Source organism: Phoca vitulina, unplaced genomic scaffold (genome assembly GCF_004348235.1).
Source record: "Phoca vitulina isolate PV1807 unplaced genomic scaffold, GSC_HSeal_1.0 scaffold8, whole genome shotgun sequence".
Lineage (NCBI taxonomy): Eukaryota > Metazoa > Chordata > Mammalia > Carnivora > Phocidae > Phoca > Phoca vitulina.
In genome coordinates, this window is record NW_022589711.1 from 47,836,053 (window position 1) to 47,979,762 (window position 143,710).

At 46.6% G+C, this 143,710-nt stretch overlaps 2 protein-coding genes across 14 annotated transcripts; both read right to left on the bottom strand.

The window, feature by feature from the left end:
• Positions 1-14,456: 14,456 nt before the first annotated feature.
• TNK2 (tyrosine kinase non receptor 2) lies at positions 14,457-60,226 on the bottom strand. 11 transcript variants are annotated; one of them, XM_032406790.1, is made up of 16 exons: positions 59,676-60,226; positions 32,886-33,066; positions 31,758-31,828; positions 29,619-29,840; positions 28,448-28,600; positions 27,670-27,947; positions 26,113-26,239; positions 25,553-25,699; positions 25,374-25,468; positions 20,400-20,594; positions 18,904-18,995; positions 18,293-18,337; positions 16,211-17,565; positions 16,013-16,108; positions 15,712-15,839; positions 14,457-15,284 (listed from the first exon to the last, which is right to left on the bottom strand). In XM_032406790.1, exons 2-16 carry the CDS (start codon positions 33,046-33,048, stop codon positions 15,278-15,280), a joined length of 3,174 nt encoding a protein of 1,057 aa, XP_032262681.1. In that variant the 5' UTR covers positions 33,049-33,066; positions 59,676-60,226; the 3' UTR covers positions 14,457-15,277. The 11 variants fall into 11 exon arrangements, with proteins under 11 accessions (XP_032262681.1, XP_032262684.1, XP_032262683.1 ...); XM_032406793.1 differs by lacking the exon at positions 59,676-60,226 and adding an exon at positions 40,482-40,801; XM_032406792.1 differs by lacking the exon at positions 59,676-60,226 and adding an exon at positions 40,246-40,325.
• A 16,458-nt stretch (positions 60,227-76,684) lies between these two features.
• Positions 76,685-103,581, bottom strand: TFRC (transferrin receptor). 3 transcript variants are annotated; one of them, XM_032406797.1, is made up of 19 exons: positions 103,489-103,581; positions 96,908-96,969; positions 96,124-96,334; positions 94,890-95,103; positions 93,576-93,725; positions 93,293-93,398; positions 91,412-91,525; positions 90,187-90,285; positions 89,668-89,807; positions 88,058-88,215; positions 87,192-87,311; positions 85,977-86,062; positions 85,345-85,408; positions 84,323-84,390; positions 83,497-83,555; positions 83,199-83,280; positions 81,498-81,719; positions 80,352-80,492; positions 76,685-79,756 (listed from the first exon to the last, which is right to left on the bottom strand). In XM_032406797.1, the coding sequence occupies exons 2-19, from the start codon at positions 96,941-96,943 to the stop codon at positions 79,514-79,516; spliced, it is 2,313 nt and encodes a 770-aa protein (XP_032262688.1). In that variant the 5' UTR covers positions 96,944-96,969; positions 103,489-103,581; the 3' UTR covers positions 76,685-79,513. The 3 variants fall into 3 exon arrangements, with proteins under 3 accessions (XP_032262688.1, XP_032262690.1, XP_032262689.1); XM_032406799.1 differs by having other exon boundaries at positions 79,291-79,756; positions 93,293-93,395; XM_032406798.1 differs by lacking the exon at positions 103,489-103,581 and adding an exon at positions 102,691-103,478 and having other exon boundaries at positions 79,291-79,756.
• Positions 103,582-143,710: the final 40,129 nt, after the last annotated feature.

Here is a 143,710-nt window from a genome sequence, read left to right on the forward strand (position 1 = left end):
TCCTTCAGAGCCTCCCTCAAGGTCAAGTCAATTCAAGAGGACGCTGGAGGGCATCAGAGCTGGATACTGGAGCACTCTCGGCTCCCTCTAGGGCCCAGGTGTGGAGGGGCGGGGAGGACCTGCAGAGCTGCTCTCACTGGCTCCTCCCTGGTCTGGGCCTGCCAGGTCCGTCTGAGGGTCTGTCTGTGGTAGTTGGGGTGGGGGGGGCTGGGCGGTGGGAAGCCACTTGGGGTGCTGCCTGAGGAAGGAGGCCTTGGGCTGTGGTTCCATCTGCCCGCCCAGGCTCTGAGGGCACAGCACAGTTCGGGGAGGCCCGGTTGCACTCAGCCTCGAGTTCTTGGCATTGCCCTGTGTCCACGTGGAGGGGGGCCCTATATAAGGTTTATGCTTTTCTGTGATAAACAAACCTGGCCACAGCCTAGTGGCCATGCAACTTGATAAACGACAAACACCCACAAATTGACCTATACGGGGAAACCGGCAGCCTTGGGTTCAAATCTTGCTTGTTTCCCACTTACTAGCTATGTGAACTTGGACAAGTTCCTTAACTTTTCTGAACTTGATTTTCTTACCTAAAGAGAGGTAATAGCAACACTTACCCCCTAAGCTTATTGGGAGGATTAGATGAATAACATGTAAAGTTCCAAGCACCGGGTTTTCTCCAGGGGCCAGATGGTTCGAAATGAGGACAGTGATGACCCCTGGAGGAAAGTTTGGGAAGTGCCGGGGGTGGTTTCCCTTGTCAGCATGCCTCAGGCCACTGGTGTAAAAGGCCCCCAGTACACTGAGCAGTAAAGCTCAACGAGGAAATGTCCTCTATTCTACATGGCAAAGTAGGTTTTGGCATAATTTTAAGACACACTGAATTTTCCAGGAAAGCAACTACTGGGTAAATTGAGGGAATTTCATAATGTGTTTCGTTTGGCATTTTACCAAGAGTTGTTCACTGATTTGGAGAATCTTACCACGGACAGTATTGCCACTTGTGGTATTTGAGTGGCCATAAAGTGCATTTTGCATACCCTGCTGCGGCCACGCACCTGCTGGGAACCGGGCTGAGGTCTGCACGGCTCCCAAGCCCCCAGGAGGGGCCGCTGTTGCGGGGTCCTAGCGCCGCCGCACCGAGCATCCCAGACAGAACGTGTTTTATTGTAGATTACTCCTCTCTTATTCTTCCTTTGTATGGCAGGGCACCATATTCCCGTGAGTGCCCCAGGAAACAGACTCTAAGAGACATTTGTGTGTGCCTGGGGTATGTTCTCGGAACCCCCGTGAGGGGTGGGAAATGCAGGATCGGGCAGAGGGAGAAGTTGCACCATGATGCGGTCACAGGAGAGGACTCCGCTGATCCCTGCCGAGCTCAGGACCTGCGGTTGGCCCTTCAGCGATGTCTCACACCGAAGCCAGAGGGGCCGGCTCTTACCCCACATCAGGCAGTCACTGGAAGTGATCGGGCATTACCTTGGCTCTCTTGTGTGGCAAGTCCTAGGGAGGCCTCAGCTGTGAGCCGCCCACAGCCAACACTCCTGCCGCTGGGGGAGGGGCAGGGCCTCTCCTGGATGAGGGATCCGGGCAGGACACCTGGCATCCTGTGTGAGCGGTATTCAGAGTTTTTAAATAGCATATGTGAATAGATGATATTATCTCTGAAATTTTATTTTACAATAGTAAAGAGGATGTTTCAAAATATTTGTTACAGAAAGGGAGCTCTGGGTTTAATTTAGAACCTTTGAACATAGTAATTGGTGTACGTGTCTATTAATAAAAATAATAGTTCACCAAACTTGACATTTATTGGGTGCTTACTACGCGCCAGGACTGGTTTTAAGCACTTGAAGATCATCAGTGAACAAAGCAACAAGGTCCCCCTGCCCCTGTGGAGGTTACATTCTAGCAAGTGCCAAAGGGTTACAGACTGTGATCCCAGTTTTCGGTTTTAGGACTGCATCCACCCTCCAGGTGGTCGGCCACCCATCCCGAAACCCATGCCAGTCAGTGGGCACCTCGTTCACAGTGAAAGCCTCTCCTCTCTTCCTGCTCCATCCAGGCTGTCTGCGTGTAACAGATTCCTTTTGGCTTCGTCGCTCACCTCAGTCACATTCTCATTACTAGCCATAGAAACCACTTCTGGCTACTTTAAACAGAAAAGGAATGTGTCACAGGATACTGAGTAGCTCACAGATCCTCTAGGAGAGCCAGAGGGCCACTCGTAATGCACGACAGTGCTAACCTACCCCCTGATTGATCGCACCCTAAATACCCAACAAAGGAAAGTAGGAATGTTTCTTCAAGAAGGATGTCATCTGAAGCCTCTTCGGTCCTCTCTACACACTGTTCAGCAGATAATAATCCTCAGGCACAGAAAGAGCCCCCCCAGAGTGACTGACATGGTGGGAAAGTAGACAATAGAAGAGCCCCACAGATGATGGCGATATTGATGGCATTATTCAAGGACTTGAGGACAGCTATGATTACCATGGTGAGGGAAATGGGGAAAAACTGGGTGAGAAGGGCCTTTTCAACAGTTGAAAATACTTGTCACCCACCGGCTTGCACCGCTAGAAATATTAAATGAAGTTCTCATACTAAAGGAAAATGGCTGCAGATGGAAGCACAGACCTGCAGGAAGGAAATGAGATCATTAGAAAGAATAAATATACACTAAAATGATTATGCAAAAATGCATAACTAAAAGCAGCTAGTAAAGGAGACAAAAGTGGAATAATAGATCTGCCCAAGTTTTAAAGGGCTCAGAGGTCTCTAGAAGAGAAATCACATCTAACCCGGCTGAGGAGAGTCTCCAGAGAGCCAGGACCGTGGCCCTGGGGCAGGACTGGTCAGAATGCGTAGGTTGTTTCCTTGAGGGAGGGGAGGATCGAGGTGGTAGACTGTGATAGATTTTATTATTGGCCAAGTCTTCTCTGCCCCTCCCTCCGGCACCCTCCTTACGTGGAGCCCCGTGTTGCCAAACTTGGCCCTGTGACTTGCTTTTCCGTCATTGGAGTGGAAGTGAAGTGTATGCCTTTTGAGGCAAAAAGCTCCAGGATTACTACCTTTGTGCTGGTTTCCGCCCCCCTCCACAATGAATCTGGGGTCCAGAATGAAGGACAGAAAATAAACGTTTTGGTGATGTGAAGGGGGGGTGGCTCAGGAGTAGCTCAGCCTCAGCATCAGTGGAAAACCTCTTCCAGGGCTCTGCTCTGACGCTGGACGGTTCTGATGATTTCTTGCCCAACATTCCATTCACTCATTCATTTATTCATTCAATTCTTACTAAGTCCCTGAACCCAAAGGTGCTGAAAAACAAAGATGACTAATTCAGTCCCTGCCCCCATGTCCTAGCCGGCTGGGCAAGAAGTAAACAGCTCCAAGAGAGTGGCCCTACTCACAGCTGGGGGGGGGGGGGGGGTGCTTGTTGAGTCAACGCAAACAATTTGCCAAGAGAACAATAGTAATAAGATAAAGACCATTGAATTCCCCTAAATCTCCTCCACTCCTGCCAGTATCCCCACAGTCAGGTTATATAGCTGTCACCAGCACTCTGGGACCATTTGAGGGACACCTCTTACGGTTTCGGCAAAGCCTACACACAGGTCCAGATGGATTCACGTGGCAGTCTGAGCCCCATGTTTGCTGAAATGCCGAGGGCCTGGGCCAGGAAAGGGAGGTGCTCAGACCCTCAGAGCGGCGGGCCAAGTGCTAGTGGGGAGTCACATGCTCAGGAGATGGGGCACGACTGTGGAACAGGGTGACTGTCATGCCAATGAGTTTGGGAGGATAGGGGACACATCCCTTTGATGAAACTGAGGTACCCATTGCTGGGTGAGTCAGAGGCCACCTTCTGGGGGGTCTCAAAGCCCATTCTGGGCCTCTTGCCCTCTGCAGCTCTCCCTCCACTAGGTCATCCTGCACCCAGGCCCTTTACTGACTCATTTCTGGAAGAGACGTGCCCAGACTGGAGCCCAGTCAAGGAGCTAAAGAGAGGGTCTCGAGGAGGAGGCCCTTCCACGGCAACCCTTGGCACCACTGGCCCCTCCGTGGGGGCAATCCCAGTTTCTGCCCTGAGTCTGGGTCCTCAAGGCTCAGTCTCCATCCCAGGGCCCCAAGGACAGCCAGGTAAGGGCCCAAGATGGGGGACAGAACACTTATCTTTGCAAATGAACATGTACATGCTTTTCTGCATTTTTCTGAGAGTCTAGGAGCTTGGGTTTCCAGCTGGGCTCCTCCATCGACCCTCTGGGGAATCAGGAACCATCAACCTCAGATAATTTTCTAACTCACTAATAAGCACAGTTATTACAATGGGTCTATCTCTATAATGTTTGATTTCCTTTGAGTACAAAATTATACACATACATGCACGCATGCACACATACATGATTTAGAAATTTGAGAAACTAAAAAATATATATGTGTGTATATATATATATATATGTATGTGTATATATATATAAAGAAGAACTAAAGATCGCCACAATTTCACCACCCACATTCAGGCACCACTAACTCAGGATGAATAACCCACTAGGTTCTTTCTCTGAGGTTACAGTAGAACTGCTATGGGTAGCTTTTATAACCACAGCTGCATTCTTATTAAGACCTTAGCATTTGTTCAGGGAATATGTGTTTAAGCAACAACACTGTTCAATAATCAGGGCCCCACTGCAGCAGTGAGCCCCCTTGCAGGACCATCTTCTGCATCCCTATTCTTCAGCTGCTCTAACCTGCAGTTTGTGCCAAGTGCTTTACATTCTTATTTCATCGAATCCCTACAACCACCTGAAAATATGTTTTATTATGCCCATTTTATGGATGAAGACACTAAGACTCAAAGAAATTAAAGAGTCTGCCAGAGGTGGCAAGTGGAGAGCCCAGGTCTGTGGGTTCCAAAGCTCATGCCCTTTCGACGGTAGCATGCAGCCTGCTGAAAGCCCTCTGGGGATTGCCCGGGCCGGAGAAGAAGAGGCTGAGGGAAGATTCAGGAAACATCTTCTGGTCCATGTGGAGGTTTAATTGGAGGGGCTAGTGACTGTTCTGTCCTGAGAATAAGGCTAGGCATATGGCCAGAGGCATGGCTAAGCATCCCCCATTGGAAAGGGAACTCTATTATAAGCCACGGTCTGTACTGGGAGGCAGCTAGGTGGGTGCTAGAGTAACCCAGATCTGAATTTGGATTCTAGTACCATCTCTATCTGTGATTTTGAAAAAAAAAAAAAAAAAATCACCTAACCCTTCTGAGTCTCAGTTTCCTTGTCTGTAAAATGGGACCAATAACATCTAATTTGTGGGGTTATTGTATTAGATGAAATATGGTCTGTGAAGGGCCTACTGCTTAGTAAATTCTCCATAAAGGTAGTGCTGGCCTCTGAGATGGAGTTTGTGGGTGGTAGTGCTGGGGTCCTCGGGGTGATGCTAATTAAGTAACAGGGCCAATGCAAGTTTTCTAGATGGGGATAAATCCTTGATTGGTCCATGGCTTTCTCCTATTTGTACACCCTCAGGAGTGCGAATCTGAGAGGCAGATCCCCTGTTCTAGCCTGAGGCCTGCTATTTGAGACCCTGAAAGGTAAAAGATGGCAGGTGGATCAGGGAAGGAACCCAGACCCCAAAGTAACAGCGAACCAGCAGCGACGCTTACTTTTTTTTCTCCCTCTGGCATCTCCATAGCTTGGACTCAAAGACAGCTGCAAACTGGAATTGTGGTATGGGGGAAGACAGAAGGAGTTCCAAAGAAGCTCTCTACTTCTGGTCCAAGGAATAGAAGAAGGACTCATGGGTCTGAGTGAGGGGAGGAAATCTACACTCGTTGTCGCTCTGTCCCCGCTGCCCGGCAAACCCACACCAGCAGGGACGGCAGCGGCCAGAGAGACAACCACAGCTCCAAGCAAGAGAACTCTGGTCCCTGACCGGATAGCCTGTGGTCCCAGAAGGACGGGGGAAACCTCATTGCTTTGCCCCCTCTCCATTCCCTCTTTGCTTGGTCCCAGGCAGGTGCAGTCGTGGGAAGTGATGATAGAGCAGACAAACTCAAGTCCTGGCTGTCACGCCACAGAATCAGAAAGGGGGGTCATGGGAAACAAAAAGGGCCAACGAGGGGCGCCTGGGTGGCTCAGTCAGTTAAGCGTCTGCCTTCAGCTCAGGTCGTGATCCCAGGATCCTGGGATGGAGTCCCACATAGGGCTCCCTGCTCAGCGGGGAGCCTGCTTCTGCCTCTCCCTCTGCAGCTCCCCCTGCTTGTGCTCTCTCTCTCTTTAATAAATAAATAAAACCTTAAAAAAAAAAAAAGAAAAGAAAAGAAATACACCAGATTAAATGGTAAACACTGAGAGAAGTTGATTAAATAGAAGAAAAATGGGATGTTAAATAGTGGTTGTATTCAAGTGTCAGACTACATCCGAGCTAAAAAGACTTTATTTTCTTATGTTCCAGAAATTCTAAAATGAGAGTGTTCTTTTGGCAAAGAAGGAAATGTTTTTTGGGGGAACAACAAAAAGACCACTTTTTTCCTTTTGGTAGGGGGCATAGCTGGAACAATGGTCTGTCTGACGTTAAGCAAATGTCATGCCTGGTAGCGCATTCCCCGTTTTCTCCTGCCTGTACCTAGATCAGTATTAGGTCTATAGTAGGAATGCGCTGTTGGCTGAATAAATGGAGAGATGACATATTTGGAAATATTTGATACTTGACTTTTTAAAATACCTAGTAGAGACATAAAGGAGTTGAAAATAAGAATTATTCCAAATGGGAACTATGTAACTGAGACAAAGAAAAATAAATGCACATGAGAGGAAGCCGTTAGCCTCCTCACCCTAGGGAAACAGAGCGTAAGCATCAGACAAGACACAGCACTCATAACCCCAGGGCTTTGGGCAGCCAAACCACTTCTCCAAAATACAGGCCAGACATGGATTTTGTGCAGCTCTGCCATCCCTCTCTGACCAGCTCTCCCTTACCTCCACGGCCAGAACCTTCCTGAGGTTCTGAGGGGAAGCAGGTAAGTGAGAAAGGTGGGCAGCTGACAGGCCAAGAACAGAGAGGGTGGGGGGCTTCCCCCGAGGCTGAGTCCTTCTGGAGGTCTGCCCCTGACACGGGGGGCTCACTGTGCCCAGGGGCCTCCCGGGTGCTGGCAGGGGAGGAAGGGACTGGGGAGCCAGTGATTTCCCATGATAGACGGGATGTCTTACATTAATACAATTAATGCATTCTAAGTACCCGACAGTAGCCACTCACTCAGTTCCAACAGAGAGGAAGGGGGGAAGGGGGGAGGAAGAAAGGAGGGAGGGAAGGGAGGAGAGAGGGAAGGGCGAGGAGAAGGAGGGAGAGGGGAGGAAAGGAAGGGAGGAAGGGCTGGGAGGGAAGAAGGGAAGGGAAGAAGGAGAGGGAGTTGGAGGGAAGGGAGGGAGAAAGGGAAATGAAATCAAAATGCTAACCTGGAAAACAACAAAAGCAAGTAATTGACACACTTTCCTGGAGCACATGAAGAGGAATAAGATACAAGTCGGCTCTAGAACTTAAAACCTAATCATAGAGACAAAACCATCCCCCGAGGCCACCTTTCCAACTTTTTTTCTGGGCTCTCCCCTGCTTCCGGGCACCCTGGTCCAGCCACCATTTCCTACCACTCAAGTGCTTCTGTGATTTAAGATCTTTGCTCCTGCTAAGCTGCCCTTCCTCTCATCACCGAGAGCCCAGAGAGCCTCGTCACCGCGCCAGAGGGCGGCTCGAGGCTACAGGGGACCGCTGGGGGACAAGCACGGGCCGCGGGCCGTGCACGCATGCGCCGGAGGCTGCCTGGCTCGGAGGGGCTGGGAGACCAGCAGCAGGACTGCAAGCAGTCCCTGGACAGGTGTAGAGTCGGGCTAGTTGGGGATGCCAAGAGACACGTGCACGGTTCTGCTCCTCCAAGAACAGGCTGATAATTCCCTCAAACAAGAAACAGCCGCGACAGAAGGCGCTAGCGTGTGTGGAGGAAGAGCCAAGCCCGCATCCCGTGCTTGGAGAGAGGAGAAAGGCCGAAAGCAGTATTCCCAGGGCCAGTGAAACCAGATGGTGAGAGATGAGGCCCAGGTCATGGTATCTGGCAGAAGGGCAATTAGGACAACAAAACCCAAACAACCCAATTAAGAAATGGAAGACAGACAAGTGACCCCAAGGACATGAAAGATGTTCCACATCACTAATCATAGGGAAATGCAAATCAAAACCACAAGATACCACCTCACGCTCATTAGGATGGCTGCTATTAAAAAAAAAAAGCATAAGTTTTATGGTATGTGTATTTTTACCACTATAAAAAATTTGGGGAAAAAAACTGTAACAGGAAGCCATTTTATAGTAGAACAGGATACAGAAGTTAAAAAAAACCACAATCTCATATCTCAGAAATAATCAATTTTAATGTTAATTGAATATTAGTCAAATACTCTTTTAAGGATTCTTTGATTTGCTGTGTTGATTCCCATTCTGTAGATGAAATAGTTATTATTTAACCAATCCCTTATTATGGTACATTTTGATGGTTTCCAATTGTTTACTATTATAAACATGGCAATTAAATTCCTTGCATATATTTTTAAGTGAATTATTTATTCAAAAAAGGGCAGTTAGGATGGGTGATGGGTCATGGGGGTGGATGGGTGGGACAAGGCTGGGAGCACAGCCCTGGCCTAAGAGACCAGGGGCTCCTGGCAGCCAAGCAGGGCTACCCAAGGCCCACCAGCTCTTTGGGATTAGAGCAGAGCTGCCTTTAGTTCAAGGCTTTACACACTTGATCATTTCCACGCCCCCCCCCTGGGAATCTTGGTAGAACGAAGATTCTGGTTCAGTAGGTCTGGGATGGGACTCGGGTTCTGCATGTCTAGCAGGTTTCCAGGTGATGCTGATATGGCTGGACCTCATGCTACCCTTTCAGTAGCAAGGCCTCAGGATAAAGGGTGAACACGGGATGGGGCCCATGACAAGGCTGGTGACAGGACTGGAGAGGTTTCCCTCAGGATTTGGTTCTGTGGTTTGTAAAACTCCACCCTGACTCTACCTCACAGAGGCCCGCAAGAGAAGGGGATTCTGAACACTCAGTGCCAGAGCCGCAAGGGCGGAAGTCATGCATCCTGGGGGCCATCCTGGTGGTGTCAGCAGGAACAGAGAAACCTGCAAGGGCAACGTCAGAGAAGACAGAGGGCCCAGTGGGAATGTCCCCAGCTGGAGAACGCATGCATTTTTGCTTCACTTTTTCTTGTGGAAAGGAACATCCACCATCTTGAGTACAATAACCCCTCATACCCTGTCATCACCTTCAACAATTATCAACTCGTGGCTCATTTCCTCCAACCATCCAGACTATTCTCAACAGATCACTTCACTCGAAAATATTTTAAAACATATCTCCAGAATATGAGTCCTCTCTTTACTAACGTATATGCTTTGCTGGTTTTTTTTTAAGATTTTTATTTATTCATTTGAGACACAGAGACAGAGAGAGAGAGAGAGAGAGAGAGCATGAGCAGGGGTAGATGCAGAGGGAGAGGGAGAAGCAGGCTCCCGGCTGAGCCAGGAGCCCAATGCTGGGCTCGATCCCAGGACCCTGGGATCATGACCTGAGCCGAAGGCAGATGCTTAACCGTCTGAGCCACCCAGACGCCCCTATGTTTGTTTTAATAAAAAAGAGAAAGCTTTCTGGAAAGCCATTTAGCAGTATTTGGCAAAATAATTTGTCACAAAATAGGGGCGCCTGGGTGGCTCAGTCGGTTGAGTGATTGACTCTTGATTTCAGCTCAGGTTGTGATCTCAGAGTCATGGGATCCAGCCCCACATCAGGATCCCCGCTCAGTGGGGAGTCTGCTTGAGATTCTCTCCTTCTTCCCCTCTCCCAGCTCTCCCAAGCATGCGTGCACTCTCTCTCTTTCAAATAAGTAAATAAATCTTTAAAAAAATCATTTGTTACAAAATAAAAATGTTAAAACAACGTATTAAATAACAAAATTTCTGCATTTCATTTCAACAGAATGAAAACCATGCAGTGTTTTAAAATTTGACATTTAATAACATTTGAGAAAATGAATTCAACATATAAAAAACTGCCTGTGGTATGAAATATTAAGTAAAAAAGGGTCATAAAACAGTAGAAGCAGGATGACCTTAATTTCATAACACTATAATACACACAACATGTATGTGCACAGGAAGGAAATTGGAAGAAAATATATCAAAGTTCCAAGAGGCTTTCTGGGTAATTTTAATTTTCTCATTGTGCTTTTATGAATGTTCGATGAACAATGAGAATGTATGGCAATCGTAAAAACATTAACAAAAGAATCAGTGGTGCCTGGGGCTTCCCAAAGGGCGCTGGTGTCATCCTAGGACTTGTCACTGGTGAGTGATTGCATGTCCTCCCTTCGCCCGCAGCATCCTCCCAGGCAGCCCCTGGTTTCTTTCCTAGATTTAAGGGTGGTCTTCAGAGGCCCTACCCACTCCCTTTTCCCTGGCATTAGATCCTAGCTGGCCCCCATCTGGCTCCAGATGGTGGGCAAACCCGTTCCCTCCCCTCCCAGATTCCCTGGGATGAGTCCCCTTAAGCACCCACGGGTCTGGGCCAGCAGCTTTTGGATTTAATGGATTTATTGGGCAATGACTTTACACAATCTTATCTCTCCACGATCTGAAATTTAGCCTGACTGCAATGTCTCATTTGGCCAATAGGTGGTGCTGCGTAACCCAAAAGCACTAGTGCCCAGCGGTTCTGAAGACGGATTTCAGGGATCCTTACAATAATTGCTGGAGAGAGCATGCTGACATAGCATAGCTACATAAGGGCATGCAGACAAACTTACCACCTGCCACTGTCACTACCATCATCACACAGGAATAGCCATTTCAGTGTAAATGTAAGAAGACAGAAATCTCAGAATAAAAGCACTTGCTGAACTTGAACACATTTTACTTTAAGAAAAACTACGTTGTATGTTTCTTATTCTTATCATTTCAACTCAGACCGATGAAAACTTGACCCTAGACCAGGACAACCCTAGACCAGCACTGGTGCTGACCTGGCCTTTCGGAACCCTCTAGCCAAGGATTCCAGGGAGGTCCTTCCATTCCCCAAGGTCAAATTTCCATAAAAATTAATTTGCTTCAAATTAAGAATACCTTTGTGTTCCCAGTGTGCAGTGAGACACATCTACTAGATCTTTCCTCCACTCATGGTTAAAATGGAGCAGTGAGCCACTTTTAAGCAGAGCTATCTCTCTTAAAAAACACAGGTTGGGGGCGCCTGGGTGGCTCAGCCAGTTAAGTGTCTGCCTTCAGCTCAGGTCATGATCCCAGAGTCCTGGGATCCAGCCCCACATCGGGCTCCCTGCTCAGCGGGGAGTCTGCTTCTCCCTCTGCCTGCAGCTCTCCCTGCTTGTGCTCTCTCTCTCTCTGGCAAATAAAATCTTTAAAAACAAAAACAAAAAACACAGGTTGACTACATCATTCCTCTGCTTATTCTCCTCTGCTCTCTCCCTTTGCCTACAGTCAAAAGGACTCAAGATATCACACCAGCAGCTTCATGATCCAGGCCTGCCTCACTCACCAGGATCAGGATCGCATAAAGGCTACCTCCAACTCATCCCAGGAACACAACAAAAGGATGGCCTCCAGGCTTACCGAACTTCAGCACTTGAACCCGGTCTATTCCCTCCAGCTGCAATGTTGGCATGCCCCTCACCTTCCTGACACATGCCTATTCTTCCCCAACAAGTCATCACAATGTCACCTACTCCAGGAAGCCACCTCCTCTGCTCCCAGGGCACCTGGCACATAATGATCTTAGAGTCCTTATCACCCGGTTATAATGCCACCGTCCTCTGGGCAGACTGTCTGTTCAGCTTGTGTTCCCTCTTCAGGACTTGACTCAGTAAGGTACACAGCGAATCCTTGCTGATTCATTGATTCTCCTTGTTGGCAAACAAGCCTGGTCAGCTTTTTCAAAAGCCTCCCTTAAGATCTTTTCAATAAACCCAGGAGATGCTGGCTAAAGCTGGCAGGCTGGTTGGAGTGAGAAAAACAGCAGGAATCCCTGTGACTTAGGGAACTGGGGATCTGGCAAAAGTACATTGCGTTTCCTGATACTCTGAGGAGCCCCCAATCCTCTGGCGTCACCCTTGTGAAGTGTCTTCCTGAAATGTACTACCTCTGCCGTTGCTTACCAAGAAACAGCATTTTAAGAAATGGAGTTGAAAATGTCCATGATCGGGGCACCTGGGTGGCTCAGTCGTTAAGCATCTGCCTTCGGCTCAGGTCATGATCCCAGGGTCCTGGGATCGAGCCCCGCATCGGGCTCCCTGCTCTGCGGGGGGCCTGCTTCTCCCTCTCCCACTCCCCCTGCTTGTGTTCTCTCTCTGGCTGTGTCTCTCAAATAAATAAAAATTTTTTTAAAAATCTTTAAAAAAAAGTGTCCATGATCTCTAAAAAGGAATGAGTCTGTAGCCAAAGAACAAGCTATTTTTTTTTTAAGATTTTATTTATTTGACAGAGACACAGCGAGAGAAGGAACATAAGCAGGGGGAGAGGGAGAGGGAGAAGCAGGTTTCCCGCTGAACAGGGAGCCCGATGCGGGGCTCGATCCCAGGACCCTGGGATCATGACCTGAGCCAAAGGGAGACACCCAACAACTGAGCCACTCCGGCGCCCCAAAGAACACGCTATTTAAAAAATAAAATGAAATTAAGGGAAATGGGAAGAGAAGACAAGTGTGCACAGAGTTGTGGTCAGTGAGTAATGTAAGCTACTGATAGAAACGGCAGGAACATGAAAAAATAAAATGTATAATGATTACAGTTTATTGGGTACTTGTCATGGTCCACGCACTAAGCAAAATACTTGATCTGTGCAACCTCATTTAATCCACACAACCGTTCTAAAAAAGCAGGGATGACTGTCCCCCAGCTTATAGGCTCAGAAAATTTAACTTTTCCAAGATCAAGCACAACTAGAATGGAATCCAGGTCTAACAGCAAAGCCCAAAATGAACTTAATATTACCTTCTTTTCTTTGGTGATATATTGTGACCAAATATTTTTTAGGGGCGTCTGGGTGGCTTATTCAGTTGAGCGTCTGCCTTTGGCTCAGCTCATGATCCCGGGGTCCTGGGATCAAGGCTGACCCCCTCCCCCCGCCTGGGGTCAGGCTCCCTGCTCAGCGGGGAGTCTGCTTCTCCCTCTCCCTCCCCCCACTCCTGCTCACACACTCACACATTCTCTAATAAGATCTTTAAAAATAAATATTTTTTAATTGCAGTTAAATATAATTGAACTCTTGACTTAGTACACAGGGTACGCAGAACATTCTAGATCTGAAGGCTCCAGACCTCCCAGGCCTCAGGGCCAGCTTGGAGCAGCACACACACAGACAGCGCCCAGGCCCATCCGAAATGGTCTTTGTGTTGTTTTTAACAAACCTAAACCATCAGCTTCCTCTCTCATGATTTAGCTCTCTTCCTGCTCAGAGGCATGGTGAAGCTCAAAGGGCTAATTCCCTTAATCCGGTCATTTTCTAAAAACCACTAACAGACTAGTCATTTACTTTTTAAACAAGCCAAGGGTATTAATAGGTGGCTCACAGAAGAGGAAATATAAATGGCCCAAATCATTTTTTATGCATATTCACTCATTGGAGAAATGCAAATTAAAGCTAGGGAGACCTGTCTCACCGGTAAAAATCGGAAAGCCCCGCAACACATGGAAAGCTCTCCCGCGCTGGTGTCTGTGACTGCCGAACCACCCCCCCCACCCCCCGCCCCCAGTGGACAGCCGTTCAGCAAGGCCCATCGTGAGAGCACATACTCTTTGACTGTGGAGCTCCACTCCTGGGAACACAGCCTTCAGACTGACTTGCAAGTGAAAAATAGTCCACATGCGCCATTTATTGCAAGAATGGTTGTAATTGTAAAGGACTGGAAACAACCCAAAGACCCTCCAATCAAAAGGGGCCTGGTTAAATAGAACCAGGAACCCCAAACAAGAATGGCTAGGAACTCTTCAAAATACTGTAAGCAAAAAAAAAGACTGATGCTGAAGGCAGCCTCTGGGCAGCTGCCCCCTCCCCTGCCCAGAGACTTCACAATACACGCCTCGATACCTTCTGAGTTTTGTACCACATGAAATATTCAGAAAAACAAAATTATACATTGAAGCTTTCCTTGTTACAGAAGTTTCTGGCTTAGCTCCAGCTCTCTCCTGCAGTACACCCTGCCTCCTGGGAACTCGAGAGCAAGAACATGGGCACTGTGAGTCCGAGACTCAGCCCCTCTACCAGCCCTGAAGGGCGGGGGGAGCCCTGAGGGTCACCCCGGCCGCACTTCCGCCCTCTGCCCACAGGTGGCGCCCCAAGGCCTGCTGCCTGGACAGATGGTGGCCTGGGAAGCCCTGGGGCCTCGGGCTGCTGACCAAGAGGCAAAGAAACAGGCAGGCACAAGTAAGTAACATAAAATAGAAACGAGCTTTATTTCTCTGGAAGAAGCAGGGAGCCACAGCTGGGGCAGCAACTTTGGCGGCAGGGGCTGGCAGGAAAACACGGAACAGCACAGGGGAGGGGCTGGGTCAGAGAGGAAGCTCTGGTGTCCCTCCAGGGCAGCTGCCCCCCTTGGTCTCCTGCCAACCCTGGGGCCTTGGGCCCTGGTCCCTGCCACAGAACAATCTGGCACCCTCGCTCTGCTTCCTGAGCCACTTAGGGCTATTTCCAGGCACAAGATCCTAAGACCAGCCAAGTCCCAGAACGAACGTATCCACAGCGAGGTCACAAATCACATTCTCTCCGACACCCCAACGGCCCACCAGGGGATCCCTGGAGAAGGGCCCTCCCCTGGGGAGGGCCTGCTGGGTGCTGGTCCACCTTTCTGTGCGGCCAACACAACCTCCCTGCACGGGTCAAGCCTGGCTTCCCTGCGGGCAAGAGCCTGGGGACACGCTCCGGCCACAGGCCCCACACCAGGGGCTGGAGCCCGAGGCAGGCCGGCTACAGGGCCTGCTGGGGCCACCACCAAGCCTGCCTTCACAGGGCTTCTTCCCGTCCCTTGGCTGAGGGCACCAAGGGCTGATCCAAAGCTGCAGGGACAGCACTGGGTGAGGGAGGGACGGCAAGGCGGGGCTCCCGGTCTCCTGCTGCCTTGGCCTTGCTCAGCCACTAGGCACAGCGAGTGGCAGCATGTCCTCCAGGCCCAGGTGGGGTGTCTCCCCGCCCTTGTCAGATGGACAGGCTCAAGTGATTCCTTCAAGGCAGACCCTCTGGCTCTCCGGACATCTCAGCGCCTAAAGATGGGAAACAACCAGAGAGCCCCTCTATCAACAGAGTAGGGAGCGTCTAACGTGGGTGGGCACAAGAGGGCCTCTTGATGCTAGGCTAATCAGTTGAAAAGTCAGCAATAATTTTGGAATTTATCCTGGGATGCCTTTTATCTTTAATAATAATAATAAAGAGAACAGTATTGCTTGTTAGACTATCAGAGGGTGACAGGCACGGTAAACAACCCCACCACTCATTAGTTCGTTTGAACCAAGGGGCTAAAAAGTCTGAATGCACTTAGGAGAAACAGTGTCCCCCCAGAGCTGTCTGCATCCCGGCACCGGGGCTGGGGAGCCCCATGTTCCCTGGCCGCGCGTGGCCCGCGAGGTGCCGGGCTACCCCCTAGTGCAGTGTACTCCGGGACATGGCTCCTCGGGCACGGGGCTCACTCACTTGTGGTGGGCGGGGCCGCAGGAGCCCAGGAGGTGGCAGCCGGCTTGCTCCAGGTTCCAGTCACACATCTCCAGCACTTTGTGGCACTCACTTCGCGGCCGCAGACCCAACCCGAAGAGCTGCTCCACCTGAGGAGCAGAGGGGGGCGCCATGGGACACACTGGGGCCAAAGGGCACCGGCCGGGGGTGGGGGCAGAGGAGAGCCAGAGGCAGGCTGGCGGGGAGGGGCAAGGGGAGGTGAGAGTAGCGGAACCAGTCCTCAGGGCCCCTGAGAGCCAGAGCGGGCAGGAGGTGGCGGTACCTTCAGATACTGGGCAGCCCGCTGCACGCTCCAGCTGTGGCTCTGCAGGGCCGCCTGGCACTCCTCTGTGGTCACCCCATGCACCATGGCCTGCAGCTGGGCACACCCGCCCACCTACCCGTCAGCACCACTTGGGCCCGCTCCTCTGGGGCCCTGGGGGCCCTGCCCCTCCGTCCGGCAGCCAGGCCCGGTACTCACCATCTGGATCTTGTCTGCCGGCCGTCCAGCCTCTGGCCCGTCCCCAGGGCAGCCCCTCTGTGGCAGCCGCGCCGTGGCCCTCGGGGCTGGTGGCCGGGCCCCTGGGTTGCTGTTGTTGGCGGAGAAGTTGGCCTTGGGGTCTGGGGCGGCCTGGGGCATCGGTCGGACAGTGGCCGTGGGGGCGGCAGGGGCTGGGGTGCTGGGCGGGGGCAGCAGCAGGGGCACAGGCAGGGGGGCCGGCTCTTCAGGGCTCTGGGCCTCACGCAGGAAGCGCTGATAGCGGTCCAGGTAGGGCGGGCGCTCGGGCAGCAGGTAGTAGTGGGTGTTGCTGACCTTCTTGCCGTCGCGGACAATGGGTAGGATGCAGGGACCAGCCCGAGGGCCAGGTGCCTGGATCACTTGGGGCGTGGCGTACTTAGGGTCGGAGGCAAAGCTCTGGGTGGTGGGCATGGTCTTCCCCGGTGAGCTGGAGAGCCGGGGTGGCAGCGGGGAGCTTCCGGGTGGTACCAGGGGGCTAGGGGTCCTCGAGCCTTGAGGGGACAGGGGCTCTCGGGGAGGCACCCGGGGAGGAGAGGCAGGTCCAGGCCACCGCCCTACCTCCTCCTCGCCTGAGGGGGCCGGAGACAGCTCGCCACGTGGGCGAGTGGGCCTCGGGGGGATGGGCACGCGGGGGGGCACCTGGGGCTTGTCCTCACCCGCTGGGGCCGGGCCAGGAGAAGGGCCCAGGGAGCCCGCCGGGACCTGCAGCTGCCGCATGCACTCCTGCTGCAGCGCCTGGAAGATCTCTGCAGTCTGGGCCGAGCTGGGCGGCTTGCCCCCACCCTGGGGTGGGAGGAACAGATTGTCCTCCAGGGGAGGGAGCAGCTGCGCCTGCTCAGGCACAAAGGCGTAATTGGTTTCACCCTGGCTGGGCCCAGCACAGACCCCTGCACCCACCAGGGTGCTGTTGATGGAGCAGACCTCAAAGTCCTCCTCATCCTGGGCCACATCGTCGTAGGCAGGAGGCGGGGGCAGCGGGCGCGCGTCCCAGTCCACCACAGGCGTGGGGTGTAGGGGCCGGGGCAGGGCCCGCGTGGGGCTCTGCGGCGGGGTCTTGTCCAGTAAGGAGCAGGCGTCCATGGCCAGCTGCGCCAGCGAGGGTGCGCAGGGCCGTGGGGTGGGCACGACGGGCTCCTCGCCAAAGTCAATGAGCGTGACCTCGCCCCCGCCGCCACGACCCGCCTTGGTGCCCGGCACCCGAGCGGAGGGCTTCGCTAGCCACAGCCCACGGGTCAGGGCTGGTTTCCGGAGGCCCAGCCTCTTGAAGTCGCTGGACAAGGGGTCCTGGTCCTCACTCACGGGGTCGTAGGTTGGCTCTAGGATAGAAAGGAAGACCCCGACAGGAAGGCAGTGTCAGGCAGGGGGACAGGGGAAGAGGGGCAAGTATCTTCCACCAACTCCCCACTCCCACTGCCCCCAGAGGTTAGCCCCCGGCTGCCAAAATTCTCAATGCACACCAACCCTATTCAAACAGGACAGAACCTGCTCCGGACACTGTCAGCTCTCCACGGGGGCTGATGAGCCCCTGCCTCCATCTCAGCTAGAGCAAGCAACACCCCACAGCTGCCCGACACCCCGACACACAAGACCCCAAAAAGCCCGGGCTCCTGGGTCCCGGTTAGTCATCGCTTCTCCCCACCCCATTACAGCACACCATGAGCGCAGGCTGGGGGCCATGGGCAATCGCCCACCGTCCAGGGCAGCAGGCGCTGTCCTTGCAGAGCACAGAGCTCCTGACCAAGCACCACGAAGGCCCAGCCACAGCCTCTGCGGGTCCCAAAGGGAGTGGGGCAGGGCCAGGTGATGGCGGAGAGGTGGACGCCTGGACCACACCCTTGGTCCAGAAGCCCAGGCTTTTGGGGGCCAGGGGGAGAGGCAGGCATGCTGGGCCAGGTCAGCGGCAAAAGCTCACAGCAACACACCCCACGTCCCCTCCCACCCAGCCAGCCCACCAGGGCTCTGTACCTTCCAGAAGGAGAGGAGGAATGAGAGGAGAGAGGGGACGGGGGCAGGGGCCAAGGCATCGCGAGCAGCCCCACTTACTCTGAGCGAAGATGGCAGGCTGAGGTGGGCGAGGTGGAGGCTCCCCTGCAAGAAAGGCCATGCGGAGAGTAGAAGGGGCAGAGCGGGAGAGACAGAGAACAGGGGAGGGAAGACAGCCAGACGAGAGGGCAGAGTGTGGAGAGAGACAGAGAGAGGGCAGTGAATAGGGGTGCGTGAACGTACAAACCCAACAGCAAGGGGAAGCAGTAGGGCGGCAGGATGGGGGGAACCGTATTCCGGAACGACAGGCACAGGATCCGGGAGATGGATGATGCCCCTGGCCAGCGTGCAGCCCGTGGGGTGGTTTTGGCTCGGGAGAGGACAGCAGGATTAGGGGGAGTGAGGAAAGCCAGGATCTGAGCACGGCGGGGAGGAGGGAGGAGGGAAGCTGAGGTGGGCAGGCCAACATAGGACCGGCCGAGGATGCCCACCTCGGCGGACACAGCTGCCTCTCATCTTCCACCCCACAGCCAGCCGGAGCCAGGGCACAGCTGTCCCCCTGCGGCCCTGACCCAACTGTCCCTGAGCCAGAGCAGCCGGCTCGGCGCGCCCAGAGGGGACAGTGCCTCTTCCTGGGCAGCTGACAAACTCGGGGGGAGCTGGGCTCTTACTTTTCACCCTTCCTAGATGCTGGGTGGGTCGGGAGGTGCTCAGTTCCACGCTCAGCAGGTCAGGGGGGTCCATGGGGTTTCCCAGGTACAGTCTGTGGGGGAGACAACCGGGTCAGGGGGGGAGGCTGGGGGAAGGGTGTGCAGTGATGACAGCTGGGAAACCTCAGGAGGAGAGGCCCGGGGCCAGGCAGAGAATAAAAACCCGAGTGCGTGCAGGGAATCATCTTGTCCAAGCCCCGCACAGAGCTGGGTCGGGAGCATAGGCCTTCCAACTCCCCACAGCTCCCCGAAGACCATATGCAGGGGAGGTGTCATGGAGAGAGGGCAGGGCAGAAGTCCTTACTGCAGGCTGAAAGGCCCGGGCCGAAGGGGCTCCAAGAATAGCCCCCAGGAGCAGCGCTGGCCGTCTGCAACTGCCAGGGCCCCCGCCCCCCCGCACCTGCAGCACCTGCCGGCACTCTCCTCGGCCACACCGGGCCGCACTACCCTGTCACGGTGGGCAGGAGGCACGCTCTAGCCCCACTGCCAGGTGGGAAGGGGCTGGGCCACCTGGCCTGCTCCCGATTCACCCTCTCCAGCCCTGTGCTGATTGTCAGGCCCCGGGACTTAGTCACTGGGCTGATTAAAGCCTGGAGGAATGGGGCTGGGCTGGCCACAGCATGCCAGGAGCAGGGCAGAGGGCGCCGGGCCTCCTTCTGGAGGGCGTCTACACACCTCGCCCCAATTCCCTCAGGCCCGTGCCTGGCTCTTGGGAGGTGAGAGCCACCAGCTGCTCTCCCAAGGCTTTGCGTTCTGGTGTGTGAGGGCAAGGGGGAAGGCCTGCTTCACGGCGCCTCTCAGGGCAGAACCGAATGTCCGAAGTCAGAGGAGAAAGGGCTGCCTGCAAGCCCCCTAGGGCCAGCAGAAAGGGGAGCTGCCAGGTGGCTCGCCGGGGCAGGGCGCTCAGGAAGTGACTAATTCTTCGCCATGTCCTCCCCAGATGCCCCCCAGTGACCTCATCCTTTTGCTTAAAGGGGACTGAACCCCCCTGCCAGGTACAGAGTGAGCAGGCAGGTGGGCGTGCTGCCTAGCCTCCCTTCTGGAGTCTCCCCGCAGGGAGCTCTTTCTCTGCGCCCCCGGCTCCGAGAACACCAGCTCCCATGGCCGCTGGGCCAGCAGGCTCAGTCTCCAGGATTCCAGCAGCAGAGCGGAGAAGCTACTACACAAACACCAGGGAGCATGACCGCTCTCCTGCTGAACTCCTTCCAGAAGCTGTTCCCAAGTCCGTTTTCCTAAGGCTGCTGCGCCAGGGGGGGCATTCCACCAAACAGAAGTGCGTCTCCATCCTCCGAAGCTCCTAACCCCGGTTCTGCGTGCAGGGAGCTTCTGGGCAGTAAAAGACCCTCTGCCCCACTGTTGTGACAAGGACGTTGGAAGCCAGCGAGAGCCTGTGTGCCCAGGGAGGGGCTGCTGACTCTGGAGCCACAGGTGACCGTCCCACCCCCAATCGCACTCACTCGTCAATCTTGTCGGGGAAACCCCAGCAGTGGCGGGGGTCACTGTCGCCATGTCCCGTGTGGATGAAGCTATTCTGCAGGGGTTGACTGATGTCCTGGGCCGACAGGCCAGCCACGGAGGTCACCACATTGCGCGGGAAAGGCCCCACACACAGCGTCCGCGTGTTCTGCCCACGCCACCAGTAATTCTCGGCCCTGCTCAAGAGAGAGGACATGGTGAATGCTAGGGCATGGTGGGGGAGCCCCAGGGAGCAGGACCCTTTCCATACCAAGCTCTCTAGCCACGATATCTGACCACCTTGGCAGAAGGGGGCCCAAGGGCTACGGCCCTGAGACCAAGGGGGTGTGCCATGAGCCCTCCTGTCCCGTGACCGGTCACTCCCCGGGTACAGGACCCAGCTGTTTGCACACACCTTATCCCAAGATACCTAGGTGGGTCAGACAGCTTTTCCTGCAGTTTACAAATAAGGAAACAGGTTCAAACAAGTGACAGGACTTGCCTACAGTTCCCAGACAGATCATAGCAGACCTAGGATTTAAACTCAGTTGTTACTCTGCAAGCCAGCACCCTTCCTATAAAGCTGCCTCACCTCCTTCCTCCTGGCAAGGCCTGGACCCCCACCCTCTGGCCACCGGACCTTGCTCTTCAGCCCAGTCTCCTGGCATCCTGAGCTGCAGGGTCCAAAGGAGCACCACGGCCTGAGCACTGGACTTGGAGCCAAGCCCTCCAACCACACTGCATCTCCTGCACGCAGCCCCTCGTGCATCTGGAAGCACTCAAAGCAATCCACGCCATCCCATCACCCCTTCTCTATCTCCAGTGCCTTCCACAACCTCTAGGCAGGGCTGTGGGACCACCAGCCCCTCACTCTGATCTCAGACAGGAAACCTCTGCTGGTGCAGCCTAAGCCCGAGCCTGGGCTGGGGGTCAGGGCAGGAGGGGACCCTCCTGGACACTTCGAATGGCAAGCTGCGGCTTCTGCATCTGCCACTGGGGTCACTCACACCTGACAATGTGGGCAGAATCTGAGCCAAGGCAGACGGAATGACAGCCTCATGCCGCTGTGGCAGACATGCGTGCGTACCCAGTCAACCCCCATCCGTGCAGCCAGGAGCGTAAAGGTCTCCTCCAAACTGGAGTCAGACCACAGGGGCCAAGGCGGGATGGAGGCTGAGCTCCTGGACCCTCCTCCGAAAGGTGATGTGGCCCACTGGGAGCAGCATGACCTCAAACCGCCTGCTCTGGAGATCACAAGTCGAACCCCACGAGTACAGCAGCGCTTGGGAAGCCGAGAGGTGGGGCAGGGAAGGGCTGGGAGCCCAGCCTCCCTATAAACAGGGCTGCTGACCAGCCCACCACCAGACACAGCAACCCTGTGATTACACCCTGCCCTGGGGTGGGAAGGGCAGGAGAGGAAGGAAGAAGAGAGGACAACACCCAAGAAAGGACAAAGCCCATCGGAAAACAGCAGGGCCATTCCGAGGAGAGAAACGCCCCCCAGCACCGCAGGCCCTGGGGGCTGGTTGCGGTGGATGTCCTCCCATGAAGCAGGGGACCTCGCTGCTGCTCTCCCCCTCCCCCCTGTACCCACTGGCTCCCTGGGGTCCGCGTGCCTCTCCACGGACTTTCTCAGACACCCACCCCAGGCTGGACGTTGGACTCTGCTCTCCACCCATGTTCAGAGGCGCTCATTAACCTGGGTGAGAGAGGCGGCCAAGGTAGAGAGCTAGTTCAGCGGAGAACGGACTCATGTCCAAGGCCAGGTCCGCCCTGTGACCATGTCCTCCCTGTGGACCCTGAGCAAGGCCAGACTGCCAGGAGGTCACTCCCTCCCTCCACCCCTTTCCTTTTGCCAGCACAGCCCAAGTCCTCACATAGTGGCTCCCTTGGACTGGCTTCGGAGAGCGAGAGACGCCAATCCCCCTCCCTTTATTACAGGGACGCTGAGGCAAGAGCCCCCATGCCTGCTGGGAGTCCTGACATCATTTCCCACAAACACTGTGCTCCTGGGGGAGGTGAGCTGGGAATGCAGGGCACGTGTAAGAGAGAGAGACACCTTCGGGAGTCACATCCCAAGCACACTCAGAAGCAGCATCCTCCCGACGAGGCTCAAATGTAACTCCTGAGATGGCCGATGCCCTACTGCGCTGCCCGCCTATCCCCTCTGAGGTTTGGTGGGACCTAGGTGTCAGCGGCTCAGAAAGGGAGGCCACCCTTCTCCCCCGGCCTGCCCTGGCCACACCCGCTACCCCCACAAACAGACCAGAGTCCACAGCAACAGGAGGCTCAGGCCCACCATGGGCAGACACTGCGGTGCAGGCAGAAGTCCCTGCGGGAAGAGAAAAGGGCCAAGCACCTCCAGCGTGAACTTCCTATTTCCTGCTGCCTGTCAGCATCCTGGGACAGGCAAGGAGTGGAGTGGCACCTGGGAAACCAAGGCCTGAGCTGAGAACTGCCTAAGGCTGCCCCTGCTCTATTTGGGACCAGCTTCTGGAAATCACAGCCCCCCTGTCCCAGTCCTGGCCCAAGGTAGTCCAGTCCAGAAACGGCTGATAAATGTTGCTTAAACATTCTGCTCAAAACACGGCCCCACTCACTTCTCTCTGAGCGACCCAGGCAGCCTTGGTTTCGAGGGACAACCCGGGCCCCTGCTTCCCCCTCCCCTACCTGCCACTGGAAGCAGAGGCTCCGGGGACCAGGCCAGGCCAAGGCCCCAAGATGGATTTCAAAACCTGTCTCCCTTCTCTGGTTCTATAAAATCGGAACATGAAAGTGCTGCCGGCCATCCCAGCTTCCAAGCAAGGCCCCCCCAGAAAAGACCCATTCGTCATTTGTCCCTCCATCTCGACAGCACCTCACAAGCTCAACAGAACATCTGGGTGTCCTCTCTGCCCAATGCCTGGCGCCCCGAGAAGCACGGAGCCAGGGATGAGGGGATCCCAGACTCCACCTGGAAACGAACACCAGCACCGCTTCCACAAGGAGAATCCACGGTTGACGGAGGAGCAGACATAGAGCAGAGAGCCAGGCTAAGAGATGGGGAAGCAGAGACCCACACGTACAAGCCCAGAACCCAGAAGACACAGGTGAACAGAGAGCCCCTCCACCCGGAGACATGGAGACAGTCAGCCAAACAAACACAGAGACATTTGGGCACCAAGAAAACCAAGGGGGCAGAGCGAAAGCACACAGGCCCACCCCCAAAGCCTCACCAGCCGTTGTGGCCTCCTGTCCCTCACCTCCCACCTCCTGAGCAGCTCCAGGAACCACCAGCAGGCACCGTGGTCCAAGTCGGCCGTGGCCCTGGAGGAGGAGCCCAGCGAGCCCACACTGGCAGGCAGCAGTGGGGCCTGGGACGCAAGGGTGGGGCAGGGCACGGCCACGGTGCCTCCCAAGAGGAGTGGCTCCCCCAGGGCCCCACCTGCTGCCCGCCTAGCTCTGGTGGTAACCCAGGGCACCAGCTCCAGAGACACACAGCCCAGAACACAAGGAGCAACTGAGTCACCCCCTGGGGAACACTGGGCCCCCACTGACAGCAAGGGATGGGGGGAAATAAAGACCCGAGGGCTATGGTGCACAAGAAGGGTCAGGTCCAAGGTCCTCGGGCTCCTGGAGGTGGGAATAGGTATAGGTCCAGACTTTTGACTTAAGGCCCTGCCATGCCCCCCCAGATAGGCCCTCACCCTAATCTTCCTATTTCCAAGAATGTTCCCCAGAGAGCCATGCCTATAGTCCCGTCTGGCCCCCAGCCCCAAACTCAGACTATCTTCCTTCCTGACCCCTGTGCCTCTCTCCTCCTAGAAGCTTTCTGCTTTTCCGCACTAACTCCCCAAACCTCCACCCCCACAACTCATTGCTATGTCCTTTGTATTCCCAGATACTGGGCCCAAAGGCTAGGGGAGCCCTGGTCTGGGGAAGAGGTGCTGGGGCCACAATGAGGGCAGGTCATGTTCCTCCAGAACCACCCTGGGCTCCAAGGCCTACTCCATCACTCTGACTCAACCTAGAGCTCTCCTCTCTTACCAACCCCCATGGGGCACAGGATTTAACTAAAAGCCCCAGACCCCCAAACCTGAGGCCCGGGTAGAAAGGGCTCTGTGGGAAGCGACCCCTGCCCCTATCCCTGCCTGGCTCTGAGTCACAGAAGCTGGGCGCACAGGGGATTTCCTCTGCCTTGCTCCTCTTCCTGGTCCTCCATGCTCACCCCCTACCCCAAAGGCACCTCAAGCCTGCCCTGCCCCAACCAGTTTCTCAGCCACCCTGGGGATCAGATAACAGAGGGTGGGGTGAGTGGTGGGTAGGGCCTCCTGGGCAGAAGGACTTCAACAGGGGCTGCAGGAAGGAGACATGACTCAGGGCCTGGAGGCAGAGACAAGCATCCGAGGTGTCTGGCAGGGGGAGGGGTCAGGAACAGAGGGCCCTGGGAGGGGGACTGGGGGCGAAGGAGCCCAGGTGGGCAGCCCAGCAGAGAACAGAGGGGAGCCCCCGAGGGGGCAGTGGGGCTCAGTGGGAGGACAGAGGCTGCCAGGAAGATGCTGGGTTGCTTTGGGGTACTGATGGGCACCCAGGTGGGCAGTCAAGAGTCCCTGGAGGAGGAGGCAGGAAGGGAAGGGGGAGAAGATGAGAGGAATGTTCAGGAGCTCCAGAGTCCCTAGTCGTGGCCCTGAGGCCAAGCTGAGCCACTTCCTATGCCTCACCATATGGCAGCTTGGCTCTGACCCACACAGCCAGGGCCGGAGCCGAGTGGGAAAAGGGTAAAGGAGGTGGTGCTGGGCAGGGAAATTCCCTTGGAGCAGCGGCATCTGGTACTTAACCCCAGGCGCTCCAGACTGAAGCCAGGCCCGTCCTCCCCTTACTGCATGGCCTGCGACGTCATGGGAACCCTGGAGGCAGAAGAGCGCTCAGCCAGCAGGCCCCTCCATCCCCACCCTGCACCCTTCAAGGCAGTGCAGGCGTGGCCCCGCGCTCCCTACCTTCCCTCGATGACGGTGATGACGTCGTTCATCTGGATGTGCAGCTTGTCTGGTTCCTCAAAGTCCTGAAGGGCCCGCATGTCCGTGGGCTGGGCCTGGGGGCAGAGACAGGTCACTGCCCAGCCTGGGACTGACCCCTGCCGAGATACCCCAGCCCCGGGGCGCAGACGGGCCCTCACCTCCAGCAGGAAGTCCCGCAGGGCCACAAAGGTGGGCCTGTCCTCTGGCTTGTGGGCCCAGCACTGCACCATGACGTTGTAGACATCCTGCGGGCAGTCCTCCGGCCTCGGCAGACGCTCTCCCTCCTTGTCAATCTTATGCAGAATCTGGCGGTGGGGTGGTGCAGTTTGAGCATGAGCAGAGCACCCAGCTCTTCACTTCCCACCTTCCCTCCAGCCCATGGAACCACTGGAGCTGTGGGCCACCATGCCTGCACCCCAAAGAAAAGGTCTGTCTCCAGGAGCCTATCCCCGGGCCTCTGACCCTTACCCCCTGGTTGGGGCCTCCGGGTAGGTGGCCATGGCAAGGAAAAGAATGAGAGCAAGCCCCAATCTGTCCCTCTCCTCACCACTGGGGGCCCCTCTCTCTGCTCAGCTATCTGAGAGGTCATGTGCGGACACAGGGCAAGGGGGATGGGGATCCTAGCAAGTAAGAGCCAGTCCTGACAGGGGCAGGTTGGGAGCCAGGAATCCAATCAACCCCCACCCGTCCTGTAGGGAGCGCATCTCCAGCCCCTCACCTGACTGCCATTGAGGCCAATCCAGGGCTCCTGGCCATAGGTGAACATCTCCCACAGTGTGACCCCAAACATCCAGGTGTCACTGGCATGGGAGAAGGTGCGTGTCTTCAGGCTCTCAGGAGCACACCTGGCAGAGGCAGGGGTCAAACGGAAGGCCTCTCAGAGCATGCCCACCCACATCAGCCCAACGGACAGAAAACACTCACTCAACAACATATTGTGAGCCTGTGGGCCAGGCTCAACAGTAGGCCTTGGTGGCACGTATGAAGTGAACAGGGACAGGACTTACTGTGCGATGCACAGACTTGGAGAAAATCATCTATGCTCATGTCTTATTCCCATGGAGGCTGGGTGGGACGAGGGTGAAGTCTGGTAGGTCAGGGAAGCAGTGGGGGCAGAGGTCAGAGGCTCCAGGATTTGGTGAGGGAGAGGACAGGGGATAAAATCTCGGGCTGTTTTCTAATCGTGGTGGGAGGATGACAATTTCCGGGTTTGGGGCAGGATCCTGGGACTTGGGTCATTTCAGCAGGAAGGCGTGGGTGGGAAATTTGGATAGGGCCTGGGGAAGAACCGAAATGGCTGGAAACAGTTATACCGGCTTCACCCAAATACCCCACACTCCCTCTGGGACTCCCTTTTGGGTGAGACAGAGAACTGCCACTGCAGTGAAGCCAGCAGAGGGGTATTCCTGGGGGTCTAAGGTGTGGAGTGACGGGGAAGCCGACTGAACGGAGAACCAGAGACTCTCTCCTGGGACTGGAAACCTGGCCCTGCCACTCAAAGGGGATGGGACCCAGGGACAGTCACTCAAGATCCCTAAGCCTCATGTTCTCATCTGTGAAACTCGAGTAACAATAATCTGCTCATCACACAGTGCTGTTGTAAGGGAACTTTATCATTTACCATCCAAACCAGGATGCTTGGGTATGAAGGGGGTGCTATTAATTGCTCCAGAATAACAGGCATAATCCGGAATGTGTGGTCACCCGACATATAAAATCAGTTATTAACTGGGGGGGGGGGTGCATCCTGGGTTAGAAGGATTCTCTGGCAAGAACTAGACCTATTCCTCGCACCCCAAAGCAAGGGACCACGCTCCTTCCGGTACGTCCAGAACCAATGGACCACAATGGTCTCAGCACAGGAGAAACTCACACGGGCCAGGGTGGGGCCAGGTACCCCCTTAGCACTCAGGTGAATGTCCCTGGTCAGCCTGCCAGGCCCGGCACGGTCCAGCCCTGCCTGTGGCTAGCTCTACACGGAACACACTTGCCAACCAGCCTGCCTGGCTAACTGCTGACATTTCAGGAGTTTCCCACGGAGTCCTCTAGGAAGCCTTTCCAAGCCCCCACAGCACACAGCCCTGTGCACTGCAGTATCCGGCACGTGGGCCCCGAGAATTCCTAGATGGATGAGTGCATGAACTGCACACAGGGCACCCCAGGCCCAGAAAAGACAAAGGCTATGTGGTGAGACTCTGAGGCCCGGGGCGTGCAGGGACTGGGATGGGGCAGGATGGGGTCCAGGCCCTGTGAGGCGGCAGCACCTGTCCCTCACCAGGCAAAGGGCACCTTGCGATGCTCTTGCATGACGTAGTGGTCGTCATTCTGGGGCAGCGCACGCATCAACCCGAAGTCCCCAATCTTGACCAGGTCGCGGGTGGCCAACAGCAGATTTCGGGCAGCCAGGTCACGGTGAATAAAGCGCTTGGACTCCAGGTAGCCCATGCCCTCAGCAACCTGCACAGCGTAGCGGCTCAGAGTACCCAGGAGGAAGTGGCCCTGGTGCTTTCGCAGCCGGTCCAACAGCGATCCAAGCGGTGCCAGCTCTGTCACCTGAGGCCACGGGGGAGGCAGGAGGAGTACATGTGGCTGAGCCCTGCCCCTCCCTCAGGACCCCATGCTGGGCTCCCAGTCCCTCTCCTGAAGGCCTGAGCCATGCTCCATGCTCCTTCCTGGCCTGTACTCTGGGGACCTCTAGGACTTCTCCAGCTCCCTCAAGCCTCTCCCTCCAGGTAATATGGGAACTGAGGCCCAGAAAGAAGCAACCCACAGAGGCTCAGATTAGAAATTCTAAAAATGAAACTCCAAGGCCAGCCCCCTCCTATGAGTACAACTCTCTGCCAATGAGCACAAACAAAATCCAAAGATGGACCTGGGCTCCAGCGGACATGGTACCAGGCTAGGCCCCTAGGAGCCACTCTGCCATATCAGTGAGGGACCAAAGCGTCCTTCATCAGAATGGAGGGGCGAAGCACAGCATAGGCAGGGGGATGGGCAGATCTGGGGCCCCGGAGACTCTGCCTGAGCACCCGTCCGCCACCCACAGCACTCACCATCTTCATGGGCGGTGTGAGCACCACACCATAGAGGCGAATGAGGTTACGATGGTCAAGCGAGTGCATGGCGTTAACCTCCCGGATGAAGTCGTCCATGGCCTCAGGCTGGCTCAGCACGTCAGGCTTCAGGCACTTCACAGCCACACTCACCTGCCCAGAGTGGGGATGGAAAGGAGTCAGGACAGGCCCCAGGCCCCAACACTTGGAGCCCACCCGCTCCTCCCTCCAACTCAGTCCAAACAGCCCTGTCTCGGGTCTGCTCATCTGGATGGGTGAGCACGTCACAGGGGCCTGTGGCCCGGCTGGAGCAGGGCAGCTTACTGACCTACCCTGGGCCTCCCCCTCCCGAGACAACGCCCAGGTTAAATAGCAAACCTACAGTAAGAGATGATCAGTGTGATGGGAGAATATTAAAATGTTGTCATAAAATGCAATACTAGAAATGTTTTTGGTGTGGAAGGAAAATGTTGTAAATATAATGCCAAAAGGGGCACCTGGGTAGCTGGCTCAGATGGTTAAGCATCTGCCTTCGGCCCAGGTCATGATCTCCAGGTCCTGGGATCGAGCCCCACATCTGCTTTTCCCTCTCGCTCTGCCTCTCCACCCCCCACCCCCGCTTGTGCTCTCTCTCAAATGAATAAAGTCTTAAAAAAAAAATACATATATGTGTATATATATATACATATACACACACTACATACATATATATAGCCAAAAAAAGAACCTATGGTGAGAGAAATCAGAAGAGTGCTTCCCTTGGAGGAAGAGATACTCAGTGGAAGGGGCAAGAGGGAGCCTTCTGGGGTGCTGGGACTGTTCTCTATCATGACTGCGGCAGTGGTTACATAGGTCCATGCATACGTAAAAATTCACTAGGCTGAAATAACTCTGCTTCCTCTGAGCAGGGGGGTTACAAACAATTGTTTTCTTATTTTTAAAAAATTTCCAGTTTTATGATAAGTAAATTTTTGTAATTGAAAAAAAAACAGACATGTCAAGTTAAAGCTGAGCGTGGAATCCGGCGCAAGCCCCTTTCGACCTGTGCCCAGCCCCATTCACATCCCAGTAGAGGGGAGAGATCTGCCTCAGAGGCAGAGCGAGGGGGACTCTGCCAGAGTCTCTTCGAGGCCTGTCCCTCCACCACACCCCACAGGACCCAGAAGCTCACCGTCTTCCCCGAGGGGGCGTCCCACTCGCCCCTGCGCACCACACCAAAGGAGCCATCTCCTAGCTTCTCGAATAGATGCAGGTCCTTCTCCCCAATGAGGCAGGTGAGGCTCTGCAGGGGCCCCTCCCCTGCCGGGCCCCCTGGGGTGGGTGAGGTCTTCCGGAAGGTGCTCTGAGAGTGATGAGGGGGGAACTCAGCCTCCAATCGCTTTCCACTGAACACCTGTTTGAAAGCAGCCAGGGGCCAGATGGAAGCCTCAGGCGCCGGAGCCGGTCACTCAGTCCTGCCCCATAGGATCCTCAGCTAGGCCTCCAGAGGTCCTGGCTTTGCCAAAGTGCCAGGGGGCAGCCTGGCTGGAGGCCCTCCCCTCCTCCAGACCACACCCTCAAATGGAAATCCACAGTCTCAGTGTGGCCTCGGGGTATGTGCCAGAAATGGACTGACAGGCATGTGGCTTGTGACTGCTGTGGCCCCACACCCAGCTGTGGGGTCAGGGAGAGCCCAAAGCCACTCCAGACCCATCTTCTGCACCACTTGTCCCTCCCTGTCCCCCTACCCAACACAGACTCCGGCCCCTAACCCGAGCAGATGGGCAGGAGCCTGAGGGGCCCTCCACAAACACCTCCCTTTCCATTTTTAGCCCTGGCCCCCTCTCTGGGTTGCCCATTTGGCGCTGTTTGTCTCCACCCTCCCTGGGGAGCTGACTGCCCTTCATCCTGCCAGAGGGAGAGGATAATTTGAGCCTGAGGTTGGACCGTGAATGTGTGTGTGTGGCGGGGGGCGGGTAGTGCAGCTGAAGCAAGGCCTTGCTGGGGAAGGGCCTGGGAAGACAGCTGGGCTTCTGGAGGGGTGCCTAGAGCTGAGAGCTGAGAAAGGAAGGCTGGAGGGGACTCTGCAGCCTGGGCTGTGGAGGGAAGGGGCCAAAGGTCAGGCCCTGAGTAGCAGAGTTGGCCCCGTCGATCTGACTTGGCCACCACCACTGGGGCATCCAAAGCCTTGGCCTCAGGCCACAGACTCTGTCCATTTGAGCCCCTGCCCCCCCAAGGTTGGCAGGGTCTTATCTGCATGGGGTAGGGGGTGTCTCCACTCTGAGGGCCTCTTCTAGCCACTGCTTTCCTCCCAGTAACTAAACTCCCTTATGTTTGCAAGCAGTGCTCAGCTAACAAGGCCCTTCACAGCCTTTATCTCAAGGGACCTTCTCCACCACCCGGTGAGGTGAGCTGGACAAGTGCCACCAGCACTCTTGCTGAAGACAGGCCTCAGGTCTGGAGAGGTTCACCGACCGACCTGAAGACCTCCTATGTGGTGGGTCCACGACCCCTGAATCCCGGCGCGCTGCACAGCTCTTCCCTCCTGCCTTCATCCGCCCAACAAACCCATCCTTCCCTAAAACCTGGGCAAGGGACCAGGACAGTGTCCCCAGAAAAGGCCACAGGCTCCCAAGAGACAGCCCCTTGGCCAGACCAGAGCCAGGAAATCTCTGCTGCCCAATCCTGGTCCAGCTGTTCTGCCCTGCCCACCCCCCTCACCCCCCGCCCAGCCCTGAGGCCAGAAGCAGGGAGGGAAGGCCCTGGCTGGTTCACTTCCTCTCGCATTGTCTTCCAGACAATGGGCAAAGTTCCACTGAGTCAGAACAGGGACTCACCACTCACAGACCTAAATTAGGGCAAAGGGAGAAGGGGGGCAGGCTGTGGGGAAGGAAGCTGTGAGCAGGGCCAGATGACCAGAGAAACCCCCTGCAGACTAGGGAGGGTGGGGGAGGAGGGGAGCGAGGCAAAGATGTCCCGGGTCCAGACAGTCCCCACCACTCTGCCCTGGACACTGGCCCCAACAGTCAGAGCAAGGGCTCAGGTTACGGCGCACCTGTCAGCGAGCGCCTGTTCCACGCCCAGCACGACTGCACAGCGGGAGGGGATGGGAAGCCACCGCGGTGCACAGGCTACTCACGTGCCATCTCTGGTGGGGATGAGACACTTAGCCAGGCAGTTCTACAAGCACCCTGCCCAGGAAGACCCTGGAGGAGGGAGGTCTGGACCAGGTACAGATTACACCTGCCTGGGAATGGGGGAGTTTCCCAGGACTGACATCACAGGGAGGCCTGCGAGGCTGCCCACCCCATCTTGCACCTCGTCCACGCACCTTGCTCATCCAAGACTTGCGTTTGCACATGGCCTTTCTCCTCTTCACCGCCTCCCATAACCGCCGCTGGCCTGTGGGGAAGGGAGGGGTTCAAATGTTAAGGTAGCTCACATCCCCCAGAGAAGCTGCCCGCCTGCATGCTTCCTTGGTCACCCTGGGGTGGGTCCACTGCGAGGTACTGCCCAGCACAATGACACCAAGGAAACAGACCATTCCAACCAACCAGGGGCCACAGTTAACCAGACGGCACTCCACGTCTAGGCAGTGGTTCTTGAACTAGATGGAGGTGTTTAACCACCAAAATTGAACAGCAGTGGTCTTTTTCCAACTCTCAAGAAAAAAAAAAAAAATCAAGGTAATGGGTAGAATTTGCCCAATTTTGAGTTTTTTCCTCCCATAAAATTTTTTTATGTTCCTGACATCAGATACCAACTATCCAAGCCAAAACTAGCATATGTCAATGTCTAATTTAGCATATTATTTAGCTATTTTAAGTTGAATGTACTAGTAAGTTTCTAATGCTCTACAAGGAATACCATGGCTTCTAGATGTTACAATCAGTACTTTTAGGATAAATACATAGAAAAAAAATGAGTTCAGCTGATACAGCAGATCTTGGTGCACGGGAAAGAGACAGAAGGAGCTCAGTTTACAGCAGATCTTTGTGAGACAGAGACAGATTAAGAGAAAATGAGCAAACCCTCTGCGGGTTTTTATCTTCTCGTGTTCATAAGGGGCTCTCTGGACACTGACCCTGGCATTCAGAATGGTGAACCGGGCCGACTCAATGCCACAATTACAGCAGAGGAGGAGATGGAGGAAATGCATCCTCCAAATGTCTGAACAAGCCAAAAGGGGTGTGTGTTTAATCCTGAGTATCCAGAGCTAGAAGACTTCATTCTCCTCCAACTCCAGGTCACCTTTCCGACTGCCAACTGTCCTCCTGCGCTCACGGCGTGCGGCATCTACTGATGCCCCCTACCCCACCTTGGGGGCTCCTGGGCAGGCCGCGTCCTCCCACCCGATGGAATAAGGGGGAGGGCTCTTCCATGCAGTTGGCAGTCCTGATGACAGAGGAGGTAAATGGTCAGTGGGGAAGCAACCGGCAAGGCCAATGGCCCCACCTACCGGGCCGGCCCATGCCAATCTTCTCCAGGTCCTCATTCTTGACATACTCAAAGTGGGACAGGCGGGTCACGTTGAGGTCATCGCGGAGCCGCAGGAAGTACTGTTGCAGCTGCACCTCGGACAGCAGCTCCAGCAGCCAGCCCGTGCCCTCCTCCGGCTGCATGCTGCTGCCCCCCAGCCTCTGTGGGGAGGGAAGAACGGCTCAGGGACGGAGGCGTGCAGGGAGGTAGCAGGCGAGCCCGCCCTGAGTGCCCTGGGCTCACCCACATCCTACTACGCTGCTTCAACGAAGGGCTCGAATCACCTTGTTGCTCCCCAAAACTGTACAGAATGCCCTGTACCCGCTGTGCCCCTCTTCCCAGCAGCAACAAGGATGGAACTGGGACAGTTGCAATACAGCCCAAGCCCTGGCGTCGGGGTCTTAAGCCCAAACTTTGTAGTGACCGGAGATCAACCTCTCTGTTCTCAGAGCCACAAACCCTTTGAGAACCACGGAAACTACCGACTGTGTCTCCAGGAAAACAGACACATTCTTACTCATAAAGTTTTCATTAAAAAATTGGGGAGGAGTAGCAGGCTGGCTCAGTCCGTAGAACATGTGACTCTTGATCAGGGTTGTGAGTTGGAGCCCCACACTGGGTGTAAATATTACTTAAAAATAAAACATTTTTAGGGGCACCGGGGTGGCTCAGTTGGTTAAGTGTCCAATTCTTGATCTCAGCTCAGGTCTTGACCTTAGGGTTGTGCGTTCGAGCCCCACACTGGGCTCCATGCCGGTGTGGCACCTACTTAAAACAGATATATATTTTTAGTTGGGGGGTGGTGGTGCAGGGTCCCTTGAGACCCATCCATAGGTTCCCCAGACCTGATGGACTCCAGAGAAAGCACTGTGGACCAGATGAGCTTGAAGTTCCACCCAATACCTGACATCACCAGAGCCTCTCCCCCCAGATCCAAAGACCATCCCACAGGAGACCGCTCGAGTGCTGTCAGGACCACACGAGTGGAAGACAAAAGGGGCGCAGAGGCTGGGGTGGGCTTTTATTTTTTTTTAAAGATTTTATTTATTTATTTGACTGAGAGAGCACACACAAGCAGGGGGAGCGGTAGGCAGAGGGAAAGGGAGAAGCAGGCTTCCCGCCAAGCAGGGAGCCCGATGCGGGGCTCGATCCCATGACCTGAGCCCAAGACAGACGCTTAACAACTGAGCCAGCCAGGCGCCCCTGGGGTGGGCTTTTAGATGCTGGCTCAAAGAGGCAGCCTTGCTTAGCTCCCTCAACCAGCTGTCACCGCAGACCGCTGCCCAGTGTTGTTAAAGCTTTCAATTTTTTCAAGAAATACTGGAAATCTGAATCTAGATGTGAAATCTCGCCATTAAAATTCTTTTCGAAAAGGTAATATATGCACATGATAAAATATTCAAAAGGCACACAGGAGCCATGAAGTCTCATTCCCTGCCCTATTGCAGAGCCCCCTAGCCCCCCATCCCCAGAGCCAGCTGCCATAAAGGACTTCTACATAGCCTTCCAGACTGTTTTTCCCCCACACAAACATTCACCCATCAAGCACACCATTCTGTTCCTTGTTTTCACTTAACATTCTCCTGACTTTTTTAATTATGTCAACCAATTCAAGTTTGAAATACACACACACACACACACACACACACACGTTCTGTGCTGGCCAAGCAAAACACAAGTGCAGGCTATCATCAGCCAATGGGCCACCAGTGAGCGACCTCTGACCTACACTCTCTGCGGCCCAGAGAAAGAGGACACAGGGGCACCCCTGAAACGAAGCAGCCTGACCCGCTGGACCCGAACCCATCCTTGTCCAAGTCAGACACCTCAGAGCTGAGGGCTGACATGCATTCAGTCCCCCACCAAAGAAGACCCACAAGAGGGAAGAGGCCTGCGACCCCTCAACGCCCCCCCAACAAGTCAGAGGCGGTCTCGGCCCCCAGCTCTCATCACAGTGCGCACTCAGAGAAGCAGACTCTCGCAGCTCAGGCCTAGCATGCGCCTCCTGCCCCGACAGCTCCCGGCGGCCAGTGCCAGGACTTCAGACCTTCCCAGGCAGCTCAGGACAGTACAAAGAGTGACACACGGGAGTGGGAGGCCCTCAGTTCAAACCCTGGCTCCTCCACCAAGGCAGCTGGGCTACAGGGGGGGTTTCCAAATTTCAAGCTGTGACCCTTTACCCAGACGGTTCTCACGAGGGCTGTACGGCCCCCTAGGGGACATTCTTGGTTGTCATCATGTTGGGGGACCTCGAGTGGCATTTAGTGAGTGGCTGGGAGACAAGAACACAAGTTATCCTGTAATGTACAGAGCAATCTCACCCACTGTCCCAAATCCCACACAACTTAGTTCATGCAGGTGAAAAATTGGTTTACAATCACCTGACCCTAGAACTGAATTCCATCTTACATATGAACAAAAAAGCATTTTGCATTCTAGATACACACTGAACCCTCCTAGAATGGAACTAATACGTACACTGAGGGAAAACTGGCCTTTGTTTTGTTCAGAACTTCCCAAAAGCTGTTTGCTAGTCCGAAAAACGTCACGGAAGGCAACCCACCTTTATGATTTCCAAACTCCCCTGTCAGTCAGCACGTGCAGGCGCTGCCCCCACGGTGGTTCTGCTGGAGGGCTCCGCACTGACTACTTCATGTCAGAACGTCCTGACATATCAGAGTACCTGAAATGTCATCCTCACTTTCCTTTCACTTCCCCTTCATACTACAGGTGACATCATGTGGACTGACTATACACACACACGGTAAAAAGGACGTATTTCTATTAATTTTATTTAAGAAGAACAATAAAAATAACTCTAACACTTGATACTTACTATATGTCAGGCATGGTTCTAAGCATCTGGCTGTATTAACTCACTTATCCTCAACAAAACTATCTGCTCTGCACAAGGCAGTGTGGACATAAGAGGGCAGGACACTGCTGCTTTCCAGAAGGCGGCCCCAAGGGCGCACTGTGAAAATCACCGGCCCAGGCCGGAGCTCTCGGCAGCCTGGCCATGCAGGGCCGGCCAGGACTTCCATCATCACGGCCCTGTCCCTGGGGCAAAGAGACCGCACCCCCTGCATGCCCTAAGATGTGCCTGCCAGCGGGGTAAAAGCAGTCCACAGACCCCCTCCTCTTCTTGACCAGTCTCCAAGTCTCAGGGCTCCAGGCTCCCCACTCCCACCCAGCTCTGGAGGCAGCGGCTCCTCAGAGCAGCTCAAAGCCATGCACCGGGTGCTCAGGACTCGGGGAGACACAGAGCCCTTCCCCTGAAGCTGCTCAGAAAGCACAGTCTGGCCTGTTTCTTTTCCCCAAGACAACAGCGAACAGATCTCCCTGCTCAGCTGGACACTCCCCTCCCCGCTCTCCAGCCCCAGGAACAGGCTTGCTCTGCGGAGGGGTGTGCAGGGAACTGGAAGAACACCGGGATCCCAGTGAGAAGCAAGCAATCAGGGTCTCAGGCTTGTCTCTACCGCCTGGCCCCGGGTGAGCCAGGACAAGCCCCCTCCCCTCCGCTAACTGCCCCTTCCACAGCAAGTTTCTTTGTCTGTGGAGCACAGGGAGGGCACTGGCCCGGCTTCTCCCCTACCCTGCTCACACTCTCCAGTTGTGGGTGTGCCTGGCCCCCAGCACACCCGCAGTCCCACACCTGTGTCTGACGCCTGGTGTGGGGCTCTCCTGGCGCGCACGCTTCCTGCGTACATTCTCCTAACACACTCACCAACCAGAATGCAGCAGCCGAGGGGAGAGGCCCCGAGCCCAGAACCCCTATCAAGCGCTCAGCCATTGCCAGTCCTGTACTCTGCCCCTCAGTGAACTGCTGGCTCTGGGGGACTGGGGGGGGGGTGCTGACCCAGTCCCCGGTCAGTCCTACCCACACCCCCAGCCCTCACTCACTGTGTAGAGGCGTCGCCGTAGTCTGGCCAGGAGAGGGAAGGAGAGCTCTAGGCCAGGGAAGCGACGAGCCGCCGGCATCTCCACGGAGCTGCACCCCCTGACCAGGTCACTGGGGCTCTGGCCCAACAAGTAGGGGGAGCAGGGGCTTTAGCTCCTGAATTCAAGGTTCTGCCCAGGATGGAAGCTGACCACAGGTCTGGCCCAGGAGTCCCCCAAATCCCACACCAGGGGTGGGAAATGGGGCAGAAAGAACAGGGTGGGCCCCCTTTCTCGGCTGCACAGCTGTTTCCACAGCTGGCTAGTCTGGCAGGAGCGGGTTAGCTCTTTTCCCGGCTGCAGCCCAGGTCCTCTGTCCTGTTTCTCTGACTTCTCTTCAGTGCAGTGGTCACAGCTCAGCCCTACTCCCGGGCTCCCCCGCCTGACCGCCCTCCCTCCCTCCTCCCTCCCTCCCCAGCTGAGCAGCTCTGACACTGGCTGAAAAAGGACCTTTCTGAATCACTGCCAAGAGGGTGGCGGGAATGGGGGGACTCTTCCTCCCAGCCACCCGCGCTGGCCCCCCTGCCTCCCCATACACAAGGCCCCCTGTCTCTGGCTTCCACCCCAGCCCCCATAGTTGCAGACAACTCCTGGGATTTTAGGGTGGGGGCTATGTGAATCAAGCAGTAATGCACAAAGAGGGGCTACAGGCTCCCACATGGGCTTGTCTGGGGCTGTGGGGGCTAGAACACCGCCTGAGTTGGGGGCTTGGGCCCCGGACAGTCATTCCTGGGCCCTGTAGGCAGACCCTTCAGAGACCCTCCCCCATCACCAAGTCCAAGCCTTGGCTGGGCGTCTCCTGGCTCAGGCCCTAATGTGGCCCTGTTACCCTGGTGCCCGACGGAAATAGGAGGCCGGCAGCCTGCCAGAGTGGGGCAGTCCAGCCAAGAGCGAGGGGGGGCTGTGGGGGTGAGGAATCTCCACCCCCTCCCCTGGGGTTGCCTTGCACTGCCCACAACATCCAGGGTGCCTCCTCCCCCAGACCAGCTGGCTAAGATCCAAAACCCCCTCAAAATAAACAAATATGTCCCTAGACCCTGCTGGGATGCCCCCACCCCAGAGCAAGGATTCCAGACTATAGTTTCTTGTATAGCACCCCCACACACAGACAACAGCCTCAGCTAAAAGGAACTGGAGACACTCCATCAAGCCCCCATAGGCCCCCCATGTTCCTGCAGCTGACAAATGATCCCTCTGCCCCCCCTCAAGAGTGCCAGCTGCCCTTACACCCCCCCTCACTACAGCCCCCAGACACACCTGACAGCTGCAGGAAGTCCTCGCAGTCTCCCTCAGCAACCCCCCCCCCTCCAGCAGCCATGCCCAGGGAGCCCACTTCTTGTACACTGCTCTCTTGTCCCTATCCAGCTGGCTACTGGCTCTGGGAACCCCAGCCGGCTGATGGGGCAGGCAGCTGGGTGACAGTTTTGGGGAGTTAGCATCTTAGGCTCTCTTTCCAGGACCTCTCTTAGTACTAGACCTTCCTCGCAGGAAGGTTACCTGAAAGGTCAGCCATTTCCTGCTCTGACCCCATGGCGGAGGGGGATGGAGGGACAAGAAGGTAGGTAGGGGGTGTGGGTATTGGTGGACACTCCCAGCACTCAGTCCCTCTTACCCAGCGCTGTGTCACCCACCACCCAAAGCTTGTGGAGCCAGCCAGGTAACAGCCTCCCCTTGGTCCAGTGAATCACCAGTCTGAGGCTGGGGTCAGAGCTAATGGACAAGATGAAGTCAGGATGAGGTCACACTGGAAATGACTTTTCTCAAAACCTGGCAGACAATGCCCATGGCTCAGAGAAGCCTACTGCCTACTTCCCACCAGGCACCACTCTGAAGGAGTCCCGGGGACCTGACTTTAGGGAACAATTTAAGCAAAATTACTCCCTCTACTGTAAGATAGGGGCTGCTGGATCAGAATGGCCAAAGTAAAAATTCTAGCTACCCCCAAAAGATGTGCCCCAAATCTATCAGAACCCCATGCCTAACTCTTCCCTTAGATGTCGGGTAAGAACAAGCCTCAGCAGCTTGTTCAGCAATCCAGCTGGAAAAGGCTGTGCGGAAAAGCAAAGCATGGTCAGAGGTCAGAGCTCAGGCCAGTTCTTGGACCCCTTCTCCTAGCCCTGGAAAACACCCTCCACCTATTCTGTCCCCCTTTGTCCTGTCAGCTACCGCCCTCTGCCGACCAAGAGAGAAAGTGCTTGATCTCCAAGAAGGGAAGCGGCCCCATGAATACAGTGATCATCTTTTCTAAAGCAAACAAGGACATTTAGCTTGATATGCATATTCGGAAAGTAAGCAGTAATGTCCAGGGAACAAGGACTCAGTGCCCATAAAAGACTACACCCAAATCCTGGCAGGCACTGCTCCTGGGGGCTCCCATGGAGAGTTGAAGAAAAGCCCAAAAGGCCATTTAATTGGGTCCCAGAGAACCCAGAGACACTGAGGCAGGTGGCAGCATCAGTAATTCACCACCACTGACTTGCCCCTCACCCATCGCATACACACACAAATACCTCTTCACCCAGCCTCTCAGCCCCCCCAGGATCTGTCCTGGGGCCCAGAAGCACAGACACCCCTCACTCCTGAGAGGCTGCTGCGGAGCAGGGCTGGGCCCTCAGCTCATTGGCAGATGATGGGGTCTAGGACCCGGGTACCTGGCTAACCCCCAGGCTTCTCCCATTACCTGCTGTCCCTCCTCACCCCCAGCCAGGCGCTGATATGCAGATCTCTCCCCCATGGCACCCAAACTCCCGGCGTTCGTGCCAGGGAGGGGAGCAGAGCCCTCCCGCAGCCCCCGCCCCTCCGGCGGTACCGGCAGCGGCAGCGTCACTGCCCTGCGTCCTGAGGGGCCGGGCCTCCAGCATCCTCCAGAAGGAGGGGCGCCTCAGCGGGGGAGGCCGGTCCATGGCCCCCCCGCACACCCGCCCACAGCCTCTCATCCGCCACTGGCTGGCCGGCCAGAGCCCCAGCCCAGCCCGGATGGTCGCGGTCTCCTGCGGTCTCCTGCGCCGGGCCCGCGGCCGGCCCCTCCCCCAACCCGGTCCCCAGCCTCCATTCCAAGGAGCCGCCGCCTCGCCGCCGCCTCTCCGCAGCACCACCACCACCACCGGCCGACCCCCGGAGAGAGCCAGGTGCCGCAGCGCGGCCCCACCTCCAATGACCGCAGGGCCACAGCTCCCCTCAGCCCCTGGGCCACCTCCAGGACCCCAGAGCTCCACCGCCACCAATTAGGTCCTGGGGATTCATAAAGGAGCCCCCTATTCCATAAGGAGGTCCATCCAAGAAGCTCACATAAGAGGAGCCCCAACCTGACTTGACCTGAGACCCCTCCCCTCCTTGGGGCCTGATGCCTATCCCTCCACCTGCCCGGCTTCCACACCACCAGGCTCCAAGCATGCGCCCACCTGCCGGGCTCCCTGCCGCTCCACTCCGCACTCCACTCCCTCAGCGCCCGAGAACCTGCCCAGCCGTGGAAGCCACGCCTCCAGCACCCGGAGCGAGACCACAGCCCGCCCCAGCCCCACGCCTCCTCCCAGCCCGGCCGTGACATCTCCCTGCCTGCCCCCCCACCCCCGCCCCCGCAGGACTGCACAGGCTGTGTGCCTGGGAGCTCAGGGCAGGGCACAGGGCTGGGGCTGACCTCTGGCCTCAGAAGGGTGCCTCGAGTGCCCACACTCCCCGTGGGAGAAGGTGCTCCAACACGTGCCCACACAGGGCTCTGCCACCCAGCACTGGGGTGAGGTCAGTGCTAGCAGAGGAAGTCCCACTGCAGAGGCTCCTCCTCTCCCGCCAGCCCTGAGGGCCCCAAGGTGCCCCACGCACACCCTCTCATTCTGCCGGCATCTGAAGCATCCACTGACTCCTTAGTACCAGGTATTTAGGGCTGAGCTCAGGGAACCCTCCCCTTCCGGGGTTGGGGCAGAGGAGGAGGGAGATGCTGAGATACCTGCCCCCCCTTCCGCCCACCCCCAACAAACTCAACCTCAAAACTGAGGAAAGAAACCCCAGGAGGATACTAGATGAGTTCCTACAAGGCTCACTCTCCTCACAAGCTCCTTCTCTGCCTTGAAGCATGCTGGGGTGGGGGATGACCCTGCCAGGCAGGGGATCTATTCCAGGCAGAAGTTCCTGGGCATCTTACCACAGCTCTAACAGAAACTAGGTTTGTGGGAGGCTGTAAGAACCCAAAGTCAGGAGGCTGTACTGACCCAAAGTTAGAGAAAAAAAGGCTGAAAATGCCAGGCCCATCGCTGGATGAAGGATCTGATCCAAATCATTCCTCCTTCCTGCTTTCTCCTTACCTCCTCCATCCATAACTCCCCTGCTTCCTAATGGCATTCTGCTATAAGATATCCGCATGATCCAAACTGCCTCTAGGATTTGGGGAATCCACCCTACATGTATACCCCTCCGGTCTATAACCTGCCCTCTTATCTCTAAAGGGAGCTGGGAGTGGCCAGGAACCAGCTCGCCTCTGCTGTCCACCCCTTCCCCCAGCCTCTCCAGCAGCATCAGTGAAGTGACAAATCCACACTGAGGAGCAGACATGACATGTAATTTCCGGCCAAGAGATTTTTCCAAAACAATGTACCGTATTCTTGGGAATATATGCCAACCTCACCTCCAAGCCAGCCCTCTCCCACCCCTGCCCTCCTTCTTAAGACCTGGAGGGAAAACAATATATTGGGGAAGAGGAGGGGGACTTATAGTTCCTCTCCCAGTCAGAGGATTATCTTGCTTCCACATGCCAGCCCCACCAAGCCCAGTCAGCCTCAACTCACCCCTCTGTACGTAGGCCCCAAGCTTCTGGACCAAAGCCAGGCTGGCTCCCCTTGGGACCTCATCCCAGAGGGAACTGCACCAGGCAACCCCACACCTTCAGGTCAGCCCAGGTCTGACATCACACTGGTCTGGGGAGGAGGCTGGCCTGGGGCCAACGGAGAGAGGGGGTGATTCAGACACACACCATGGCTGTCCACACCCTCTCCATCTCCAGGACGCGGGGGCCCAGCCCCTCCCAGGAGAGCTTGGCAAGCTGCAGTTCTGAGGAGAGGCAAAGCCAAGGCATACTGGCTTAGTGGTGCTGGGCCCCCAGGCCCCAAGTCCAGCCCTGGAGCCTCTTCACCCTTCTCCTTAACTGCTGACATTTCCCAAAGGCTTCTGAACTAGCCCTTCCTTCTCCTCTCAGTGCATGCTCTGCTCTCTGGGTGTCACTTCCTCTCCTCCCCCGGGGCTGCAATTACCACGTGCTCTGTCTCCATTTCTAACCCCCTGAAGCTCTAGGCCCACGTTTCCAGACAGTTCCAGGGCAGTTCCACCAGGAGGATGCATAGGTACCACAAATTCTGTATATCCAAACTCAGCTCATGAGCACCCCCTTAAAGCTAGCTAACACATGCCCCTATATCCTGACTGAAAATATCACAAGCCAACACTGGCCACCCAGGCTAGAAACCTCACCCCCACCCCAACCGTAACTGCCTACCTTCCCCACTAGGCAGGCCACAAAATCTTGTTTCTGCCTCCTTTTTATTCCTCTGATCAATACCAATGGGATCAAGAATCAGACAGACCTGAGCTGAAACCTTGGCTCTGTCACTTTCTAGTTGGGCAACTTTTGGGCAAATGACTTAACCTCTAAGACTCAATTTCCTCATTTGTAAAGTGGGAGTAAACAGCACCTCCTTCGTAGAGTGCAGATTCAATGAGATAATGAATAGGACACTTAGCACAGCACCTGGCACATAGCTGCCTATTGCTATTATTGTCATCTGAAGTCCCTCCCCTGTTTATATCCTTCTGTAACTCCTCAGTAAGCCAAATACAAGGCCCTTCCGGATCTACTCCTTGCCTCTTTGTCCACCTCCATACCTTATCATTTTCTTCAAATGTCTCCATGTTCCAACCAAATCAGATATATGCCCTTCCCGATATAAAATCCATGCACAGAAATGAGTTGCATTTCTATACACTAATTATGAGACAGAAGAAAGAGAAATTAAAGAGTCAATCCCACTTACAACTGCACCCAAAAGTATAAGATACCTAGGAATAAACCTAACCAGGTTTAGGCAAAGGATCTGTACTCAGAAAACTATAGAACACTCATGAAGGAAATTGAGGAAGACACAAAGAACTGGAAAAACGTTCCATGCTCATGGATTGGAAGAACAAATATTGTTAAAATGTCTATGCTACCTAGAGCAATCTTAACATTCAATGCAATCCTTATCAAAATACCATCAACTTTTTTCACAGAGCTAGAACAAAAAATTCTAAGATTTGTATGGAATCAAAAAAGAGCCCAAATAGCTAAAGGAATGTTAAAAAAGAAAACCAAAGCTGGTAGCATCACAATTCCGGCTTCCAGCCCTATTACAAAGCTGTAATCATCAAGACAGTATGGTACTGGCACAAAACAGACACACAGATCAATGGAACAGAATAGAGAGCCCAGAAATGGAGCCTCAACTCTATGGTCAACTAATCTTTGACAAAGCAGGAAAGAATATCCAATGGAAAAAAGACAGTCTCTTCAACAAATGGTGTTGGGAAAATTGGACAGCCACATGCAGAAGAATTAAACTGGAACATTTCCTTATACCACACATAAAAATAGACTTAAAATGCACGAAAGACCTAAATGTGAGACAGGAATCCATCAAAATCCTAGAGGAGAACACAGGCAGCAACCTTTGTGACCTCGGCCGCAGCAACTTCTTCCTAGACACATCGCCAAAGGCAAGGGAAACAAAGGCAAAAATGAACTATTGAGACTTCATCAGGATAAAAAGTTTTTGCACAGCAAAGGAAACAGTCAACAAAACCAAGAGACAACCTACTGAATGGGGGGAAGATATTTGCAAATGACATATCAGATGAAGGGCTAGTATCCAAAATTTATAAAGAACCTACCAAACTTAAAGCCCAAAGAACAAATAATCCAATCAAGAAATGGGCAGAAGACATGAACAGACATTTCTCCAAAGAAGACATACAAATGTCCAACAGACACATGAAAAAATGCTCAACATCACTCGGCATCAGGGAAATACAAATCAAAACCACAATGAGATACCACCTCACACCAGTCAGAAGGGCTAAAATTAACAAGTCAGGAAATGAGAGATGTTGGCAGGGATGCGGAGAAAGGGGAACCCTCCTACACTGTTGGTGGGAATGCAAGCTGGTGCAGCCACTCTGGAAAACAGTATGGAGTTCCTCAAAAACTTGAAAACAGAGCTATGACCCAGCAACTGCACTACTAGGTATCTACACTAAAGATACAAATGTAGTGATCCGAAGGGGCATCTGCACCCCAATGTTTATAGCAGCAATGTCCACAATAGCCAAACTATGGAAAGAGCCCACATGTTCATCGACAGATGAATGGATAAGGAAGATGCGGTATGTGTATATATATATATATATATATACACACATATACACACACACATATATATATAATATGTATATATTATATATACAATGGAATATTACTCAGCCATCAAAAAAATGTAATCTTGCCATTCACAACGATGTGGATAGAACTAGAGGGTATTATGCTAAGCAAAGTAAGTCAATCCGAGAAAGACAATTATCCTATGATCTCACTGATTTGTGGAATTTAAGAAAGAAAACAGAGGATCATAGGGGAAGAGAGGAAAAAATAAAACAAGATGAAATCAGAGAGGGAGACAAACCATAAGAGACTTTTTAAAAATTATTTTAAAGATTTTATTTATTTATTTGACAGAGAGAGAGATAGCGAGAGCAGGAACACAGGCAGGGGGAGTGGGAGAGGGAGAAGCAGGATTCCCGCCAAGCAGGGAGCCTGATGTGGGACTTGATCCCAGAACCTGGGATCATGACCTGAGGCGAAGGCAGACGTTTAACGACTGAACCACCCAGGCACCCCAAGAGACTGTTAATCATGGGAAACAAACAGGGTTGCTGGAGGGGAGGGAGGTGGAGGGATGGGGTAACTGGGTGATGGACATTAAGGACGGCACATGATATAATGAGCACTAGGTGTTATGTAAGACTGATGAATCACTGACCTCTACCTCTGAAACTAATAATGCACTATAAGTTAATTAATTGATTTTAAATTAAAAAAAAGATACTTGCCCTTCCCTAGACACACTCCCTTCTTTATTTTTTTTAAAGATTTTTATTTATTTATATGAGAGAGAGAGAGAGAGCACAAGAGAGAGGGGAGGGTCAGAGGGAGAAGCAGACTCCCCGCCAAGCAGGGAGCCCGATGCGGGACTCGATCCCGGGACTCCAGGATCATGACCTGAGCTGAAGGCAGTCACTTAACCAACTGAGCCACCCAGGCGCCCCGACTCCCTTCTTTAAATGTCTCTGAGCTATTCTCTTTGTGATGGTCCTTCTCTTTGTCTACATGATGAACTCCTACACATCCCTCAAGACCCATGTCATCTCCTCTGTAAACTATTTCCTACCCCCAAATGGTTACTTTTACCATTCCTTCCATGTTATTGTTAAAATAGTATTTGAAAACAGGAATGGTATAAACACATAATATAGTTAACCCTTGGACAACATGGGTTTGAATAAAATCCACTTATATGTGGATTTTTTTCGATAAATACAGTACGGTACTGGAAATGTTATTTTCTCTTCCTTATGATTTTTAATAACATTTTCTTTTCTCCAGCTTACTTTGTTGTAAGAATACAGTATATAATACACATAACATATAAAATATGTGCTAACTGACTGCTGATGTTATTGGTTAAGTTTTCCAGTCAATAGTAGGCTATCAGTAGTTAAGTTTTTGGGGAGTCAAAAGTTATGTGCAGATTTTCAACTGTGCGAGAGGGGTCAGCAGCCCTAACCCCAACGTTGTGCAAGAGTCAGCTATAGTATGGTACATGTGGAAAATAGCCAAATGAATTTAAAAACTTTTAATTATCCATCGTGCTCTGATCCTTAACGGGTCACTATTCCTATAACAATCTGCAATCTGTATCAATACATAATTCTACTGAGGGAGTTCTATACACAAACCTCTACTGTGGTTTCTACCTTGTAAAGTAACCAGCTGTTTTTATCTATCACCTTGAATGCAGAAGCTGGCAAGGTACCTGGTCAAGAGAGTTTGCCGAAAGGGACTTCAAACCCGTAAGATGGACCCTGCAGAAAGGAGGGCTGCCTTACTTCCAGCAGATACCAGGACTAAGCCTCACTGCCTCCCCCGCCTCCGCCCGCCCTGGCTTTGCTCCCTCCCAGTATTTCTAATCCAGAAAAGCAAGCACCTTTGTGGAGAGAGGGGCTGCCAATCTCAGTACAGCCACTCCTGTCCCAGACCCATAAGCTGCTTTGCTCCCACAAAGCCGGTTCAGCACCGGGGACGACACGGCCAGTCTCTCAGGCAGAGAGAGAGCCCGCAACCGGCCTGCTGCAGAAGGCTGCATTCTCACTAGACTCTGCAGGGAGAGCTGGAGTACACGACATGGAAGCGTTGATGGGAAGGAAGTCCACTGTGTCAGGCATCCCAGCCTCACCAAGGTGGGGGGGGGCGGCACGAGGGAGTGACAGGCTGGGAAGGCAGGGCACAGAAGCAGGGACCCAGATCAGATACAGGGACCTGCTATGCCTCATCTTGGACTGCAGCAGAGAAGGAGGTGTGACTTTCAGAGAAGAAAGGAAAGAATCTGACTAAACCCCACTGCACAGACCACACTGAACTCAACTCCTCCCCACACGTACCAACTTGGTGTTGAAGTATTCTGCAGCTGTTTCGTGCTCCAGCAGCTCAAGACTGGCCCGCCAACCTTGACACCCAGAGACAGGACCCCGAGAGCCCTACACACTCCTGGAGCTTTCCTCCCACCAACAGACCACCACTCGTGTGCGGCAGAGGATAAATTCCAGCAGCTGTCCAGGCTTTGTGCACATGCACACCAGGCACGTCCTGGTGCCAGGGCTGGGATGCAGGGTTCTGCAGAGAACTGCCTCTTGCCAATCCTCTGGCCCAGGCATCATCATCACAGCACCCACTGATGCAGTGACTCCCGGGAAGGGAAGAAGGAGGCAGTCCAGCTGCCGGCAGCCAGCCACTCCCAGAGCTCTTCCAGGGCTGGGCAGGGGCTGCCGGGCTGGTGCTCTGCCTGCTGGCTCAGGCCCCGCCCCACCCCCACCCCTTCAGCAAGAGCCTAGAGCTGAAGGGGCCTATTGTTGAGCCCTGGAGGTGGGGTGAGGAAAGAAGCCAGAGCTGTGACTGGTAGAGTCACATTCATTCTGCAAGAGGGACTGCTCATCCCCTCTGGACCACGTCCAGAACCAGAACCCCAGGAGCTAGCAACATCCAGTGCAGGACAGGCTACAGGGCCCAGGAGAGGAAGGGTCTGAACCTGGGACTACTTCCCACCCACTATATCCTGCCTCTCCATTTTAGCAATAAGGAAACCCAGACCTTGAAAGGGGAAGGGACTTGCCTGGTCCAACGCACTTACAGACTATCATCTGGACTTGGGCGAGATCAACAGTTCAGAGCGGTGGTGATTCTTTTCTAGCCACAAACGGGCAGACACACCAAGGTCAGGGACGAGTAGAGTAAAGGTAAGGGGCCAGGAGAGGAGACCCTGCCTTATCAAGAGACACAGCAATTACGAGACAGGCAGAGACAGGAAGGACCCGGTGTTCTCACATCCAGCTGAGGCCCTTGGCTCCACGTCTCCCAGGACGCACCGCTGCTGAAGGAAGAGACCAGGCCAAAACTCTCACGCCAATCCTCTCCTCAGTCACTCACTATGTACCTACAATGTGCTCACCCTGTGCTAGGCTTTCCGGGAAACAGGAAGGAGAAGTTACGGTCTGGGTCTTCAAGAAGACACTATGTACAGGTTCTTTTTTTGTTTTTTTAATGGAAAGCAATGGGGTTTTTAATTAATTAATTAGTCTGTCTGTTTACTTTTAGTAATCTCTATGCCCAGTATGGGGCTCAAACTCAAGACCCTGAGATCAAGAGTCAACAGGCTCGACCGACTGAGCCAGCCAGGTGCCCCTATGTGCAGGTTCTTTAAAAGCTTTATCTAGGGGCGCCTGGGTGGCTCAGTGGGTTAAGCACCTGACTCTTGATCTCAGCTCAGGTCTTGATCTAATTATTAATTAGATCTAATGATCTTGATCTAATTATTAATTAATTTAAAAACAAAAAAAGCTTTATCCTTTTTTTTTTTTTTTTGGTGGGCAGGAAAGCAGTTTATTGAGAGACAGTAAAGTTTACTGAGTGATAGAATACAAAGCTCCCAAAGAGGGAGGGGACCCGAGAGGGTCGCCCAAGCTTTATCTTCATTGACTCATTACAAACCTCCCCTTACTACCCTGCATTATCCCTGTTTTACAGATGAGAAAACGGAGGTTTGAAGAGGTGAGCAGGGTAACGCAAAGAGTAAGAGAGGAAGCCAGGACTCAGCCCATATACAACTGCACACTGAATTTCTTGGCTCAGAGATGCGGGCCCACAGAGGGCAGAGCTGGAGTCCTATCATTAAATATATACTGAATGAATTCAGGGATTCTGTGAGGAAGTTTAAAGAGAGGATAGAGGTTCCAGGAAAAGACAGCAGACTGCACACAGACATAATTCCACTCCTTCCTGAAACCTGACCAAAACTACAATTTTAAAAAGAGAAAAAAAATTTTAAGAGAAATTTTTTGAATGGCAGAAGTCCCTAAGGATGGGAAGAACAGCAGAGGAAATGATCACAGCAAAACTGTGGAAGCTGGAAAGCAGCTGGGCCAGTGACAAGGGGTAGGAGAGCTGAGAAAAATCACAACCCCCAAGGTGAGAAGCACCTAACTGACCCCACAGAATCCTCAAACAGCCTGGGAAATGGAAGCCCCAAAAACCTCTACGAGAAGAAGAGGTGGCAGAGGGAAATGCTAAAAATATAGAGTATTACTTAAAAGCTATTTAAGAAGCAGAAAGACCACCTATACCCCTCCCCCCATACAAAGCCACTGGGTGACTGTCCCTCTACCAACCTGCAAAGGGCAGAGATTTCCCTATAGGGGTAATGGAACGTCTGGACCAGCACAGTGGGCCTGGTGGAGAATGAGGGGCAGCGGCGGGAGGGAGGGGTATGTGTGTGCTACATCCCAAACAAGGAAAGTACGCATAGATGGTGAGATCCTGGTCCCCTTCTCCACTTGCTCCTGGAACATGGAGCCAGGCTTCCACCTCTCAGCAGGAGACAAGAGTGTCTCTTCTGGTGACTCTGACCAGGCCGAGGAAGACAGAAAGATACAAACACCAGGAGTTCCCAACAAATGGTCCATCCAGGTCACCACACAAAGAAGCTCCACCAACAAGACCATCCAGTGCTGTAGCTTCCCACCCTTAGCTGAGAGCAGACAACACAAAATTACCAGACACCAAGGCAAGCCTCTAACATGGAAGAGAGAGAGCAAAATACACAAGAAAAAGTGACCAAGAGGAAACAGACTACGCAGGAGAAGAAAATTTCAGACTTCGAACTTTAATGCAGATTCAGATTCCATGGATATGGGTGGGACCTAAGATTCTCCATTTCTAACAAGCTCCTAAGTGATATATGTTTTGGTCCAGTAGACCACACTCTGGGAAGCAAGGGTCTTCTGGAGTTATTATTTGCACTGGCTAGGCATTAAAATCACTTGGAGCTAGCAGAGCGTCCATGTGGAAGCCCCACCCACGGAGCTTCTAATCAACTTGGCCTAGGTGAGACTGAGGCATCATATCTTAAAGCCTCTTCAGATGAATCCAGACGGGGAGTTGAGAGCCACTGCTCCGGAGAAAGCCTGTAATTGTGCCAATCATTTGACTTAGCCAGAACAGTCCTGTTCTCACATATTCTCTCCCATCGTTGACACTGACCACTCTTTCTGAAGGCCCTTTTCACCATGGCCATGAGCATCAGTTTATAGGACGACTTATTATACCGATGATGCTTCTCAATTCTGTGTAAGTCCCGTTAATGTCAGTGGATGGAGAAATCATTCTACTGAATTCCCAAGAAATTCATTCTGAGAATGTTCTCCTGATTAGATTCTTACACTTCTCCTAACCTTCCTAATATCTTTCTTACTTTGGACCTTAAAACGTTCAGGTTAAGCCCTTTTAGGGAGGAGTTTTTCATTTGTTTTAGTGAAATGTGGATATTTCCCTAATCAAAAATCCTAATCCATTCTCCCAATGTTCCTATTACTAAAGTTGAATTTAGTAGTTTTGTGTCTATCTCATGCATGCCACACATGGGATAAAATATCAATAGACATTTACTGCTATCAAAATAGCTAAAATTACAATAGAAGGGATGGAGGATAAAGTTCAGGTCTTCCACAATAAAGAGCAAAAGACATAAAGATGGCAAACAGGAGAGAAAGAAATAAGAAAACCAGATGATCAGTATAAGAAGGTCCAACATCTAAACAAAAGTAGTACAGGGGAGAGCAGGGAAGGAGGGAAATGACCAAAATAAAACAAGAAAACTTCCCAGACCTGAAGTACAAGTTTCCAAATTAAAAGGGTTCACTGAACATACAGTGCAAGATGAAAACAGACCCACAATGAGCTACATAATTAGTATCCAGTATCCAGTATCCAGATCCATATCCATATGGATCCAGTATCCATATCTCCAATATCCAGTATCCAGAATACCGGAGATAAGAGAAGATCCTACACACTCCTGGGCAAGGGAGAGGGTACCACACAGGTCCCACACAGGATGTAGAGTGACTTTAGACTTCAGTGTTAACTCTAGAACCTAAATGCAATATCCTCAAGATGCCAAAGGAAGGCAATTTCCAACCTAGATCTTTATATTCAGTTGATTGAGTATCAGGCTGGCAAGGTCTCCAAATAATCTCCTGCCCATATACCCTCCTCTCAGGAAGGTACGAAAGGACAGGCTCTACCAAAACCAGACAGTAAACCAACAAAGAGGAAGACATGGACACAGGTGATCCAACACAGAAAAGCAGTGAAGGAGATGCCCAGGATGCTGAAAGGAGGTCCCAGGAGGATAGCTAAGCATCTGTGATAGACAGCAACCAGACCATGCTGCTGCAGGGCACAAGGCTCTGATGGAGACTTCTTCAAAAAGATCCATTCAATAGAACACCTAATGGAATTGACATCTTGAGGAATTTAGACAGCTACTGGAATTTGGCTAATTGAAAGGTGCATAGAAGCCTAAGCAAACAAACAAAAGCAACTCCAGGGAGAACAAAAAGGTGTGCAGGAAAGGAAAAGTCATCACAATTTACTACACCGTAACAATGTGAACACAGACAGGAGACTGAAGGAAAAATGAGATACTTCAAGAGTGGACAGACTGAAAAATGGGGAGGGTGGAAGGGTGGCAGTGAGGGAAATAAACTCAAATTCTCATCTTTGGCCAAGATGGAATAACAAGGCTCAGATTCACCCTCCTGTCTGCAAGAAAAAAATGGACAAAATATACAAAATGGTTTTGAAGACACCAGATATCAGGAAACAAAAGAAAGTGATACCTATAACAAAAGAGGTCAGCCCTGTGGTTGAGTTTTCAGGCTACAGCACAGAGAAGGGAACGAGTCAGATCCCAAAAGACTCCATGAGTTGAGGAGATGGAGCTGAGAGTCTGGGGAGTCTCAAGGGGCCAGAGTTCACAGAGCAGAGCATCAGAGACAAGAGAGTAGCACAGAAGGCTGTAAAGGGACCCCCTTAAGTATTTAGCTAAATACTAATCATCACATGAATGTGCAGAAATTACCCAAGGCTGGGGAAAATAACTACCCGAAACAACTAGAAGTAACAATGCCTGGTACTCACTAGGCTGGGAAAAGTGCCTGTTTCCACCAGCCAAACTGGAAAAGCTAGGCATTGGGTAGAATTCACAGATGGGTCTTGCCTCAGCAGGAGAATCAGTAGCCCGAGATTGAGCGTAGCTCTGGTCCTACCTAACAAGTCTTAAAAACAAGATGTAAGATAATGAAACTGTTTCCAAGTCACTGCATCCTAGAATAAAGCTCAAGAATAATTACAGGAATACAAAAGTACCCAGCAACAAATCAGGTAAAATTTATATTGTCTGGCATCCAACAAAAAATTATTAGGCAGGCAAAAAAGCCAGGAACTATGATCCATAATGAGGAGATAAAGCAATTAAACAAAACCAATCCAGAACTGACACAAATGTTAGAATTAGCAGACAAGGAAATTAAAGTAATTAAACATTTAGAAATTATTACTATAAAACTATACTACTATTAAAATATTTATTTATTTAAATTTTTTTTTTCCTTAAGTAGGCTCCACACCCAGCATGGAGCCCAACACAGGGCTTGAACTCATGACCTTCACATCAAGACCTGAGTTAAGATCAAGAATCCAATGCTTAACTGACCGAGCTACCCAGGCACTCCTAAAAATATATTTCTAAAGAGAGTATAATTGAACTTCTAGAATAAAAACTACTACATTGCATGAGGGGCGCCCGGGTGGCTCAACTGGTTAAGCGTCTGCCTTTGGCTCAGGTCATGATCCCAGGGTCCTGGGACTGAGCCCCACGTCAGGCTCTCTACTCAGCAGGGAGTCTGCTTCTCCCTCTTATTCTCCCTCTGTGCTCTCCCTCTCTCTCTCAAATAAATAAATAAATAACTACATTGCATGAGACGAAAAAATAAACTGAATGGAATTAAAGGCAGATTGGACACTGCAGACAAAAAACCTGGTGAATGTGAAGACACGGTAATAGAAACTGTGGAGAGGAAAAATAAAATTCTTTTTTAAATAAACAAAGCATCAGTGAGCAGTGGGACAATTTCAAATGGCCTAACATTTGCATCATTGGAGTTCCCTGAGGAAAGGAGAAAGAGCTGCGAATAGAAACATATTTGAAGAATTAATAGCCAAAATATTTCCACATTTGACAAAGACTATAAGCCCGCAGAGTCAAAAAGTTCAATGAACTCCAAGCACAAGACACATGAGGAAAACTATACCAACACACCTCATAATCAAATTGTTCAAAATCAGTTATAAAGAGAAAATCTTAAAGTGTAGCTAGGGAGGGCAAAGGAGATAGGTTATAGACACAGAGCAAAGATAACAATGACAGCAGAGGGGGCGCCTGGCTGGCGCAGTTGGTGGAGCATGTGACTCTTGATATCTCAGGGTCGTGAGTTCAAGCCCCACATTGGGCATAGAGCTTACTTAAAAAAAAAAAAAAGATGACAGCAAATTTCATACAGAAATGGAAATGAGAAGACAGTGGCACAACATTATTTAAGTACTGAAAGAATAAACTAATGACCTAGAATTCTAGTCCAATGGAAATATCTTAAAAAAAAAAAAAAAGACTAGGGATGCCTGGATGGCTCAGCTGGTTAGGACTCTGCCTTTGGTTCAGGTCATGATCCCAGGGTCCTGGGATCAAGCCCCACATCAGGTTTTCTGCTCAGCAGGGAGTCTGCTTCTCTCTCTGCCCTTCACCCTGCTCATGCTCGCTCGCTCGCTCTCTCTCTCTCAAATAAATAAAATCTTTTTTAAAAAGTAAAATAAGGACTAAATAAACTTTTTAAACATACAAAAGCTGAAAGAATTAACACCAGCAGACCTGCACTACCATAAAGTCCTTCAGACAGAAGGAAAATAATACCATATAGATATATGGATCTATGCAAAGAAATGAAGCACTGGAGGGGCGCCTGGGTGGCTCAGTCGGTTGAGCATCCAACTCTTGGTTTCCGTTCAGGTCATGATCTCAGGGTTGTGAGATCAAGTCCCAGGTCAGGCTCCACACTCAACACAGAGTCTGCTTGAGATTCTTTCCCCCTCCCTCGCCCTGTCCCCCCCCCCAGCTCCTCCCCTTGCTCATGCTTTCTTTCTCTCTCTCTCTCTCTAAGTAAATATATAAAATCTTAAAAAAGAAAAGGGGGAACCTGGGTGACTCAGTTGGTTAAGCATCTCCCTTTGGCTCAGGTCATGATCTCAGGGTCCTGGGATCAAGCCCAGCGTCAGGCTCTGCACTCAGCGGGTAGTCTGTTTCTCCCTCTCCCTCTGCCCCTCCTCCCACTTATGCACGCTCTCTAATAAATAAAATCCTAAAAAAAAAAAAAAAAAAAAAGAGGGGTGCCTAGGTGGCTCAGTCAGTTAAGTGCCTGCCTTCAGCTCAGGTCATGATCTCAAGGTCTTGGGATTGAGCCCCACAACGGGCTCCCTGCTCAGCAGGGAGTCTGCTTCTCCCGCTCCCTCTGCTCCCTCCCCCACTCCTTCTCTCTCTCTCTCTCAAATAAATAATAAATAAATCTTTTGAAAAAAAAAGAAGCACTGGAAATAGCAACTACATGGGTAAATAGTTAAGATGTTTTTATTATTTAATTACTTTAAAAGATAAATTGACTGTTTAAATAAAAATAAGACCAGTATAGTGTGGATTTACAACGTGTATAAGAGTAATTTTTGACAGTAATAGCATAAACAGAGGAAATAAAAATATAGGTTTTTTATACTATTATCTATTTACACTATTACTAATAAAAATATAGATATTTATACTTGAAGACAGACTATAAGATAAAGAAGTATAATATGAATCCCATAGACAGTATAAGAAAACTGTCCTCATAAACATAAATATACTCTTAACTATAGGAAACAAACTGAGGGTTGCTGGAGGGGAGGTGGGAGGGGGATGGAGTAACTGGGTGATGGGCATTAAAGAGGGCACATGATGTAATGAGCACTGGGTATTATAGGCAACTGAAGAATTACTGAACTTTACATCTGAAACTAATGATACATTATATGTTAGCTAATTGAATTTAAATAAGATTTTTAAAAAGATGCAAAATTCTTAACAAATTCTTTAGCAAATAGAATCCAACAATACAGTTAAAGAATAATATACTATGACCAAGTGGAGTTTGTCCTCGGAATGCAAGGATGGTTTAACATTTGAAAACCAGTTTTAACAAATCAGTTAATTCAACATATTAACAAACTAAAAAAAAAATCCTACAGTCACAGGAAAAAAACATTTGACAAAAGCAAAATAGGAATAGAGGGAGCACAACCTGATAAAGACCATATATGAAAAACCTACAGCTAACATCATGCATAATGGTGAGAGACTGAATGTCTTCCCCTGAAAATCAGGAACAAGTAATCTCATCTTCTATTCAACCTTATACCAGAGGACATAGCCAGTGCAATCAGACAAGAAAAAGAAATAATTATCAGGCATAAGGATCAGAAAGGAAGAAGTAAAACTGTCTTTATTACAAATGACATGGCAGTCTATGTATAAAATCCAATGGAAGCTAAAAAAAAGCTACTAGAATACATTTAACAGGTGGTAGGATTCAAGGTCAATATACAAAAATCAGTTGTGTTTATATATACACTAACAACAAGCAACAGGAAATTGAAATTTAAAAACAATACCATTTTATAGCAGCATTACTGACAACAGCCAAAAGGTGAAAGCAACCACGAGTGGATGAATAGAGAAACAAAATGTGGTATATTCTTACAATGGATTATTATTCAGCCTTAAAAGAGAAGGAAATGCTAACACATGGCACAACATGGATGAACCTTGAGTACATTGTGTATGCTAAGTGAAAAAAGCCAGTCACCAAAGGACAAATACTGTATGATTCTATTCCTATGAGGTATTTAGAATAGTCAAATTCATAAAGATAAAGTACAACGTGGCTTCAAGGGCTGGGGTGGAGGGGGAATGGAGAGCTATTGTTTAATAGGTACAGAGTTTCAATTTTGCAAGATGAGAAAGTTCTGGAGATAGATGGCAGTGATAGTTGCACAACAATGTGAATGTACCTGACACTACTGAACTATACCCTGAAAGATGCTTAAAATGGTGTATTTTACATTATATATATTTTACCACAATTAAGATAAATAAAAAAGCCAAACACCATGTAAAAATACCATTTACAATAGCATAAAAAATACATAATACTTAAGTATATCTGACAAAAAATGTGAAAGATCTGTATACCTAAACTACAAAACATTGGTGAAATTCTTAAAAATCCAGATAAATACAGACATAAACATTGTTTATGGGTCTGAAGGTCAGATATTGCTAAGATAATGGACATCTCCCCAAATTCATCTATAGATCCAATGTAATCCTAACCAAAATCCTGGTGAGCTTTCTTGTAGAAATTAACAAATTGATTCTAAAATGCATATGAAAATGCAAAGAATGTGGAGTAACTAAAAGAATTTTGAAAAGGAAGAACAAAGTTCAAGATCTTATTTCAAGATTTCCCATAATCTACGGTGATCAAGATAGTGTGGTACTAGGATAAAGACAGACAAATTGATCAATGGAACAAAAGAGAGTCCAGAATTACTTCTACACATATACAGACAACTGATTTTTGACAAAAGGTGCAAAGGCAATTCCATGGAAAGACAAGTCTTTTCAACAAATGGTGCTGGAATAGTTGGATCTCCACATGCAAAAAACTGAACTTCAATTCATACCTTGCACCATATACAAGAATTAACCCCAAACGGCTCACAGACCTAAATGTAAAACCCATAACTATAAACCTTCTAGAAGTGGGCACCTGTGTGGCTCAGCCAGTAGAGCATGAGACTCTTGATCTTGGGACTGTGAGTTCAAGCCCCTACACGTGGTGTAGAGATTACTTAAAAACAAAATCTTAAAAAATAATAATAAATAAAACTTCTAGAAGAAAAATAGGAGAAAACCATTGGCTTTGGCTTAGGCAAAGATTTCTTGGACATGACACCAAAAGCACAAACCATAAAAGAACTAGTTGTTAAACTGGAGTTCATTAAAATTTAAAACTTCTGCTTGTCAAAAGACACTGTGAAAAGAATTAAAATGCAAGCCAAAGACTGGAAGGAAATATGTGCAATCAAACATATCCAATCCCAACATATTCGATAAAGGGTTTGTATGCAGAATATATAAAGAACTTGCAAAACTGAATATGAAAAAAAACCCACAACTGAAAAATGGGTAAAGGATTTGTTTTTTCTTGTTTCATTTTGTTTTTAAAAGATTTTTATTTATTTATTTATTTGACACAGAGAGAGAACGCACAAGCAGGGGAAGGGGCAGAGGGAGAGGGACAAGAAGGGAGCCCGAAGTGGGGCTCAAACCCAGAGTCCTGGGATCATGACCTGAGCCGATGGCAGATGCTTAACGACTGGGCCATCCAGGCGCCCCTGGGTAAACGATCTGAACAGACACAGCACCAGATATACAAATGGCAAATTAGCACATGAAAAGATGCTCAGTAATACTAGTCATTAGGGAAATGCAAATTACAATCACAATGAGATAACCACTGCAGACCTATTAGAATGTCTAAAATTAAAGAGATTGATCACACCAAGTGTTGGCAAAAAAGTGGACAAACTAGAACTTTCATCCACAATTGGCAGGTATGTAAAATAGTACAACCACTTTGGAAAACAGTCTGGCAATTTCCTTAAAAGTTAAATGTATCCCTACTGTATGACTCACAATTCCAGTCCTAAGGATTTACCCAAGAGAAATAAAATAAGATGTCCACAGAAAAACTTACACATATGTTCACAGTTTTATTTGTAATAACCAAAAACTAAAAACAACCCATCAACAGGAGAATAGACAGACTGTGGTATATACATATAATGGAATGCTACTCAGCAATCAAAATGAATGAGTTACTGAAATACACAACATGAATGAATCTCAAAATAATTATGCTGAGTGAAAAAAGCCAGGCAAAAAAAGAGCACACTCTGTCTGATTCCACTGACATAAAATTCTAGATAATGTGGACTAACGTATAGTGACAGAAAGCAGACCAGTCTATTGCCTGGGCAAAAGGGATAGCAAAGGAGGGGCAGGATGAAGGAATTAGGAAGGGGCACAAAAAACTTTGGGAGGTTTGGGAATAATAGGAATGTTCATTATCTTGATTGTGGTGGTGGTTTCACGGATATACACATACATTAAAACTTACAGTTTTAAATATGTTCCATTCACTGTATATCATTATACCTCAATAAAGCTGTCATTAAAAACAAAAAGAATAAACACTTCATTTTCCAGAATAAAGCACAGGGCAGGGGATAATCTTGGATTTAGGGACCAGAGGACAAGATCTGGGAGCACAGATACCTGCTCCCTGACATCTGCCAGCCAGGACTCCCGAGAAAGCGGGCACCAGACAGCCGAAGAGGGGTCTGAGCCCTTTACACTCAGGACAGAGTAGGGAAAACCACGGCCCACGGCACAGAAACCGAAGCCCAGAGACAGTATCTTGCCCCAGGAGGTTACACAGCTAGGAAGTGGTCTAAACCCGGATCTGTCCAAGTGCTTCTCCTCATCTACCACAAATTCAAACAAGTTGACCTGAACTAGGATAAAGATATATGCTTGTGTGTATGTGTCTAGAACAGACAATTCTCTCCATTGAAGCCAGAGAGCCAGAACCAGTTTGGCCATCCCAGAAGAGCCAGGTACCATGGACACAGCAGCCGAACTTCCGGTGCATGCGTGTTTGGGGTGGCAGTGTGACAGGCAGGCGTGGGACGAAGCTGACAGTCGGTCTGGGGTTTGCATCAGGAGCGGACTAACCGGCTCCTCCGGCACAGTCCCAGCAGCTGCCTGCCTAAGGCTCTGCTGGGCAGCCACCACCACCACTCCCCCTGCCCGGACAAGAGAGAACTATCTGCAACCACACAGGTTCAGACAAGGGTCTGGGGGCCATTTGACTCAGAGACCACGCCTTTAGTTGGGTCAAAGATGGGACCCAGCTGAGGCCTGCAGCAACCCTGCACCCACCCCAACCTGAGGGCTAGAGAAGCAGGAACGCACACGGTGCCAGGTAAGAGGTGAACAACCCTAGGAGGATGAGGCCCATAAACTGGCCAACCAAGCCCCTCTGGGCCAGGAATGAGTAGGCCTGGCATCCAGGCCATGGGGCAGTCCACAAGAAGCCAAATGTAGTCCCCACCCCTGCAAGCCCCACCTCTAGGCTGGGCGAGGAGCTGGCCCTGGCCAGTACAGAACCCATGATGCCACAGCTGCCCCTCTGTCCACCTCCACGGGTGGGGCTGAGCTCTGCGCCACAGAGGATACCCAGAGTCCAGCAGTACAGACCCCCCCTCCTCAACCACCCCTTTCAGGTTGGGGTCCTGAGAGCCCACACCGAGAAGGCCTCACCAGCAGTTCTCTGGCCTTCTGCCCCTATTCATCCTTGGCCCTGGGCCCTGGGTTATTAATCAGCTGTGACAAGAAGGTGTGATGGGAGCAGGTCAGGTTCTAGCTCAAGTCGCCAGCGGCCACACGCACATCTCAGATCACGTGGCAAACAGGGTTACTAGATAAGGTCCTGTTAATGCAATGCTGCCCCTTCCCTTTTATGGAATGTGTTCTGAGGACCTGAGAAAACCTGTGCTGATTGCACCATCCCAGCCCTGGCAGGGAGGCACCCCATCAACAGGGGTAGACAGCTGGAGGGGTGGCTACCTCCTCTGCAACCTCAGCCTGGGGCTACCCCTCTCTTCCTTCTGCCCAGGCCTGGGAGCCGCCCAGATAGTCTCATCTCCAGTCTAGACGCTAAGGAAATGCCCCATCACTCCAGTTGGCATTTTTAGTAGTTGGGGGAGGGATCCTGTCTCGCTCTTGAAAACTGCACTGCTTCCTCCCTCCCCAGGTTTAAACACAGGAGGGTGAACACCAGCAGTTTGGAGACCACCCTCTCCTGAAACAGCTGCAGCCCCGTGCTTCAAAACACACCAACTCCCGCTGCGAAGATAATTCCGTTTCCTTACCTGGTGCCTTCTGCTGCCTCCCGGCAGACAGTTTCCACGAGGTCCAGGCTGAGGTGGCAGAAGAGGATCCAGCAGGACACACTGCCTGCTCTCGGGCAGTGGCTTCCAACGCTTCAATCCCCAAACCCCTACATCTTGCGCTCACCTCGGCCCTGGAGCGATCCTCGTGCCGGGCAGCCGGCCTGCAGGTTACCACCTCCTCCTCCGCCGGCGCCTCCGGATCCTGTGCCCCTCAGGGCGCCCCTCTCCCTCCCGGGTCGCCTTCTCGTCCAGGTATGTCTCCTGGACAGCCCGCACCACCTGTCCTTCCTGCACCCCAGGAAGCCAATTTGCTTCCTGCACCCCCAGGCGCCCCTCCCCCTCAGGCCCCTGGGGCCCCACAGGCCGGGCCCTCCCCGCTAGCTCGAGTCTCTCCCGGCGTGCTGGGGCCGCTCCCAGGACCACCGCCTCCCGCCTGAGGTGCCCACAGCTCTCCCAGTACTGCCCCCCCTGCTCCCCGGAACTTTCGAGCCCCTCCCCGCGCTCCCAGGAGCGGTCCCCGAACTCGGAGAGCGGCTCGGACTGCTGCAGCAGCCTGCGTGGGCTCCCCTCCCCCTGCTCCTGCACCCCGGCGCGGGCCTCCCCACGCTCCTGCACTGCGGGGCTGCCTCCCCCCTTCTCCTGGTGCTGCTTGCGGGGCCCCAGCCCCTCCTCCTGCACCACAGGCCAGCGAGCCGAGCCCGTCCACGGCGGCGGGCGCCTCCAGTCCGCGCCGTCCGGCAGACCCCACACCACCCCCAGGCTAGGCTCGTGGCCACGGCCGCCCCGCTCCTGCACCCCCGGGCCCACCCCGCCCTCCTCCTGCACGGCCGGACCCACGCCCCCCTGCTCCTCCACGCCGAGCTTCAGCCCGCGAAGCTGCTGCGGGCCCCAGCTGAGAACCCCGACCCGCTGTGGCTGCTGCTCCGGCAGCGCCGGGCTGAGCCCACCGCGCTCCTCCTGCGCTTCCCGCCCGGGGCCCCCTACCCGCACTGCCCAGCGCACTCGCTTGCCCCCAAGAGGCCGCGCGGTCCCACCCCTCCAGATGGTGCTGCCCTCTGCGACCGCTCACACCGACCCCCGCCCGGCTCCTTCCGCCCGGTCCCCCTGGGAAGGGGGCTGCGGGCTGGCGTCCCCTCCGGTTCCGCGGCCACCCCCACGTCGCGGGCCCGCCTCCCCGCCCTAGCCTCCCGGCGTCAACGTCCGCCCGCCGGGCGCCGCGCCCAGCGCCGGCCCCCGCAGGTGCTGCGGCCCCGCGCGCCGGCCCGCAAGCCAGGAGCGCCCGCCCTCCCGCCTGAGTTCCTGGAGCCCGCCTGCGCGTGCGCCGCCCCGGGGGGCGGGGTCCGGCGGGGTTGGCCCTCCCTCTTAAGGGACCAGGTCTCGCTTGCTCCTCCCCTCTCCCCTTTCTTCAGTCCCCCCCACCAATCCCCCTTCTTCACCCGACCGGAATCTCCCCACCCTAGATCCACCTTGCGCCTTCTTATGTGCCTACGGGAGGAGAGCCTGAAGCCAAAGGTAGGGAGTTCACACTGAGATTGTGCAGTCAACCGGGCCCAAAGGAGGAGCACTGAAACAGGAGTCTCCAATTCTCAGTAGCAGCAGTTCAGCTCCTGCTGACTTACCTTGTGACAGTGTGAAAAGTCACTTCCATCTGGTCTCAGTTGCTTTGTTTCTAAAATGGGGAGGCTGGATTGGAAAGTTTCCAAGTCCACAATCCAGTGAGTATTTGCAGAGAGGGACTAATCTCTCAGCAAGAGCCATGAGGCCTGGGAACCTGAGACACCCCCATCCTTTCCCTGGGGCCAAAGGAGGACATTTCAACAAGGGAGAGGTGGTTTCAGGCCTGTGACACTTCCTTCTGGGAACACAGGCAGAAAAAGTCTCTGGCAAAGGGACCTTCCTCCCTCCTGCACTGCTCCCTCTTGGGTGCTCTTCTCCTGGCTCCCACAAAGAAGGAGAAAATTCAGAGCTCTTCCTCCCAGTGATAGTACAGCCCTCAGATCCAGACCCTAGCTAGCTGAAGGCAGCCTTGAGCCATGGTGCCTAGAACCCAAAGGCTTAAGGCCACTTGGCCCTGTTACTGACTACCTCATCTATAAAATGGATACAATAATAAAACAAGTCCAGAGAGAACTGTCCCAAGGATCAGACATCAAAGAACCGTGTAATGTGGCTCTTTCAGCACTCCTATGGTCCGGCATTGGGCCCAAGGGCCCTGGCCAGAGGGCAGTAGGGCAATGAAAAAGGAATGGGTTCCAGACACATAAGGGGGGCTGGACTGGGTGGATTTGCGTCATGGTGTCTTGCCCTGTGAGGTAGGCAGGACAACTTTCCACTAAGTCATTTTTTTTAAAAAAGATTTATTTGTTTTTGAGAGAGAGAGCTGAACATGAGCAGGGGGAGGGGCTGAGGAAGAGGGAGAGAATCTCAAGCAGACTCCCACTGAGCGCAGAGCCCAACGCAAGTCTTGATCCCATGCTGAGATCATGATCTGAGCCAAAATCAAGAGTCAAGAGTCAGACGCTTAACGAACTGAACTACCAGGTGTCCCTCCACTAAATCATTTGATAACATTGTTGTAGCAGCTTCCCTTAATCAGGAAGCCAAGCCACCAGGCAGAGGGGGAACGCACACTACCTGATCCAAGAGAGGGTCTAGAGCATGCAGGACTGACAACTTCTGGGTACGGCCAAATTCCCCCTGTTGCCTGATCTCAGAGGGGAAAGCCAGAGGGGAAGGAATCTGAGAGGAGTCCCCTCCCAAGCTCCTTCACACTACCTCAGTAATGACCATTGCTAAGGTTTATGGAACCTTCCTATGGGTAAGCCCTGCTTGGCATGTATTCTCATCTAACTGCCACCACAACCGAATAAGGTACACATTACCATCCTCATTTTAAAGATTGTTAAGTAACTTGCTCAGGGTCATACAGCTGGTAGTATTAAAGCCAGAATTCAGATCCAGTTTTTGACTCCAAAGTCCACTCGGAACCACGAACACAAAAGAAAGCAATGCCGAACCCAGAAGCCTCACCTTGGGATGCGTTGGGGCTGACTAGATTTGGGGGGTCAAGAGATGCAAACAACTAATTTGGAGCAAGTTTTCTGCCTATAAATCAAGCTCCAAATCAAACAAAGCAAGAGGTTGAGGCATTTGTATCCCGCTAGGTGTTTTTCTTAAGGAGGCCAACTCCCCATTCTTCCACCTCCCCTCCAGTTGCCCATGAGCCAGATGCATGCCTCTTACATCCTTAGTGCAAGGTTATCTGGAGCTTTAGTTTCACAGAAAAGAGGTCTCCTGTTCCCTTCCCCCATCCTGCCTAGTCCCAACTCCTGGATGTCTCCACCACCACCACTGAGCACTGGGGGCTGTTCGGAGAGGTCTCTGAGGCCGTCAGTCTCCTTCTCTGCATTGTTCTGTGTGAGCCCAGGACTAGTAGCCTGGAGACACCTAGGGAGACTGCTCTGCCCCCAGGGAGCTGACAGCTTATGGGAGGAAATGAGACACAGTCTAGAAGCATAAAGCTCAGGAGCTTCAGGAGGTGGCTGTGGGGATAAACCCCAACCCTGTAACGTGCCTGTACCAGTCTCTTCCAGATCTGGAACTTGAGGAGAGTTGCCCACAGCAGGGTGACTGCAGGGAGAAGGGCTTGTCGGGTCTCGTTCTAAGTGGAGGCGGACCAAGCTGCCTGAGGGATGCTTGTGGGGGTGCCCTTAAGAATCTCCACCGTGAGGGGCGCCTGGGTGGCTCAGTCGTTAAGCATCTGCCTTCGGCTCAGGTCATGGTCCCGGGGTCCTGGGATCGAGCCCCACATCGGGCTCCCTGCTCGGCTTCTCCCTCTCCCACTCCCCCTGCTTGTGTTCCCTCTCTCGCTGTGTCTCTCTCTGTCAAATAAATAAATAAAATCTTTAAAAAAAAAGAATCTCCACCGTGAGGACACCTGGGTGGCTCAGTTGGTTGGGCGACTGCCTTCGGCTCAGGTCGTGATCCCGGAGTCCTGGGATGGAGTCCCGCATCGGGCTTCCTGCTCAGCAGGGAGTCTGCTCCTCCCTCTGACCCTACCCCCTCTTGTGCTCTCTCTCTCACTCTCTCAAATAAATAAAAAATAAAAATAAAAAATAATAATAATAATAAAGAATCTCCACTGTGAGATGGCTGCACTGGAGGGTATACAGAAGGGCAAGGAAGGCAACTGTGGGGTGGTGACGGGCAGCCTGGCTCATACCTGCAAACAGGTGCTCAGCCAAGATGGTGGATGCTGCTGAGTGATTGGGCTGAAGATTTTTTTCTTTTTTTTTAAATAGAGCAATGTTGTTTTAAAGTACTATTGCAGCCTATGAATGGGAGGTGAACTGAATTCAATGGGTTCAGTGGGTTTTGACTGGATTTTTTTTTTAGTGCAAGAGGACAATAATGCAATATAAAATATCAGAATAATTTTTTGAACTTTTTATTAAAGTATGACATACATCCAGAGAAGTGCAAAAACTTGCACATTTTACAAAGTGAATATACCCAGCACCCAGATCAAGAAACAGGACATATATAACGAGCATCCAGATGTACCTCCAAATTTAATTTTTAAAGTAAATGTTATTATATTAATCTAACATGCCCTCCGTACTCAGGATTTATTTTTAACTCTCTGACAACCCTCCTCCCTCCCCAAACGCACAGTGACGGAGAGTTTTGTCTTCGAATAGACTGGCGCAGGCGCCCGGGGATAATGCCTACCATGCAGTGGGTACCAACAATATTAGATGAATTGCATTTACAAGGTAGTAAAGGTTTTGTTTTTTTGTGACATTTTTGTTTCATTATATATACACATGTGCTCTACTTCTTGATATAAAATCTATTTCTGTAGGTCAAACACTTGTGCTCCAGCTTGAGAAGGTCGTGGTGGCTGTGATTCAGACCTGGTGAGAGCGTGGGGGAAGCAGAACAATGTACTAATTAGATCAGCGCTTCTCAAACTTCAGTGTCATTCAGCAACTGAATGACCTGGGGATCTTGTTGAAATGCATATTCCGATTCAGCAAGTAGGGAAGGGGATGCTGAGATCCTACATTTCTATCAAGCTTCTACACTTTGAATAGCAAGGCTTCGGACCCAGAGATTTTCAATAATGCTGCACATAAGAATCACATGAGAAGCTTTTAAAAAACACTGATGCCCACGGGCGCCTGGCTGGCTTGGTCGGTCGGTAGAGCACATGACTCTTGATTTCAGGGTCGTGAGTTGAAGCCCCACATTGGGTGTGGAGCCTACTTAAAATAAAAAGTGAAAATTAAACACGGATGCCCAGGCTCCACTCCAGAATAATTAAATTGGAATCTCTGGGGTGAGGCTCAGCATCCATAGTTTTTAAACACTCCCCAGGTGATTCCAGGATGCAAACAGAAATGGCAGCTCCTTGGTCCCCTGCGCAGCCCCAGTGCCTAGAATAAAGCTTGAGCTGAGGGGAGAGGGGAGTGAGGTGTGGGTCACGTCTGGTATCTGAGCCAACAATCCAATTTGATAAAGGGCAGAAGATTTCTTAGTCAGGAAGGGACCATCCGTCTCTTAGTGGAGGTGAGAGGAGGGATATCTGAAGGAATTCTTAGGCATGGGGCTATCTGCCAACCCAGGCCATGTCCTCCCAGGACTAAGAACAGACCGTGCCTTTACCCTGTCAAGCAAGCCAGAGCTCCCCGGAACTGCTCAGATGGGCGGGGCTCACGTGCCCCCAAGCAATTCAGACAGTTTCAAAACCTTACTCGGGCACTGGGAGGGGGTGCTGCCGGTTGTTACCCCGCGCCTGCCCCTTCTGCCCAGCCACTGAAGAGGCCGAATGAGCCAACAGATTACAAACCCTCCATCAACGGTGGCTATTCACAACGGAGCACACGGACCTGGGTTCTGACGCCCCCTGGTGGACACCTAGAATTGAAGTTTAGTAACCCACAAACGGACCCGTGGGGACAGGTACTCATGATTTATCATGTGTCCAGCCAGTGTCCGGCGCAGTCACGTAAGACATGGCCCAACGTGCACAATCCAGAAACTGCTACTGACTAAACATATGAAAGACGGGCTCCTCTTATGCTCTACCTACTCCTTTACGCCCCCGAAATCTGAACTCTGGCTTCCCCTGGAATTCACTGTACTAAGTTTAGAAATGAGGAGCTGTCAGGGCTTACCCTTAAATGGCGAGATATTTTATCACTTTTGTACCTCTCTCCTTCTTTGTTTAAATCTCCCCTTTGGTAGTGTAGACACAGCACAGCCCTTTGCTGCCTGTTCTCTCTCCTTCTGCTCCAAAGAGGACCCTCCCCCAGAAGCCCCTCCCAGCTGCTTTTTGAGACGCCGTCTCAGCTTGGTAAGCTCATGTCCACTAACACACACACATCTGAGTTAATGAGGCCTGCATGGATAGAGCCTCCCACATCTGTGGCTGCCTCTGGAGGGACGAGTGGCCATGTTCATTGACTCCCAGACACTTGGATTTGGTCACACCGATCTGAGGAAGCGGCAACGGAATCCAAACTCTCAAATCCAACTCTGTCTCCCTTACTGCCCTAGCTCTCTCATTGGCCCAGAAACCAGACTCAGGTCTTTGGCAGCCTCTTTACCCATCTCCGTCAGCACTCTCTGCAGACCCCAAACATTGTAGGGTCCCACCCTCCCTCCTGCCTCCTCTCCTAGTTTCCTCTCAGCCACCACCTCAGCGCAGTTAGGGAGAACCTGGGCCCAGGGCCCAACTTCAGCACATCATTTGACCTCCACATCTACCTACACATTTATTTCCCTGTGAGGTGGGACAAATCCTTTCATCAGTGGGCCTCTGTTTCTCCCTTCCCGGGGAGATTGTAAGGATTTGACAAGATGATACTGTGACACGTGTATCCCCTTGAATGGTGTTTTACCATAAATGTCCTTTCATGACCTTACGGACTTCAGTCTCTTTGCCTCCATGTTAATTCTCTATTAACTTTTCTAAAACACCTGTTAATCACATTGCTTCCTTACTCAAGAACTTTTAATCGCTCCCCAGTTCCCCCTAAGTAGTCTGCAACTCACAGCAGGTGATTCTTCCTGGTAACAGTGGGAAATTGGGTCCTGATGGGCCAACGGGCTAAAACTAGAGGTCAAGACAGGTCTGTGGGTTAGAACCCAAGAAAATTCTGTTTCCAGAAGACAAGGCAGTCAGTATGTTGGAAATCAGAGAAGCAGCTAGAACAGCAGATACAAGTCACCAATCAGCAAGGATACTAACCTATAACTCCTACAAGGGTGGGCTTGTCCATAGTAAAAGGGCAAGTTCCTAGAACGTTAGTTTCAGTTGTCCAAGACACCTCAATATCAACAGCCCCAAAGGAGGTGATGAGATAGTGAGACCAAGGAGAACCCCCAGGGCACCTGAACAAGTGCCTGACGACTGCCTACAAGATAAGTTCAGGTTAACACAGTCACATCAATAGCACAGCTGTACTCTTGGGAAGGGGAAGAAAGGATTATAATGGTACCCTTAAAGGAGAGAATTGAATCTGGGGTTGAAAGAGCAAACGCACATTCTCAGTGGGAGAGGGATTTTATGTGAAAGCTAGAAAGGCAATCAGGACCATCAGACCTCACCCCCTCATGTAGAAGCGAGAGAACTGAGGGGTATACCAGGTCACCCAAGGACACCCAACAGTTTAAAAGTGGTGACTGAACTTGGATTAGAATCTCCATGACCCAGGGGTGCCTGGGTGGCTCAGTCGGTTAAGCGGCTGCCTTCAGCTCAGGTCATGATCCTGGAGTCCCGGGATCGAGTCCCGCATCGGGCTCCCTGCTCAGCGGGGAGTCTGCTTCTCCCTCTGACCCTCCCCTCTCTCATGCTCTCTGTCTCATTCTCTCTCTCAAATAAATAAATAAAATCTTTAAAAAAAAAAAAAAAAGAATCTCCATGACCCAGATACGAACTGTGCTAATTTTCTCTCACCTAACTCCCTAACCTCTCTTGGACATACATGTATGCCATGCCAAAGCTGAGCTGCAAAAACAAACCCAAGAGAGTGGAAATATTTTAGTGGAGGGGCACCTGGGTGGCTCGGTCGGTTAAGCATCCGACCCTTGGTCTCAGCTCAGGTCATGATCTCAGGGTCATGAGATCGAGCCCTGCATCAGACTCCACGCTTACGATTCTCTCCCTCTCCCTCTGCCCTCCCCAACCCCCCACTGGCTTGTGCGCACTCTCTCTCCCTCTCTCTCTCAAAAAATAAATAAAATAAATAAAAATATTTTAATGGAGCTGAGGACTTACATATAAGGATTATATATGGTGGCCCAATCTCTATACAATTGGTTGGGAGTGTTGAGAAAGCACCTCAAGGGATTTGTTGAGGGGACCAGCTGGATATCAAGAAAGGCTGGGACTGGATTCTAGCACAGGGAGAGGTTAGACCGTTAGGGCCTCCCTGTTACCCTCCAACTTGCACATACATGAACATACCCACATACGCTTTCTTCTTGAATACCGGTAGCCGACATAGATAAGAGTCACAATTTGAGCTGATGAGGTTCCTGGTCCTCAGTGTGGGCACTTATGTAGGACAAACTTCTCAGCAGCGAGAGGAACAGGAAACAGGGCAGCAAGTACAGAAGAAAGGAGGAGCCAGGGGAATGATGTTGCATCAAAAGGTATTACAGAGCCTCTTTAGGTATTAAGGAAGCCTTTTATGTGTGGAGAAAATACTTTTTATTAGTTTGTCAATTGACTTATGATTGGTTTGTGCTATTTCTTCGCCATGCAATCATGATTTGTATAAAATTGGTTTGGGGCGCCTGGGTGGCTCAGTCGGTTAAGTGGCTGCCTTCGGCTCAGGTCATGATCCCCAGGGTCCTGGGATCGAGCCCCATGTCGGGCTCCCTGCTCAGTGGGGAGCCTGTTTCTCCCTCTCCCCCTCCGCCTTCCCCTCCCCCTGCTTGTGCTCTCTCTCTCTGTGTCAAATAAATAAATAAATAAAATCTTCAAAAAAAATAAAATAAAATTGGTTTACCCATCTTTGCCCACATGGCACCTATTTTGTTTTTGTTTTTTATTTAAAGTCCATCTTGTCTGATAATAATATAGCCACCCAGCTTTCTTTTGGTTATATTTACATAGCATATTTTTTCCCATTCTTTTACTTTCAACTTTTTTGTGTCCTTAATCTAAAGTGAGTCTTTTGTAGATGGCATATAGATGGATCCTATTTTTTTATTCCAATCTGCCAATCCTGCCTTTTGATGAGAGTTTAATCCACTTACATTTCATGTGATTACTGAAAAAAGAGGATTTTCTTCTGCCATGTATCATGTATTTGGTTTCTATATGTCCTTTATGGTTTTTTGTTTCTCAATTCCCCTATTTCTGCCTTTTTTTGTATTTATTTTTTGTACTGTGACATTTCAATTCCCTTCTTTCATTTTCTGTATATTTTTAAATTATTTTTTTAAGATGTTATTTATTTATTTGAGAGAGAGAGTGCACACAAGTGGGGGTAGGGGCACAGGGAGGGGGACAAGCAGACTCCCCACTGAGCAGGGAGCCTGACATGAGATCCCAGGACCCTGAGTTCATGACTTGAGCCAAAGGCAGATGCTTAACCAACTGAGCCACCCAGGCACCCTTTAAATTATTTTCTTAATGGTTGTCTTGGGGATTACAATTAACATCTTAAATTTAGAACAACCTAGTTTAAACACCAATTTAGTTTCAATAGGATACAAACACTCTGCTCCTATACTTTTCCATCCTTCCATCTTTATGCGGTTATTGTCACGGATTACACCTTTATATATTGTATGCCCATTAACATAGATGTATAATTATTGTTTTATGCATTTGCATATTAAATCATATAGGAAGAAGAGAGCAGTTACATACCATTCCAGAAGCACAATAATACTGGCTTTTATGTTTACCTAGTTACCTTTACCAGTGTCCTTTATTTTTCCTCATGTCTCTCTGTTACTGTCTGGTGTTCTGTCATTTCAGCCTAAATGTCTCCCTTTAGCATTTCTTGTATATCAGGTCTATTGATAATGAAGTCCCTCAGTTTTTACCTGCAGTGTCTTTTTTTTTTTTTAAGATTTTATTTTTTATCAAAGAGAGAGAGATCATGAGCAAGGGGAAGGGGTAGAGGGAGAAGCAGACTCCCTGCTGAGCAGGGACCCCCCCCCCCCCAATGCGGGGCTCGATCCCAGGACCCTGGGATCACGACCTGAGCCAAAGGCAGACACTTAACCAACTGAGCCACCCAGGTGCCTTACAGGCAATGTCTTAATTTCTCCTACATTCTTGAAAAAAAGTCTTGTCAGACATAGAATTCTTGGTTGATAGTTCTTTCACAACTTTAAATATGCCATCCCATTACCTTCTGACCTTCATAGCTTCCAGAGGGTGATCAGCTGTTAATTTTATTGAGGTTTTCTTGTATGAGATGAGTTACTTCTCTTGCTGCTTTCAAACTTCTCCCTTTTTCTTCTGGTTGTGAAAATTTAAATATAATATGTCCTCTTTTTGAGTTTATCTTCTTTGGAGGTCACTGACCTTGAATATGTAGATTTATGTCTTTCTTCAGATTTGGGAAGGGTTTTTTTTGTTTTTTTTAAGATTTTTAAGTAACTTCTGCACCCGGCATGGGGTTCAAACTTACAACCCAGAGATCAAGAGTTGCATGCTCTACTAAGTCAGCCAGGCATCCCAGATTTGGGAAGTTTTAAACCATCATTTCTTCAAAAGTGTTTTCTGCCCCAAAAGTCTCTCTTCCCCTGAGACTACTATAATGCCTGTGTTGGTACATTTGATGGTGTCCCATGGGTCCCTCAGGCTCTGTTCATTTTTCTTCATCTTTTTTTCTTTCTGCTCCTCATACTGGATAATTTCAATTGTCTTGTCTTTAAGTTCACAGATCCTTTCTTCTACCTGCTCAAATTTGCCATTGAATACCTCTCATGAGTTTTTCATTTCAGTTATTTCATGTCTCAGCTCCAGAATGTTTGGCTCCTTTTTATAATTTCTATCTCTTTACTGATATTCTCATTTGTTCTACAGTTTTCCTGATTTCCTTTAGTTCTTTGCCCATGGCATCTGCCTTCATCTCAGGTCATGATCCCAGGGTCCTGGGATCGAGTCCTGCATCAGGCTCCTTGCTCAGTGGGGAACCTGCTTCTCCCTCTGCCTGCCATTCCCCCTGCTTGTGATTTCTCTCTCTGACAAATAAATAAAGTTAAAAAAAAAAAGTGATCAAGAGCAGTGTCAATCAAAACACACAACTCTTGGTATTTAGAGGACAAAATCCTTACTGCCTACTCTGGCTCCAGGAAGCTGCAGCAGGAATGTGGGCCACTGTCCTTCCTCCCAGCTGCCTGCTGAGGCTGGGAAGTGGGGGATGGTAGCCACTATGTGAAAGGCCAAAACTGACTAGAATTTACGGAAATTTACTAGCCTCTTCATCAAGCTCTACCCTGGACATTGCAAGTGTTCAACTAGACTTGAATTCCAAAATAGTTAGACAGTTCTTGCCAGCTCAATAGCTACTGAGGTGAAGGAATGGCTTCCTACTCTGCCATCTTCCACATTACTTCATTTCTTTCCTTTTTATTGCCAAATAATATTCCATTGTATGCTTATACCACATTTTGTTTATTCATTCATGAGGTAATGAACACTATTATGAATAATGCTACTATGATCTCTCACGTATAAATTTTTGTGTGGACATATGTTTTCATTTCAGTTATATGCATATATGTATATGTATATATGTATATATATAAATAGATTTTTTAGTATTAACCCTACATTCTTTGAATAAATCTTACTTGGTCATGATATATTGGAATGGAATAAATCTTATTTGGTCATAACATATATATATATTATCCTTTTATACATTGTTTTCAATTTGCTGGTATTGTTGAGGATTTTTGCATCTATATTTACTATAATATTGGTCTATAGTTTTTGTAATGTCTGTTAGGCTTTTGGTATGTTGTATTAGCCTCAACAGTTTCCTCTTCCTGTTTTCTGAAAAAGTTTCTGTAAGATTGGTGGTATTCCTTCCTTGAATGTTTGGTAGAATTCACCAGTGAAACTGAGTCTTGAGTTTCCTTTTGGAAAGTTTTGATACATTTTATTTCTTTGATATAGGGCCATTCAGATTTCCTGATTTTTCTTGTGTTAGTTTTGGCTAAGCTGAATTATAAATATATTTGTTGACTTGTGTGAGTAGTCTAATTTGTTGGCATAAAGTTGTTCATGGTATACCTTTTTTCTCCTTTAATGTCCATAGAACTTGTGGTGATAACCTCTTTTTCATTTCTGATAGTGGTGATTGTTTCATACATTTTTCTTGATCAGTCTAGCTAGGGGTTTTTTAGTTGTGCTTTTCATTCCAAAGAATCAGATTTTGGCTTTGTTATCTATTGTCTGATTTCTACTTTGATTTTTGCTATTATATTTCCTTTTTTTTTTTTTTTTTCTATTTCATTTGGGCTTACTTTGCTTTTCTTTCTCTACCTTGTTAAGGTGGAAACTGAGGTCATTGATTTTAGATGTTTTTTCTTTTCTAATATAAATATTTAAAACTCTTAGTTTCCCTCTAAGCCATGACTAATAGAACTTTTTACAGTGATGGAAATATCCTATTTTCTGCTGTCCAATTCAGTGGCCACTAGCCACATGTACCTACTAAGCACTTAAAATGTAACCAGTGTAAGGAATTGGAACTTTTAATTCTAATTAAATTTAATCACATGTGGCTAGTGGCTACTGTATTGAGCAATGTATCTCTAAGCACTGCTTTACCTGCATCCACAAATTTTATATCATTAAATTCAAATTTGTCTAATTCCTCTTGTGATCTCATCTTTGACCCATAAATTACTTACAAATATATGGTTTAATATCCTGATGTTTTGGGGTTTCTTGCATATCTTGTAACCGATTTCTCACTCCACTGTGGTCAGAGAATACACTGTGTATAATTTTAATACTACAGCCCCGAATATATTCTATCTTGAGGAATATGCCATGCATACCTGAAAAAAAGTATTTTGCTATTGTTGGAGGTAGTGTTCTGTAAGTGTCAAGTAGATTGAGGTGGCTGATAAAGTGGTTTAAGTCTTTTGTCCTGACTTGTCTAGTTGTTCTATGAACTGCTAAGTGGGTGTTAAAAATCTACTACAGCAGGGTGCTGGCTGGCTCAGTCAGTAGAGCATGTGACTCTTGATCTCAGGGTCACACATTGGGTGTGGAGCCTATTTTAAAAAAATTTTTAAATCGCGGGCGCCTGGGTGGCTCAGTCGTTAAGCATCTGCCTTCGGCTCAGGTCATGATCCCAGGGTCCTGGGATCGAGCCCCGCATCGGGCTCCCTGCTCAGTGGAAAGCCTGCTTCTCCCTCTCCCACTCCCCCTGCTTGTGTTCTCTCTCTCGCTGTGTCTCTCTCTCTCAGATAAATAAATAAAATCTTTAAAAAAAAAAAAAAATTTTTAAATCTATGGCAAAATTGTCAGTTTCTTCCTTCAATTTTTTAAACTTTTTATTCATGTAATTTAAGGCTGTTAGGCACATACACATTTATACTTGTACTATCTTCCTGATGAATTGTCCCTTTTATCATTATGAAACATTCCTAATTTTTATCTATGGCAATAATCTTTGAAGTCTATTCTATCTGGGATTTATATAGCCACTCTAATCTTACGCTAATTTGCATGTTCTATTTTTTCCATCTTTTGACTTTAAACTCATCTTTTTTTTTTTTTTTGAAGATTTTATTTATTTGATGAGAGAGACAGTGAGAGAGGGAACACAAGCAGGGGGAGTGGGAGAGGGAGAAGCAGGCTTCCTGCAGAGCAGGGAGCCCCATGTGGGGCTCGATCCCAGGACCCTGAGATCATGACCTGAGCCGAAGGCAGACGCTTAACGACTGAGCCACCCAGGCGCCCCCTCATCTGTGTCTTTAAAGTGTTTCTAATAGGTAGCATATGAGCTTTTCCCTAACCCACTATCAGCCTTTTAATTAGAATGTTAATAGGTCAATAATATATAATGATTGATATGGTTGGACTTTGGCATACCATTATTCAATTAGTTTTTTGTCTCCTCTTTGTGTTCTTGCCGAACACTTCAGGTTTTACGCCCCTCCAGTCTGTTTGCCTTTACTTTTTAAAGCCCTTGTGTGGTTTTCTTTCTTCCTTTTTTCTTTCTTTCTGTTTTAACCAATTTGTCATTTTAAGCGGTGGGAGGGTTGGGTTGGTTGGGCTGACATTGTGATAGTGGAACCAAACCCCCCACGTGTGCTTTTATGAAGGCTTCATAGACATTTTCACTTATGCATAGACTACTTTGGAAGTATACACAAGAAATTGGTGATTGAGGGGAAAAGAAATAAATTGGTGATTGTGGATATAGGAAGAAATTGTGAAAAAGAGGAAAAACTTTTCAATACAGAGCCCTCTGCACTTTGACCATTAGAATGTACGTATTTTCAAAAAAGGTATTAACTAGTCAAAAAAAAAGGGGGGGTATTAACTAGTCAAAGCAGTCCATGTGGGATGGATTAAACATTAGGCAGTTTAAAGGACAGATGTAGCAAATGGCAAAGGCTCTAACCTGATCACCTAAAAAAGTAAACCCATTGGTAGCCACAAGGAAGATATCAGTATCTGATATGTTATATTCCAAGTGAAAGTGTATCTTGCAGATAAACATGTCTTCAAATATTTGTTTAGGGCTGCCTTCCGGCCCACCATCTTTCACAGAGGCACAGCAGTTTAATTTTTGTCATGCTTCTCAAGAGTATGCACGCAGCTACGCCTTCTCACAGGAGCAAGCTTGGGCACAGGTGAAGCAATTAAAAAGCTTCCCTATTCTAGTGGGGGCAGTTCCTGCAATTCTACTGAAGAATCCCGGCTGGCTCTTGTAGTGAGGAGATTAAATTGTATGATGGCTTTTTTGGTAACTGCATAGTAGAAAGCCTGTTAAAAAAAAAAAAAAACGAAAACCAAAAATCTTACCAATCATGCCTTTCACTATATAGCAGCAGTGTCCACTAACCATAAGTAGCTATTGAGCACTTGAAATGTGGGTATTCCAAATTGAGATGTGCTATAAGTACAATGGATTTTGAAGCCTTACCCTGAAAAAAGGAATATAAAATATCTTGACAATAATTTTTAATGCAGGGCACCTGGGTGGCTCAGTTGGTTAAGTGACTGCCTTCGGCTCAGGTCATGATCGCAGGGTCCTGGGATCGAGTCCGACAATGGGCTCCCGGCTCAGCGGGGAGCCTGCTTCTCCCTCTGACCCTCTCCTCCCTCATGCTATTTCTCTCTCGCTCGCTCTCTAATAAATAAATAAATAAAATCTTTTTAAAAAATAAAATAAAAAATAATTTTTAATGCATACATGTTGAAATGATAGTATTTTGGATATATGGAGTTAAATATAGAAACATTTCACCTGTTTCTTTTTAGTTTTTTAATGTGGCTATTAAGGACATTTAAAATTACATACATAGCTCCTATTTCTAGGGGGAGTCTTAGTAGAGTATTCTTAACAAAAACTCATGACCAGTTGGGACATCCACATGTAATAAAATGAATCTAGACACAGACCATATGCTCTCTACAAAAACGAGCTCAAAATGGATCAGAGACCTAAATGTAAGAGCAAAACTTATTATAAAACTCCTAGAAGATAACGCAGGAGAAAATCTAGATGATGCTGGGTTTGGCAGTGACTTTTTAGATGAAATACCAAAAGCACAATCCGTGAGAGAAAGAGTTAAGTTGGACTTCATTAAAATTAAAAACTTCTCCATAGAAGACATTGTCAAGAAAATGAGAAGACGAGCCAGCCACAGACCAGGCAAAAATATCTGTAAAACACATACCTGACAAATCACAGTTATCCATAATATACACAAAATTCTTAAAACAATAAAATGAACAACCCAATTAGAAAAAGGGACAAAAGACCTGAACAGACACCTCACCAAAGAGATACACTTGATAAATAGACACATGAAAAGATGTCCAACATAATGTCATAGGCAGAATGGAAATTAAGACAAGTATCACTACTAGTACACCTACTAGAATGGCTAAAATCCCAAACACTTGACACCACCAGATGTTGGCAAGTATGCAAAGCAACAGGAACTCATTCGTTGCTATAGGAATTCAAATGGTACGGCCACTTTGGAAGACAGTTTGGCAGTTTCTGACAAAACTAAACATACTATTACCGTAGGATCCAGCAACTGCACTCCTTGGTTGGATATTTATCCAAATGAACTGAAAACGTCCACATAAAAACCTGTCCACATATCTTTATAGCAGCCTTATTCATAATTGCCAAAATTTGGGAGTAATGAAGAGGTCCTTCAGTAGATGAATGGATAAACAAATTAAGTTACATCCAGACAACATAAAATTCAGCACTGAAATGAAGTGAGCTATCAAGCCATAAAAATACATGGAGAAACTTTACGTGCATATTACTAGTAAGTGAAAGAAGCCAAGTTGAAGCCAAATTGTACGTACCATACAATTCTAACTACATGACATTCTGGAAAAGGCAACACTATGGAGACAATAAAAAGATCAGTGGTTGCCAGGGATTAGGGAGAGGGAAGATGAAGAGGCGGAGAACAGAGGATTTTCAAGGCAGTAGAACTATTCCATATTGTATTATAGATGGTGGATACATTTCATTGTAGATTTGTCCAAACTCACAGAATGTACAACACTGAAATTAAACTTTAACGTAAACTATGGGCTTTGGGCAATGTGTCAATGTATGTTCATCAGTTGTAACTTGTGTCCTACTCTGGTGGGGGATGTTGATTGTGGGGGAAGCTGGGCCAGGGGTGTGCAGGCCGAGAGTATATGGGAACTCCATACTTTCTGCTCCATTTTGCTATGAACCCAAAACTGCACTAAAAAAATAAAGTCTATTTTAAAAAATGACGACTCAGTGTTCAAGCATTTTTATTAAATCAGGTAAGGGATTTCCACACTGTTGCACATACCAGCTTGGACACAATTTTAAGGGCATATCACTTGTTTACAAAGATATAGATGAGCAGTAGGTTGGCAAGTCTAATAAGCCATGTTTAGCCAACTGAAATTTCAAGAACATTCAAAGAGGAAACACAGTAAAGGTCATGCAAGTTCTAGAACAGTGAGTCATGATAGAGCTCACTTCCTTTATCCTTTACCTTCAAAATGCACTTGATATCTATAACCAGAAAAAATCTGAAGTCCAGCAGGTTGTTGCTAGTCAGATACACATTTCATTCAGGAATATTAAGCCTCTTACCACTTAGTGGCTTTTTGGATTAGAAATAACTGAATCCTCACCATGGAAAAGAGGTTTTTGAAGAGATTTACTGCTGTAAATGGATGCCCATTATTCATATTATGTCTTGAAGTTACTGAGCTTTCATTAAAGTATGATAAAGCGTGATACCCAAACCAGGGATCTCAGCTATGACCTTTTCACTCAGCTACACTAAATACCAGTTCAAGAGAAAACACTGTGAAGACTAAACAGACTGCGAGCAGTGAAGCAGTTCAGTGAGGCTGTAATCATCTACATCGAGGTTAACTTAGGCAGGTGACGCTAAGTTTAGGAACCTTAAGAGACCCTATGGACTTTTTCTTAGGTGACGATTTCTTAGGGTGAACTACTGCCCTATGACAAACAACTGATTATCAGGTTTATAATGATGGCTGACCAGAAAATAAAGTCTTACTCATGTAGCTTCAAATTTATTTGTTTACATCTGTATTTAACTGAAAACCACCACATACTAATGGGTAGGTAGACATGATCAAAGATCCTTTTGCAAGCCTCACTTCCCTATACCTTTCACTCCCCACCCGCCCCCCCCAGGCCTCCTAGGCAAGTTTCCCCTGATTTAAGCTAAAAGGTCAATTCTGGATTCCAACTTGTATGAACTAAGTTTACAGGAGAGAACATACAAATAAGGAGATAAAGTTAAATTCATTTGTCAACGGCAAACATTATAAATGTATACTACTTTCCCGCTAAACAGAAGACCTGGAGAAACCACAAATATAACGAGATACTACATTAGGTTTAAAAACAAAGAATCTCGAAGGAAGTAATTTTATTTTATAGTGGCTGAATTCACCCACCAAATGCTTAATGACCATAAAATGTTTCTGCAACTAAAACTAAAAGAGAATTATAGGGAGCTGGGAATACATGTTAGATACTAACGATCTTCAAGCTTTGAAGATGTCATTGCATGAAGAAAATTATGGGAAACACTGTTCCCGATAATTACGTACACCCTTAGTGTAACATATGGAGATCACTGTCTCCGATATAGACACTGTGGTAGGCAAAAACTACCTTGTTCTTTATACATTATGGAAGACACTGCTCCCGATAATGTGAGTTAGGTTTGTGACAAAGGTACTGGAAATTTTGCAAAATTCGAATCAAAGTTACACCTTGGATAAATTGAGCTGTAAAATTTCACACATATGAGTACTATCAAGCCTTTAAGTGACATTAATTTATAACTTGGTTACAATTCCTTCCCTTTAGGAGAACTGCTATTTTTATCTGGTTGGCTAAACAGAAGTCTAACTTGATTAGCAACCCCCAATTAAATGGAATTCTTTACTGATATTTAGCTTTAAAATTTTTTTTGGCTTGTGGCTGTTTTCTAAAACCCATGAGTGTTGGCCATAAATGCAAAACTTCCAGTATCTGTTGGGTTTTATTAGCAGATGCTGCTTTTATTAAAAAAAAACGACAGTATAACTGTCATAATTATGGAAGGCACTGCTTCCGATAATTATCTTCTATAAAAAAAAACACCATTTATAGTGAACTCTGTCACTGATAAATAAACAATAAATATCTCAGTGCCAAAATGATAGAAAGCTTTTCCAAAAAATTAACACTTTGGCCAAAATTTGGCAGTGTGTTCTTTAACGTCTGACGAACTGAGTTTGAAATTAAACACCTGAAGCTGGTTCTCTTTCAAAATACTTTGGGAAACACAAAAACGACAAAAAACTAATGAACAAAGGCTTACGGGGGAGGGGAGGATGAAAAGAAAATATAGGTCTTTGGCTTCTGGTCTCCTCTTTTCATAAATAATCTTGAGGTTAACACATTAAGGCCTTACTCCTGTGATAAACAGTTGAACCTCATTTTATCCAACTGAAGGACCTCTGCTTCAGACCTCATGGGCAAGAAAACAAGTCCCATCTCTTCTGAAAGTTAACTGTTTCATTCAAGGATGTGGAAACCAGCTAAATCCTTAAAGAAGGCATATATCTCATTTGGAGAATGAGGTCTTACAACCTGGTATCTCCTATCCAGCACCAAATGAAGGCAGAGGATCACACCAAGCCACCACTTCCAGCCTTCAGCAGGTACCACCCTCCTCCTCCCCCTTAGAAGATACCAGTTCATGTCCTTAGGATTTAGAGCAATAATTCATGTAACTGGTTCTGACTTTTTCATAACTGTAACAAGAAAGAGGCAGTTACCATACAAAGCATTTAAAATTTTAGAGATGATCAGAGAAAAGATTCTATTATGAACATTTTTAAGTCGTTATTCACTTTAACTTGAAGTGCAGGTACCTACCCTGTATTAAAAGCTGCTGCCTAAAGATATCTAGGAGTACCAAGATGGTTGGGTAGAATTTTAACAATATTAGGTTTTGTAGCCCTACTAAAAATTTAGCACAACCAGCACAAGTCTAGAAATCACACTACCCTGATGTTCTTATAGAAGTTATGGGCATTACACTTAAAGCTCATTGTCAATGTCCCATATGTCACCAGAGAGGGCATTTGCAGCTCCTTGAATAGTCCAAGTTGCTAGAGCCAACTGGTTTCTCAGCAGTGTTTCATTAAAAGCACTGTTATTTTTCTGACGCAGCTTCAGATGCTCTAGTAAAGCTGACAGAGTGTGAGAGCCAGACCCCCAGAAGATGTGTCGGAAAGGAGAATCTCTCGGAGATATGTAGGGTGAGAGGAAGTTATATTCCACCTATGGAAACAAAAACATACAAGAGAACTTACACAGTGCTGGGACTTTTGCTGTGAGGGGAGGACCTGATGTAGTATAACAACTGTCATTCTCTCACTTTAAATGTCAAAAATCCCCAAATTTAAGAACGTGGAGAACCAGGCTACTAATCTTGTAACATTAAAATTATAAAGTAAACTGTCAATTCATTTGTAAAAGTGAACTCTAATTGTATTGGTTTTTTTTAGTTACAGAGCATACATATGGAAGATTTACAAGTTCCCACTGTAATGAAGTCTCCTGCCTCTTCCGAGCAGATTAAGATAAAAGCAGTTAAGGGCTGAATTAGAGAACAGGAATACAGAGAAAATGACAGCTAAAAATCATTAATGATCCCTTTCTAAAAAGGTTAATACTAGGTCAAATGCCTTTTGTATTTCCAGTTTAGATATGTCAGTTCTAGGTCTTGCTAATAAGAGTTAAAAATCTGTGCTCAATTCTAAAGCAGCAAAGGATCCTAAGGTCCTAGAATTCCTACTCTACTTTTTAGAAATGCAAGATTTACCAGTGAAAAATCAACATACTTTAGTTCTCCCTTTTTTAGACATTTACTTACTTTCATGATACGGTCATTGATCTCCCTCATGATATATCTGTTTGTTCTCTCTGCATTCTTATAATCTGTTGTTAGTCTGGAGGTGGCTCGGAAAAAGTCTCCACGAGCAGAATACAGCCATTGTAGATTCAGACCCATCTCCTGAAGCAGAAAGACATGAAACTTCCTATGAGATATTTATTCTAAGGATATTATTCTACCTACCTTTCTAATTTAGTGGTAGCAACTGAGACAGTTCTGATAAAAGGGGGTGACTTGCGGGCAGAGAATGCTAGACTTAGGCACCTTGCCCATGAGGCCCCAGGCTCTACGAACTGGAGTAATACACTTGTATCTGAGCCCAGCAGATAGCACAGTTATCCATTCTTAGTCTCCCAAGGAAGCCGTCCTCATCAAGAAATTTAACAGAATTTACTTAATATATAATCCTGGGCAGTATATTGTTTCCAGGCCAGTTTGCTGATGGGGGAAAATCTTAACCATTTTGGCTCAATGAACTTCACAATCTAGTGATTTTTCTCATAAGTCCCATTTTCTGATCAGTTATAGTATCAAGTTTCAAGAAAGCCATAATCATTAAGACTTATCAGTGATTTACTTCATTTAAGGGATCTGTTAAATTGACTTTTAGTACCATAAAACCAGTTGGAAACCACCTATTACTATTAATTTGATTTTATCAAGCATTTGAATACTAGGCACACAGAATCAACACTAAGTAAGATTGTAATTACTGGCTATGTTCTCTCTCCATCTGTGACATCCCTGAAGGGCATGATATATGATATATATAGATATATATATATATCATATGATATATGGCCCAAACTCATAGGTCCAGAGTCATGGTTGAGATCTTTATATTCTCTGGGTCCTCTTTACAGGTTGCTTGGAATTACATAAATATAACATACCTTAGGCTAATTAGATTCTGAAATACTTACTGTGGTATATCCTAGATTTATAACCCACAGCCTCTCAACTTTCCTTTCAAATGAGTTACAAATTCTATGAAAACTTATACATTAGTTCACTTTAAAATGTACTTCAGCTACCAACCCTGTCCCTCCTCAGGAACAGCTAAACATCATTCTTCAAACTGTTGGATATTTCAGCACTAAGAACCTGATTTTAATTAGTGCTCACCTTTATGTCTGCTCTGAATTGGTTCATATCCCTCACAAATCCAAGTATTTTGTCATTATACATCTCATAGTTCAGGTTCAATTCAAGATCATAGGTGAGTTTCATTATAAGCTGACCAGCTACTTCTGCTGCTCCAAGTGCCATTTCATTCAACTGAGGAATTTTCTGTTTCAGTTTCTCATAGACATCCATGGTAGTACCCAAATAAGGATAATCTGTGCCCTGAAAAACAAAGCTAGGTGAATGTACTCACAGGTGGGTCGTAAGAATAGGAGCCACACATTCATTTTACTATCAAGGTAATAGTAGTTGGAATTCTTCCCTTGCTTCTAATGTATTCCTACTCCAATTTTATCTCCCATCTACTACACTGGTACCACTTTTGCTACTTCCTCTGAACCTAACCTACTCCTAGAATGACTGCTTTCTTCTAGGTCCTACAGAATCCCTGTTCTATTGCATCATATACCCTAAACAGATGTCTAGCCAAATTTCTTGAGGTTGTATCCTTATTTTCCTCTCTCTGGGAAGTTTGGCTCATTAAATAAGGAAAGAGGACAGCATACGTGAAGTGTATTTTTGATATAAAGTGTCACACTTAGACTAAAATTGACCTTCTTTCTAATGATTCAGCACTCAATCCATTCATACGTGTTACCTTTCTAACAAGAGGTTGTCTCTACCTTCATTAGACAATTTAAGTAACTATTTCAACTCCATTTTCTTTACTTTCAGACTATATAGTTCTGTATTACCTGCTAGGTTTTTGACATCTAAGAAGTCAGTAGGAAGTTTTTGAAAAACCTTCTGGAGGTCAACAGAAATCATCCATAAATCTCCTCAACCCTAGGACCAGACATTCAGTTCTTCTTAATGTACTAAACAGATATTGTGACCAGCTATTTCAATGCCATCCACACTGCTGTTCTAGCAGAAGGTCAAGAGAGTTCCAGCTACATTAATCTCCAAATCCAGATCTTACATCACTCCCTTGCTTCAGACCTTTCCCCTCCTAGTCCCAGGCCAAAACATCCAGTGATAAAAAGTCACGTGAGGACCTGGCCTCTGTGAGATCAATAATTTGATGCAAAAGTTAACACTTTCCACCCTGACCTCCTATACTAAAACTCCAGGATCTCTTCATCCCTTGGAGAGCCCACTACAGGCCTGGCTTTCCAACTTTAGCACTTCAGCACAGAGGCCTTCATCCTTCTGTTTACTCAGAGTAGCCTTCAGGGCCTTCTAACTGGCTCCTGAAACAAGCCAATCTTGCTTTCCTACAACTTGGTCTGTTCAAAGTTCTGTCTCGTAACAACCTTACATCTGTTTGGTTTTTGTGCTTTTACCCATAATCCCTGTTCAAGAGATTAACATCTTTGGACAAATGTCTGGAACGATATCTTAACAGGTATCAAGTACAGCAATGTCCAGGTGAACCTTCTGTTTGGTGGAAATATTCTATATCTGCACTGTCCAATAGGTAGTAGCCTTGTTATTAAACTCATGATACCTAATTGAAGATGTTTTAGCAAATAAATTCAACTGCTAATTAAGCTAACCAAGAACAATTCTACATTGAGACTGATAATAAGGGAGCATGCAATAACTGCATGTGTATAACTTCTTAAAACATTTTAAGCACTCTAGGTCTCAAAATTGATGAAAGAAGATCTAAGATATAACTTTAGAGTTCAGACTTACCTCACAAAAACAGAAAGAAACTGCTGGGATTCCAGAATACGCAAGGAAAGGGAAAGCAGCATTATCCAAAGAAAATTCCTCTCTGCAAGGAAAGCAAGAATGTGTCTCTAGAAAGTTTTCTAAGTAGCAAACTGTGCTATCATGCAACCCTACCCCTATCCCCAAATAAATTCTTAAATTGACTCTAAGTATAGGTGAGCTCACTGCAAGGTTCGGTTTAGATTTCTACCTAACAGAGCAGGTGTTACTGGATGATTTTGCTTTTCTATAAGCTGTTCATTCACTTTTCTCAACTTACACTTTGTTGATCCAGTTGCTGTCCCAATAAAGAGACTGCTTAGTAATCGGATGTTTCACCTGTAAAATAAAAAATTAATTTGTCACTAAAATGAATCTTTCTGGACATAGTTATTCAGGCTGGTCACAAACATATTTAGATCTATAAACATTTACTGTATCTTCTTGAAAAATTTACTGTATCTTCTTGAAAAAAATTTAAGATCGTTAAAACAATCTCAAATTTCTAAAGTTATTCCTACTAGGCTCATGATGTCACGGTTCCTTCAGTTACAAGGAGAAAAAAATGTTCTCCTCCTTTAACCATTTTAAAGGTGGGTTAGCCTCAATTTTAAAAGCCCTTTCTAGCCTTCATGATAGGCCTATCTTGTTTCTGTTTTTTTCCCCTGTAGCTCATTTTATACTCCTGCAGCCTAACCTGCAAACACATTACTGCCTTGCTGGAGACTCTATAGCAATTCCTAGTTTCCCAGAGGATCCAGGCCAGGTTCTCTGACCCTTGTTCCGTCCATCTTTAATCATTCCACAGGTGCCTGAGCGGCTCAGCTGGTTAAACGTCTGCCTTCGACTCAGGTCATGATCTCAGAATCCTCAGCAGGGAGTCTGATTCTCCCTCGCTCTCTGTGCTCTCTCTCTCAAGTAAATAAATAAAATCCTTAAAAAAAAAATCATTACTGATATATATGGCCTCTAAGCCCATTACGCCAAATCTCCTTCTCCCTATTGCAAAACGTGGTTACTTACGATGGTTTAAACATCATTTTCCATCTTATTGTAAATTAGATGAAAAATTAAGTTACAGATTTTGTAATTAGGTATACACTCACATCTTTCATCGTTTTCTCAATAAGCGAATACAACAGTGGGCTGGCCGAAACCTTGAAGTTGTTGGTACCTGCAAAGAGATTATTTTAAAAACACTGCCCCTTCTCTAGTCAAGTAATTTTTACATGGCAGCTTCTACAACCAAAAGTACTCAACAAAAAAGGAAGACAATAACTTAGATGAGTGGCCAAATACAACTATCCTCTTCAAGAACTAGACAAAAAAAGTGATTTAAGAGTCAACTTCTTTAGTAACTGCTAACCCTAATTTGACTCGACTGAAGCTCTTACTCCTGAGTTGGCATATGTTAATGTTAATGATTTGTTTTTTGGTACCTTTCTAGTTCACCTAATTAGGGCAGTCATCTGCTAGCTACTGTCTACTCGCTACACTCCATACATTCTGCTGTATAGGTAAGATAGCAATAACGACGAATCCAATAAAAATTTAGTTCAATTTTAACTCCTTCCTTTTTCTTTCCAATGAGATATTTTACTATTCTCAGTTCATCCACTGGCTACCTCTGCACTTTTAATAACATTCAAATTCTTTTAGAAGTTTGACTATCTGGTATTTCTATTCGTGATGCCACCATCTAGCTAGATGTGAATTAGTCTCTAGAAGTACCATTCTATATGGTACGGTTTAGTTCCTTCTGGTCTAAAAAACAATCCAGACTCAGACTTTAGTGCATCAGAATCACCACAGTGCTTGTTAAAACACAGTTTGCTGGACTTGTGCTCCAGTTTCAGACTCAAAAGGTCTGAAATTTTACATTGCTAACAGTTCCCAGGTGATCCGAATGCTGCTAATTGAGGACCACACTGGGAACTGTTGCATTCAACAAGGCAATCTGCACCCATTCTACAATTTAATGGACTACTAAGAGAAAGCTAAGTCAGTCTTAATCAGGGAATGGACAATGTAAATTGTAGAAAATAATGAGTGTTGCTGTAAAAAGCTTTCTTCTGTTTTATTAGTAGTTTATCTAAATTCATAAACAGTTAATGAAAGGGATACTTACCAAGAATAGCTTTATCCAGATTAATGTACGTGAAAGCCTTTAAATGCAGGGAGGAAAGGTATCCCTGGAAGAGAAGGAAAAATACTAAATGTACTAATATGTATTAATCCAACTGTCACATGGAGCAGCTATTATTAGGGGCATCTTTTTAAATTTAGAGTCTATTCAGATTAAATATACAAAGGCAAAAATAATATACAGTTGACCCCCCTAACGTGGGGGTTAGGGCACTAACACCCTCCCCACGCAATTGAAAATCCACATATAACTTTTGACCCCCCAAAACTGAACTACGAATAGCTTATTGTTGACTGGAAGCTTTACCAGTAACATAAATAGTTGATCAACACTTATTTTGTATGTTACGTGTATTACGTATCGTATTCTTACAATAAAATAAGCTAGAGAAAAGAAAATGCTAAGAAAAGCATAAGAAAGAGAAAATACATTTAGAGGACTATACTGTATTTATATATAAAAAAATCCACGCATAGGTGGACCTGCACAGTTCACACCTGTGTTGTTCAGCATCAACTGTAATCAAATCTACAAGAGTATGGTTTCTGCAGGACAAATTAAGCCAAGACAAGTTCCGCTGCCCATTCTGGGGGTGGGTGCTGCACAGATAATACCTCTAGCCATTCAGTGGCGCCAACTGCTCCAAAGTCTCCAGCACTCCAGCTGGCAAAGACAATGCTTCTGCTGGGTCTGAAGCCATCTGAAAGGTAACAACAAGTTGTTTCATCTTAGGACAGGTTATAGGTAGGCGACTGACTTAAGATGAAGTCAGAAATTTCTAATTCAAGACGGCAGATTAAAAAGTATTTCTTTCCCTTTTGAGGCCCCAGGTGAAAGAACAACAACAGAAAGAATAAAAATGAATTTTAAAAGTAATCTACAAGGACTACTTGCCTAAGAGATCATTTGCAAAAAAGATTTCAAATACATGGTAGGGACCAGTTTTTATAGGAAGTCACTTTTTTCCCAACTCCATTCTTTGAGCCCCTTAACTTCTGGACCAAGAAATACTTGAAATCATGGTGTAACTACAACGTGTACCTTCTCTGAAAACAATCTGCGTAGAGGTCAATCACTTACAACGCTGGGTTACTTTACAAACAATTGTTATGAAATAGAATACAAATTCTCACCTTTAAGTTATAAGAAAGAGTTTTCAGAGGAATTACATTAATGACAGCTCCTTTTGGGACTATATGTGCCACTGCCCTCCATTCCTCCCCTTTCCTTGGGTATGTATTTTTTTGTATTATGTACTTTTGCATAAAAGTTAAGCACTGCAACTTACCCTCTGACCCAAAGATTCAAGAAGGTGATGGGGGTTTGTGTGTGTGTGTGTGGGGGGGTGTGTGTAGAGAAGTGGCCAAGTACCAAGGGAGAAAGGCTTGAAAGTGTTTATATATTATAAATATATATGAACATATCTAGTATTCTAAGTATAATATATAAAATTACATATTATAACTTTATAACAAAATTACAGAAAATTAGTACAGAGGTATACCACTGCTTGCTTTAAAATAGATTCCTTAGGGACCATGCTAGATTTGCCATATCATTCTGAATATGTCAAACTAAGAATTAGGGTCCAGTACAATACTTTTTTGGTGTCTCAAAAAGGAGCTGATACCCAATGCAATGAAGACACTACATGGAAAGCTGTTTCAAAGTCAAAGGCAGATCCAACAAAAGATGATCTGCTTTATACCTAAGAGCTCAGAGCCCAGCATAAGTGAACCATAATAATAAAGGCGAAAGTGAGAAATCATATAATATTTAGAACTATACATAGCACATAGATATTCAAGTTCTCAAAATTTGTACTCTACCTTTTAAGACCATATCAGAAAATATCCGGGCAAGCTCCAATAGGAGAGCTGTTCCTACGCTAGACTTTGCAGCTCCAGGACCCCAGGCATCCCTCTGAGCCCCTATTACAACATAGCGATCTTAAAAAAAAAAAAAGAAAAGATAAATTATACAATCAACTTTTAAACTGTTTTCTAATATCGAACTCTAGAATAATCATGTTAGTAAAAAGGGTAAAAATGCGGTATATGCTCTAAGGGTAAATAAAATATTTCATATCTGACTTAGGACTCCAGAAATTAAAAATTCACATGACAATACTAATCTCTTTCTCCTTATTAGTATTGCTACTCTTTCCACATTACCAATTAAGTTTACTCATCGGCTACCTATTAGTGCCCACTAACTGTTTAATAAGCAACCAAAGTCCACGGGCTTTCTTTACTAAATGATATGACTATTAGATTCTACTTAAACAGATGGCCTATTCAAGGGGTCAGTGGTAAATCACAGCCTACGTGCGCGTTCATTACGTATCATTTATGGCTGTTTTCATGCTGCGACATTGGAGTTAAGTAGCTGCAACTGAGACTGATAGCCTGCAACATGTTTATTATCTGCCCCCTTTAAGAAGAAAGGTGCTTACTGCTGTTCTATCCAATAACTTAAAAGAGATTTTCTAATCATAATAGCCAATTTTTGACAAGTTAATTTCCTAGGGTCTTATTATCTCCCAATAAAACTGACACCTAAACAGTTCGCTTTAGGACAGACAAGAGCTAGCATTCCACAAAACCAAGCCAAAGCCAGCCTTCCTGCACTCCCTCTTCTGGCCACATTCTTAAGAACTAGGAAAACACAAACAAAACAAAAACAAAGGTCTTACCAGGTTCTTCAAAACCTTTAATAACTCCAAAAACGTTAAAAATTCTTATCTCTTTCAGCACATTGTTCACAGTGAGCTTCACATTCCTGTTCTGGGAAGTCTCCAGCCTGCATGAGGAGTCTATTTCCCAGGCAAAAGGACAGTCTCCTTCCATATTTCTAGAAGAAGAAAAGAAACATCAGAGTTCTGAGTTACTGTTGCTTCCCCCAGGCTTTCAAAATCAGTCTTCCTTACTGCCCGGGGAAGGTCTAGGCTAAGAGGACATATAAAGAAAGCGTATACAAAATTTACTTCTTGGTGGCCAACCATCTGTATCTTACTCTGACCTGTAGGCAATCATTTGAAAATCAGTTACCTCCAAGTTTAACCAGTGTTTAAAAAAATTTCTCTACCTGTCCTCATCTGACACGTGCCTTTCTGCCAGAGACACGGTTATAATTTACATTTTAAGTAGATACCAAGATGGACTCAGAATGAAGTTCTTACATACAAGCCCATTAATACATCCCCATGTTTTCTCACTCTCTCTACTAACCAGTATACATTCTTATCTTAGTTATAAAAGAATATTTTCATGCTGCTAATAGTTAGGTATCTTCCCCTATCAAACTCCTCATATGTTATCCAAACAATGACTGCTCTACTCACAGAAGTATGTCAAAACATTACTACCCCCCACAACACAAGGATAAAATAGGGAGCTGGCTTCACAGGTTAGGGAAGACTTGTAAGTGGTGGTCGAACGATAAAAATCACCTATTAAAAATGCCTCGCAGATAGCATCGTTACTAGTCGCATAGTATTATACAGGTATCCTTACATGTAGATGCTCTTCATTTGAAACCAATCACCCTGTTAAGTAGAATATATTTCAACTATCTAATTAAGTCAAAGAAACATGATCAGTGGGGTTAGAGTAACTTGTTCTAAGTCACACAGCAAATAAATGTTCACATAAGTGTCTGAGACTAGATCTATATCCTGTGCCAATACCAGGTGGGAAATATGTCCAGATCAGGATAAAAGTTAATGACAATTACTCAATCAGATTGGGTTCTCTTATTAAAGAGGGATACTAAAACATTAGGGAGGATATCCAGGACTAATCATGACTATAAAGCATCTGGGAACTGTCATGAGAACTGAAGATATTCATATTCAATCTATGGACTAGAAAACTTGAATTGTTCTGTTGCTAAGAAGAAACTCTAAAACTAATAGGTGTTACAGGGAATAAGATTTCAGCTCAACATGAATTCTAACAGACCTACTCCAATAACTGAATGGGTTGCCATAGGCAACAAAGTGCTTTACCTCAGGAAGTCCTCAAGCAGAAGCTATGCCAGGAATAGTATACAAGGAATTCACTGGGTAAATTGACCAAGGACTCACTGAGTTTATAAATCCAATGTCTAATTATTAAGATCACCTTATGGAGGAAAAAATTCATGTTTATCTACAAGTTAACAGCTATCTACCCCATGATATGCCAAATATGGAAAATTATAGCCAATTGTTTTAAATGTTATCAAATTAACTGAAATGATTACTATTCCTTTCTAATCATAAAACCAGTTTTCAAATAAGAGAGCTTTCCAATAAGAACTTACTCAAACAACTTTTCTGCAGCAGCTCTGGAAATTGTTTGGACAGGAATGCTGGGCAATCCTGATGACTGAGACGGTGGAAACTGAGTATGATTGAAAGAAGGGAATCCAGGTGTGTACGGGTCACCTGTTCCCAGGTGAGCCTAGTAAGACAAAAGAATAATGTGCTCTGTCAGGCATTTGTTCAAGAAATCCCTATAAGATTCAGATTTAGTATGAGGGTATAGCCTAAATTTAGTTTAGCACCTCAAAGCCTGAAGGTCTGAGTGGCTCTACAACACGTTACTCTTGTTTTTATATGGCATATGCCAAATTCCCAATTCAAGACACTGTTGAGAAGGTTCCGTTAGCAATAATAACTAGGTCTCAAAGTCACATAATCCATCTTCTTGTCAGTGCTAGACTCTCCCAGAAAAAAAAAAGAGCATTTAAGGAAGGCATGTTATACTTCTACTAATACAGATGGAACCCAGCAACAATTTGTAGAATCCAAAAACTTATTTACTTAAGAAAAAAACTCACATGTCCAAAGACTGGAATCTCTGCATTAACAATGGGAAATCTAGCCTGGTCCATGTATATCAAGACACCAATTGCATTGAAACTTTGAGCATTTGCAACCTAAAGGAAAACATGTAAAGATCAGAAAATGAAGATGTAATCACACAAAATTAGAAGAATATGTATTGGGCTTTATGCTAAAAGACAAAAGGTTAGAGAGGACTGCACTGAAACCCCCCAATGTTTCAAATAGCTTATATGTTGAGACAAAATTCTTGCCTTAACTAACTCATCAAGGAGTTTCAAAGACAAATAATAAAAACCCATCCAACACAACCACGGTCTTTTGCTATGTTCCATTCTAGGTGCTTATGGAGCTTTGACTTTTAATTTTCCTTTTCATAAAGCATAGTTAGAACTGAATTCTATATATACATAAAACTGGGTTATATAGAACATAACAATTAAAGCACCTTAATTTAACAATAATTTAACAATCCTAATCCTATATGACAACAGAATATTGTTATTTTAAATTTAAACTGCTTTCACTTAAGCATTTCTGATTACTTCTTTTTCACTGAAAGATAATGACTGTAAAATACTCCAAGTGGCTCTGCCATAGTTTTACAAGTGTCCTACAGTTTAGAGAATTGGAACGTACGTAATTTGTTGAACACTTTAATAAATTATGTTATTAGGTATGAGAGTTTAAGACTGACAGTTTTCATTTTTTTTATTTAATTTTTTTTAATTTTTTTTTTTTTTTAAGATTTTATTTATTTGAGAGAGAGAATGAGAGACAGAGAGCATGAGAGGGAAGAGGGTCAGAGGGAGAAGCAGACCCCCAGCTGAGCAGGGAGCCCGATGTGGGACTCGATCCCGGGACTCCAGGATCATGACCTGAGCCGAAGGCAGTCGCTTAACCAACTGAGCCACCCAGGCGCCCCATGAGACTGACAGTTTTCAGAATGTAAAAAAAATCAATACCATTTAAATGAAGAATGGTAGGGGCGCCTGGGTGGCTCAGTCGTTAAGCGTCTGCCTTCGGCTCAGGTCATGATCCCAGCGTCCTGGGATCGAGCCCCGCATCAGGCTCCCTGCTCCGCGGGAAGCCTGCTTCTCCCTCTCCCACTCCCCCTGCTTGTGTTCCTTCTCTCGCTGTGTCTCTCTCTGTCAAATAAATAAATAAAATCTTTAAATGAAGAATGGTATGATACCAGTGTACTCAATAACTTATACTCACCTTTTCAGCAAAAGTGATTTTCCCTGCTCTAACGATCACTAAAGATCCATTCACAGGAGAGTTTAAATTCTCAAAGTCTTCTTTGGTGCCAAAATTAGCATGGACCAGTCTACCCTAGAATAAAGACATCAGAGTTAATGAGCATTACGGTAATTAGAACAGCCATAGAGTCTGAGACAGGATGGTTTTTACAGATCAAACCCAAGAGAGAAAACAAAAAGACAAAAAGAAGGAGGCGAAAGCCTAGAAAGGATGTAAGAGAGTTCTAGTCGAACCGGTCACAGTTATCAGGAGTGAATCAAGACTTTTGGCCTCCTATATTCACGTCTGGTACCATCACATGCTGCCTTTAATCTAATTCGCATTGACCTATTGACATTTAATCTCTTTTACATTGCTTCCAGTATTTGGGGGGAAGAGAAAAGCAAACAGAATATGATAAACAAAGAGACATATACCAATATAAATACTGTAGGCTAGCCCTGGCAGCACCAATTACATAAAGTTCCTAACATCTGAATGCTAGATAATTGAGGACATACATAGGAATGGGTCTTAACTGAAAGTTCTGATAATAAACCTGTGTGAAAATTGTTGAACACTACTACAATAAAGTGACTTGCATAGATCAACTTTTAGATGTTTATAAAAGCTGTTCATAATGTTCCTAAATTTTATTAATAGAGCTATCAACTGACATTGACAAGCAAATATCCAAATATAGAAAGCTCGCAGGTGAATGAAAATCCTGTGTTCTTTTATTTTTTTAAATGAATTAATTTATTTGAGAGAGAAAGGGGGGGTCGGGAGGAGGGGGAGAGGGAGAGAGAGTGCCAAGCAGACTCCGTGCTCAGCGTGGAGCCCCACACAGGGCTCAATCTCACCACCCTGAGATCAAGACCTGAGCTGAAACCAAGAGTCGGATGCTTAACTGACTGCGCCTCAGATGCTCCCAAACCCTCAATGTTCTTGGCCAGAAGTCCACCCACCTCCAAACTCCTAGCTTGTAGGTAGCCAGGGAAAGTTATATGGCACACCTAAGACTTTATCTGGCTTGAAGGCATCCACTAGATAGACCCCTGATATACAAACATGTTTTTTCACCTGAAAAACCTAGATAGATCTGTTTTTCAATTTCTGTAGTAGTTTGGCCATATTTGCCTAAATTTTAAAAGATCAAGCATTAAAAATTCAAGCTAAGACTAGACTCCAGCCAAGATGGTTACTTCTCTCTGTCCCCTCATGGCATCTTGATATACACATTCATTCAGCAAACACCATCATGTGTCAGGCACTGTCCAAGGCTCTGTGACATAGCAGTACATAAAGCCAACCTCTAGCCCTTCGCGTAGCTTACATTCTAGCATGGAAACAAATGTCAGGTGTGTAAGTCCCATGAAGAAAAATAAAGCAGGATAAGGGGAAGTGATTGGAGGAAGGCCATTTTTAACAAGATAATCAAGGAAGACTTCCCTAAAGAAGGGAAGAAGTGGAGAAGAGACTTGCACAAAATGAGGAACAGGCCATGTTGGTATTTAAGGGAAGAGTGGGGCCGGCAGAAGGAAAGGTAAGTTTTATAAAGGCCTTGAGGTGGGAGCATGCCTGCGTTTGAGAGTCTGAGGAACACCCAGAGAAGCTGGGGTGGCCAGAGCACAGTGAAGGAGGAAAAGAGCAGGAGGATGACTTAGGGCCTTACTGTCCTAGATGAGGACCTGGGATTTTACTTTGACTGTGGCATAGGAGGTTGAGAACAACAGCATCTCACGATCGGTTTCATTTTACAAGTAAATTTACACCAAAATCCTAAGAAAAGTAACGATAAGGAGTTTCTGAGCTCTTCAGCAGGGGAAAAAATCTCATGCACTGTTTTGCCTTACTTACAGTAACTGTCGCTGCCTTACTGTATGCCACATAACCCTCAGGACTCTCCACCAGGTACACCACGCCACTGTCCGTGCCCACTATGGTCACCGAGTTTTGAGCACTGCTAAAAAAGATTAAGTTAAAGTGAAGCTGAAGCTAAGGACAACCTTGGGGAAAAAAATTAAATGGCTTTAATACATTTAGCATTTGACTTGCATTATTTACTTTGAAAGTCTCTGCTATATTAGCACACCTGAAAACAGCTACTTACATGAAATCAGTGTACCATCTTTCAACATACCTGCTTTTGACCTGAATCTTAACAAAATGTTCATCACGCCAGATTTTGCTAAGTAGAAATGCACGGAACTGATTCTCAATGAAAAAAGCAAGGCTTTCATCTTTTTGAGATCCTGCCTCACGAGGGACATACGAATTTTCATTCAGCAGCCTAGAGGAAAAACCGTCACTGTTAAATGAACTGAAATTTAATTTAAAATAAACAATGAATTCAAATATCAAGCAAATTGTTTTAAAAGCATAACTCAATACTACTCAACATAGCTAAATTAACTGTGACCCAAAATTCCTGGGCTGACTAAAGACAAACTTAGGAAAAAATGGCCAAATATCTGAAGGAATTTATGTCTTCAGCTTGTTAAAAACTCTTTATCCAAAGTAAAGTGGTCCTTCAAGAGCCCCATCCTAAGGAGGAACCTGCTTAGGGTAGTTTTAGGGGAAATGAATAGTTTCCAAGAAATCTGTTGTAAGCAAAATGAAAGATAGTGTTACTGTTGGTGAACTCAAGAAGTACAGCTTTAATTTTCACCTACTTTGAAGCAAAACTACTCCTTGTTCTGATTTCCTACGTCTCATTGTAAATATATATAGATCATATAGATTTTTTTCTTTTGTAAACTACACTCTTATTTTATCTATAATGCCTGGTATATAGTATACACAAAAGTATTCACTAGATGAAGTAAAAATGCCAAGATTCCTAACCTAAGACTAAGAGAATTATTGTACCACTGCAACTGTAGGAAGCCAGCTAATAGGTGAAAGATGAATACATTCTTTACACAGAGTTAGGTAAGTGTCTACGGAAGATCTTAAAAACCAAAGGACAGAAACCTTAAGGACACTTCTTAGTGTATGGATTAATGAGAACAAGAAGAAATCAAGGAATACTAAAGACATGATATGTCTCTATGTCAAGTCGGGCAGTCAAGTTAGTCCTGATCTAAAGAGTAAAGAAGGCTACTGATACCCTTGTGGATAGTAGCAAAGCTCAAAATGACTTACAAGGGGTTAAGATGAAAAATCAAAGCAGAAGAAAGTCTGACAGCAAGCAACAAGCTATAAAGAGCCAGATGACAAAAAGATCAAAGACCTATGAATTTTTTAAAGAAAAAGGAGTGTCCTCACACTTCTCCCCATCCAACATAGTTTGAATTCTTCACTAATTGTTTACCCTCCTGCTAAACACAGGAAGCTTCTCCTAACTCTAAGAAGGCTTTCCTCCAGACTGTCACATTTGTTGTGTTGCACTGCTCTGAGTAATTGGTATTTGTTTAGGTATTGAGATTAAATTTGTGAAGTAGCGCAAGCTTACCTGATGGTGGTGAGGAAGTTTGTGTTACTCAGTCTCTCTGACAACATTGTTTTGAGGTCCGTCCAAAATAAGCGAGAAGGTGTTTCAGGGAAGTACTCTTCTGTTTCTGAAGGTTCTGTTCCCTCTGTCCCCAGAGACTCCGTTCCTGATGGTCTCTCACATTCAGCTTTTGGTTCTACACGTTTACAATAGCCCAAGTAGCCAATCATAAATCCTAAGGATAAAAAGTTTCATGGCTGAACTCACAGATTTTCCTTTATAATATATTCCCATAGGAACTGTTAATATTTTCAGCTAAGCCTTAAAAATACAGGTTTATTCAAATTGTAAGCAGTTTGAAAGTAAATAATCAATCTCAGTTTTGTATAATTTTAAACCTTTCAATCTAATAAATCATACAGTTGACTCTTGGACAATGTGGGGGGATGGGTTTAGGGTGTAGACCCCACACACAGTAAAAAATCTGCATATAACTTTTGACTCTCCAAAAATGTAACTACTAATAGCCCACTGTTGACCAGAAGCCTTATGATGACATAAATGATCGATTAACATATGTTTTGTATTTTATATGTATTATACAGTATATTCTTACAACAATACCTATTTTTTTCTTAACTTTTTCAGTATTTCTAGGCTACGAAGTTGGTCTGTAAGTTTTTTCAAATTGTCATAAATCTCCAAAAAATTTTCCAATATATTTATTGAAAAAAATCTGTATATAAGTGGGCCCACACAGATCAAGCCCATGTTGTTCAAGAGTCAAATGTTTAATAACTCGAAATAGTTACCTTTTTATTTTGTTTTTTTTTCCATGTATTTAAATGATCTCTACACCCAGCATAGGGCTTGAACTCATGATCCCAAGATCAAGAATCACATGTTCTACTGACTAAGCCAGCCACGTGTCTCTAAATAGTTACCTTTTTAAGATATAGGTAACTTTTCTTCCCAGAAGCCTTCCTTGAATCCTTAGGGCAAGCTTCTATGCTACAAATATCCGGTGAGTATTTCTAGTATAACATTTGCACATTACAATGAAATGATTCATGTGTCTTTCTCCCCCCACCAGGCTCAACTCAAGGCAGGCCTGGAATCTTCTTCATCATTGTATACCTAGTGCCTAGCATAATGGCACATAAAAAGGTACAAAATAAATGTTTGCTTGGCTGAATTAACACCCTTCCTAGAGTCTGTAACAAGGAACATTTAAGTTTTGAATGGCCACTCTTACCAATCAAGAAAAAGAGGACTACAGCAATAGTCCCATAGCAGATAAATCCATTAAGCCTTTTTGGTTTTGTGACACTGGCATGATTACCCCCCACGTTATTGTCAACACTCTCTTCTTCATCTGCAGCCAGTTTCATCTCCACATGACTGTTATCACCATCTACTTGCCGTGCCAGACTAAACCGGGTGTAGGACAATGGTTCTCCACGAAACTGAGATTTGAAAAAAAGAGAGAAAGAAATCATTATGAAAGAGAAGAAAGGGAAGAGGAACATTTACAAAAAGTTTGGTTGGGTACTGTACTTATTATTGGGCCATTATTAGGACTTGCTATATATTCTTAAGAAAAAAGAAGTTCCTCTTTCAAAGCGACATGCTTCCCTATGCCTAGTTCTGTCCATGACAGATGAAGGCTAGATCACACACTGGCCTTCCTCTCATTCAGCCTTCTCATTCAGGGTGTCTGTCATGTATGTCTACTAACATAGGTATATATTTTGAACAGCGCTTTCTTCAGTTCCTCTTATCCACTTGGCTGTCCCCCTCCCACCACACCCAAAAAATACCCTGGAAGTTCTTAAAGGATTTTCCAAGTTCACTCTACTCAAGACTGAATATACCCTTCCTTTGTGGGATCTGTTACATCTCAAGACCACCACTTCAACATAAACAAATACTTTATGATACCTTTGAATATTACTTCATGCTTACTGGGTGAGAGTCATTCTTGTATATTTCATATTCTCACAAACTGGTGACAAGAAATACAACCTAAAATATCTTACCAAGGTAGAGAATGCTGATCTGGCTTGATCCATCATTCTGAGCTGCCACACAGAAGAAGAGCCTAGTATTAAAACAGAAAATTAATATGAGATAGATACCACTATATCAGATAAGTGAGGGCTTTTCATTATCATGCTAGATTATTATACATCAAATTTACTTTTAAATATATTATCACCTTTCTAGAAAGAGTCTTTAACAAAGATATTTAGTTTATAGGATAACTAAACTTAGTGTAATCCTTGATTAGATCCTGAATTGAGGTGGGGTGGGGGTGGGGACAGGGACAAAGAATATTGTTGGGAGAAATAAATCTAAATACAAACTACATACTGGATAACAATACTGTATCAATGTTAGATTTGGAGAGTGCGATAATGGTATTCTGTTTTTGGAGGAGAATGCCCTTGTTCTTAGGAAATTAATGCTGAAGATTTCAAGAATGAAGTATCAGCTCAATTAGAGGAGCACGCGACTCTTGATCTCAGGGTTGTGAGTTCAAGCCCTATGTTGGGTGAAGAGATTACTAAAAAAAATAAATAAATAAACTTAAAAAAAGAATAAAGTATCATAACTTCTATTTTTTTTTTAATATTTTATTTATTTGACAGAGAGAGAGCACACACAAGCAGGGGAAGCAGTAGAGGGAGAGGGAGAAGCAGGATCCCTGCTGAGCAGGAAGCCCAACACGGGACTCCATCCCAGGACCCTTGGATCACGACCTGAGCTGAAGGCAGATGCTTAACCATCTGAGCCACCCAGGCGCCCCACATCCTAACAGTTCAGTTTTAAAAAGTGTATAAGAAATAAAGCAAATGTGGCAACTATTAATAACTGGTGAATCAGAGTAAAGGGTACAAGTATATATATACTGTACTACTATTTCAATTTTTCCTATAGGCTTGAAATTTTTCAAAATTAAAAATGTGGGGGGGCACCTGGGTGGCTCAGTGGGTAAAGTGTCCGATTCTTGGTTTCAGCTCAGGTCATGATCTCAGGGTCATGGGATCAAACCCCATGGTGGGAATCCACGCTCAGCAGGGAGTCTGCTTGAGATTCTCTTCCTCTCTCTCTCTGCTCCTCCCCTCCCCCCCAAAAAATAAATAATAAATCTTAAAAAATATGTGGGGAAAATTAGTTAGAATGCCACCCATGTTAAGTAGATTTAAGTAACTGAATTTAGTAGTCAAAAGAACAAATACAAAAGACAACAGACTAGCACCTGAAAAAAAAAAAACACCCAACTAAAGTAGAACTAAGCCAAGAATGGTCATGCTACAAAGACCAGTAACAAAGCATCTCCAATAAAAATGAGCGAACACCTGATCCTTCTGAGTAAATGAACAGTTCTTACAAATGATCCGGTAGATCTTTGATGCAAAAAGAATAGACAAAAAAAGAAAAACACAGTATGCAGACAAAGAGGCAAATTATCTGAGATGTTAAGTGTCTTGTTCAAGGCGGAAAACATAACCCAAAACTGAAGTTCAATGGGTTACTGGGTTATAAAAATTGTGTTCTCATCTCCAGAAATTTAAGAAATTCATCTTAACCTTTGAATCACTATGTTTATGCCTACAACTAATATAATATCATATGTCAACTATACATCAACACATCAATTAAAATAAATAAATGACAACCATTTTATTATTTTTTTTAAGTTTTTTTAAATTTTCCAGTAATCTCTACATCCAATGTGGGGCTTCAACTTACAACCCTGAGATCAAGAGTCACATGTCCTACCGACTGACCGAGCCAGCCAGCCAGGCGCCCTGACAACCGCTTTAGAAGTAAAAAACAACTCTGTAACCAAGAGAGTCCTATATTAAGTTAAAGCATAGGTATTAACTGAAATCTGGATTTTCTAATTATTTTGATTTGAGTGCCTCTAGATGTTTGAAAGTTATATTATGTTGAAATATATAAAATGGCCACTTATTTCATACTATTTTAAGGCTTTTCCGATACTACAATTACACTTACTGCACATTTAACATCCACATGGCACAAAGCAAACTGTGAGATACACGCAGATTGTAAAAGACAGTATATAAACTGGCAGTTAGAAAAGTCTCCTATCAAAACCTATTAACAACAACAACAAAAATTTAATGCCCAAGCTTTAAAGACCAGAGCTAAGAAGTAAGAGATCATCTTAGAAGCACAGTCTCTTGCCCTATCTGGTACAAAAAGTTTATCACTATCACTGCACCAGAACGGTACAAACCCAATCACTAAAACCAGAACTAGAAGACTCCACCCTGAACCAATTTTAATCACCCTTTTCTAGGAAAGAGCAGCTTTCAAGTTTAATATTCTTCTGAATCAGCCATTCCTCAAGGTTTCTGGCTTTAACTTAATTTTGAGACTAAAGTGACAACACTTTTAAATACATGATCTAAGGATTTAAATAAATGACGATGAAATTAAATGACTGCACGTCTGCATAAACAAAGATATTAATAGAATATAATTATGATTTTGTATAATTAAAATCGAAATATTTTTTTTTTTAGATCTTTTTTTTTAAGATTTTATTTATTTATTTAATTGACAGAGAGAGAGAGAGAGACAGCGTGAGGGGGAACACAAGTACGGGGAGTGGGAGAGGGAGAAGCAGGCTTCCTGCAGAGCAGGGAGCCCGATGCGGGGCTCGATCCCAGGACCCCAGGATCATGACCTGAGCCGAAGGCAGTCACTTAACCAACTGAGCCACCCAGGCGCCCCTCGAAATACATTTTTTACTGAGAAAACCAGTATGTTATTTCTATTTCAATACCTAGACACAAAATTAAGATTATAACATAAAAGAAATCAAGTTAGAGGAAAAAAAACTGTGACCTAGGCAATTCCCATTTTAACCCCATAATTTAATCCCACATCTATGAAGAACATGATAATTCTATGATCTATAAAAGTTGTTCCTTAAATTTTATATATAACAAATGAGTCATTCTTTAAAAATGACCTCACACACAGTAAAGCTCTGTATTTAAAAGAACCCCCTAATAAATTTTCTTGCAACTGAAATCACTTTAATTTATGTGCTCTAAAAGCATGGGAGAAACTTTCCATACCAGTTATAACTGTCTATAAACAGGTGGTTATGTTAAAAGACATAAGGATATATGTATTGTGTACAGACTCCTGGTTTTAAGACACCCCAAAGTAGCTTAAGACCTCAAGGTAGTTACTGTATTTTAAAAAATTAAATAGAAATTAATGCCACATTTCCAGAAAGTAGGAATAAAACGATTTGAATTATAAGGAAGTTCAGGACTGTATTAGCTAGTACCTAATGCCAACAACTTTTATATGGCTTATTTCAAGATGTCACCACTGCTGATAATCTATAACAAGAGACAAACCAAACATCACCTTGATTTTTATACATACTAGCACCTTGTATATATTTAGTGCTCTCAGATAACTGGAAAACCTATTCAGTTTCTCACATTAATAATGAAAACTAAGCTAAGCACAGAGCCCCCCATGTTTTGAACACGAAATGGAAGGAGGATCTGTAATGTGTTAATTGAGCCATGGGATGGAAGACAGGAAGTAGGCAAAGGTACTAGCTAGACTACAGTCTACAATTTACAGTTTACAAAAAATAGGGACGCCTGGGTGGCTCAGTCGGTTAAGCGTCTGCCTTCGGCTCAGGTTATGATCCCGGGGTCCTGGGATTGAGTCCCGCATCAGGCTCCCTGCTCGGCGGGGAGCCTGCTTCTCCCTCTACCCCCACCCCCTGCTCATGCTCTCTGTCAAATAAATAAATAAAATCTTAAAAAAAAAAAAAAAGAATTTATAAAGAATTAACAAAGAATAAAGATATTTTATTTCTTAACAGTATTGGGGCATGCTTGATGTATATGAAGTTCATTTTTCATATCATTTGGCAATTACATAAAATATATAATGAAAATCTTGGACCTGGAATCTTCTCCCATTCCTGCCACTATTCTGGTTTATCCTGGAATCATTGGGCAAAGCATGGATAGTAGGGAGATTTTAAAAAGTAGAAAAACTTTAGGGGCGCCTGAATGGCTCAGTCGGTTGGGCCTCTGACACTTGGTTTCGGCTCAGGTCATGATCATCAGAGTGGTGGGATTGCGACAGGCATCCAGCAGCAGATCTCTGAGCTCCGTGAAAGAGTTGGCTTGAGATTCTTTCCTTCTCCTCCTCCCTCTGCCCCTGCCCCCACTTGTGTGTGTTCTCTGTCTCTCAAATAAATAAATAAAATCTTTAAAAAAAAAAAAAAAAAAAGGCAGAAAAACTTTAAAGGTTACCTGGTAGGGCTCCAAGTTCTTAAGCAATTGATTATGGATACCCGTTTTGCAAACTGTTTCCCTATTCATTTGCAGGTGAAAATGAAAAGGTTACATCAATTTACAAAGCTTCTGCAGAGCCCTCAGGACACATATTATTGTGTACACCCAGGATGACTTGTAAAGAGATGGACAAGGTCTTTCCTAGTTTTAAGGGTCTAAAATGAAAAGGTTGTGCGGTGTCTGGGAGGCTCAGTCGCTTGAGCATCTGACTCTTGGTTTCAGCTCAGGTCATGATCTCATGGGTAGTGAGATCGAGCCAGAGAGAGGCTCAGCACTCAGCAGGGAGGCTGCTTGAAGATTCTCTCCCTCTGCCCCTCCCCACCAAATAAATAAATAAATCTTTTAAAAAAATGAAAAGGCCGTGGAGGAAAACAAAGAGAATCTTCATTCCTATTCAGCTTTCTGTAAAAAGACTGCCCAACTCAAAGGTCAGGACCACTTGAAGTCATTGCCATCTACCTGTATGGTGTTCATCTGAGACAGCACACAAGAAGCCCACAGAGAAGAGTTCCAAAAGGCCTCAGAGGATCATTTTTAACTAGATTTCACTGTTGTCTGATTCAAGTTTCAACAGGAACCTTGCTCCATTATAGATAAAGTACATTATCAGAGGCAAATAACTGCCACAACTTAGGGCAGAGTCAGTAGAGTCGTTGTCTCTACCCAACAATCTTCAGCACAGGCTAACTTCACAACCATTACTTCACAAAAACCTTCCACCAAAGAAAAGTTAAAGGGTGCTATGCTATATATAAATTTTTGGAAAATATTTCATATCGATAAAAATTTTTTTAATTTTAGGTCTTCTTGTGAAGTATATTGAGTTCATTACAATCTAAAACGGAGAAAAAAACCCAGCAGGGCCAACAAGTACTGTAGATAGCCTAAACTTGAGTTTTGCAATAGAAAACAACTTCTGGAAATCACCTTAAATGTCTTTGTCAATAAGGTCAACCCCCCCCAGCTCAGCCGCAACTGAATCAGCATCTAGTATTCCAACTCATATCTAAGCCTAGAATAAAGGTATCAGGTATCCAAATACTTCTGTAAGAGGACAACTATTTCCTACTTCAATCCTCTTACCCCACCTCCCAGAAAAGAAAGCAAAAGCAATTAAGTTCCCTGGTCTACCCAAGGTCGCTGGAAGCAGGGGAAAAATGTTAACCGAAGAGTCAAGTCACAAAATATTATTTTCTTACTTACCCTACCCACTACTACTTTAGCCATCCACTAGAAACACTAATACAATGGGCCTCTAAGGCATTTATCAATACAGCACAGCCTTTTAGCCATATCGCTAATTTCCTGAAAGCAAAAGCCACTTCCAATTCAAACAGCTTTTACTTAGCCTCTAGACCACAGCTTTCACAAAGCAGAAGTCTTATTTCTGCGTCTCCCACCTTACAACAAGGAGAGCCTAGCAATCAGAATAATCTTCGAGTCAATACCTGCGGAGTTCAGGGGGCTTCTGCCTGGGGAAAACTGAGAACCCACACACAAGGCCAGCTGCAACGCTGAAGATCAGGACGTAGCAGAGTTCAAACGCACGGCTTACAGAAACTCCCATCAAATTCCCAGGACACACTCGTAACCGAGTCGAGGACAGCTCTGTCCCTTTCAGCAGTGAGACCAGGGCCCGCGTAGGCCCCGAGAGCGAAGGGCTACAAGCTCAAGGTCACCCATGCACCCCTACAGCAACTCCCTGCGGACACTTCCCGGAGCGGCCACGTGTTCCCCGCAGAGCGGGTCTACGCTGTGGCAGCGTGGCTCGCACTCCCGCGCCCGCGGCCTAGGGTTGTCCCACGAGGTTCCGCATCTTTTAAGGACGAGCTAATGAGGACAAGGGATCCGGGTGGGCCTGAGGACCGGAAGCAGAATGGCGGGGTCAGAACGACAGTGGGGAACCCCTCATCTCGCCCTCCGTGCTCTAATGGAGAAACCATTCGCCGCTCCGCGACCGAGACAAGGCGCAGAAAAGCAGACAGGACAGCCCTTCTCCGCACAGCGGCTCCACCTCGCTGCACCTGCGGCCCGCTCCCCGCGCCGCCGCGGCCCCTTCCAGACCCGTACACGGACCCCGCTCCATCCCGCCCGGCCCTCTTAGAAGTCGCCGCAGCCTCCCCGCGCCCCCTGCGGCTCCCGGACGCTGCTGGACAGCACCCAGCGGTCTCCGGTGCGGCCCCGCCCTGCCGGCTGAGGAGAGGCCAGGAGGGCCGGCGGGATTCTAGCTTCGGCGCGTCACTCACACGGACACCCCTCCGGCCGCTACCGACAGAGCCGCCACAGGCCGAAGCTGACGCTCTCTGGGGGATGTTCGCCCCCAACCGGCTGTTTATAGCTTGGCCCCACCCCCTTCCGACCCCCTCTCCCAGGCTTTGCGTCACTTCCTGTCTCACGTAGACCCAAGAGGTGCCCTGGAAATGGACTGCCTGGGGCGAGGGGTGCGCACGCACCGGGACAAGGACCCTCGGCTCGTGTGCGAGGAGGGGCGGGGCGGGGCGGGGCGGGGCGGGGCGTGGTCGCACAGAAAAGGCGCCAAGACTGCAGGTGCCGGGAGGAGCGGTGGGGTCCGCGCACTGGCTTTCTCCTCGCCGCCTTCCGCTGCGGCGCGCGCGGGCCGCAGCCCTGCTACCCCGATCCCGCCGTCTAACCTTGACCGACCTCCAGGTCCTGCAGTGCAAAGGCAAATGGTGTTAGCGTTTACTCCTAAATGTTGGATACATACACGGAAATAATTCCGTAAAGTGTATGACCTTGTTGGAATATTAGGTAGCCACTAGCGCCATATTGTATATATTTTGCAGCCTCTGAAATATTTAGGATAAGCAAAAAGGAAAAAAATTAAAAGCAAAATGCAAATTTGTACATAGGATGTGTAAAAGCTGCACGTGGACCAAGACTGGCACAGTGCTTTGCATAATGTTTAATGCAAGAAGGAATGAAAGGGAAAATAGAAACAAGTGAGATTTATTAGGGGGATAGAATTGTAGATGAACTTTTATGTTCATTGCCATTATTGTTATTACAGAGTTGTGCAGTGTATAACAAATAAAATAGGATTCTTGTCATTTTTTTAAACTCTTACCAACATCCACACCCTCTCCCCGCCTCTAGGCGGTAATTTGCAGTCCAGGGAGGGAGATTAGACGATTTTACAAACAGCTACAAAGCGAGAAGAGGATGCAGGGCCGTAAAAGGGTTACAGATAAAGCACTTTCCAGGTCAGAGCCCCGAGGGACGCAGGACAGTCCTTTAAAATGCAAATCCAAGGGCGCCTGGGTGGCTCAGTTGGTTAAGCGACTGCCTTCGGCTCAGGTCATGATCCTGGAGTCCCTGGATCGAGTCCCGCATCGGGCTCCCTGCTCGGCAGGGAGCCTGCTTCTCCCTATGACCCACACCCCTCTCATGTGCTCTCTCTCTCTCATTCTCTCTGTCTCAAATAAATAAATAAAAAATTTTAAAAATAAATAAATAAATAAAATAAAATAAAATGCAAATCCGTTTCCTGGCTTCGGCCCCGGCTCTTTCCCCTATTCTGCGATATATTAGAGGAAATAACACGGGGTTTGCACACCGCCCTTCACTCTGGCCCAGTTCTAAAATCTCTCCTCAGGGAGAAATATTTTTAAATCTTATAAGCAGGAGCTTCGCTGCATCTTAGTGGATCTACACAGGAAAAAGTGAAATCGGCGAATGGGATGGTTATGGATTAGCTGTGGAGGGGCCGCCTTGAAATTCAGACAATGGGCTAGCTGAGTCTCTTCTCCCTTTCCTTGACTGCTGGGATCTTAACCATGCTAGAGTCTAGGTGAAAATCTTATAACCATACATGGAGAAATGGGCTTAGGAGACCACAGTCGGGAGGGAACCTATGAAAATCCAAATTAAAAATTTACATTCCCTGGTGCAGCCACTGTAGAAAACAGTATGAGGGTTCCTCAAAAAATTAAAAATAAAACTACCCTAGGGCCCAGTAATGGCACTACTGGTATTTACCAAAAACTACAAAAACATTAATTCAAAGGGATACATGCACCCCTATGTTTATTGCAGCATTATTTACATTATTTACAATAGCCTAATTATGGAAGCAGCCCAAGTATCATTGATAGATAAATGGCTAAAGAAGATGTGGTGTATATATACAATGGAATACTTTTTAGCCATAAAGAGTGAAATCTTGCCATTTACAACAATATGCTTAGAGCTAAAGAGTATAATGCTAAGCAAAATAAGTCAGAGAAAGACAAATACGAACTGATCTCACTCATATGTGGAAGTTAAAATACAAAATGAATGAGCAAAGGAAAAAAGAGAGAGAGAGACACATACACCAAGACTCTTAACTATAGAAAACAAACTGATGTTTATGGGGGGAGGGGCAGGGGATGGGTATTAAAGAGTACACTCACCATGATTAAAAAAATAAAATTAAAAGAAAAAGTAACACGAAAAAAATTTACAGTCACTAAAATGAAACAATAAAGAAGACACTACTTTAAAGAGCATGTCAATTATATTTTTAATTTCATACCTCTTATTAGTAATAATGGAATGTAATTAAATTCCCTTTCCTATCCCTTTCTCCCTAGAAGCTTTGCAGGATCTCCCTCTTCTGCAATTTCAAGTAGATGAATATAAATTTCTCTTGCTTGGTTGCAGAATCTATACATACTGAGAGACAATTCTGCTTTGTCTGGTATTCCATACAAATGTTCAAATATTTTATTTTTTTTAATCTGATCTTCATTGTTGTTGCCATTATTACATAGCTTTATGTCCCACTTCTGGAGACCCAATAATTTGGATGCTTGCAATGAAATAAGTTTTTGGTAACTAATCTTTATTTTTTATTTTTTAAAGATTTTATTTATTTATTTGACAGAGAAAGAGACAGCAAGAGAGGGAACACAAGCAGGCGGAGTGGGAGAGGGAGAAGCAGGCTTCCCGCCCAGCAGAGAGCCCAATCCCAGGACCCTGTGATCATGACCTGAGCCAAAGGCAGACGCTTAATGACTGAGCCACCCAGGCGCCCCGGTAACTAACCTTTATTTAAACTATCCGGCAAACTGAAATGACTATTATTCAAGTTCCAACCTTCTTCAGACAGTTACATTAAAGTCACACTAGAACTAAAATTCTTGCAGCTTGGGGGAAGGAACATTTTTTCCTCTGTCCTTCTAGGTTCTTTGACTGGTAAGTTGATATCAAACAGAGTAACCGGAGAAAAGCAAATGTAATTACAGATATATGGGAGCCCCACAAGAATATGAGACCCAAGGACAAGTTGGACAATTGAGGCTTATATGCCATCAGGAGTTAAGGAATAAGATGGGGGCCTAGGGCTTTCAAAGGGAAGAAGGATAATTCACAGGACCATAAGAAGAGCAGATGTTTAGCAATTAAATGTTTGCCCTGCCATACTGATGGGTCATTCAGACAAAATTTATCTCTGGTAATAACTCTTATTCTGGGTAAAACCCCCAGTTTAGATTCTTCATGGTAGTTAGGGGAGGGGCAAACCTTTCTCTTGAGCCTGCAGGTCTTAGTTGCCTTCAGCTCAATGTAGTCCACATGCCCAATAGTATATTTTGGGGTCACATATTCTGCTTCTCTTCACATTCTTCCAAAAGGCACACAGAAATTTTTTTTGAGTCATGTTATTAGAATTTTGCATAAAGGAAACTGGAGGTTGGAGAGGAATGTACAATGTACTTTCAAAAAAAAAAAGCCCTTGAGGTCTGGGGGAAAGAGCACAGAATCAAGGAACGGGAGTTCTCAAATTTCATGAGCCTGGTATCAGCACTAAAATGGGATTGGGGCGCCTGGGCGGCTCATTGGTTAAGTGACCAACTCTTGATTTCTGCTGAGGTAGTGATCTCAGAGTTGTGGGGTTGAGCCCCATGTCAGACTCCATGATCAGCAGGGAGTCTACTTCTCTCCCTCTCCCTCTGCCCCTCCCCTGCTGTCTCCCTCTCTCTAATAAATAAATAAATCTTTAAAACGGGATTAAAAATACCTGCGTTGCAGAGTTTCTGTGGGTTTAAATGCAGTAAGACAATCGCAAGCTCCTAAAAACACACAGTAAACTGGCACATAGTAGAGACACTGGTCAGCATTGGTTGAGTCCGATGGGTGGGTTGGAGCAGAGTCAGGCAGGAAAGTAACATGGAAGATGTCTGCAGACCAATATAGGATTTTAGGTTAATGAAGAGGAAGAAATAAGGCCTTCACCCTAGGAGAATGGCTTGCCTGAAGACTCCGAAGTGAGCATGAGCCTGTGGCATACCATGGTTTAAAGATCCTACTCTCCAGAAATACCTGACAGTTACTCCCAGGGAATTACTGGTGGAAGAAGGGGTACAGGAGTCAGCAGCTGGAAAATTCTCCCCCTTTCCCTTTTTTCTTCACCTTTTAGATAAAAGCCAAAGTTCTGTTATTTGGTGAAGGAGAAATTGCAGGAAAAAACAAACCAGAAAGCCATCCCAGCCTAGAAGTCAGCAACTGGCCTCGGAGTGGTTACCAGTTGGGATGCAGAGACATGGGCTTAATGGCTCCATGCCTCAGTTTCCCCATTGGCCACATGGAGATAACACCCTTTTATTTCCTTCGCCAGTGAATGAAAAAGTGGAAGAGTTCCTTAAACCACATGGTTATGCAAATACAAGGTGCTGCTAGTTCAGAGCCCAAGCCAAGTGAGTAAATGTGGCCAGAGGGGGAGAAGCCTGGAAATGGTAAAGTTCTAAGTAACTATTGCTTAAGGAAAGGAAAACTGTCTTTAACGGCTTTCAAGGCCCTGATTCCAGAAAAAAAGAAAAAAAAGGGTGCCTGGGTGGCTCAGTTGGTTAAGCGACTGCCTTCGGCTCAGGTCATGATCCTGGAGTCCCGGGATCGAGTCCCGCATCGGGCTTCCTGCTCGGCAGGGAGTCTGCTTCTCCCTCTGACCCTCCCCCCTCTCATGTGCTCTCTCTCATTCTCTCTCTCTCAAATAAATAAATAAAATCTTAAAAAAAAAAATGACTCATTATTGATAATGGCTGAGAAGAAAAGGTAATTAATTGCCATCATTATTAACATTTATTGTAGTAGTGTTTTGTGTTAAGCAAAGGCATGTAGGCAGATACGAAACAAATCTATACCCATGAAAAGACAAAGTAGCTGGGGAAACAGAATTTATACTTAAAGGACAGAGAACAAGGATGCAAATGTTAAATACAAGCAAAAATAAAAGCAATCTGGGTACTGTGACAGCCACATGTCCAGACCTGAAAAGATATATAAAGCTTTGGTGTGTCCACTAGGGCACACCCGTGGTTCTCTAAATCCTGTTCCAAATTATATGCCTATTTAGATTCAAGTTAATTTTTATGCTTAACTGTTTTTTAATAATCTATTTTCAATGTAAAAGTACAATTGCACGTAAACACATTCTCCTCTCTAACTCAGGCGCAAATGCAAGAGGGAGCCTAGGCTGCTTGGCCCAGAAGATTAAAGTCAAAACATAAACCTCTCACCTTAGTTACAGACCAGGATCCTAGAAGGGGAAAAAAAAAAAAAGGTGAGTCGGTGAGGGCGGGGAGGCATTGTAAACCCAAACCTACAAGATGATGCAAATTGGAGGTGGGAGGTTCTTAGTTTTAGTATTTTGTTCCTTCCATTTAAAAACATTGATCTGTTGGGCGCCTGGGTGGCTCAGTTGGTTAAGCGACTGCCTTCGGCTCAGGTCATGATCCTGGAGTCCCGGGATCGAGTCCCGCATCGGGCTCCCTGCTCGGCAGGGAGTCTGCTTCTCCCTCTGACCCTCCCCCCTATTATGTGCTCTCTCTGTCTCATTCTCTCTCTCTCAAATAAATAAATAAAATCTTTAAAAAAAAAAAAAATAAAAATAAAAACATTGATCTGTTTATGTTATGTATATTTTGTCACAATTTTTTTTTTTAAAAACCACTTTAATATGCCAACTCAGTAATAGTAGATCCAAAACCATTTGCTCTTTCTGGGGTCCGATCTATGGTCCAAATGCTAAATGGGTTTATTAGGGTCAAATATTTTTGATATCACTCAATGGTAAATCATCCATTTTACTTCACAACTCAGTATACGTGTGTGTATATGTATGTGTGTGTATTCACATGAAATAAGAGTTTCATGAAATAATATCTTTGCTAGTGTAAAACACTCTGGAATTTTCCATTTAATTTTTAAAATGCTGATTTCAACCCATGGAATTGATTTCTCAATGGGCTGTGACCTGTGTTGGAAAACCAAAGTTGGAGGCCATGTCCTGTCTCAGAGCACAAGTCTTGTTAGTGAACAGGACAAATGACTTGCTCAAAGTTAAATTTCAACTCCCAAGGTTTCTCCCTGTTACTTTGCCCACTGTTTCAACTTTCTACCACTCTACACTTCAGCAAATATTGATTGAAGTTTTATGAGTTGGGAGGCAGAGTTAGAAAACACAGATAACATCTTTTCAAATGCTTTCAAATCTGGCACACAATTTGGTCAATCACTGCAGAACTCTGCCTGTCACATAGTAGGTCCTCACAGCAACCACCCCAGAAGCCACCAGAACCTACATTCGACTCTGACCACAACTCCTATTTGACAAACTGTATCCATTTTCTTTACTTGGGAATCCCTAAGCCTAGGGCGATCACTTTAGGATCAGAATCATAAAATAAAAATGTGGACCTCTGCACAGTGGAACAGGATACATTCCACAGAATGGAGGTGGACTGTCAGCTCACATATTTGAGTTTGGTACTATTTTCCATTTTCCTTTGCATTTCTTTTTTTTTTTTTCTTTAAAAATGTACTTGGGAACCATCAGTTTCCTGTCCTAATACTGCTGACTAAATTATTTTTTTGTTTCCCCTGTACTAAAAGGAAGCTTATGTAGGAGAACATAGAACAAGAGCAATATCCAGGTTAATACAGAAGAGTTTGCCGCTATTTTATAGCAAGTTGGCAAAAGTTACTCAGGGCAAGGAAAGAAGCGTAATTAATTTTTAAATTGATTATAAGGACATTTATGCCAATGAGTACAATGGTCTCAGTTGGAGTTTTGAGCAGGATATGAGGTTCTATTTCGTTTCATCTGGACAAAATAGAACTATGAGTTTGGAAGGAAATTTAACTCTTATACCATCCCTGACCTATAATAGATGTTCAGTAAACTTACATTGAATTCACTGAACAAAATCCCTCTACTTCACCCTACCAAGTGCTTATCTAGCTTCTCTTAGCCTTTCCAATGAGAGCAAATCTATCGCTTCCCAAGGCAGAGAGCTTTGAATAGTTCAGATGGTTAGAAAGCTTTTCCTTGCATTAAACTGAATTCTTTCTCCCTCTACTTTATAAATTTGTTATTGCTTGTGCACTCATGTCCACAGCTGTCTTCTTTTCTTTGACTAAATATGCTAATCCCTTCTAAGGACTACCACAGGACACAATTCCGCATCTCCCCACCCACTGGTCACTTTGGAAGTGTGGTTTGCCCAATCTAGGTGGAACAGGGTTACATTCTTCTGTTCTAGAGGCTACAGCCTTTACAAATGCCATCTGTCTGCCACCCCATTCACTACCCTAACAGTCACTGCATGTTGTCAATTCATGGTGAACTTTCAACAGGGTTCAATGGGAACAGATTGGCCGTTGGAACAGAGAGACCTGAGTTCAAAATCTAGTTTTGCCATGTACTAGCTAATTGTACTAGTAGGCCGTATGTGCCCTCATTTCCATGGATAATGTGATATCCAGATATTGTTGCAGTCTGATACGCTGTGCATAGACTGCCCCAGTTTATCACCAGCCTAGCCAGCTCAAGCCTCACCTACTTGGCAGGGAACACCCTTGCCATTAGCACTAAATGATAACAGAAGGTAACAGCTAAGATTTCCTGAGCATCTACGGATGCTGGGAACAATTCTAATCCTTTTATAGTATTAGTTCATGTGATCCCCACAACAATCCTTAAAAATAAGAATTAATATTATCCCCATTTTCCAGGTGTGAAAAATGGCATTATACAGAAGTTAAAAAATTGTCCCAGGTCATAATGGCTAGTAAGTGGTGATAACCAGAATTCAAACCTAGGCAATCTAGCTTCCGAACCCAGCCCTAAAAAACCCCACTCTACTATCTCTTCACGAATCTAGTCATGGCACAGACTGACTTACACGTAGCACTTCAGACTTGTCCCTAAGGCAGAATCTTTATTAAAAGAGTACGAGGGGCGCCTGGGTGGCTCAGTTGGTTAAGTGTCTGCCTTCAGCTCAGGTCATGATCTGCGGGTCCTGCGATCGAGCCCCACGTTGGGCTCATGGCTCAGCAGGGACCCTGCTTCTCCTCTCCCCCGCTTGTGCTCTCTCTCACTTCTCCCTCTGCCTGGACTCCTCCTGCTTGAGCTCTCTCTCCCTCTCTGTCAAATAAATAATAAAATCTTAAAATAAAATAAAATAAAATAAAATAAAAGAGGTTCAGAGATTGTCCAAGTAGGACAATTTGAGAAGATCCAGTTTGGGGGGATCCATTTATTTTTCATTTCAGCTTTAATTGCATTTCAAAGTTTGGATTCATATTCAGGTTGAGGAAGAAATCTCAGATATTCTAAACACGAGATTTTGTAGTATAACTGATGCTCCAGACAATCAGGTACATGTTTAACAGAATTGCAGTGTGTTCATATTGTCCTTCCAAGATCCTGGTTTGTTTGTTTGTTTGTTTCTCTTTTTTTAAGATTTTATTTATTCATTTGACAGAGAGAGAGCACAAGCACGCAGAGCTGCAGAGGAAGAGGGAGAAGCAGGCTCCCCACGGAGCGGGGCCCGATGCGGGGCTCCATCCCAGCACCCTGGGATCATGACCTGAGCCGAAGGCAGACGCTGAACGACTGAGCCACCCAGGTGCCCCAATCCTGGTTTCTTTAAATTCTCCCAACCTATACTACTTTCTAAAGGAGAGTTACTGAATTAAAAGAATTATATTAACTTTGTTTCCAAAATATCAGTGAGTCAGTTTAGTTTTTCTTATGTTCATCTTCCTCCTTTCAACATCTGTAGTTTGCAATTCTTTCACTTGTGTTTGAGTTTCTCTTCCTCTATGGTGTACATCTGGCATCTTAAACAATAATACTTCCGATAAACTGTATGCCATACGGCCAAACATTGCCTAAATTGAGGGCTTTTTAAAAAAGGCTAAAAAGAGGCCTTTGAAAGAACATCATGACATACTGAGTGGCTGCTGATGTAAACAGGGGAAATGAACATATGTGTAAAGAAAGCACTTGCAATCAGACGATTAAATCTAAATTCCAAGTCAGCAAATCCAGTGTTCAGGAAAAATGTCATATCATCAGAAACTTTTTGGTTTCTTCAGCTTAATAGACATAAGTAGACAAATGTGCCCTCAGTTTGGAAAATGATTCTGCCAAAGTTTTTATTTCTCATACATGGAAATGTGGGCAAGGAGGCAACCTTTTGGTGGTTACAATGAAGGATCGTAGGGAGAAAGGCAGGCAGGGACAAGGGGCCCCCTGTTCGAAGAGGAAACTACCCTTAAAAGGAAAAAGACCCCATCCTGTTATTGTAGGCTTTACTCAGTGCCCCAGCTTTAAGTCTCCCTATTAGGAGGACTTACATACAACTTGAATGTGACAGAAAAGTAGGGAATGGTCTTGGGCGTCCTAACCTAGGCACAGGGGCCAGCTCAACAGCCAGTGGGATATTTAAACAAAGAGCTTGATCCGGTGGCGCTACCCTCTAGATCCCCCGACGAAACACTACCCTGAAAGGAGCCTTCCATCCTTCCCCCGCCTTTCCCCGCCTTTCCCCCCATAGGTAGATGACAAAAACCTGATTGAGTGACAGGCACCGGGAGGGTTAATCAGATTAAAACAGCCCACACAAAGAGCCCATAAAACCCCCTAGATTTAAATACCAAATTGGCAGCCCTCTGGGGTCCCCTCCCTCTTCTCGGGAGCCTTATACTATCCCTCAACAAACTTTGCTTTGTTGCCCACCACTCTTTGTCGGGTCTACCTCTTCATTCTTTGAAGGGGCGTGACCAAGAACCGTGGGCACTAATGGAAAAGAAATCCTGCGACGGTTACATCTGTGAGGGTTGGCCTGGCGTCCCCCAGTTCATCTCACACAGTCTCCTAAATGGCAGGGAAGCTGTGTCCCGGAGCGAGGTTTCCAGAGCTAGAGTTCCCATGTGTCTGGCAGTCTACTAACATTCACTGAGCCCAGACCCTGTCCAGGGGCTGGGCTGGGTGCTTATACTGTGTTACCGTATCTCAGCCTCCCAACGATCCTGTGAAATAGACACCATACCCATTTTGTAGGTGAACAAGTGGAAGTGGGAAAAATACAGAACAATTGGCTTCAAGCACCACATATTTTATTGTTATTATTATTTAAGATTTTTAAGTAACCTCTACGCCCAACGTGGGGCTCCAACTCACCACCCCAAGATCAAGAGTCGCACACTCCATCAACTGAGCCAGTCAGGAGCCCCAAAGTGCCACAATTTTTAAATGGCATAGCCTAGCTTGAAATCTTTGAGGTCTTCTGTCTTAAAACCACCTTTCACTATATCTCAGGTTGGAATTTTGAAATACTGTCCAGCAGGCAGCTGGTTGAAGCTTTGTGTCCCGAGTAGAGTAATTTACTGCCAGGCTCCAGCCTGGACCTTATAACCATACCCATCTTCGGAAAGTTTGAGTCCAGTTTATAACTAAATATGATGTTATTGGCACAAAATAAAAGACCCCAAAATAGAAAAAAAAAATTTTTTTAAGATTTTATTTATTTATTTGAGAGAGAGAGAACGATAGCAAGAGAGAGCACAAACAGGGAGACGGAGAAGCAAGCTCCCTGCTGAGCAGGGAGCTGGACGTGGACGTGGGACTCGATCCCAGGACCCCAGGATCATGAACTGAGCCGAAGGCGGACACTTAACCAACTGAGCCACCCTGGTGCCCCTAAAAGACCCCAAAATATAAAGACAAGCTCACTAGGTGCGGTGTGTCTGGGATAACTCTCTCTCAGAAGGCTTCCTAGAAGTAACCTATGCTAGAGTGAGATTTTGAATTTGCTTAACTAATGATGTGAAGGTCCACAGCCCACAACCAGGTAAGCAAAAAGCAGCCAAGCTAAAATGTAGTCATGAGAAACCACCTCTAAACCTCCTAAGATTACTGCTCCTGAGACGGGATTCAAACAAAGAAGCATTTGAAGGGACCCACAGGCTTGTGTAATAAGGTCCAACCCAGGACTAAAAGGTAAGCAATGGCAGTGGAGAGCTCCAAAGGCAAAGAGAACCCAGGGAACGGGAGGCATTTCTGCTGAGCTCAGGGCCGTCCGCATTTCAGGCGGAGATCCAAGGTCCTGCCCTGACTTTATTAAGGGAAAGGCAGGTTCCCTGCAGGTGCTGAGATAAATCAAACTGCAGTGAATTTTGAGATCCACGCAGAGCCTAGACTCTAGCCTGGGGATTCTTAAACTTCAAAGTGCCTAAGAGTCTCCCGGAGGGTCTTTTAAAATGCAGATTCTGACTCAGAGGTCCCGGGGAATGGGGCGGGGAGGGGCGGGCTGTGACTTGACTGTGTATTTCTAACAAGCTCCCGGGTGACCGCCCAGGCTGCCGGGTTTTAGAGCGTGTCTGAGTAGGTGGTAGAGGAAAGAGAGGTTTTCATTAAGCGTGTCTCCAGCACGCCCCACAGGCCGAGCACGCAGTGTGGCCAGCTGGCTTGGAAGTGGTTTCTGCTTGGTTGCTATTTTTCTGTCACTGTAGTGGCCTATATTTTCCAAAGCTTGTCAGTGGACAAGGGCAATTCCTGGGGCTATCACAGCTTCAGTAAGACAGCCTTGAAGACCACTCAGCTCCTTTGCTGGGACGCCACGATTGCCAAACAACCCATTCATCCTAATTCTTGAGTGGACACTAGGCTCCAGTGCAAAAATTCGACCTTGCCAGCTCTAAGGCCCAGTGAATCGGTGTTTTGTGCCCTTGGATAGCAGATTGCCTCATGACCATGGGTGAACTGAAAAAAAATTGAGTTTCTGAAACTGAAGTAGAGGAATGACCTCTTGTGAACTTCCCTGAGTACTCCAGGGAAGAACAGCTGGCTAGCCAGTCCCCGCAGACTGCCAGGGGAACCTCCCTCTCCTGCAGACCCAGCCGGGGCTGGGGCAAGGGTAGGATTTTTCAAAAATGATCAAACACCACCATGAATCCCCCCCATCCCTTCAAGCAAACAAACAAAAACTCTTACTGAGAAACTAAAGGGAAACAAATACTAAATCACTCCTCCCTGCCCCCCTCCAAGCCATTCACACACTCACAAGAAATGAAACAGCCCACAGAGCGTGCATTTGGAAACCTAATTCTGGAGTCTAGTTAAAGGTTGGCTGGAGCGGGGCGCCAGGCTTGACCTGCTTCCTCTTCTTCTCCTCTCTGAGGAGGAAGAGGGAGGTGGCTTCTGACAAGGACACTCATGCTTGGAACGGCAGGGGGCTGGTCCGGGCACAATGCAGTTGGCGTCGTGGCCCTTGCCTGGGAATGGTCTCTCAAGACTATCCTTTCTGCCCGGGGTCGCCTGGACCTGAGGCGCCCCTGGCCCACCGAGGCCCTCAGAGACTGAGCCTGCAGACACTGTTTCAGCCTGTCTGGATATCTTTGGGCAGTTAGCTCCTGGAAGGCCAGCCCTTGCCCTGACCCGCTGCTCTCTGGCTACGTAGCACAACCACTGGGCTGGGTCATGAGGAGCCCTAAGCCAGCATCCTGCCTGGGTGGCAAGGGGCACTGGCCTGGGCTTGTCTGCCTGGTTTCAGCTCCCTCTGCAAGAGAGACTATATTACTTTGTCCTGTTTCTTTTCTCTTTTTTTGTAATATTATTTATTTATTTGAGAGAGAGAGTGAGCGAGAGAGAGAGACCACAAGTGGGGGCAGCAGCAGAGAGAGAGGGAGAAGCAGACTCCCCGCTGAGCCGGGGGCCCGATGAGGGCTCAATCCCAGGACTCCGGGATCATGACCTGAGGTAGATGCCATGAAGGTAGACGCCTAACCAACTGAGCCACCCAGGCGCTCTCCTCATCCTGTTTCTAATCCTGAGCCTGCTTTGGGCCATCTGTTGAGTCCCTATTCCGTGTCTGAAGGATACTTCTCATTTTCCATGTGTTCACGGAATAGAGAGAACCAGTCTGTCAATGCGTGAGCCTTTATGGGTTCATCTTCTTTATGGCGTATTTAAAGGATGTTTATGGAGGATCTACTGTGCATCAGGCACCGTGCCAAGTGCCAGTGACAAAGAGCTGCCTCAGAGTGCTTCTCTTGAGTTCTATCTGATCACTTATCCATCTTCCGGAAGCCTATTATTCCACTTCTACAGCACCAAAAACCTTTGAAACATTATGAAAAGCATCCTTGTTTCATATTTGGGTACCACTTAAAACAGACAAATGGCTAGTACAGCAGATCTATGGAAGTGCTTCATCATTATCTAAATTCTAAGAAGTTTTGGGCGCCTGGGTGGCTCAGTCATTAAGCGTCTGCCTTCGGCTCAGGTCATGATCCCAGGGTCCTGGGATCGAGTCCCATATCGGGCTCCCTGCTCCGCAGGAAGCTTGCTTCTCCCTCTCCTACTCTCCCTGCTTGTGTTCCTGCTCTCACTATGTCTCTCTCTGTCACATAAATAAATAAAATCTTTAAAAATAAATAAATAAATAAATAAATAAATAAATTCTAAGAAGTTTTATAAAAACGACCTGGGCAACAGATAGCAAATGCCGTGAATTACCTGAGAAAAAGTACGTGATGAGTTGAAGGTCAGGCACCCACGTGCTCCCATCTGGATCTCTACGATGAGATTCTTTCTGCTCACTGTACAAATACCAAATTGTGTCCTCTCTCCCTAAGTGCCAGATCTTTATTCCCAGGGGCCTGTGGACACCTGCGCCTAGATAACCCACTCAGATTCAACTCATCCCAAAGAGAACCTAACATCCTTGTCCCGAAGCTGGTGCCCCTGCCCCCTGTCTTTCCTGCTCAGGGACACTGTGTTTTACAGATGTAGGGGACAGTTCTGATAGTTGTGGGGATTCTCCCCAGAGCCACCTGATGGGTGCTCGATAAATGTTTACTGAATGGAGCTTTGGCATCAGTTTGTTCCTGGGCTCAGACAAAACCAGCTTGTTCATCAGATAACTTCTCCAAACCAGTTGCCCTGAATTAGAGATGATCACAAAAGTGGGCACTGCTGGTGATTCACAGAGAACAGATTCCAGCATCTCCGTCTTTGTTTTTCATCAGAGCTCACTCTTGGGAGAGTTTCAGGTTTCCACAAGAAAGGAAGAAAGATACACATCCTGCTTCGAAACCTCAGCATGTCACCCCAAATCCCTGTTCTGGAAGAAGAGCAAGGATTTCACCTTGGCCAGGCTCCATGATACTTGGCCTGTGTTGTGATGGTTTCTCTCAGCAGAGTACCAGGCTAAGCTGTGAGGAGGAGGCTGAGACACACCAAACATGTTTCTGGAAGTATGTTGATGTGTATGTAAGTGTGTAGAAAATAGTCAAGAGGGAGATGCACCACACTAACAGGTAATAATAGGGGAAACGGAGTGTGGGGACTAGGCAGGAGCTCTGTACTGTCTTTACCATGTTTCTGTGAATCCAAAACTGTTCTAAAAAATAAAGTCTAGGGGCACCTGGATGGCTCAGTTGGTGAAGCGTCTGACTCGTGGTCTCAGCTTAGGTCTTTTTTTTTTTTAAGCTTTAATTTATTTATCAGAGAGAGAGAGAGAAAGAATGAGGGGGTGGGGAAGGGCAGAGGGAGAAGCCGACTCCCCACTAAGCAGGGATCCCGATGCGGGGCTCAATCCCTGGAACCTGAGATCATGACCCGAGCCCAAGGCAGACGCTTAACCGACTGAGCCACCCAGGCGCCCCAGGATCCCGGCTTGGGTCGTGACTTCAAGCCCCGAGTTGGACTCAATGCTGGACATTGAGCATACTTTAAATAAATAAAGTCTATTTGAAAACAAAAAAGATTAGAGAAAAAAAACAAATGAAAAAGCAGATTGTTAAAAGTTCAGGAGTGCATAATAAATGCAAAAGCTGAAACTCAGCGGAAGATGTGCTTGCCAGGGAGCTCTTAGACAAGGGCTTCTAGGGGTTCAGAGGAGGGGGGACTGGCCAGGGGCATCTAGCAGGGCTCCTGGAAGAAATGAGGCCTGGGGAATCCTGAAGGTTCGATCTGGGCAGGCTGTGAGCATTTTGATACCCCACCGCTGAAGCATAGAAGGTGTTCAAGAGCCCACAGACAAAAAGAAGGTACCTTGGAACCAAACAATCCCAGATTGGAATCTCAACTTAAGCTAAGTGTCTTAAAGATACTTATCTCTAAGTATCTTAAATTCTCTAAACTTCAATCATCTCTTATCTGTAAAATATGAATAATAGTGCTCACCTCACAGGTTTGTTTGTTTATTTATTATTTTTAAAAGATTTTATTTATTCATTTGTCAGAGAGAGATAGTGAGAGAGAGCAGAAGCAGGGGGAGCTGCAGAGAGAGAGGGAGAAGCCGACTCCCCGGCTGAGGAGGGAGCCCGACGTGGGGCTCGATCCCAGGACCCTGAGATCATGACCCGAACCGAAGGCAAAGGCTTAACCAACTGAGCCACCCAGGCACCCCTCACCACACAGGTTTAAATGAGATAATGAAGTAAAGTGTGGGCAGGTGTGGGCAGCTTAGAAGGGCCTTTAGCATGTTAGCTGTTGCTCATGCTGCTGTCAAAACTTACGGTCAGAATCACTCCTAAACTAACTGAAGCCCCGGATTCTTCTCCCCAAGCTTCTCACTTTCAGCTTCCATTCAGGTCAGACCCCAATTTTTTTCGCCTCTCCTGACTTTCTACACTGACTTCCTGCATCTTTCTCCTTTTCTACCCACCCCCATTTCAAGCCAAGGGGGCTCTCCACCACGGGGATCGCCCACGCCTGCCATGGGCTCCTTCCCTGTTCCCCAGGTAAGTTCTTATTCTTTTTGTCTCTCCCCATCACTGATCATCCTGACCCCCTTTTCCCCAAATTTGTCCTAGTACCTGTCAGGTACTCCCGATACCATGTTTATTTGCCCCTGTATCTTAAGATGCATCTCTAGCTGGAATTCAAAGATAATAAGAAAGGGACCATCTTATCCTAAGACATTCAACCCAAATGTATACTTGTCCTATTATAAACAACAAAATCAAAAGGGATAGCTAAAGCATTTTTTTTTTTTTTTTGAGAAATATATTATCTGTAGTCCTCTGTAGCATGGTACCATCAGGATTATCGGGAAGGGGTGCAAAATACACATGGCCTGGGGGAAATCTCACATGAGAGGTTGAGATTATCAGTTTAGTGAGGAAAGAACTTTTCCTCTTCATGACTGTAGCCGTTTTCTGTTAGCAGAATGAGATATCCTTGGACATCTGGTGTTTATAAGGTTAGCCATTGGCCAAGAGATTGATAAAATTAATCAAAGTGTCCATATCTCCCTCCCAGGCACACCCTTACTTTCCTGCAGCTTCCCACGGCTTTCAATCCATCAAAGCGTAAAGAGCAAGATTAACAGAGGGCCATAAATTTGGATTTGAAGTCATTTTAGCTGAAAAGTCCTCTGTCATGGTGTATAACAATTCTCATTCAGTGCTGGCAGGAATGCGAAATGGTAGAACCACTCTGGAAGACAGATTGGCAGTTTCTTATAGAGTTAAATACAGTCTGGGGCGCCCGGGTGGCTCAGTCGGTTAAGCGTCTGCCTTCCGCTCAGGTCATGATCCCAGGGTCCTAGGATCGAGACCAGCACTGGGCTCCCTGCTCAGTGGGGAGTCTGCTTCTCCCTCGCCCTGCTCTTGCGCTCTAGCTCTCTCTTTCCCTCTCAAATAAATAATTAAAATCTGTAAAAAAAAAAAAAAGTTAAATATAGTCATACTATTCAATCCAGCAATCATACTCCTAGGCATTTACTAAACAGATTTGAAAACTTCAAAGTACACAAAAATCGGGGCGCCTGGGTGGCTCAGTCATTAAGCGTCTACCTTCGGCTCAGGTCATGATCCCAGCGTCCTGGGATCAAGCCCCGCATCGGGCTCCCTGCTCTGCCGGAAGCCTGCTTCTCCCTCTCCCACTCCCCCTGCTTGTGTTCCCTCTCTCACTGTCAATCTCTCTGTCAAATAAATAAATAAAATCTTTTTTAAAAAAGTACACAAAAATCCACACATTAATGTTTAGAGTGGATTTATTCATAATCTACAAGAACTGGAAGTAACCAAGATAGTCCTCAATACGTGAAAGTATGAAAAAGAACTGTATGGAAGGTATGAAAAAAAAAAAACTGTATACAATGGAATACTATTTGGCAATAAAATGGAATGAGCTATTAATCCATGCAGCAACATAGAAAATATTGCTAAATGAAATGCATATTACTAAGTGAAAAGAGCCTATCTTAAAAGGCTATTCCATTTATATAACATTCTGAAAAAGGTAAAATTATAGAAATAGAAAATATATCAGTGGTTGCCAGGAGTTTGGGGAGTGGAGAGTGTTGAATAGGTGAACTATGTTTTAGGGCAGTAAAACTATTCTGTACATTACATGAGACTATGCATTTTTCAAACCCATAGAAATTTATAGCACAAGGAGTCAACCTTAATGTATGCAAATAAAAAAAAAGGTCGGGGAAATCCCAGAGCAGAATGTAGACTATGATAAAAGAATCTAACTGTTATTAAAATATATGATATCAGTTAACTGAAGAGAGTGGATGCTTACCTAAGTGACTTTGGAAATGAGTGGAGATTGGAAGACTAAAGCAAAAGGAACTGTACATAAGCACCATACTCTAAATGGTAAAGTTATTTCCCATGGGGATATGGGTTGACAATTCTGAAGCCACCATATACATATACTAGGATTGAACAAATAAGTACATGGGTGGCAGATAATGAGAGCCAAATTTATCACTCTTGGAGTGTGAAGTTACAGATAAACAAGGGGAAAGGCTAGAATGAATCATGTGCTACTAGATTGAAGTTGGAGACATCATTGTGAACCTGTGTTTAGCTTAATAGAGATACAGATGGATATAATATAGTAACAACTATGATTGTATGTATATGCACAGATTAGTATACACATATAAAAACAATAAAGTTGACCAAACCAAAATTATCCTCTGAAGATCAGCAAGACTGACAAAATTTTAGCTTAACTGACCAAATTAAAAAAGAGAAAAACTCACTCAGAATATGAAAACCAGGAGTAAGAGAACATCACTACCAACATTATAGAAATAAAAAAGACTGTCAAGCAATATTGGGAGAAACTATATGCCAACAAATTAGATAATTTAGATGAAATGGACAAATTCCTAGAAAGACACAAACTACTGAAACTGACTGAAGAAGAAATAGAAAATCTAAATAAACTTATAACAAGAGATTGAGTTAGTAATTTTAAAACTTCCCACAAATAAAAGCTCAGGCCCAGATAGCTTCACAGGTGAATGCTAACAAATATTTAAAGAAGAATGAATAACAATTCTTCACAAACTCTTCCAAAAAATAAAAGTGGAGGGAACACTTTCCAACTCACTCTATGAGGTTTGTATTACCCTGATACCAGAACCAAAGACTTTATAAGAAAAAAACAGAGCGATATCTCAGATGAATATAGATGTAAAAATTCTCAACAAAATACTTGAAAACTGAACTCAACAACATGTAAAAAGGATTCTACACCATGAACAAGCAGGATTTATCCCAGGAGTGCAAGGTTGGCTTAACATCTGAAAATCAATTAATGTAATATACCAAAGCAATAGAATGAAGGACCAAACCCACATGATCATCTCAATTGATGTAGAAAAAGCATTTGACAAAATCCAGTACCCTTTCATTATAAAAAATACTCAACAAACTAAAGGAAACTACCTCAGTCTAATAAAGAACATTTATTTAGTGGTGAAACACTAAATAATTTCCCCTAAGATCAGGAACAAGACAAAGATGTCCACTCTCACTACTTCTATTCAACATTATGCTGGAGGTTCTAGCTAATGCAATTAGGCAAGAAAAAACAAATAAATAAAAAGTATCTAGATTGAAAAGGAAGAAGTGAAACTGTATTTGCAGATAATATGATTTTATATGTAGAAAATCTTAATGAATCCACTAAAAAACTATTAGTATATACATGTATATTTCTTAGTTCTGTCCACTGAAAGGGCCCAGAAGCAATACCCAGGTACATGGAGCACACCCAGTGCCCAGGTCTTGGTTTCTAATACCATTCCTCAATAAAAAGAAACTAGGCTTCTTGGAGAAATGGCTGGGGCAGGCAATACAACATAAATATGGAGCATCTTCTAGTGCCAGAAAGTAAGGAAGTTCTCAATGAAAAACCTACAAGGATATGTCCATGGCACAGGAGCCAACTGAAGGAACTCCCAATAGCCAAATTGGAATGATGTCAACAACAAAATAGCATAATACTGGATTATAACTCAAGGTATAAAATAAATACCCATGAGATCCTACTACTGATATCAATAAATTATTTTTTTTAAAGATTTTATTTATTTATTTGACAGAGAGAGGCACAGCGAAAGAGGGAACACAAGCAGGGGGAGTGGGAGAGGGAGAAGCAGGCTTCCCGCCCAGCAGAGAGCCCAATCCCAGGACCCTGTGATCATGACCTGAGCCAAAGGCAGACGCTTAACGGCTGAGCCACCCAGGCGCCCCTGATATCAATAAATTATTGACTAAATAAATAAGTAGAAAAAAGACAAATCTCCTATACAGAAGAATTCCAAACAATATACGTAGATGTTATTTCATTAAGGAGTTGGAGCATAAGTTCCTACCCCTAAAGTATAGGCTGTGCATAGTGGCTTTCTTCCAAAGAATACAGAATGAAAGGGCAGAAAAAAAAAGAAAACTTTACAAATAATACCTCAACTAGGTGATCAAGGTCCACATCCACAGTGATAAGTCATGTGGATAGTACCATTGATATAATGTGATAAAATGGTACTTGACTTCTGTGGTTTGCCTCCCCCAAACCCATAACCCCAGTCTAATCATGAGGAAAACATCAGATATGTGCCAAATGAAAGATATTCTACAAAATACTTAGCCAGGACTCCTCAACACTGTCAAGGTCACCAAAAGCAAGAAAAATCTGAGAAACTCTTATGTTCTAGAGTAGCCTAACAAGACATGATCACTACATGTCATGTGGTGTCCTGGAAGAAATCCTAGAAGAGAAGTGGGACATACATAAAAACAGAGAAATGTAAATTCACTATGGACTGCAGTTAAGAGTCAGGTATCGGGGCGCCTGGCTGGCTCAGTTGGTAGAACACAAGACTCTTGATCTTGGGGTTGTGAATTCAAGATCCACATAGGGTGTAGAGCTTACTTATAAAAAATAATGTATCGGGGCGCCTGGGTGGCTCAGTTGTTAAGCATCTGCCTTCAGCTCAGGTCATGATCCCAGGGTCCTGGGATCGAGCCCCGCATCGGGTTCCCTGCTCTGCAGGAAGCCTGCTTCTCCCTCTCCCACTCCCCCTGCTTGTGTTCCCTCTCTCGCTATTTCTCTGTCTCTGTCAAATAAATAAATAAATAAAATCTTTAAAAAAAAAGATAATGTATCAACATTGGCTCATTGGTTGTGATAAATGATACATTTATGTACCACAATGTACCGTAGCAATGTAAGGTAACAGTAAAAACTGGGTGTGAGCTATATGGGAACTCTCTGTATTATCCTTGTAACTTTTCTGTAAATCAAAAAAATATTTTAAAGTAAAAAGTTTACTTAAGAAAACACATATGGGGGGCACCTGGGTGGCTCAGTCAGTTGGGAGTCTGCCTTCGGCTCAAGTCATGATTTCAGAGTCCTGGGATGGAGCCCTGTGTTGGCCTCCCTGCTCAGTTGGGGAGCCTGCTTCTCCCTCTCCCTCTGCTCCTCCTCCACACGCCCCCACTCATGTTCTCTCTCTCTTTCAAATAAATGATTAAAATCTTTTAAAAAAGAAAATAAATAATCATATATGGGCAAAGGAGGGCAAAAGGTATAAACTTCTAGTTATAAAATAAATTGGTCCTGGGGATGTAATGTGCAGCATGATGACTATAGTTAATAATAATAATTTGAAAGTTGCTCAGAAATACACACATATATACGCACATATGCACATAGTTGTTGACAAGGAATAGAAGAAAAAAATACCAAAAAGTTAATGGCAGGTAATTTTTTAAACTTTTTTTCTTTTTCATTAAATGTTTCTTATTGAATGTGTATTATTTTGACTGTTAAAAAAAACTGTCATTTTTTTCCCCAGCTTTATTGAGGTATAGCTGACAATTCAAAATTGTACATATTTAGGGAGTACAATTTGATATACACATACACTGTGAAATATTTATCACAATTAAGCTACTTAACATCTCTCTCTCCTCCCATAGTTACCATTGTCTTCTTGTGGTGAGAATACTTATGATCTACCTTCTTAGCAAATCTCAAGTATATAAAACAGTCTTATTAACCATAGTCATATTGCTGTACATTAGATCTCCAGAGTTTATTCATCTTCCAGAACTGAAATTCTGTACCCCTTGACCAACATCTTCCTGTTTCCCCTACCACAATTTTTTAGCCATGAAAAAAGAAAATGATTATTTATTTAAAACAAACCCTGGCTTTCTCACTTCCATATGACGTCTACTTCTATTACATAATGAGGCATAGCTTTCTCTTATGCTGATCACGATGCAGATAACAGATTCCTGCAAATAGCTAACTCGTGTTGAGCACATAGAATGTGTCGTACACTGTGCGTACACTGTGTCAGTCAATTCTCATGACAACCCAGTGAGGTGCGTGCTCATGTAATCACCACGCCCATTGAACAGCTGAGAAAACTTAGGGTGGTTAGGAATTTGTCCAACTAGTAAGGTGTGTGGCTAGAATTTGAATCCAGGTCGACTGACTCCTGAGGCCATGAAGCTCCAGAAGCTTCTTGTTGTAGGACTGGCTGAGGTCTTTGGTCTACCTGCAGCCCAGGCCAACCTCTCCCAACACTGCTGCCCTCCCTTCTCTGCAGGTGGTAGTTGTGAAGACATCTTTAATGACCTCCTGTGTGTAAATCTTCCTCTTAGTCTTCTTCCCAGACACCCTTCCTGAGACAGTTGTATGGTTTGATTATTAAATGGCCCCATCTCTGACAGTCTAATGTGTTTGTCTCCACAGTGGGCATGTACCCTGCTGGTCCCCTGATAGGACACCATGTCCTCCAGACTCGGTAAGCTGTAGAAAATGATCAAAGCTAGAGATGGGGAGAAAATATGAAAGTCCTAATGTTTCCTCCACTCTTACCCAAGTGAAAAATTTTTAACAATCTCACAAACCCCTGAAGAGGAACAGTCCAAATCATACTTCTCAGAAGTATTTGCCATTAAAGTTGCTCACTCTGTAAGTTTCCTTAGTAAAAATAGAGTTTTTGTTTTTGTCCTGGCGTCTCAACTTAAGCAAAAAGGAAAAACCCACTGGTTGTGCTGAGTAAGAAAAGAGGCAAAAATCTTCAAGACTAATCAAAATTTTTAAAAAATCTTTTTAAGATTTTTTTTTATTTTTAAGTAATCTGTACACCCAACATGGGGCTTGAACTCACAACCCTGAGACCAAGAGTCACATGCTCCACCTACTGAGCCAGCCAGGTGCCCCCACACTTTAAATTTTAATAGTAATGAGTTCCTTAATGGAGCCCTAACTGCAGGGATTTAAGGAAAGAGGGAAACACACACAGGTGTCCAATTCCAGCTTGCAAAAAGAAGCTCACCCCCTGAAAACACTAGGAGAACTAATGCCCGCACCCCTGGCTAACTTGCAGGTCGCTGATTCAGCTGCAGAGATTAGAAAGAATGCATATAAATCTATGGAACTCAGGGGTGACTATTCTACACTTCCAAGGAGGGTCCTCAGAAGTCCTTGACACAGTTTATAACTCTGTACACATAAAAAGCATCAACATGTCTTTAAATGTGTATTTTGCCACTTTTGGGAGGCCATAGTCACATAACAGTAATTTAATTGGGCACATTTTCTCCAATGTGTATTATTGGGGTGCAGAGCAGACGCTGGTAAGTGGAGGGGCAGCCGAGAGAAGGTCTCTTCTCACTGGGAATGGCTATGTTTCCTCTGCTCCTGTGGTCTACGCGGCCTGTTTTAGCTTTCTTTACTTTTAGAGAGACATGGTCTTGGGTCTGTTGTGTGTGTTTGTTTTTTAAAGATTTTATTTATGTATTTGAAAGACAGACAGAGCACGAGCAGGGGAGAGGGGCAGAGGGAGAGGGAGAAGCAGACTCCCCGCAGAGCAGGGAGCCCGATGTGGGGCTCGATCCCAGGACCCTGGGATCATGACCTGAGCCAAAGGCAGACGCCCAACCGACTGAGCCACCCAGGCGTCCTGGCCTTGGGTCTGTTGACCAAGCTTGTCACAATAATCTATTGCCAGATAAGAAATGTTCTGGATTCCCAACTAACATTATGCATGATAGACACCAAGTTTCATGCATAAAACTACTCTAGTTATCAAGATCACATTGGTTTTGGGCACCTGGGTGGCTCAGTCGTTAAGCGTCTGCCTTCGGCTCAGGTCATGATCCCAGGGTCCTGGGATCGAGTTCCACATCGGGCTCCCTGCTCGGCGGGAAGCCTGCTTCTCCCTCTCCCACTCCCCCTGCTTGTGTTCCTGCTCTCGCTGTCTCTCTCTCTCTGTCAAATAAATAAATAAAATCTTTAAAAAAAAAAAAAAAGATCACATTGGTTTTATTTTGATATAACTTAATTTTATTATTTGCTTTGACTCTTACCAGAAGCAAATATTCATTCACTCTTCTTGTATATGCTCCCAAATGTGCTTACTCTTTTTTTTTTTCTTAAAGATTTATTTATTTATTTATCTGACAGAGAGAGACACAGCGAGAGAGGGAACACAAGCAGGGGGACTGGGAGAGGGAGAAGTAGGCTTCCCGCAGAGCAGGGAGCCCGATGCGGGGCTCGATCCCAGGACTCTGGGATCATGACCTGAGCTGAAGGCAGACGCTTAACTGACTGAGCCACCCAGACGCCCCCTGAATGTGCTTACTCTTTAAGTAGGAGAGCATATCAACCATTCCTCAGCTCTATATACTTTATTAAATATCAAAATAGGCTTTATTTTTCAAGAATTTATTGGTCAGCAGTGCCTCTACCTCAGTTTGTGTTTGTTGGTTATTTGAAAAAAAAAAAACAAACCTTCAGATTTATGCCCATAATTATATTTATTTGCCCACTTAGGAAGAAAGATCCTTAGCACTCATCTTATCCCTCCCCATAATGTACAGAACTGAGGTCCAGTGAGTTCCTTTGAAGAGGGGTAGTTGCTGGTACAAGATTTTAGAAATATTGTATTTGTTGGTAGGATTAATAGTATCTACTTTTTCTCCTGATGATGATTTTTAAATAATAGCATCATTTTACATAGGTAAAGGAGGACTTGGTATTTAACTGGATGGGGCAAAGGTTGCAAACAAAACCCACGGAAGGGTAAGACCAGAGGTCCCTGTTGAGACAGAGGATGCTGGGACTTCATGCTGAGAGACTGCCTTGCTGTCACTTGGAGTTTAATGCATTGCGTTGATATATTTTGTACTTTTTTTAATGGTGACATTCCTAATGTCTATCTATAAGGAACTCTGATGCATCCATATCATGCATACTATACAACTATTTAAAAGAACAAGGTAGGGGCGCCTGGGTGGCTCAGTTGGTTAAGCGTCTGCCTTCGGCTCCAGTCATGATCCCAGGGTCCTGGGATCGAGCCCCGCATCGGGCTCCCTGCTCGGCGGAGAGCCTGCTTCTCCCTCTCCCTCTGTCTGCCGCTCTGCCTACTTGTGCTCTCTCTCTATCTCTGTTAAATAAATTTAAAAAAATCTAAATAAATAAATAAATAAATAAAAGAACAAGGTAAAGCTCTAAGCACTGATACCAAATCACATCCAAGATAGATTCAGTCAAAAAAGCAAGTTTCAACATTGTTGTCTTTGGGAGGGCAGGAAGTAGGGACAATGGGAACTGACTGGAAAGGGGCATGAGGAAACCTTCTAGGGGATGGAAATGTTAATATCTCATTTTGAGTGGTGGTTACATGGATGTGTCCATTTGTGTTATAAAAGAGGAAATAGAAATATTTTTTCCTTACAAATGCTTAAAAATAATTTCTGAAAGGACACATAAGATATTATGGATAATGATTAGCTCTAGGGAGTGGGTCAAGGTAGGAAAGAGGAAAAGAGAAATTTGTTTTTCATTTTATAGCCTTCTGTACTATTGGAGATGTTTTCTTCCCCTTTGTATGTGTCATTTCTTTTGCATGAGGAGTCTGGCTGCAAAGGCCTTCCAGAAGCCTTTGCTGAAACCCTTACTATAGGGACTTTATAATAAAAGGAATTTTTCATATTGGATAATAAAGATCTCCCCTAACTACCTCCCTTCTACAAATTCAAACATAATGGACCATCAGCTTTGAGTGGTTTATCTAGAGTGGCAATGGTAGATTTATGGTAAGCCAATTGTTTGGACCTAATGACCAAAACATGGCCCAATTAATCTTAACCATGCTTATCCCTAGGTTTGGAAGCATCTAGCCACGTGAAGCATTTAGTTGTTCATAAACACCTCTTTCTACTTGTGGAAAAGTAGAGGATCATTGTAGGATATTAAGAAAAACTTCTGGACCATAGCATATCTCTGTGGAGAAAGATAAGTAACAAAATAGAATGTGAACAAGAACCCAAGGTTCACCACACCACATCAGTGCTTACCAGACTCATTTCACACTTGATCTTAGCCAAAAGGCCAAGAAGCGATTACGACTCATTTCAAAGGAAGTGAGTTTGGGAATCCCCAGTGGCCCACAGAACCTATATAAACCATATATATATATATATCCATGTGAAAACAATCAATCAGGAAGCTAAAAAATATGTGGTGTTCTCCTTAACAGTAAATTCCTAATTAATGATTCAAAACTTTCATAATCCGTAATTTCCTTTTTTTTTTTCCTATATAGGACCTACTTCTAGATAGACCACAGTAAATACTGAATAAAATCTTGTAAAATTTAACTGAAAGAAGTAAGCCTGGTTTGTGTAGTTCCTGTGTGAGTTTAGAGACCACACACACACATAAAGTCTGTAAATTAGTATACCTTACATCATGCTCAAAACAAAAACAAAAACAAAAAACACCCAGAAAAACCCATACAAAAGGCCTCTAGCTTGTTTAAAGATATAAACATGAAAGGCCCAACTAGAAAACAATATAGGAAACCATCTTTATGACTTTGGAATAGGAAATGAGTTTTTAAACATGCTATGGAAAAGGGCAAATCATAAAAGAAAATATTGCTAAATTCTATTCCATTAAAACTAAGAATTTGCTTTTATTAAAAGATTCCATAAAGAAAGCAAAAAACAAGCTACAAACATATCACTAAACTATGTAGCCAACAGAAGTGTCTGGGTAGCTCAGTGGGTTAGGTGTCAGCCTTTGGTTCAAGTCGTGATCCTGGAGTCCTGGGATCAGGCCCCGTATCAGGCGTCTCTTGCTCCCCCTGCTTGTGTGCTCTCTCTCAAACAAATAAAATCTTTAAAAAAATAAACTATGTAATATAAAAATATTATTTGTATATAAAAAATATATTGTAATGCATTAAATCATTTATATGTGTATATATACTATTTTGAGACATATTTTACAGTTAAAAAAAATCAAGAAAAACAAAATACAGACTTGGAGCTGGAGGGAACCTGGCTCTGGGACTGAGTCCCTGAATCTCCTCAACCTCAGTTTTGTCATGTTCTACATGACCTTAGTAGTTCCACCCTTGTAGGGCTCCCAGAGCTTGCTTGTTTTCTTTTCCCAGAGTTTTAAATGTCAGTATCTGTAGAACAGCTGACACATGGCAAGAGTGCAACAAATGGTTAATGATTACAACTATAAATAAATAATAGTGTCAGAGCAGGACTGGAATCAAATTCAGCTCCTGATCTAAAACAGGATCGTTCCCAGAACACATGGCCGGAGTTAAGTGGCCTTGGCTGTGGAGGGAAGGGGTAAGCAGGGACTGCTGGATGGCACTTGCCCACTAGGCTGCCTCTTTACGTAGCCAATGGTGTCTGCTCCTGAGTTATAAATCCTGTTCTTCCCGCTTGCTTGCTGACTCTGAAGCTGGAGCTAAGTGCTCCAGACAACACCTCCCACAATGAGTCTCCACAGAAAGCCCCCAGCTGGACCAGGCCGGGGGGAGGGGGGCGGGTGGCAGGCGGGGCTGGATCCTGAGGGTGGACACCAGCAAAAATCCTCTGGGTGAGGAGTCACCTTACATTTTTACATTGGAGAAACTAAATGTAAAACTCACGAGGCCCTGACTCAGCTGCACTGAGACCAGGAACTCTTATTCTAAACAGGTTTAGTTTCTGAGAGAAATTCCCCCAAACTCTCGGCCCATTCTTAAATTGTTTATTTTGCTTATACACATCAAACTGTCAAGATAATGCAAAAATGAAAAACAAGGGACTGACAGAAGAAAGAAAGAAAGAAAGAAAGAAAGAAAGAAAGAAAGAAAGAAAGAAAGAAAGAAAGAAGAAAGGAAGGAAGGAAGGAAGGAAGGAAGGAAGGAAGGAAGGAAGGAAGGAAGGAAGGAAGGAAGGAAGGAAGGAAAGGAGAGAGGGAGAGAAAGAAAGGAAGGAAGAAAGGTAGGCATGAATGACGCTTGTTTCAGTCCTGATGCCCGAGACAATCAGGGCCAGGCCAGCTAAGAAAGCCCAGGGCTCCAGGGGCACTTGGTTCTGGAAGGACCAGAATCAGAAATGCCCCCTCCCTGCTGGAACTGTGGAGCCAGGGGTCCCCTCCTCTGGATCCTTGTAATAGAAAGCTCAGTGTTTGGTGACTGGGGTGGATGGAGAGGGTGCGCTGTGGAGGCTGGAGAAAGGGCTTCCACGAAATGAGCAGATAGCTCCATTCACACCACAAATAAGCCCGTTCTTATCTGATCCTCTATCTATACTTTTTATTCCAGAAGTATAGTCACTATGACCCTTTCATTCTGTGGCTTTTTGAGGAATCATTTGTTTGTACAATGAGAGCTTAGGTCAAGGGAGTTTGGTTCCTCTCCAAAACACTGAGAGAAAAATCGGCTTATTGTACATGGCCCAAGGAACTGGCCCAAAGGGCACAAGCCGTACAATCCTAGTGCCCCATAGGACATGGTCCTTGGAGGGGAGGATGTACAGTGGCCCCATTCACATTGTCCCATGCTTAACTGTCAAGGACTCAGAGAACTGGGTAGAGTCAGCAGAAGCCGGGAGTGGGAGCCACTCTGGATCTGCTGGGCTGTAGCTTGGCAGGACACTTCGGCTGGGACCATGGGAGGCCCAGAGCTGACATTCAAGCAAACGCTCTTCCTCTCTTGTGCCCTTGCAACCCTTGCTCTAACTGCCACCTTGGCCCCCAGCCTAGGCAGCCCCTGAACAGAGCAAGGTCAGACACGTACAAGGGAGAAGAGGCATCCAGACCAGACCTCCCAAAATGGCAACTGGTCAAGAAAGTCAGGAGGCCAGAAGGTGAAGAAAGGAAAGTGCCAGTTTCTCAAAGTCCACCGGCAAATGAGTACAGGGCTGCTTTGGGGAATCTCATGAGAGGAAGTTGACCCATAGGGGCATGGTCTGGTAATTTCCTTCCTGTAAGCTGCTGCTAACGTTTTGCTGTTCTTTCAGTCTTTTTTTTTTTTTTTTTAATTTTATTTATTTTAGAGAGAGAGAGTGCAAACACAAATGGGAGGGGAAGAGGGAGAGGGACAAGCAGACTCCCTGCTCAGCGAGAAGCCCAGTGTGGGGCTGGATCCCAGGATCCCCCTGGGATCATGACCTGAGTGGAAGGCAGACGCTTAACTGACTGAGTCACCCAAGCGCCCCATCTTCCAGTCTTTATCCAAACCACAAAGCACTGCCTCATGTGCCTGGGAAGAATTCGCTGTATCAGGAAAATACGTGGCAATACCATTCCCAGCATTAACATGTCTTTTCATCTTAGATCTTTATCTCTCTGCCAGGTCATTAAAGTAGGACCTGAAGAACTATCCTCCCACTCCAGAGACCTGTCCCTGGTTCACAACCAGCCGAGCACTAGGTCATGCCCCAAAGACAAAAGAATAGGTTATACATTCGAATGGACGTTGTGGGGAGGTATAAGCAAAATCTGGAACTTTCATGAGAACATCTGTAGAATTATCCCTCATTTTGCTCGCAATGAATAATTTCCATGATGGTTAAATTTGGGAGTGATTCCCACAGGGCACTATCCAAAGATGAACTCATCTTTGGTTTCACTCCTCTTTGTTTGGAGAAGTTAAGTAGCTCTGGAGCAGAGTTGTTCAATAGATGTTTCATATAATTCAATACGTAATTTTAAATCTTCTAGTAGCCACATTTACAATGAAATAAAAAAAAACCAGAACAGGTGAAATTAATTGTAACAAAGTATGCTATTTCACCCAACATATCTAAAATATTATAAGTTCAGCATTTATCCACATAATAATAATGAGATATCTTACATTCTTTTTGTCATACAAGTCTCAAAATCTTTTTTTTTAATTATTTTTTTAAGATTTTATTTATTTATTTTGAGAGAGAGAAAGCGCATGAGCAGCAGCAGAGGGAGAGGCAGACTCCCCGCCGAGCAGGGACCCCGATGCGGGGCTCGATCGCAGGACCCTGGGATCGTGACCTGAGTGAGCCGAAGGCAGACGCCTAACCCACTGAGCCACCAAGGCGCCCCAAAGTCTCAAAATCTGGTATGTGTTTTATACTTGCAGCATATCTCATTTCAGAGTAGCCATGTCCCAAGTGTTCATAGCCACAGGCTGCTAGTAGTAAACATATTGGACAACGCAGGTTTAGAGCATCAAGTCTGAATCTTATAGCTTGGCCTTCCAGGTCCTTTTAACTGGATCCCCATTTGGTGAATCAGGCATGTTTATTTTACTTCTGAACAGAGAGAAGTCATCCTAGAGAACTTCCCTCATTTTACGACAAATCCCTTGTGAGCCCAGACATGGAAAATGAGCTGCTTGAGGTACACAAATATTTAGTGGCAACACCAAGGATTTCCTGACTCCCAGAGCAAGTGGAACTATTTGAACCAATTAAGTAAAGTACAGTCATCTATTTAAAAAATGTTCCTGGAGAGAATGAATGAATGAATGATTCCCGCTCTGCTTGGCTGAGGGTTTTAGTTGACTTCAACTTCTCAGAATTAGTCACCCCCGCAGACAGTCCCATGACCGTCTCAGTGGCAGGGTAGGCTGCCCTTTAGCTGGCATTTAGGGGAAGGTGCCTTGAGCTCTGTGTGAAAGAGGAGTTTAGAGAAGGTCACCCTCAGGCTAAGCTAAAGCGTCTACAGAAGATGCGCCACCCATTCCCTGTTCCAGGCAAATTCAGCGCATGGCCAGGGTCTCCCATGTGCCCTAACCTGTTGGACACAAACCAGAGAACTGGAAACAAAAGTCACATCCACACAGACTTGTGGGAAGCAGGAGTCAGGCTGGACAGGTCCTGGGGGCCAAGCATCCCTATCAGGCAGGAGGGAGACAGAACACAGCAGCTCCGGGAGCCCTGGTCTCAAGACCAAGAGGGCCAGCAGATTCTGGCTGCAAAGGGGCCAAACCCCTCCAATTAGGGATGCCTTCGGTTGCTCATTACAGGGGCCTGTCTCAGTGCTTCTCAAACTTTAATGCTCACCTGAATCCCGTGAGGATCTTGCTAAAATGAGGATTCTGCCTCAGTAGGCTAAGGGTCGGGCCTTGGATTCAGTCTTCCTAACCATCCCACAGGTGACAGTTACTGTTGGTCCAAGGACCACGCGTAATAGCCGGGGAGTGGCCGGTGACCGAGGAGGCCCAGTGAGGCTGTATACGGCTGGGTTATTTCTCCCCACTGAGATTTCTGGAACTAGTGCTAATGAACACCAACAGAGCACAACCATTGCTCTCAGACTTAACGCTAACTCATTCGATCTTCACAACAGCATGATGAGCTGGTGACTATTATTATCATTGTCCTTGTTTATGGAGGAGGAAATCAAAGCACAAAGCACAGAGAGAGTAGGGGACTAGCCTACAGCTGGCAGGTGATGACACTGGGGCTTGAACCCAGCCGGCCAGGGCCGCCCTGCACGTGAGGGCCATGTAACGCGAGCAAGTCTTAGACTCTGAGGCCGCTGAATGTTCTCTCAGCTAGGTGCTCACAAATGTGTCTGTGGTCTCCCAGCAGAATCCTGTCCAGCTGGGATGGGCTCTGCAAAGTTTGTTTCAAAATGCACGGAAGCCATCCCCTCACCAGCCCTGGCCCACAAAATACTTTTTATCTTCAAACAACTTCAAAGCTTGTTTGTTGGTTTTTGTTCTGTTTTGTTTTTAATAGAAGTTTAGTTTCTTAGGAATTCTGAAAGGGTATTAAAAGTAATCAGTATGGGCTTAAGGAATTTTATCTTTCACTTCCTCACTCTTGGGGGGGGCGCTATTCATATGCTTCAAATGTTGATCCGTTGATGTCTTCTCTTTGTTTGGGGGGGAGGCAGGGCTGTGTCATCCTGTTGCGCCCGGTTTTCTCGTTTGTTCTCTGTTGGATCTGCCGCCATTTATGGTTATGATTGGAGTTGAGGATGGCGGGGCTGAGCGTGAGTCCTAGGACCAGGCTAACCGGGTTCCAGGTGGCTCACACCCCTTCTCAGGGCTCAGTTTGCTCATTTGTGCCACGAAGGGTCTGGCCAGATGCTCTGACGTGCTGGCACACGGCATGTTCATTCTCAATTAGCAATAATCGTGCCTCAGATAAACCTCATTGGCTACGCTCCTGCTGATGTGCAAGGCTGTCGCGTTCGTTGTGAGTTCCTGGTCTTCGTAAGGTTTTTCCCAGCAGTTGCTGGTTTGTTGTGTGACTGACCGTTCTCACCACTGGTTCCTACCAAACAAACAGTCCCTAGAGAAGGCCCAAAACAAAAGTGAGAAATTCTTTGGTAAAAAATTCCTGATACTGATTCTGACTCCTTCTCCGTAGTCTGAGTGCCTTTGACTTGTTCCTAATGCTCACCCTTCCTCATGGATATTTGGCTAGCTCGGGCTTAAATTCCCACACTGGCTCCCCATTGCCCGCTCGACCAAATCCACACTTACCCTGGCTCCAGGGCCCCTTGTGTTCTGCTTACGTTCCTCCAGACACCTTCTCACATCTCAGCCTCTCTGTGAGCGACCCCTCTGACCTGCATCTTCCTTCTTAGCCTCCATGCCTTTTACATGTGGTATCCTCCTGCCTGGCACACTCTGCCTTCCCCTGCCTGCCTACCAAACTCCTACTCATCCTTCAAGACCCTCCTCAAGGGTATTCTCTAAGAAGCTTGTTAGGATCCATTTGGGTAAAACAAGTCGTCCACGCTTTGTGCTTCCACTGTAACTCCTAGTGACCACAAGGAGCTTTCATTTAATCCATTTGTAGACACTCAGCTGCAAGTAACAGAACATCTGACTAATAGTGGCTTACACAATAGAAACATTTCATCAGCTCTCAAACAACAGATGGTGGACTCTTCGGGGTGGGTTCAGCAGCTCAACTCTGTCCTCAAGGACCTAGGAGGCTCCTTCCCTTCTGTCATCCTCAGCATGCTGGGTGTGTCTCGCCTCATGGCCAGAAGACAGTGGCTCTAGCTCTAAGCCTCACCTCAGCACACCTCGGCATCCAAGAAGGAAGAATGGGGGGTAGGATAAAATGGGCCTTTGACTTCTTTTTTTTTTTAAGATTTTATTTATTTATTCATGAGAGACAGAGAGAGACAGAGACAGAGACAGAGAGGCAGAGGGAGAAGCAGGCTCCCTACAGGGAGCCTGATGTGGGACTCGATCCCAAGACCCTGGGATCATGACCTGAGCCGAAGGCAGAAGCTTAACCATCTGAACCACCCAGGCGCCCGACCTTTGACTTCTCCACTTGCTCTTCGTCTGCTGATGGCTATTCTTTCCTACCCCTGATTCCTGCCCTTCATCAGATGCTCCACTTTTAACTACTCAACCTGACCGGGCACACTTAAATATCTACCCTCAAGACCTGACCCTCAGCTCAAAGACCTCTTTTGTCCTTAAAAAAATAAAAAATCACTTCCACAGTCTGAAAATCTTGAAAGGTTTTTGACTGGTCATTTATTCCCTTTTGAATAGCTCTGCTGTACGTGTGGCTTTTACTGTGAGCCACCTCAAATAGGTTTTGGAAGTGGGTGTGGTATAAATAATAAATAAGTGAATGAATATCTGGAAGTGTGGCTGTTTTTATTTTGTCTTGGGAGAATGTGGTTACCTCTGCGAAAGTCCCTCTGGCTAAGCGTAAACAGGATGGCTTGGCCCCTGTCTAGAAGCTGCCAGCTGATGCAAGGGATAGGGCTAGTAGTGGGTGACAGTGGGGGGCCATTTGGGACTTGAGCTTACTTTTTCGTGCAGCTCGTTGAGCACATAGTGTGAATTTTGGAGAGAGATAAAGTCTGAGGCCTCATTACTGACTTCAGAGTAAGTGCCTCTGTGATGCAAGGATCCCTCTCTGTGGGCCCACTTTCCCAAGTATATGACAGCGGTTTGGGCCAGATGGCTTCAAAGAGCCCTTCTAACTTGGCTGATACATATGTGTCAGGGGAGGGGGTCTGTGAAGTACTTCCCGGAGAGGCAAAACTGTATATTAGGGGGTTGTAGGAACAGGCGGTGGGGTCCCTGACCACTTTTCCTCTCAGCCACTGTGGCCTTGGCTTTGGAGCTGGGAAGAGGGTTCACTGCCCTCTTGCCTGTCTTAGAAGGATGGGCTTCCTCCTCTTGAAGGACCCAACGCCGGAGTTCCTGCTACTCCTGCTCTGTGCTCCCAACTTAGGGACTGCCCCTTCCAGCCTCAACCAAGACAGAGCAGGCAGAGAGGGAGGGAAGGGGCACCAGATGGGAATGCCAGGGGCCATGGACATCTCCCAGGTGCCTGGGGGACCCACGGGGACTCCTGACACAGAGAGAACAGCAGCGGAGACCAGAACCGTGTGCCCTGGTAGACGCAGGGAGGGCCTCACATTTCCCTGGAGTCTCTGTCTTCGCCTCCTCATCATGCATGGCAGGGCCAGACATGCTGAATCGTATTGAAGCAGGATGGCAAGGGAAGGGCTCTGAGCAGTGTCCATCAGAAAAGTTTTGTCTCCCCACCTTGCCTGCCTGGCCTCACCTCCCCTGGGGTGTGGCTAGCAGCAGCCCGGCTTTTCAGGGCAGCCAGGGATGGGCTTCTCACCCGCTCTGACCAGGGCCCTTCCCTTCCCTGCAGCTTTGGCCATGGTCAGAGAGGAAGGGGCATCAGCCAGGACTAGCATATCCAGGAATCGGGGCCCTTCACTAGTGTTCTTGAACATAGCTGGAGTTCTGGTCCCTACCAAGTCATGGGTGAGCTTCCCCCTTTGTCTCTGTCCGGGCTGAGAGGAAAGCCCCGGATTCTTAAGAGGGAGATGACTCGATCATGGAACAACTTACAGCCTTCGATCGTAGAGTACTCTCCAGTCTCCCCAGCACCTCCATACTCAACCATTTCATTTAGTCGCTTGAGCAAGTCAGCAAGAGGCATACTATAATCACTGTCCCCCATTTTATAGCTGAGCAAATCAAGGCTCAAAGAGAATATTCATTTTCTGTTGTTGCTGTAACACATCAACACAAAGTTAAGAGCTCAAAACCACACCAATGCATTATCTCAGCGTTCTGTAGGTCAGATGTCGGGGCAGGGTCTGGCTCAGCTGGTTCTCTGCTCCGGGCTTCGCAAAACTGACGTCAGCTGTCAGCAGGGCTGTGTTCCTTTCTGGAAGTTTTGAAGATGAATCTGCGTCCAAGCTCAAGCCAGTAGTTGGCAGAATTGAGTTCCATGCGATGTAGGATGACTAGTGGCCTGCAGGCTGTCAGCTGGGGTCATTCTCAGCCTCCGGAGTGGCCTGCATTCTTCGGTTCATAGCCTCCTTCCTCCATCTCCAAAGCCAGAAGTGGTGGCTGAGCTCCTTTCGTGTTTCACATCTCTCCGACCTCCCCTTGGGCCTCATCTGCCTTCTTCCTTCAGTCAGAGAAACAAAGTTTTCTGCTTTTAAGGGCTCATGTGATTAAGTTAGGCCCACCAGGATGATTCAGGACAATTTCCCCATCTCAGGGCCTGTAGTCTTTTTTCTTTAAAGATTTTATTCATTTATTTGACAGAGAGAGAGAGAGAGAGAGAGAGCACGAGTACAAGCAGGGGGAGCGGCAGGCAGAGGGAGAAGCAGGGTTCCAGGGGAGCAGGGAGCCTGACGTGGGACTCAATCCCAGGACCCTGGGATCATGACCTGAGCTGAAGGCAGACGCTTAACCCACTGAGGCACCCAGGTGCCCCTAGGGCCTGTAGCCTTAATCACATCAGCGAAGTCCCCTTGCCAAATCATGTAAGGCATTCACAGTTCTGGGATTAGGGCATGGGCATCCTTGGGGATTATTATTCTTCCTACCAGAGAAAAGTTTCCAAAGCTATCACTCAGCTACGCATTGGCAGCGGTGGAACCCAAAGCCACATCCTCTGTCTACAAAACATTTACTTTTCCCACCACATCCCAGCTGTCTCAGGAACTTTTAGAGCATCATTGAATTCATCCCATTTCTTCCAGGTAAGACACACCCAACTGGGCCCAGGAAGAAAAGTATCACCAGAGAGAAGGATTCTGTAGGCCCTCCGCCCACTGGACTCTTGTCAGCGGCACCTCACTCCCTGGGATTGTCCGGGATTGTCCAGGAAGTTCTCGGAGATCACACCTAGCTGGTCTAAGGTGGGGACTAAGGCAGGCCTAGGGCATCTCTGCCTGTTTACCTTAGAAGTCTCCAGAAGGGCCTTGCATACAGACGTAGAGTGTGTGCTCGCAGCACACTTTCTCCCCATGGCAGACCGGGCAGAGTGAGAGAATGAGCTGGAGATTCCAAAACAAACTGGGAGTTCAGGCAGTGGTGGACATTTTCCACCCTATTTCTGCCTCTGGCCCCAAGTAAAAGTACATTCATTCTTCTCCAGCAGTAATTTCCTCCTAGAAACAGAAGTCTAAATACATTTTGTTTATTCATTCCATGCCTATTTTTGCGTACCTGCTTTGTGCAGGGCACCATTCTAGAGATCTATCAGTGAACAAAAGGGACAGAGATCCCTACCCTCCTGGAGCCTACAGTCTGGGTGGTAGGGTCTGGACAGTAAAAAACAAAACATAATAAATGAGTTCATAATGTGGATCTTTAGAAGGCCATAGAGCTATTGAAAAAGGAGCATAGAGCAGAATGAGTGGTGCTGGTAGGAAGGCAGACTATAGGATTAAGTATGGGCACAAAGTGCGCCTCACTGAGAAGGAGAGGTTTGAGCAAAGACTTGAGGTAAGAGAGGTAGCCAAATGGGTACCTGAGTTGAGAGCATTCCAGGTAGAGGACGCAGCATGTTTGATGTATTGGAAGAACAATAAGGAGCCCAGTGGAGTCGTAGAAGATGGCCTTGTAAGGAATGGATTTAACTTTTTTTTTTAAGATTTTATTTATTTGAGAGAGAGAGAGCACAAGCTGGTGGGGGGTGGGGCGGCGCAGAGGGAGAAGGAGAAGCAGACTCCCAGCTAAGCAGGGAGCCCAATAACACAGGGCTCGATCCCAGGACCCCAGGATCATGACCCCAGCCGAAAGCAGACGCTGAACCAACTGAGCCACCCAGGTGCCCCAGGAATGGGTTTAACTTTGAGTGAAGTAGGAAACCACCCTGAGGTTTTTGATCGGAGGAACATCTTGTAGAAAGAGTTTGCATTTCCATGGAGTGCTGATGCAGGGAGCCTGTTAGAAAGTAAAGGTTTGGGGATTGTGATGATAAACCAGAGGCAAATGGCTGCGTTGGAGTAGAGGTTTTATGCTTTGCATAGTGTAGCCTCCGGGGGAAGTAAGGGAAGCTGAGGAAGGTGGGCGTTGGCCTTAGGCTAGCTCAGTGGGATAAGGTAGGTAGGTTTGGGCCTGTGTAGACTTCACTGGTGGGGCCCTTCTAGGGCCCCATGTCAGCCTGCATGTTCTGGCAGTGCTGCGTTACCTCGAGCAGACTGGATGGGGAGGACAGAGGTGGAGACTCCTGAGGGTCTCACCGTGGCCCAGCATCCAAGCCAAAAGGTGGGAACCACTTGTTCCCAAGTCAGAGAATCAGCAATAGGCCAACCTGTGTGAGGGGGATCACTCTAGCTTTTCCTATGTGGGTTACCAGCAACAAAGCCAAGCAAAATTACAAGTTTTAAATCTATTTATTCCTTAGTAATCTCTATACCCAATGTGGGACTCCAACTCACGACCCTGAGATCAAGAGTCCATGAACCAGCCAGGTGGCCGATACATTTTTATATCTTTTGAGTATTTTATAATCAGAGGAAAACAATGAAAATATAATATTTATAATTATAGCGGCAGAACACTTAACTTGGTGTAAGGAAGAACTCCCTGGGTGGGGACTGACAGGAAAGTGGTCCCCAGGGAGGAGGCTCCGCCCCCCCCTCCGTCCCTGTGAGGGTAAGACACCCGAGGGCCAGAAGGTCTGGCACTTGCTTGGAGGCCTGGCACGCAGCTGTTGACCTCTACCCCACGCTGCCACCCTCTCATGTCCCCTGCGGTCCTGAAATCAATTTTGCATTTCTAAACCCATTATCCCTACACCTGGCAGGCTATGCCTTGAGTTGGGTGTAAGGAACAAACACTGAGCTGATTAGAGTTAGGTGACTGGGTTTCAATACCTGCTCTGTTCGGGCAGGATTTTATTTCCTCTGAGGATACTTGGGGACTGAGGTTTCTCCCTTGGGAATATTGCTCCTTGGGAATCCCATGTGCTTTTCCCTTTAGTCAACTCACACCTGTCAGATCATACTACTAAACCCCAACTCTAGAGGATAGTCTAGATCTTATTTATTCTTATTTCCTTTTTATCTTTATTATCCACACTGGTTATATTTATTGCAGAAAAATTTTCAAAAACAAGCAAAAAAAAAAAGACACAAATTATCTGTGGGCCCACCAACCAGAGATAACCAATCTATTTTTGTCTCATACTTAGATATAAAATGGTCAGAATGAAATAATATCAAACACACTGTTTGGAAATGTGGTTTTTCATGAAATATATATCTCAAGTACCTTTTCAAATCTATAAATATGCAGGTCTCCACATGCATGTTAATGAGTACATGCTGTTCCATCATGTGACCCAGTCATTAGGAGCCATTCCCCTGTGTCTGGGCAGGCTTTCACAGCTGGTGTCCTTATCAACACCACCGTGATTAATATCCTTGGACTCATCTTTGCTCTCACTTGTCATTATTTGCTTAGGCCAAATTATAGGAGATAAACTGCTAGTCTGGAGGTAATGCAGTCTCTTTGGCATGCCTTTTTAAACCATTTGGCCCCGATGAGCTCAGAGGCTCCCTCCAGGTTAGACTGTCTGGGTCTGGTTTCTCTTCAGAGTCGGGGCTGGGGCCAGGATCTCTGCCTCTAAACCCTGTGATTGTTGTTCCATCGTCCTGGTCACATCTCTTCTGGGTTGAAAGTGTGTCGATAGTGTGATCTTTGGCCAAAGAAGTAGATTTCCCTCTCTTTCTCAAACCGTCCCACAGGCGATCTCTCCACCCCCTTCTCCTCCTCCTGAAATCATGCCCTTGGCTCCCAGCTCTGCTCAGCCCTTCAAGTGTCTACCATGGTGCCTACAGCACTTTCATTCATTCAGATGATGCGGTGAACAGTAAAGAGTCATGAAACAGTAACTCTGTGCTACGTCCTGGGAAATACAGAGGAGAATGAGGAAAGTCCCCGTCCTCATGGAACTTCTAAGTACTAAGAGAACTTTGGACAGCAATAAATTTTATGAAGAAACAACAAGGTAGTGGGAGAGTGAGCGGCTGTGGAGAGATGCTTTCGGTAACATGGCCCAGAGCATCCTCGCGGAGGTGGTGACATTTGAATGAAGAGAATACTTCATTATACTTCTCTGTTGATATGTCTTCCTCCCTTGGTTAAATGGAGACCCTGGGTTGTTATGCGTATCAGAAGATAGAACAGTGCCTGGTGCATAGAGAGAGCTCAGTAGATGTGTGTGGAATGAATGAATGAATGAATGAGCGAATCAATGGAGATGAGGGTCCCACCACCCTCTGCACTGTTCAGATTCACGTGGAGCTCTGAGCCCAGATCCAGGAAGGTGGGTTTCTCCCCAGGTGCTTCACCTTGTTACCTAGGAGGGACTAGGAGAGCAGAGAGGTTAGGGAGCTCGCTCTGCCACACAGCAAGCCACCTGGCAGGGCTGCCCAGAGCCCCAGCCCAGCGGCACGACACACAGGTTAAGAGCAGACGCTTGCATTTGGCTCTGCTCTTGACCCACTCTGCAACCTTGGGCAAGTTCTCCAACGCTCTATGTGTCAGGTTTCAAATCTAAGAAATGGAGATAATAGCACCACCTCGCTGACTCGCGAGCATTACATTGAGATAAAGTGTGTAAGAGCTTGGCGGGAAGGCAGGCTCAGCAAGGGGGGCAGCTGGCCCGCTGTTCCTGCAGAGCCCCAGGCACCGGGCCGCCACGGGCTGGGTGAGCAGGAGTGTCTACCTGGCCACCTGGCAGGGTGCGGGGCTCCCGGGGGGTGGAGGCCGGGCGGGAGGTGGAGGCCGGGAAGGACTGCAGGAGAGGGAGGAGACGCACGCGGGGGTGTTTTCCACATTATTTCACATTTTTACCCACATCCTGACTTCTCTTTAAAAAGAACTGTTGTAAAAACAATATAGAGACATTAAAGGAAATTTTAAAGGAAAAATAAACACCTGTGATCTCAGCATTCTAACCCCAAATTGTTGTTTTCTTTCTGTCTAGTCCTTCCTGTTTGGCTAAATGCACGCATACCTGATACAGCGCTGTGCTTCTGGTGATCTAGGTCATATGACGCATGTCACTTAACATGTTAAAAATAAGTGCTCCTTCATTATCCTATAGTCTTCATATACAGAACTATTTTTATAGATTTTATTTATTTATTTGACAGAGAGAGAGAGCACAAGCAGGGGGAGCGGCAGGCAGAGGGAGAAGCAGGCTCCCCGTTGAGCAGGGAGCCTGATGTGGGACTTGATCCCAGGACCCCGGGATCATGACCTGAGCCAAAGACAGACGCTTAACCCACTGAGCCACCCAGGCGCCCCTTCATATACAGAATTTCTAATGGCAGTCTGATCTTCCATCAGGTTGATGAAGCTACAT

Bases quoted from the DNA above. Each gene is read 5' to 3' on its own strand.
- TNK2 (XM_032406784.1), bottom strand. From the start codon at position 36,886: ATGCCGGCGGCTCGTCGCTTCCCTGGCCTAGAGCTCTCCTTCCCTCTC. The intron at 31,829-32,885 runs GTAGGTGGGGCC...CCTTCCCCACAG, and splicing joins GATTGGCATGGGCCGGCCCG to GCCAGCGGCGGTTATGGGAG. The intron at 25,700-26,112 runs GTGAGGGGCTGG...CCCCACCGCCAG, and splicing joins TTGGCCTCAATGGCAGTCAG to ATTCTGCATAAGATTGACAA.
- TFRC (XM_032406797.1), bottom strand. From the start codon at position 96,943: ATGATGGATCAAGCCAGATCAGCATTCTCTACCTTG. The intron at 95,104-96,123 runs GTAAGAGTGGCC...TTTTATCCTTAG, and splicing joins AGTCCTCTTTTTCTTGATTG to GATTTATGATTGGCTACTTG. The intron at 93,399-93,575 runs GTATGTTGAAAG...AATCTTTTTTAG, and splicing joins AAGATTCAGGTCAAAAGCAG to CAGTGCTCAAAACTCGGTGA.